Below are 144,179 nucleotides of genomic sequence, written 5' to 3'. Positions count from 1 at the left end.
TATCTTTCCCATTTATTTTTTACTTCAAAAGTCACATTGCTTTTTGTAAAAATTACTACAGATGTGTTAATTACCAGATCCCAAAGCATTGTCCAAGTTCTTGTCTTCCTAAAGGCCTCTACCTTGTTTGGCATCTGAAAACTACTCACCAGTCCTGGTTTCTTAAATGTCTCATTGCCTTCCCTCCTACCATTCTTGCTTGGGTTTTGTTTGTTTAGTTTTATTTTTGTCTAGCTTTTTAACAACAACTACACTCCATGAAATTAAAAGATGCTTACTCCTTGAAAGAAAAGTTATGACCAACCTAGATAGCATATTGAAAAGCAGAGACATTACTTTGCCAATAAAGGTCCATCTAGTCAAGGCTATGATTTTTCCAGTGGTCATGTATGGATGTGAGAGTTGGACTGTGAAGAAAGCTGAGCACCGAAGAGTTGATGCTTTTGAACTGTGGCGTTGGAGAAGACTCTTGAGAATCCCTTGGACTGCAAGGAGATCCAACCAGTCCATCCTGAAGGAGATCAGTCCTGGCTGTTCATTGGAAGGACTGATGCTGAAGCTGAAACTCCAATACTTTGGTCACCTCATGCGAAGAGGTGACCTCTAAAACACACCTCATTGGAAAAGACTCTGATACTGGGAGGGATTGGAGGCAGGAGGAGAAGGGGACAACAGAGAATGAGATGGCTGGATGGCATCACTGACTCAATGGACGTGAATCTGAGTGAACTCTGGGAGTTGGTGATGGACAGGGAGGCCTGGCGTGCTGTGATTTATGGGGTCGCAAAGAGTCGGACACGACTGAGTGAATGAACTGAAGTGAACTGAACTTAACACTCCATTCACCCTTTCCCTAGCTCTTCTTTCTTCTTCTACCCATTTAATTCATATTTTATAATAATCATAATTGATACTATTAAGGGCCTTGTGGGGCCCCTGGGCACAAAGCCTTTGTGTCCCCCATTTCTTTGATTACAGACCTTCATTCAGCCTCCATGACCCTATCTGAGTTCCAGTGGGTAGATTCAAGCAGTTGTCAATTAGAGAAGGAGGAAACAGGAGACTATGAAGAAACAAACAATAAAGAGCAGCCTTGGGGCAAGGTTCTATTTCCCCAACAAAAGATACACACAAAATCTTTGAGCTATTTTGCAGATATTGAAACTCCTTCCACGTGGGAGAAGTTAATGATTCATGATGGCATGCTTGTCTATGTCCACAAGCATACAGACATAAAATTAGTTGGAAGTGAAGGCTGACAATGTGGACCCCTACTTACCTCACCACTAACCCATCAGAATAATGTCCATGAGCTGATCATGCCCTCTTTTGAACAATTACTATAAAACTTATCAAACTTGTCATTATCTTCCCCAAATTGAGACACTTGGTTTTGAAGTCATTAGTCTGCTGGGGCCCACTTTGCCTGGAAAAGCAATAAAGCCATCCTTTTCTACTTCACCCAAACTCTTGTCTCTGAGATTTCATTTGGCATTGGTGTACAGAGAAGTAGAACTCTTTGCTTCCTACTGCCTTGTAAGGGTATGCCACCATAATGAGAAGTACCAGTTCAAAACACTTCCTTCCTTGAAAACACCTGTGTATTTGCACTGCTGGGACAATGCAAGGAAATATGCTGGGTGTGAAAATGCTAATTTCGGTCCACTGGCAAAAAAAAGAAAAAGAAAAAGAAAATTGTTCTCACCATGTGAAAGCTAGCATGTTTCACTCTAAAACACACCTCAGAAAACTCCTTGGGTTCTGATTCTCTCTGCAGTATAGTTAGTGCTCTGTGCAAGCCGGGGAATTCTCTGCAAGGAACACTGTGCTTGGATTCCTGACTAAGAGTGCATCTCCTAGAACTCCTTGGTTCCTACTGCCTTGTATGGGTATGACACCACACCGAGAAGTACTACCTTATAACACTTCCTTCATGGAAAACATCAGTTTGTCCCCATTGTGTAGTTTTACTGCTGGGACAATGCAGGGGAATACGCTAGGTGTGAAAATGCTAGGGAGACATTATTTTGCCAACAAAGGTCCAGCTAGTCAAAGCTGTGGTTTTTCCAGTAGTCATGTATGGATGTGATTGAGAGTTGGACCATTAAAATAGCTGAGCCCCAAAGAATTGATGTTTTTGAACTGTGGTTCAAAAACACCACTCTTGAGAGTCCCTTGGACTGCAGGGAGATCCAACCTGTCTATCCTAAAGGTAATCAGTCCTGAATATTCATTGGAAGGACTGATGCTGAAGCTGAAACTCCAATATTTTGGCCACCTGATGTGAAGAACTGACTCATTGGAAAAGACCCTGATGCTGAGAAAGATTGAAGGTGGAAGGAGAAGGGGACAACAGAGGATGAGATGGTTGGATGGCATCACTGACTTGATGGACATGAGTTAGAGCACACTCCAAGCATTGGTAATGGACAGAGAAGCCTGGTGTACTGCAGCCCATGGGTGGCAAAGAGTCAGACACGACTGAGCGAGTGAACGGAACTGAACTGTGTCAAAGCTAGAATGTTTCACTCACAGAACCACCTTGGAAAACTCCTCGTGTTCTGATTCTCTCCACAATATATTTAATACCAAGTGGAAGCAGTGGCCTTCTCTGAAAGAAATCCTGTGTGTGGATCTCCTGCCTAAGAGCACATCTCTGAGAAAACTTAGGTTCCTTGTATGGGTATGCTGCTCACCAACAGAGAACAACCAGTTCACAGCACTTCCTTCATCAAAAGCATCAGTAGTCCCCAGTGTGTATTTTCAGTGCTGGGACACTGCGGGGAAATATGCTGGGTGTCTAAATGCTTATTTGTTGCTTTCTGGCAGAAACAATGTCCATACAGTCTAAAAAGCTAGAACGTTTCACTCAATCCCACCTAAGAAAGCCTCCTAGGTTCCGATTGTCTCTTCACAAAGTTAATTCTCAGTGCACGAGTTACTTTTCTAAAGGAAACCCAGTGCCTGGATGTCCTTACTAGGCGTGCATCTCTTAGTACACCTACCTTCAGAAGGCATCATATGAGTATGCCAGTGGCCACATAGTGAATTAAAAATTGACACCACTTCCCTCATGGAAAAGACCAGTTCCCCCCAAGTTTGTATTTTTGTGCTGGAACACTGCGGGGATACAGGCTGGGTGTGAACCTTCTCATCAGGGTCTGCTGGACAAAAGAGTGTTCTAACTGTGTCAAAACGGGGTCCACTGGAGAAAGGAATGGCAAACCACGTCAGTATTCTTGCCTTGAGAACCCCATGAACAGTATGAAAAGGCAAAAATATAGGACACTGAAAGATGAACTCCCCAGGTCAGTAGGTGCCCAGTATGCTACTGGAGATCAGTGGAGAAGTAGCTCCAGAAAGAATGAAGGGATGGAGCCAAAGTGAAAACCAGGCCCAGTTGTGGATATGACTGGTGATGGAAGTAAAATCTGATGCTATTAAAAAAAAAAATCTTGCATAGGAACCTAGAATGTTAGGTCCATGAATCAAGGCAAATTTGGAAGTGGTCAAACAGAAGAGGGCAAGAGTAAATGTCGACATTTTAGGAATCTGTGAACTAAAATGGACTGGAATGGGCAAATCTAATTCAGATGGTCATTATGTCTACTATTGTGGGCAAAACCCTTTAGAAGACATGGAGTAGTCCTCAGTCAAAAAAAGAGCCTGAAATGCAGTACTTGGGTGTAATCTCAAAAACGACAGAAAGATCTCTGCTTGTTTCCAAGGCAAGCCCTTCAATATCAGGGTAATCCAAGTCTATGCCCCAATCAGTAGTGCTGAAGAAGCTGAAGCTCAATGGTTCTATGAAGACTTACAGGACCTTCTAGAGCTAACACCAAAAGAAGATGTCCTTTTCATCATAGGGGACTGGAATGCAAAGTAGGAAGTCAAGAGATACCATTAGTAACAGGAAAATTTGGCCTTGGAGTGCAAAATGAAGCAGGGCAAAGGCTAACAGAGATTTGCCAAGAGAATGCACTGGTCATACCAAACACCCTCTTCCAACAACACAAGAGAACACTACAAATGGACATCATCAGATGGTCAATACCAAAATCAGATTGATTATATTCTTTGCAGCCAAAGATGGAGAAGCACTATACAGACAGCCAAAACAAGACCGAGAGCTGACTGTGGATCAGATCATGAACTCCTTGCTGCAAAATTTAGACTTAAATTGAAGAAAGTAGGCAAAACCACTCAGAGAAGGCAATGGCACCCCACTCCAGTACTCTTGCCTGGAAAATCCCATGGACGGAGGAGGCTGCAGTCCACGGGGTCACAAAGAATCTAAAATGACTGAGCAACTTCACTTTCACTTTTCACTTTCATGCATTGGAGAAGGAAATGGCAACCCACTCCAGTGTTCTTGCCTGGAGAATCCCAGGGACAGGGAAGTCTGGTGGGCTGCCGTCTATGGGGTCGCACAGAGTCAGACATGACTGAAGCAACTTAGCAGCAGTAGCAGCAGCAGGCAAAACCACTAGACCATTCAGGTATGATCTAAATCAAACCCCTTACGACTATACAGTGGAAGTGACAAATAGATTCCAGGGATTATATCAGAAATACAGAGTGCCTAAAGAACTACAGATAGAGGTTCATGACATTGTTGAGGAGGAAGGGATCAAGACAATCCCCAATAAAAGAGATGCAAAAAGCCAAAATGGCTATATGAGGAGACCTTACAAATAGAGGCCTTACAAAATGAAGAGAAGGGAAAGGAAAGAAGAAAAGGAAAGATATACCCATTTGGATGCAGAGCTCCAAAGAAGAGCTAGGAGAGATAAGAAAGACTTCCTCAGTGATCAATGCAAAGAAATAGAGGAAAACAATAGAATGGGAAAGACCATAAGTCTCTTTAGAAAAGTTAGAGATACCAAGGGATCACTTCATGCAAAGATGGGCACAATAGAGGACAGAAACAGTATGAACCTAAAAGAAGAAGAAAATATTAAGATGAGGTGGCAAGAACACACCGCAGAACTATACAGAAAAGATCTCCATGATGCAGATAATCACAATTGTATGATCACTCACCTAGACATCCTGGAATGCAAAGTCTAGTGGGCCATAGGAAGCATCACTATGAACAAAGCTAGTGGAGGTGATGGAATTCCAGTTGAGCTATTTCAAATCCTAAAAGATGATGCTGTTAAAGTGCTGCACTCAATATGCCAGCCATGGCATATTGGAAATATGGAAATTTGGAAAATGCAGCCATGGCCACCGACAGGAAATGGTCAGTTTTCATTCCAATCCCAAAGAAAGGCAGTGCCAAATAGTATTCAAACTACCACAGAATTACATTCATCTCACAGGCTAGCAAAGCAATTCTCAAAATTCTCCAAGCCAGGTTTTAAGAGTACATGAACCGTAAACTTCATGATGTTCAAGCTGGATTTAGAAAAGGCATAGGGACCAGACATCAAATTTCCAACATCCATTGGATCATACAAAAAGCAAGAGTTCCAGAAAAACATCTACATCTGCTTTATTGACTATGCAAAAGCCTTTGACTGTGTGGATCACAACAAACTGTGGAAAATTCTTCAAGAGGTGGGAATACCACCTGACCTGCCTCCTGAGAAATCTGTATGCAGGTCAAGAAGCAATAGTTAGAACTGGACATGGAACAACAGACAGATTCCAAATTGGAAAGGAATACGTCAGGGCTGTGTATTGTCACCCTGCTTATTTAACTTATATGCAGGGTACATCATGCAAAATGCCAGGATGAATGAAGCACAAGGTGGAATCAAGATTGCCAGGAGAAATATCAGTAACTTCAGATATGTAGATGACACCACCCTTATGTCAGAAAGCAAAGAAGAACTAAAGATTCTCTTGATGAAAGTGAAAAAGGAGAGTGAAAAAGTGGGCTTAAAACTCAATATCCAAAAAATGAAGTTCATGGCATCTGGTCCCATCACTTCATGGCAAATAGATGGGGAAACAGTGACAGAATTTATCTTTTTGGGCTCCAAAATCACTGCAGGGGTGACTGCAGCCATGAAATTAAAAGACACTTGCTCCTTGGAAGAGAAGTTACAACCAACCTAGACAGCAAATTAAAAAGGGGAGTCATTACTTTGCTGACAAAAATTCGTCTAGTCAAAGCTATGGTTTTTCCAGTAGTCATGTATGCGTGTGAGTGAGAGTTGAACCGTAAAGAAAGCTGAGTGCCAAAGAACTGATGCTTTTTAACTGTGGTGTTGAAGAAGACACTTAAGAGTCCCTTGGACTTCAGGAAGATCAAACCCATCAGTGCTCAAGGAATCAGTCCTGAATATTCATTGGAAGGACTGATGTTGAAGCTGAAACTCCAATATTTTGGCCACCTAAAGCAAAGAACTGGAAAAAACCCTGATGCTGGGAAAAACTGAAGGCAGGAGGAGAAGGGGACAACCGAGGATGAGATGGTTGAATGGCATCACCGACTTGATGGACATGAATTAGAACAAGCTCCAGGGGCTGGTGATGGACAGTGAAGCCTGGCATGCTGCAGTCCTGGGGTTGCAAAGAGTCAGACATGACTGAGTGAGTGAACAGAACTGAACTGTGTCAAAACTAGACTGTTTCACACACAGATCCACCTCGGAAAACTCCTTGGGTTCTGCTTCTGTCAGCAATATAATTAATACTAAGTGGAAGAAGGGGCCTTCTGTGAAAAAAGCACAATGCTTGGATCTCCTGCCTAAGAGTGCATCTCTTACAACACTTAGGTTCTTAATGCCTTGTAAGAGTATGCCACCACCAACAGAGAATTACCAATTCACAGCATTTCCTTCATCGAAAGCATCAGTTAGTCCCCGGCGTGTATTTACAGTGCTGGGACACTGCAAGGAATATGCGGGGTGTGAAAATGCTAATTTGGGTCTGCAATCCAAATGGCTGTTCTCAACGTGTGAAAACTAGTATGTTTCACTCTGAAGCACACCTCTGAAAACTCCTTGGGTTCAGATTCTCTCCTCACTATAGTTAATGCTTGGTGCAAGCAGGGGAATTCTCTGTAATAAACACTGTGCTTGGATCCTTGCCTAAGAGCGCACCTCCTAGAACTCTTTGAGAAGTACCAGTTCACAACACTTCCTTCATGGAAAGCATCAGTTTGTCCCCCATGTGCAGTTGCACTCTTGGGACAATACAGGGAAATATGCTAGGTGTTAAATGCTAACTTGGGGTCTCCTGACAAAAACGAAGTTCACCCCGTTTGAAAGCTAGAACGATTCACTCTCAAACACAGCTAGGAAGACCTCCTAGGTTCTGATTTTCTCTTCACTATAGTTAATTCTGGGCCCATACATGTCTTTTTAAAGGGAACACTGTGTCTGGAATTCCTTACTGGGAGCTCATCTCAAAGAACATTTAGGTTCATAAGGTGTCATATGGGTAGGCCACTGGCCACATAGTGAATTACCAGCTCACACCACTTCACTCACAGAAAAGACCAGTTCTTTCCAGGTGTGCATTTTTGTGCTGGAACACTGCAGTGAAACATGCTGGATTTGAACCTTCTCATTGGGGTCTGCTGGCATTATCAGTGTTCTCACCGTGTCTCAGCTAGAATATTTCCCTGTCAAACCCACCTTGGAAAACTCCTTGGGTTCTGATTGTCCCCACACTATAGGTAATTCTTGGCACAAGCAGGGGACTTCTCTGAAAGAAACACTGCCCTTGGATCTCCTGCCTAAGAGAGCATCTCCTAGAACTTGGGGATGCCACTCACTAACAGAGAACTACCAATTCACAGCACATCCTTCACAGAAAGCATCTGTTTGTCCCACATGGGTCCTTTCAGTCCTGGTACACTGAAGGGAAATATGCTGGGTGAGAACCAGCCAATTTGGGTCTGTTGGAATAAAAAGTGTTCTCACCCTGTGAAAGTGAGCATGATTCACTCTCAAACACACCTCGGAAAGCTTCCTGGGTTCAGATGCTCTTCTCACTATAGTTCAGTTCAGTTCAGTTCAGTCAGACACTCAGTCGTGTCTGACTCTTTGCAACCCCATGAATTGTAGCATGCCAGGCCGCCCTGTCCATCACCAACCCCCAGAGTTCACTCAAACTCACATCCATCGAGTTGGTGATGCCATCCAGCCATCTCACCCTCTGTCATCCCCTTTTCCTCCTGCCCCCAATCCCTCCCAGCATCAGAGTCTTTTCCAATGAGTCAACTCTTCTCTAGATTTAATGCTTAGCAGAAGCAGGGGAATTCTCTGCAAGTAACACTATACTTGGATTCCTGCCCTTAGAGCACATCTCTTAGAATTCTTTGGTTCCTACTGCCTTGTATGGGTATGAAACTGTACAGAAGTACGAGTTCACAACCCTTCCTTCATGGAAAACATCAGTCTGTCCTCAGTGTGTATTTGCACCCCTGGGACAATGTAGGGAAATATGATGGGTGTAAATGCTAATTGGGATCTGCTGGCCAGATGAGTGTTCTCAATGTGTGAGAGCAACCATGCTTAGCTCGCAAACATGCCTCAAAAAAGCCTTTGGGTACTGACTGTCTCCACACTATAGTTAAGGTTTGGCACAGCAAGGGAATTCTCTCAAAGAAACACTGTGCTTGGATTCCTGCCTAAGAGCCCATCTCTTAGAACTCTTTGCTTCCTACTGCCTTCTATGGGTATGACACCACACTCAGAAGTACCAGTTCATAACACTTACTTCATGGAAAACATCAGTGTCTCCCCAGGGTGTATTTGCACTGCTGGGACAATGCAGGGAAATCGGCTGGCTGTGAAAATGCTAATTTGGAGTCTGGACAAAAACATTGTTCTCACCGTCTGAAAGCTAGAACATTTCACTTTTAAAGCCCATTAGGAAAACCTCCTAGGTTCTGATTCTGTCTTCTCTCTAGTTCATTCTGGGTGCAACAGAATGACTTTTCTAAAGGAAATACTGTTCTTCATCTTCTTACTGTGAGCTCATCTCAAAGAACATTTAGGCGCCTAAGGCATCATATAGGTAGGCCACTGGCAGATGGTCAATTACCAGCTCTCAATACTTCCCTCAAGGAAAAGACCAGTTCCTCCCAAGTGTGTATTATTGTGCTGGAACACTGCAGGGACACATGCTGGGTTTGAATGTTTCCATTGGGCTCTCTTGGAAAATAGAGTGTTCTCACCATGTCAAAGCTGGAATGTTTCACTCTCAAATCTCCCCCAGAAAACTCCTTGGGTTCTGACTCTCTCTGCACTATAGTTAATTCTTGGCCCAAGCAGGGGACTTCTCTGATAGAAACACTGTGCTTGGATCTCCTGCCTAAGAGTGCATCTTCTGAACTCTTAAGTATGCTCCTCGGTAACAGAGAACTACCAGTTATCAGCACTTCCTTCATGGAACGCATCAGTTTGTCCCACACATGTAGTTTCAGTTCTGGGACACTGCAGGGAAATACACTAGGCATCAACCTATTGGCATCCCTGTTGGCAAGACCAACATTCCCAGCCTATAAAAGTAAGAATATTTCACTCTCAAACCCACCTAGGAAAACACCTTGGGTGCTGATTCTGTCTTCACTACAATCCATTTTTGGTGAAGCAAGTGACTTTTCTGAAGGAAACACTTTGCTTGCATCTCCTACTAGGAGCATATCTCATAAAACACATAGGTTCTTACTGCCTTGAATGGGCATGCCACTCACCACAAAAGTAACTACCAGTTCACACCATTTCCTCCATGGATAAGATCGGTTTTTTCCATGTGTGTATTTTCAGTGCTATGACACTGCAGGGAAATATGCTGGGTGTGAACCTGTCAATTGGGGTCTGCTTGCCAAAACAGTGTTTTTGCCTTGTGTCAGCTAAAATGTTTCACACTCAGAATACCTAGGAAAACACTCTGGATGAAGACTCTGTTCACTACCATCAATTTTTGCCCAAGCAACTCACTTTTCTGAGAAAAGAATCATTCAGGATCTCTTTCTTAGCAGTCATCTCATAGAACACCTAGGTTCATAATGCCTTGTACTATTCAGAAAATAAGTTTGGGAGACTATTCTGTACAAGTGGACAGCCATGCCTGTTGTTACCCTGATTGGGTGAAACTGTACTGTCAGATGTTTCCCCACAAAAATGTGGCAAGTAGCCTGTTTCTTACAGAAAACTAACAATTACTTCAAAATTTTTGTTGTAGTTAAGAGAAAAAGAACCCATGTGCTTGTCTCACAGGTTTGAGGCTGCCACTATCCACCTTTCACAGTTGGAAATACTTTTTGTCATCCAGCTACCATTCTGAGGTTCACAAAACATGTTTCCCTGACTTTTCAGAGCTTTGTAATGGCAAACCTAAGAAACTCTGTACCATTCCATGAGAAAAGCAGTCGGGGAGAATATTCGTTGAATGTTGCCTGCCATACCAGACATTACCCTGATTAGGTGAAATGGTAGTGTCAGATGTGTTTCCAGAAAGAAGTAGGAAGCAGCATGTTTCTTTCAGAAAACTCAAAAACATGAGTAGAGTAGTTGTAATAAAGAGAAAATTGAAGCAGTGGGTTTTTCTGGCAGGTTTGAGGCTTTACAGGTGGAAAATATTGCTTTTACCATAAGGGCTCTATTCAGTTTCTCAAAGCATGTTTACTGGCTGTTTTAGAGTTGTACAAAGACACACCAAGGGCACAGTGCACCATTCCATGAGAAAAAAATGTCAGGGGAGAGTGTTCTGTGAGCTTTGACTGCCATACTTGTTATTCCCCTGATTGCGTGAAACTGTACTGTCAGATCACTGTCAAGCCAGATGTAGGAAGCAGCCTTTTTATTTCAAAATCGTGACCACAACTGTTGTTGTAATGCAGAGAAAGAAACTCTGTGTTTTTCTGGTAAGTTTAAGGCTGCAACTCTCCAGTTTTCACCTGGGAAAAATAATTCTTTTGCCATCAGGTCCCAATTCCCAGGTTCAAACCTATATGTTTCCCTGCAGTTTCAGAGCTGTGAAAAGACACTCCTTGGACACATTGTACCATTCCATGAGAAAATATGTTAGGGGAGAGTGTTTTGACTTCCACAACATTTTTAACTCTGATTAGGTGAAGCTGTACCATAAGATGACTCTCCAGCAAGAAGTGGCAAGCAACCTGTTGCATTCAGAAAACCAAAAACTTGACCAAAGCTGTTGTTGTAATGAAGAGAAAAATGAACCACCATGATTTTGTCTGGTTTGAAGCTGCAATTATCCAGGATCCAAAAAAGAAAAATATTGGTTTTACCATAAGGGCCTAATTCCCAGGTTCACAAAAACATGTTTCCTGGCTGTTTTAAAGTTGTGTAAAGACACACCTAGGACATGCTGCGCCATTCCATGAGAAAAAAATTCCAGGGAAGAGTGTTCTGTGAATTTTGACACCATAAATGTTGTTACCCTCATCTGGTGAAACGGTACTGTCAGGAGACTTCACAGCAAGAAGTCAGAGACATCATTTTATTTCAGAAAACTCAAAATCATGACCAAAGCTGTTGTTGTCATGGAGAGAAAAATGAACCAGTGTGTTTTTCTGGCAAGTTTAATACTGCAACTATCCAGCTTTCAGTGGGGGAAACACTTATTTTTTTGCCATCCAGCCACAATTCACAGGTTCACAAAAGTATGTTTCCTTTCAGTTTCATAGTTGTGCAAGACGCTTCTAGGACATACTCTACCATTCCATGAGGCTTCCCAGCCAGAAGAAGGAAGCAGCCCGTTACTTTCAGAAAGCTCAAAAACTTGACCAAAGCTGTTGTAATGAAGAGAAAAGTGAACCACTGTGCTTTTCTTGCATATTTGAGGTTGCAATAATCCAGCTTCCACAGGTGGAAAATATTGTTTTTACCATAAGGGCCCAATTCCCAGGTTCACAAAATCATGTTTCCTGGTTGCTTCAGAGTTGTGTAAAGACACATCTAGCATACACTGTACCACTGTATATGAGAAAAAAGGTCACAGAACACTGTGAGTGTTGGCTGACGTACCTCTAGTTAACACGCTGAGGTGAAACTGTAGTGTCACATGACTTCCCAGCATGAAGTGGCAAGCAGCCTGTTTTTTCCAGAAAACTCAAAAAGTTGACTAAAGATGTTGTAATGCATAGAAAAATGAACCGGTGTGTTTTTTCTGGCAGGTTTGAAGCTGCAATTACCTAGCTTCTACAGGTGGAAAATACTGCTTTTACCATAAGGGACCATTTCCCAGATTCACAAAATCATGTTTCCTGGCTGCTTCAGATTTGTATAAAGACACACCTAGGACACACTGTACCATTTTATGAGAAAAGAAGTCTGGGGAGAGTGTACCACAAGTGTTGACTACCATACCTCTAGATTAGATGAAACTGTACTCTCAGATGACCTCCAAGTAATAAGTAGCAGCCAGCCTGCTGCCTTCAGATAACTCGAAACTTGACCAAAGCTGTTATTGGAATGAAGAGAGAAATGAACCAGTGTGTTTTCCCTCCATGTTTAAAGCTGCAAATATCCAGTTTTCACAGAAGGAAAATACCTCTTTTGCCATCAGGCCCCAATTTCAGGTTCACAAAACATGTTTCCCTGCACTTTCAAAACTGTGAAAAGAGACTCCTAGGACACATTGTTCCATTCCATGAGAAAAAAAGTTCAGGGAAGGGTTTTCTTGAGTGTTGACTGCCATACCTCTTGTTTCCTGATTAAGTGAAAGTATACTGTCAGATGTTTTTCCAGCAAGAAGTGTCAAGAAGCCTGTTTCTTTCAGAAAACTCAAATACTTGAACAAAGCTGTGGTTGTAATGAAAAGAAAATGAACCAGAATCTCTTCAAGACAAACACAATCCTGGTCAACTATTTGAGTTTGTTGAATGAAACAGGCTGCTTGAGACTTTTAGTTGGGATGGATGTCATCTGACAGTACACTTTCACCTAACCAGAGTAACAACATGTATGGCAGTCAGTACCCAAAGAACACTTTCCACTGGCCTCTTTTCTCATTGAATGGTACAGTGTGTCCTAGGAGTGTCTTTACAAACCTCTGAAACTGTGAGAAAGATGATTTTTTGAACCTGGGAACTCGGGCCTGATGGCAAAAGCAATAATTTCTCCCTGTGTAAGCAGGATAGTTGCACCCTCAAACCTACTAGAAAGACACACTGCTTCATTTTTCTCTTCATTTCAACAACACATTTGGTCAAATATCTGAGTTTTCTGGAGGAGAAATGCTGCATGCCACATCTTGCTTGGAATTCATCTGACAGGACAGTTTCACCTGATCAGGGTGACAACAGGTATGCCAGTCACACTCACAGAAGACTCTCCCCTGACCTCTTTTCTCATGGAATAGTACAGGGTGTTTATGGGTGTGTTTATAAGGCACAAAAACTCCAGCAAAGCATGTTTTTGCAAACCTGGGAATTGAGGCCTGATGGCAAAAGAAGTATTTTCCCCCTGTGAAAGCTGGATAATTGCCTCCTCAAAACTGCAAGGAAAACACCCTATTTCATTTTTCTCTTTATTACAGCAACAGCTTTGGTCAAGCATTTGAATTTTCTAGTAACAGGCTGCTTGTCACGTCTTGCTGGGAAGTCATCTGACAGTACAGTTTCACCTGATCAAAGTAACAACAATTATGCCAGTGAACACTCACAGAACATGCTCCCCTGACCTCACTGCTCCTGGGATGGTTCTGTGTGTCCCAGGAGTGTCTTTACATACCTCTGAAACTTCTGGGAAACATGATTTTGTGAACCTTGGAATTGGGGCCTGAGTGAAAAGGCAGTACATTCCACCTGTGAAACCTGGATAGTTGCTGCCTCAAACCTGCCACAGAAACACTCTGGTTCATTTTTCTTTTCATAACAATGACAACTTTGGTCAAGTGTTTGAGTTTTCTAAAACAAACAGGTTGCTGGGAAGTCATCTGACAGTATCTTTTCAGCTAATCATGGTAACAATAGATATGGCAGTCAACACTCATTGAACACTATCCCCTGATCTCTTTTCTCAGTGTCCTAGGAATGTCTTTACACAACTCTGATGCTGCAGGGAAATTTGCTTTTGTGAACCTTGGAATTGAGGTCTGATGGCAAAGAAAGCTTTATAGATGTCTCCTCAAACCTGCTGCAAAAACACCCTTGTTAATTTTTCTCTTCAAAACGACTTTCTTCATGTATTTTTTTCCGAAAGAAACAAGGATGCATGCCACTACTTGTGGGATGACATATGACAATTAAGTTTTATTTATTCAGGGTAACAATAAGTATGACAGTCAAAACTCAAAAAACACCGTCCCCTGATCTATTTTCTCATGGAATGGTACTGTATATCCTAAGAGTATGTTTACACAGCTCTGAAATTGCAGGAAAACATGTTTTTATTTTAACCTGGGAATTAGAGCCTCATGGCAAAAGCAGTATTTTCCCCCTGTGAAAGCTAGATAGTTGCAGCCTCAAGCCTGCCAGAAAAGCAATCTGGTTCATTTCTCTCTTAATTACAACAACAAATTTGGACAAGTATTTGAGTTTTCTGAAAGAAAGACCCTGAGTGCGATTCTTGCTGGGATGTCACCTGACCGTAAGGTCTCACTTAATTAGGGTAGCTGCAGGTGTGGTAGTCAACACTTACAAAACACTCTCCCTTGACCATGGAATGGTACTGTGTTTCCCAGGTGTTGTTTTCCCAGCTCTGAAGCTGCAGGGGAATGTTTTTGTGAACCTGGAAATTGGGGCCTGATGGTAAAGCAATATTATCCCCCTGTGAAAGCTGGAGAGTTGCAGCCTCAAAGCTGACAGAAAAACATCCTGATGAATTTTTCACTACAGCAAGAACTTTGGTCAAGTTTTGAGTTTTTGAGTCTTTTGAAAGAAACTGCTTACTTGGCACTTCTTGCTGGGAAGTCATTTGACAGTACAGTTTCATCTTATCTGGGTAACAATTATGGGAGTCAACACATACAGAACACACTTCTGTAACTGATTTTCTCATGGAATTGTACAATTCCATGTGTCCTAGGCATGTCTTTACTCAGCTTGAAACTGCAGGGGAATATGTTTTTCTGAATCTGGGAATTAGGGCCTGATGGTAAAGGCAGTATTTTTCTTCTGTGAAAACCTGCAAGAAAAATACATTGATTCATTTTTCTCTTCATTACAACAACTTTTTTCAAGTATTTGGTTTTACTAAAAAACAGACTGCTTGCCACTTCTTACTGGGAAGTCATTTGACAGTATGGTTTCACCTAATTAGCATAACAATAGGTATGGCAGCCAACACTCACAGAACACTCTCTCCTAACCTCTTTTCTCACGGGATGCTACAGTTTATCGTAGGTGTGTTTTTTCACCACTCTGAGAATGTGAGAATCTATCACATGTTTTTGTGAACCTGGGAATTTGGGCCTCATAGTAAACGCACTATTTTCCTCTGGTGAAATCTGGACAGTTGCAACCTCAACCCTGCCAAAAAATATACTGGTTCATTTTTCTCTTTATTACAACCACAACTTTTATCACATAGTTTAGTGTTTTGAGAGAAACAAGCTGTTTCCCACTTCTTGCGGGGACATCTGACATTGCAGTTTCACCTTACCAGGGTAACAACAGGTATAGTAGTCAACACTCACAGAACACACTCTCCTGACATCTTTTCTCATGGGGACACAATGTACAATTGTGTCCCTGAGTGTCTTCACACAGTTATGAAACTCCAGGGAAATATGTCTTTGTGAGCCTAGGAATTGGGGCCTGATTGTAAAAGCAGTATTTTACTTCTGTGAAATCTGGATAGAGGAGAGTGAAAAAGCTGGCTTGGAGCTCAACATTCAGAAAACTAAGATCATGGCATCTGGTCCCATCACTTCATGGGAAATAGATGGGGAAACAGTAGAAACAGTGTCAGACTTTATTTTTTAGGGCTCCAAAATCACTGCAGATGGTGATTGCAGCCATGAAATTAAAAGACGCTTACTCCTTGGAAGGAAAGTTATGACCAACCTAGATAGCATATTTTAAAGCAGAGACATTACTTTGCCAACAAAGGTCCGTCTAGTCAAGGCTATGGTTTTTCCAATAGTCATTTATGGATATGAGAGTTGGATGGTGAAGAAAGCTGAGCGCCAAAGAATTGATGCTTTTGAACTGTGGTGTTGGAGAAGACTCTTGAGAGTCCCTTGGACTGCAAGAAGATGCAACCAGTCCATCCTAAAAGAGATCAGTCCTGGGTGTTCACTGGAACGACTGATGTTGAAGCTGAAACTTCAATACTTTGGCCACCTCACGCAAAGAGTTGACTCATTGGAAAAGACCCTGATGATGGGAAGGATTGAGGGCAGGAGGAGAAGGGGACAACAGAGAATGAGATGGCTGGATGGCATCACCAACTTGATGGACATGGGTTGGGGTAGACTCCAGGAATTGGTGACGGACAGGGAACCCTGGCATGCTGCGATTCATGGTATCGCAAAGAGTCAGACACGACTGAGTGGCTAAACTGAACTGAACTGAAGCCTCAAACCTGCCAGAAAAAGCACTGTGTTTCATTTTTATCCTCACTAAAAAAACAAATTTGGTCAACTATTAGAGTTTTCTGGAACAAACACTTCTTGCTGGGAAGTCATCTGACATTTCAGTTTCACCTAAATATGGTAACAACAGGTATGGCAGTCAGCACTCACAGAAAAGTCTCCCCTGACCTCTTTCCTCCTGGAATGGTTCAGAGTGACTTAGGAGTGTCTTTACACAGCTCTGAAACTGTAGGGAAACCTGTTTTTGTGAACCTGGGACCTGGCACCTGTTGGTAAAAGCAGTGCTTTTCTCCTATGAAAAATGAATAGTTGCAGCTTCAAAACTGGCAGAAAAAAGCACAGTGGTTCATTTTCCTCTTCATTTCAAAACAACCTTGTATTTGAGTTTTTGAATTTACTGTATTTGAGTTTCCTGAAAGAAATAACTGCTTACTATTCCTTGCTGTGACATCACCTGACATTGTAGTTTCACCTGATCATGGTAACAAGTATGGCAATCAGTGCTCACAAAACACACTCCCATGACATCTTTCCTCCTGGAATGGTAGAGTGTGTCCTAGGAGTGCCTTTACAGAGTCTGAAACTGTAAGCACACATACTTTTGTGAAACTGTTAATTGGGGTCTGATGGCATAATTAGGATATTAACCTGTGAAAGCTGGATAGATGCACTGTCAAACCTGCCTGAAAAACACACTGGTTCATTTTTCTCTTTATTACAACAACAACCGTGGTCAAGTATTTGAGTCTTCTGAAAGAAAGAGGCTGCTTGCCACTTCTTTTTGGGAAGTCATCTGACAGTAAAGTTTTACCTATTCATGGTAACAATAGATATGGCAGTCAACACACACAGAAATCTCTCCCCTATCCTCTCTTCTCATGGAATGTTACAGTGTGCCCTAGTATAGTTTTTACATAACTCTGAAACTTAAGGGAAACATGTACTTGTAAATCTGGGAATTGGGGCCTAATGACAAAAGTCATATTTTCTCACTGTGAAAGCTGAATACATACAGCCTGAAACCAGCAATAAAAACACACTGGTTCATTTTCCTCTATATTACGATGAGAACTTTGTTCAAGTATTTGAGTTTTCTGTAAGAAAACTCTTTGCTGGAAAGTCATCTGACATTACAGTTTCACTTTATCAGGGTAATAACAGGTAATGTAGTTAACACTCACAAAACACAATCCCCTGACATCTTTTCTCAAATAATGGCACAAAGTGCCCTAGGAGTAATTTTAAACAGTCTGATACTGCAGGTAAATATGTTTTTGGAAACCTGAGAACTGGGGGCTGGTGGTAATAACAGTATTTTCCTCCTGCGAAAAGTAGATAGTTGCAGCCTCAAAATTGCCACCAAAAAAAAAAAAAAAAAATACCAATGGTTCAGTTCTCTCCTCATTACAACTACAACTTTGGTCAAACATTTGAATTTTCTGAAAGAGACGGGCTGTTTTCCACTTCTTCTTTTTTTTTTTTTACTTTTAAACTTTACAATATTGTATTAGTTTTGCCAAATATAGAAATGAATCCGCCACAGGTATACCTGTGTTCCCCATCCTGAACCTTCCTCCCTCCTCCCTCCCCATACCATCCCTCTGGGTCGTCCCAGTGCACCAGCCCCAAGCATCCAGTATCGTGCATCGAACCTGGACTGGTGACTCATTTCATACATGTTATTATACATGTTTCAATGCCATTCTCCCAAATCTCCCCACCCTCTCCCTCTCCCACAGAGTCCATAAGGCTGATCATCAGTGTCTCTTTTGCTGTCTCATACACAGGGTTATTGTTACCATCTTTCTAAATCCCATATATATGCGTTAGTATACTGTATTGGTGTTTTTCTTTCTGGCTTACTTCACTCTGTATAATAGGTTCCAGTTTCATCCACCTCATTAGACTTATTCATATGTATTCTTTTTAATGGCTGAGTAATACTCCATTGTGTATATGTACCACAGCTTTCTTATTCATTCATCTGCTGATGGACATCTAGGTTTCTTCCATATCCTGGCTATTATAAACAGTGCTGTGATGAACATTGGGGTACACATGTCTCTTTCCCTTCTGGTTTCCTCAGTGTGTATGCCCAGCAGTGAGATTGCTGGGTCATAAGGCAGTTTTATTTCCAGTTTTTTAAGGAATCTCCACACTGTTCTCCATAGTGGCTATACTAGTTTGCATTCCCACCAACAGTGTAAGAGAGTTCCCTTTTCTCCACACCCTCTCCAGCATTTATTGCTTGTAGACTTTTGGATCGCAGCCATTCTGACTGGTGTGAAATGGTACTTCATAGTGGTTTTGATTTGCATTTCTCTGATAATGAGTGATGTTGAGCATCTTTTCATGTGTTTGTTAGCCATCTGTATGTCTTTTTTGGAGAAATGTCTATTTAGTTCTTTGGCCCATTTTTTGATTGGGTCATTTATTTTTCTGGTTTGAGCTGTAGGAATTCCTTGTATATTTTTGAGAATAGTTGTCAGTTGCTTCATTTGCTATTATTTTCTCCCATTCTGAAGGCTGCCCTTTCACCTTGCTAATAGTTTCCTTTGTTGTGCAGAAGCTTTTAAGTTTAATTAGGTCCCATTTGTTTATTTTTGCTTTTATTTCCAATATTCTGGGAGGTGGGTCATAGAGGATCCTGCTGTGATGTATGTCGGAGAGTGTTTTGCCTATGTTCTCCTCTAGGAGTTTTACAGTTTCTGGTCTTACGTTTAGATCTTTAATCCATTTTGAGTTTATTTTTGTGTATGGTGTTAGAAAGTGTTCTAGTTTCATTCTCCTACAAGTGGTTGACCAGTTTTCCCAGCACCACTTGTTAAAGAGATTGTCTTTAATCCATTGTATATTCTTGCCTCCTTTGTCAAAGACAAGGTGTCCATATGTATGTGGATTTATCTCTGGGCTTTCTATTTTGTTCCATTGATCAATATTTCTGTCTTTGTGCCAGTACCATACTGTCTTGATAACTGTGGCTTTGTAATAGAGCCTGAAGTCAGGTAGGTTGATTCCTCCAGTTCCATTCTTCTTTCTCAAGATTGCTTTGGCTATTCGAGGTTTTTTGTATTTCCATACAAACTGTGAAATTATTTGTTCTAACTCTGTGAAGAATACCATTGGTACCTTGATAGGGATTGCATTTCACTATATTGATTCTTCCAATCCATGAACATGGTATATTTCTCCATCTGTTAGTGTCCTCTTTGATTTCTTTCACCAGTGTGTTATAGTATTCTATATGTAGGTCTTTTGTTTCTTTAGGTAGATATATTCCTAAGTATTTTATTCTTTCCATTGCAATGGTGAATGGAATTGTTTCCTTAATTTCTCTTTCTGTTTTCTCATTGTTAGGGTATAGGAATGCAAGGGATATCTGTGTGTTGATTTTATATCCTGCAACTTTACTATAATCATTGATTAGTTCTAGTAATTTTCTGGTGGAATCTTTAGGGTTTTCTATGTAGAGGATCATGTCATCTGCAAATAGAGAGAGTTTTACTTCTTCTTTTCCAATTTGGATTCCTTGTATTTCTTTTTCTGCTCTGATTGCTGTGGCCAAAACTTCCAAAACTATGTTGAATAGTAATGGTGAAAGTGGGCACCCTTGTCTTGTTCCTGACTTTAGAGGAAATGCTTTCAATTTTTCACCATTGAGGATAATGTTTGCTGTGGGTTTGTCATATATAGCCTTTATTATGTTGAGGTATGTTTCTTCTATTCCTGCTTTCTGGAGAGTTTTTATCATAAATGGACATTGAATTTTGTCAAAGGCTTTCTCTGCATCTATTGAGATAATCATATGGTTTTTATTTTTCAATTTGTTAATGTAATGTATTATATTGATTGATTTGTGGATATTGAAGAATCTTTGCATCCCTGGGATAAAGCCCACTTGGTCATGGTGTATGATCTTTTTAATGTGTTGTTGGATTCTGATTGCTAGAATTTTGTTAAGGATTTTTGCATCTATGTTCATCAGTGCTATTGGCCTGTAGTTTTCTTTTTTTGTGGGATCTTTGTCAGGTTTTGGTATTAGGGTGATGGTGACCTCATAGAATGAGTTTGGAAGTTTACCTTCCTCTGCAATTTTCTGAAAGAGTTTGAGCAGGATAGGTGTTAGCTCTTCTCTAAATTTTTGGTAGAATTCAGCTGTGAAGCCGTCTGGACCTGGGCTTTTGTTTTCTGGAAGATTTCTGACTACAGTTTCAATTTCCGTGCTTGTGATGGGTCTGTTAAGATTTTCTATTTCTTCCTGGTCCAGTTTTGGAAAGTTGTACTTTTCTAAGAATTTGTCCATTTCTTCCACATTGTCCATGTTATTGGCATATAATTGTTGATAGTAGTCTCTTATGATCCTTTTGTTTCTGTGTTGTCTGTTGTGATCTCTCCATTTTCATTTCTAATTTTATTGATTTGATTTTTCTCCCTTTGTTTCTTGATGAGTCTGGCTAATGGTTTGTCAATTTTATTTATCCTTTCAAAGAACCAGCTTTTGGCTTTGTTGATTTTTGCTATGGTCTCTTTTGATTCTTTTGCATTTATTTCTGCCCTAATTTTTAAGATTTCTTTCCTTCTACTAATCCTGGGGTTCTTCATGTCTTCCTTTTCTAGTTGCTTTAGGTGTAGGGTTAGATTATTTATTTGACTTTTTTCTTGTTTCTTGAGGTATGCCTGTATTGCTATGAACTTTCCCCTTAGGACTGCTTTTAAAGTGTCCCACAGGCTTTGGGTTGTTGTGTTTTCATTTTCGTTAGTTTCTATGCAAATTTTGATTTCTTTTTTGATTTCTTCTGTGATTTGTTGGTTATTCAGCAGCGTGTTGTTCAACCTCCATATGTTGGGATTTTTGATAGTTTTTCTCCTGTAATTGAGATCTAATCTTACTGCATTGTGGTCAGAAAAGAGGCTTGGAATGATTTCAATTTTTTTGAATTTACCAAGACTAGATTTATGGCCCAGGATGTGATCTATCCTGGAGAAGGTTCCATGTGCGCTTGAGAAAAAGGTGAAATTCATTGTTTTGGGATGAAATGTCCTATAGATATCAATTAGGTCTAACTGGTCTATTGTATCGTTTAAAGTTTGTGTTTCCTTGTTAATTTTCTGTTTAGTTGATCTATCCATAGGTGTGAGTGGGGTATTAAAGTCTCCCACTATTATTGTGTTATTGTTAATTTCTCCTTTCATACTTGTTAGCATTTGTCTTACATATTGCGGCGCTCCCGTGTTGGGTGCATATATATTTATAATTGTTATATCTTCTTCTTGGGTTGATCCTTTGATCATTATGTAGTGTCCTTCTTTGTCTCTTTTCACAGCCTTTGTTTTAAAGTCTATTTTATCTGATATAATATTGCCACTCCTGCTTTCTTTTGGTCCCTATTTTCATGGAAAATCTTTTTCCAGCCCTTCACTTTCAGTCAGTATGTGTCCCCTGTTTTGAGGTGTGTCTCTTGTAGACAACATATGTAGGGGTCTTGTTTTTGTATCCATTCAGCCAGTCTTTGTCTTTTGGTTGGGGCATTCAACCCATTTACGTTTAAGGTAATTACTGATAAGTATGATCCCATTGCCATTTACTTTATTATTTTGGGTTAGAGTTTATACACCGTTTTTGTGTTTCCTGTCTAGAGAATATCCTTTAGTATTTGTTGGAGAGCTGGTTTGGTGGTGCTGAATTCTCTCAGCTTTTGCTTGTCTGAGAAGCTTTTGATTTCTCCTTCATATTTGAATGAGATCCTTGCTGGGTACAATAATCTGGGCTGTAGGTTATTTTCTTTCATCACTTTAACTATGTCTTGCCATTCCCTCCTGGCTTGGAGAGTTTCTATTGAAAGATCAGCTGTTATCCTTATGGGAATTCCCTTGTGTGTTATTTATTGTTTTTCCCTTGCTGCTTTTAATATTTGTTCTTTGTGTTTGATCTTTGTTAATTTGATTAATATGTGTCTTGGGGTGTTTCACCTTGGGTTTATCCTGTTTGGGACTCTCTGGGTTTCTTGGACTTGGGTGATTATTTCCTTCCCCATTTTAGGGAAGTTTTCAAGTATTTTCTCACAGTCTTTCTTTTTGTCTTCTGGGACCCCTATGATTCGAATGTTGTAGCGTTTAATATTGTCCTGGAGATCTCTGAGATTGTCCTCATTTCTTTTAATTCGTTTTTCTTTTATCCTCTCTGATTCATTTATTTCTACCATCTATCTTCTAACTCACTAATCCTATCTTCTGCCTCTGTTATTCTACTATTTTTTGCCTCCAGAGTGTTTTTAATTTCATTTATTGCATTATTCATTATATATTGACTCTCTTTTATTTCTTCTAGGTCCTTGTTAAACCTTTCTTGCATCTTCTCAATCTTTGTCTCCAGGCTATTTATCTGTGATTCCATTTTGATTTCAAGATTTTTGATCAATTTCACTATCATTATTTGGAATTCTTTATCAGGTAGATTCCCTATCTCTTCCTCTTTTGTTTGGTTTGGTGGGCATTTATCCTGTTCCTTTATCTGCTGGGTATTCCTCTGTCTCTTCATCTTGTTTAAATTGCTGAGTTTGGGGTGTCCTTTCTGTATTCTGGCAGTTTGTGGAGTTCTCTTTATTGTGGCGTTGCCTCACTCTGTGTGGGTTTGTACAGGTGGCTTATCAAGGTTTCTTGGTTAGGGAAGCTTGTGTCGGTGTTCTGGTGGGTGGAGCTGTATTTCTTTTCTCTGGAGTGCAATGAAATGTCCAGTAATGAGTTATGGGATGTCTATGGTTTTGGGGTGACTTTGGGCTGCCTGTATGTTCGAGCTCAGGGCTGTGTTCCTTGCTGCTGGAGAATTTGCTTGGTATGTCTTGCCCTGAAACTTGTTGGCCCTTGTGTGGTGCTTGATTTCAGTGAAGGTATGGAGGCATTTGATGAGCTCCTGTCAATTAATGTTCCTTGGAGTCAGGAGCTCCCTGGAGTCAGGGTTTGGACTTAAGCCTCCTGCTTCCAGTTATCGGTCTCATTTTTACAGTAGTTTCAAAGCTTCTCCTTCTATACAGCACCATTGATAAAACATCTACATTAAAGATGAAAAGTTTCTCTACCGTGAGTGTCACCCAGAGAGGTTTACAGCGTTATATGGAGAAGAGTGAGGAGGGAGTTAGAGGTGACCCGAATGAGATGAGATGGAATCAATAGAGGAGAGTGGGCTATTCAGTAATCTCTTTCTTATGTGCACTCCACAACTGGACTGCTCAGAGTTGTTCACAGAGTTATACAGAGAAGAGAAGAAGGAGGAAGGTGACAGAGGTGGCCAGTAGGATAAATGGGGGGAATGAAAAGGAGGGAGACAGATCCAGCCAGTAATCAGTTCCCTAAGTGTTCTCCACCATCTGGAACACACAGAAATTCACAGAGTTGGGTAGAGTAGAGAGGGGTTAGGGAGGAGACACAGACGACCTGGTGGAGAAAAAGGAGAGTCCAAAGGGAGAGAGAGCAGTTAAGCCAGTAATCTCACTTCCTAGTGAAAAATGGGTACTGAAGATTGGGTTCTTAAGGGTACAAAATTGGTAACAAATACATAAAAGCAAAAATTAAAAATCTAGAGTAGAGTTTGGAGTTTCAAAAATATGATGTTAAAGAAAAGAAGAAGGAAAAGAAAGAGAGAAAAAATGAACAAACAAAAACAAACAAGGTCACGAAAATTATAAAGAAAATATAGGTACAAAATTGATAACTAATACCAAAAAGCAAAAGTTAAAAATCTAGAGTAGAGTTTGGAATTTCAAAAATACAATGTTAAAAAAAGAAGAAAAAGAAAGAGAAAAAAAACAAACAAACAAAGTTGCATAAATTATATATAAAAAAAATACAGGTTCAAAATTGATAACAAATACCAAAAGGCATAAATTAAAAATCTAGAGTAGAGTTTCGAATTTCAGATATACAATGCTATTTAAAAGAAGAAGGGAAAGAAACAGAGAAAAAGAAAAGAAAAAATAAAAAATGGTCACAGAAATTATTAAAAAAAAAACTATAGGTACAAAATTGATAACAAATACCAAAAAGCTAAAATTAAAAATCTAGAATAGAGTTTGGAATTTCAAAAATACAATGTTAAAGAAAAGAAGGAAAAAAAAAGGTCAAAAAATTATAAAAAATATGTATATATGAAGTTTGCTTTTAAAAAAAATAGGGTCTTCTTCCTTTTTTTTTTTTTGTGCAAAGTAATCAGTTATAAAAGTGGAAATTAAAGGAATATTAGAGGACTTTAAATTTTTTTTAATAAAAAAAAGAAACAATGATCGTACAAATAGAAAAAATATATCTAGGACTTTCTCCAGTTTTGTTGTGAGTATTGTGGGTTCAGTTAATTTTTGGTTAGTTCCTTGGTCTGATTTATATTTCTCAAGATCTATAGGCCCCTTCCTATGTAGTTGGTAATAACCACAGGGTTTTAATCTATTGCCTGTAGCTTCCAAGTCGGTTCCCTCTCTTATAGCTTCTTCTGTTTGCTGGTCTCTTCAGTGTCTGGTTTCTGCACTGACACAAAGGGGACGGTGGAGGACACTTTTTTTTTTTTTGGCTCACTTGTTCAGTTGTGCTGAGGGGAGGTAGGGAGGGATGCTGCAAACAAATAACACTGGCGTGTGCTCGCAGTGCCTCAGACACACTGGGTCTGCCCCCCCCCCCCCCCCCCCCCCCCCCCCCCGGTTCACGGCGCGTGTAGCCTCTTTGCCCACGCTGCTCAGGCTCTAGGTTGCTCCACCAGGAACCATCCGTGGCCGGCCCTGGGCTGCCTGTACTTCCCAGGTCCAAGCCGCTCAGGTTCAGGCACTTGGGTAGTCCTCAGACGCGCAGACTCTTGGTTGGGCCTGCATTTTGTGCCGTTCCCCGATCTGAGCAGCTCAGGTGATGAGGTGTTTGGAGCGCGATTGCTGCGACTTATCGCCCCCCCGCCGCTCGGTTATCTAGGTGTGCACCGGCACACCTTCTCAGGCAGATGTTGACCGTCCCGACCCCCAAGAAGTTTTAGTTAGCAAAGAAGCCTGCTTACAGTTTTATAGATAATGTCTCTGGGGCTGCGATTGTCCCCTTCCGGCTCTGGCTGCCTATCACCGGAGGGGGATGGTCTGCTGCCGGCTATCTCTGTTCAGTCCATTGTTCTGTGCGCGGGCCTGGCGATGTCATAGGTTAGGGCTGGCTTTTCGCGTGGTAGATATCCCACAGTCTGGTTGCTAGCCCAAATTATTTCACTCAGATAGCGCTCGGGGTATTCAGGCCAGATTCTTGCGATGCAGCCTGCGCCGCGCCTCCCTGCCCAGCCCCCACTTGCTAATGGCGGATGCAGGCATCTGCGCTGCTTCTTCGCTGGGGGAGTTACTGTAGGGCTCGCAATGTATGGGTTTTAATTGTTTATTTATTTTTCCTCCTGTTATGTTGCCCTCTGTGCTTCCAAGGCTCAGCACAGATTCGTCAGTGAGAAGGTTTCCTGGTGTTTGGAAACTTCTCTCTTTTTAAGACTCCCTTCCCGGGACGGAACTCCGTCCCTCCCTCTTTTGTCACTTTTTTTGTCTTTTATATTTTTTCCTACCTCCTTTCAAAGACTTGGGTTGCTTTTCTGGGTGCCTGATGTCCTCTGCCAGCATTCAGAAGTTGTTTTGTGGAATTTACTCAGCGTTTAAATGTTCTTTTGATGAATTTGTGGGGGAGAAAGTGTTCTCCCCGTCCTACTCCTCCACCATCTTAGCTCCCCCCTCCTGTTTTCCACTTCTTTGGGGATCTCATCTGATAGTATAGTTTCACTAAGCAGGGTAACAACAGGTATGGCAGTCAACAGTGACAGAACACTCTCCCTTCATTATTTTTTCCATGGAGTGGTACAGTGTGTGTAGGTGTGTATTTACACAGCTCTGAAAGTGTGGGGAAACACTTTTTTTGGATACTGGGAACTGTAGCCTAATGATAAAATCAGTATTTTCCTCCTCTGAAAGGTGGATGGCTGTAGTCTCAAACTTGCCAGAAAAACACATGGGTTCATTTTTCTCCTCATTACAACCACAATTTTGGTCAAGTATTTGAGTTTTCTGAAAGAAACAGGTTCCTTGAAAATTACTGCTGGAACTCGTCTGACATTATTAGAGTGTCACTGATCGGGATAACAATAGATATGGTAGTAAACACTCACAGAACACACCCCCTGGCATCTTTTCTCATGGAAATGTACAGTGTGTCCTTGAACTGTTTTTAGACAGCTGTGAAACTGCAGAGACACATGTTTTTTGGAACCTGAGAATTGTGGCCTGATGGCTAATATCCTTGTGAAAGCTGGAAAGTTGAACCCTCAAACCTGCCAGATAAACACACTGATTTATTTTTCTTTTCATTGTAACAACTTTCATCAAGTATTTGATTTTTCTGAAAGAAACAAGCTACTTGCCACATCTCCCTGGGAAGTTGTCTGATAGTAGAGTTTCACCTAATCAGGGCAACAACAATTATGGCAGTCAACACACAGAACACTCACCCATGACCTCTTTTATAACAGGATAAAACGGTGTGTCCTACGTGTGTCTTTACACAGCTCTGAAACTCCAAACATGTTTTTGTGAAACTTGGAACTGAGCCTGATGGTAAAAGCAATATTTTATTCCTGTGAATGCTAGATATTTGAAGAGTTACTTGTGGGAAAAAAACACCGTCGTTTATTTTTCTCTCCATTACAACAACTGTGGTCATGTATTTGAGTTTTCTGAAGTAGCAAGCTGCTTGCCACTTCTTACTGGGAATTCATCTGACACTAGTTTTACCTAATCAGTTGGTGATAAGTATGGCAGTCAACACTCACAGAACCCTCTCCTGCTGTCAGTTCAGTTCAGTTCAGTTCAGTCATTCAGTCGTGTCTGACTCTTTGCGACCCCATGAATCGCAGCACACCAGGCCTCCCTATCCATCACCAAATCCTGGGGTTCACTCAGACTCATGTCCATCGAGTCAGTGATGCCATCCAGCCATCTCATCCTCTGTCATCCCCTTCTCCTCCTGCCCCCAATGCCTCCCAGCATCAGACTCTTTTCCAATGAGTCAACTCTTCACATGAGGTGGCCAAAGTACTGGAGTTTCAGCTTTAGCATCATTCCTTCCAAAGAAATCCCAGGGCTGATCTCCTTAACAATGGACTGGTTGGATCTCCTTGCAGTCCAAGGGACTCTCAAGAGTCTTATCAAAAACCACAGTTCAAAAGCATCAATTCTTCGGTGCTCAGCCTTCTTCACAGTCCAACTCTCACATCCATACATGACCACTGGAAAAACCATAGCCTTCACTAGATGGACCTTCGTTGGCAAAGTAATGTCTCTGCTTTTGAATATGCTATCTAGGTTGGTCATGACTTTCCTTCTAAGGAGTAAGCATCAGGGAATGTTTAATAGGAGGATTCCTACGTGCTGTTTCTCATAAATCCTCTGTTCCTTTTCAGTTTCTGGAAACAGAAACCAGTGGAATGGCATGCCACTCCCAGGACTGAGGTCATAGGATGAGACAGGCTTGAATCTCCTTCAGTAAACATTCTTCTTATGACAAAACTGCTTAGTCTCAATCCTCTTTCTTGAGATATGGATTGTCTCCTGACCTTGTGACCATTATTAATCCCTTGTCCCTTGGTAATGGTTGCTGTACATTTGGTTTTCTGATCTTTATCATTGTCAAAAGAAATTCCTTGTACAAAGTCCTATATATACTCACAGAAAGATCATTAAAGCACCCTTCCTCCACCAGAGGCTTGGGTCCCCATGTCTTTCTTTCTCTCTCTCTCTTTCTGGTTAATTCTCTGGAGTGTAGAAACCCACCAAGTTCATTCTCCTGCCTGGGTTCCAAGACCTCCTCCAGAAGGCACCCTGTGCCTTTGTGAGTGGTGCAAGCCCTGCTCAAGGGTTTTATTGGTTCTCTGCATAAACCAGGGAATATTTGCTTCTTTCTTTCTTTCATTTTCTTATTGTTGACTCTGGACTTCCAGGTTCTGGTCCATTAAAGGACCGCAACATCCCACGACCACCTTTGTTATGAAATGGTAGAGTATATCCTAGGTGTGTCTCTACAATGCTGAGAACGTGCAGGGAAGCATATTTTTTTGAACCTGGGTTTGGGCTCTAATGGCAAAAGAAGTATTTTTCCACTGTGAAAGTTAAATAGTTGCAGCCACAAACCTGCCAGAAAAAATCCAGGTTCATTTTTCTCTTCATTACACTAATAACTTTGGTCAAGTTATTGAGTTTTTTAAAGATAAGGCTGCTATCCACTTCTTGCTGTGTGTCATCCGACAGTACAGTTTCACCTAATTGGTTTAACAACATTACAGCAGTCAGCACATAGAAAACTCTCCCCTGACCCCTTTGCTCATGGAATGGTTCAGTGCATTCCAGGAGTGTTTTTACACAGCTCTGAAACGCAGAGAAACATGCTTTTGTGAACATGGGAATTGAGACCTGTTGACAAAAGCAGTGTTTTCACCTTATGAAAGTTGAATAGTTGCAGCCTAAAATCTGTCAGAAAAAAAACAATGGTTAACTTTACTCTTCATTACAACCACAACTTTGGTCAAGCATTTGAGTTTTCTTAAAGAAATTGGCAAGTGAGAGGTGCTCACCACCTGTTGCTGGGTAGTCATCTGATAATACAGTATCACCTAATTAGGGTAACAACATGTATGGCATTCAACCCTCACAGAACACTCTCTCTGACCTTTTTTTCTCATAAAATGGTACAGTGTGTACCTAGGAGTATCTTTACAGAACTCTGAAACTGCCAGGAGACATGCTTTTTTGAGTCTGGGAATTGGGCCTGATGGGAAAATTAGTACATTTCCTCTGTGAAAGCTGGATAGTTACACCCTTAAATCTGCCAGAAATGCACACTGGCTTATTTTCCTCGTCATTAAAAGTACAATTTTGTTCATGTATTTTAGTTTTCTGAGACAAATAGGCTGCTTGCTACTTCTTGCTGAGAACTCAAACAGTACAGTTTCTCTTATTCAGGGTAACAACAGGTATGCCAGTCAACCCTCACAGAGCACTCTCCCCTGATCTGTTTTCTCCTGGAATGGTACAGTGTGTTCTAGGTGCATCTTTACACAGCTCTGAGCCTGCAGGGAAAACTTTTTTGGGGAATCTGGGAACTGTGTGTATTTTCCTCCTGTGAAAAGTGGATATTTGTAGCCTCAAACCAGCCAGAAAAACACACTGATTTTTCTCTTCATCACGACAAAAATTTGGTCAAGTATTTGAGTTTTCTGACAGGAACAGGATGCTTGCCCCTTCTTGCTAGGAAGTCCTCTCACAGGACAGTTTCACCTAATCAGGGCAACAAGAGTTACCTGTACACAGGTACACTTTCCCCTGACTTCTTTCCCATGGGTTCTTACAGTGTGTACTTGGTGTATCATTAAGATCTCTGAAACTGCAGGTAAGCACGTTTTTATGAACCTGTGACCTGGGCCTAATGGTAAAAGCAGTGTTTTTCCCCCCACGAAAGCAGGATAGTTGTAGTGTCAAACCTGCCAGAAAAATACACTCGTTCATTTTTTTCTCATTACAGCAAATACTTTGGTCAAGCATTTGAATTTTGTGAAAGAAACTATCTGCTTATCACTCCTTGCTGGAAAGTCATCTTATATTACAGTTTCACTTTATCAGGTAACAACAGATATGGTAGTCGAAGCTCACAAAACACACTCCCCTGACATAGTTTTCATGGAATGGTACAGGGTATTTTAAGAGTGTCTTTACACAGTCTAAAACTGCAGGAAAACATGCTTTTACGAAACCATTAATTGGGATCTAATGGCAAAATTAGTATATTCGCCCTGTGTAATCTGGATAGCTGCAGCCTCAAACCTGTCAGAAAACACACTAGTTTATTTTTCTCTTCATTACAACAGCTTTGGTCAAGTATTTGAGTTTTCTGAAAGAAAACAGGCTGCTTGACACTTATCACTAGCAAGTCATCTGACAGTACAGTTTCACCTAATCAGGGTAACAACAATTATGCCAGTCAACACTCACAGAATACTCTAACCTGACCTTTTTTTCTCATGGGATGGTAGAGTGTGTCCTAGGTGTGTCTTTACACAGCTCTGAAACATCAGGGAAACACTTTTTTTGTGAACAGGGAACTGGAGCCTGATGAAGGAAGCACTATTTTCTTCTTGTGAGAGCTGGATAGTTGCAGCCTTAAATCTGCCAGAAAAATACTCAGGTTCATTTTTCTCTTTATTACAACAATTTTGGTCTATTATTTGAGTGGTCCGAAATAAACAGGCTGCTTGCCATTTGTTGCTGGAAAGTCATCTGATAGTACAGTTTCACCTCATCAGGGTAACAACAGGTATGGCAGTCAACACTCTCAGAACACTCTTTCTTGATATATTTTCTCATGGAATGGTACAGTATTTCCTAGGAGTGTCTTTACACAGTTTGGAAACTGCAGGGAAACAAGTTTTTGTGAAACAGGTAATTGGGGCCTGATACCAAAATACTATGTCCCCCTTTGAAACCTGGATAGTTGCAGCTTTAACCCAGCCAGAAAAACACACTGGTTCATCTTTCTCTTCATTAAGCAACAACTTTGGTCATGTATTTGAGTTTTCTGAAAGAAACAGGCTGTTTGACTCCCACTTCATGCTGGGAGTCATCTGACAGTACAGTTTCACCTTATCAGGGTAACAACAGGTATGACAGTCAACACAGAACACTGTCCACTGATCTCTTTTCTCATGCAATGGTACAGTATGTCCTAGGATTATCTTTACACAGCTCTGAAATGGCAGGTAAACATGCTGTTGTGAACCTGTGAATTGGGGCCTGATGGCAAAATTAGTATTTCTGCTTTGGAAGCTAGATAATTGTACACTCTGACCTACCAGAAAAATACATTTGTTCATTTTTATCTTCATTACAACAACTGGAGTCAAGTTTTAGAGGCTACTTTGCCACTTACTACTGGGAAGTAAGCTGACAGTACAATTACACCTAATTAGGGTTACAACAGGTATGGCAGTCAGCACTTACAGAACACTTTTACTGAAAGGTTGTTGCTGAACCATGAAAGATGCTGGGATTCTTGGCATCCAGAGGAGAAGAATTCAATCAGGGCCCAGTGACGAGGCTTGATCATTCAGAGCTTTTGTGTAATAAAGTTTTATTAAAGTATAAAAGAGATAAAGCTTCTGACATAGACGGCAGAAGGGCACCCCTCTAATAGTCTTTAGCTGGATGTTATATAGCTACTAGCAGTCTGCTAATTAGAGAAAGGAAATGTCTCAAAACTCAGAGACTGGCACCAGGCCCCTCACCCACAACATGCATCTTGAGATAACATTGGCACAAAATGAGTTGTCCAGGGCCATAATCTGTTGACATGAATCTTGAAGAAAGGCAAGTTGCCAAGCAAATACAGTCTCATTAACATAGCTTAAGAGAACATTTGCATGAGTAAAACATACTGGTTTGTCAAGTTGGTTCTGAGTCTTAGGCAAACCAACTTGAAGATGGAGTCTAAGGTAAATAACATAGGGTTCATTAACATAGCTTAAGAAAAACATTGCCATAAGAAAAACACATTGGTTAGCTCAAGGTTTGAGAAAAGTTAAGCTCAGGTGGCGCCAGATGTCATCATGGCAACACATAATTTTTAAGAGAAATCTCCTTTTAAATTTGTATAGAGAAGGGGAAAAAATCTTACCACTTGTAGTTTGTTTCCTCCTGCTGCCTAAGAGAGACATAAAAAATGTCTGACGCTTGAGCCTATTTCCTCTGTTTGGAGACCCCTGGCCTTCCTGCCTGTTAACCTCTCATTACTTGATATTTTTTCTCATGAAATGGTACAGTGTCCTAGGGGTATATTTAAATAGCTTTGCAACTGCAGGGAAACATGCTTTTGTGAACTTAGGAACTGGGGCCTGATGGTAAAGCAGTAGTCTCCTCCTGTGAAAACTGGATAGTTGGTGCTTCAAGCCTGCCAGAAAAACACCCTGGTTCATTGTTCTCTTCCTTTTCAACAACAGCTTTTTTCAAGTATTTGAGTTTTCTGGTTGAAACAGCTGCTTGCCACTCCTTTCTGGGAAGTCATCTTGACACTCCATGTTCACCTTATTAGGGTAACAATACATATGGTCGTCAATGATTACAAAACACACTGCCTTCACATCTATTCTCATGGAATGGTACAGTGTGCCCTAGGAGTGTCTTTTCACAGCTCTGAAACTGCAGGAAAAAAAAATGTGCTTTTGTGAACCTGGATAAAGGGGCATGATGTTAAAAGGCATATTTTCCTCCTGTGAAAGCTGGTTAGTTGCAGCCTCATACCTGCCCCCAAAATATACTGGTTTATTTTTCTCTTCATTACAAAAATTTTAGTCACGTATTTATGTTTTCTGAAAGAAACTGCCTGCTTGAAACTTCTTGCTGGGAAGTTATCTGAAAGTACAGTTTCACCTAATCAGGGTAACAACAGGTATGGCAGTCAACACTCACAGGACACTCTTCCTTGATATCTTTTCTCATGAAATAGTACATTGTGCCCAAGTGTGTACTTACTTAGCTCTGAAACTGTAAGGAACCATGTTTTTGTAAACCTTGGATTTGGGGTCTGATGGAACAGGCAGTATTTTCCCCCTGCAAAAGCTGGATGGTTGCAGGCTCAAACCTACCAGGAAAACACACTGTTTCATTTTTCTCTTCATTAAAACATCGACTTTGGTCAATATTTGAGTTTTCTAAACAGTTTTCCAAAGAAACAGGCTGCTTACCACTACCTGTTGGAAATTTATATGACATTACAGTTTCACCTTATCAAGGTAAACAAAGTATGGTAGTCAACAATCACAAAACACACTATCCTGACATAATTTCTCATTGACTGGTACAGTGTGTCCTAGGAGGATCTTTACACAGCTCTTAAACTACAGGGAGACATACTTTTGTGAGCCTGTGTATTGGGGTCTGATGGCAAAATTGGTATATTCCCCCTGTGAAACCTGAAAAATCATATCCTCAAATCTGCCAGAAAAACACAATTTCGATTCTTTAAAACAATAACTATGGTCAAGTATTTTGAGTTTCCTGAAGGAAACAGGCTGTCTGACACTTCTTGCTGGGATGTCATCTGACAGTACAATTTCACCTAATCACAGTAAAAATAGGTATGGCAGTCAACACTCACAGAACACTCTCCTGACTTCTTTTCTCAAGCATGGTACGGTGGGTCCCAGGAGTGTCTTTATACCACTATGGAATTGCAGGGAAACATATCTTTGTGAACTGGGGAATTGAGGCCTGATATAAAAGCAGTTTTACCCCTGTGAAAGCTGGATAATTGCCTCCTCAAACCTGCCAGAAAAACACTCTGGCATTTCATTTTTCTCTGCATTACAACAACTATTATGGTCAAGTATTTGAGTAGTCTGAAAGAAGCAGGCTGCTCGCCACTTCTTGTGGGAAGTCATCTGACAGTGAAGTTTCACCAAATCCAGGTAACAACAGGTATGGCAGTCAACACTCACAGAACACTCTCCCCTAACCTTTTTTTCTCATGGAATGGTACAGTGTGTCCAAGATGTGTCTTTATACAGCTCTGAAACTACAGGCTTGCTTTAGTGCTTGGAAGTCACTCAGTCGTGTCTGCCTCTTTGTGACCCCATGGACTATACAGACCATGGAATTCTCCAGGCTAGAATACTGGAGTAGGTAGTTTTTCCCTTCTCCAGGGGATCTTCCCAAGCCAGGGATTGAACCCAGGTTTCCTGCACTGCAGGTGGATTCTTTACCAGCTGAGCCACAAGGGAAGCCCTTCTCATTCTTATGGAGTGGCACAGTATCCTGTACACACACACAGTGTGTCTTGTGTCCTGTCTTTACACAGCTCTGAAACTGAAGGAAAACATGTTTTTTGTGAACCTGGGAATTGGGCCTGATTGTAAAAGCAGTATTTTTCCTGGTGCTGAATTCTGGGGGATCTGGCTTCTGGCTGTTGCTGTGGGAGTTGACTTCAGAATTTTGAGCCACCAGAACAAAATAATTGCCCCCAGAACATTGTGAAATCTGTGGGAAATACCATGCAAGGAAGGGTCAAATAAAAAACATAGTTTTAATTTGACCATTCTACTAAAATGATACAAATATGTACAGACACAGAAATAGTGAGATGCTATAACATCTAACATCCGACACCATGACTGACTTAGGAAGTCAGAAGCTATACAAGCTGCAATTAATGTAGAATGGTTTTGAGAGGATGTGCCCATATGTGGCAGAAAGTATGCTTAAGGTGGTCTGTCTGCCAAGGGTGATGGAATGAGGCTTGGCAAACCTCCTGGTTGGAACAATTAGATAAGGGAGCAAAATTTGCTGGATTTTAATCTTAAAGCAAGAGCCTCATGAATTCTCTCTACTGATGAAGGATACCTAGGCTGAAGAGGATAAAGAAAGAATATTTACAGCCTTTAGGATCACCTAGTGGGGCTCATGCCAGAGGCCTGGAGTAGAATTAGGGAACTGGAAATCACAGCAGGGATACTCCCTCTCATTGAAGTTTTCTCATGGAAGCATAAACAAAACCCAAGTCCCAATCAGAGACCCTGAAAGACAGGTCTTCTCACAGGGTGGGCACTAATGTGCTTCCAATGCAGTAGTTTTTCAACAGCAAGTGGAAACCAGAAAGAAGTCAGCAGGAATGGTCCACGCAGGGTTCACCCTCCACCTCTGTGGTTGGACCTGGAAGGCCGTGTGTGCCCACTGTCCCCATCTGCCACAGAGGAGAGGGGCATCTAGTGGGGCCTCTGCCTCGAGGAGGTTTGTCAAATGAATCAGACTTCCCTATTTGAAGAATGGGCACTGGATCAGAGGGCCTGAGATTCTCTGGGCAGGCAGGGGGATTTGTTACTCAATCTCATATGTTTCTAGAAATTCTAGTAGTGAGTTTTCCCATTTTCTGCCTCCAGTGATGAATGTTGGCAGAAGCTGCTGAATTTTACAGTGTCTCCTGACAGAGACCCCTGACAGGGATTTTGATCTTCCTGGTATGAGCCAGGGAAGGTGGAGGCAGCAAATGGAAAGTGTAATCAGCACAGTTTCTTTTGACACATGTCCTTGCATAGCCTCTCTTCCACTTCCCCTCACAATCAAGCAAAACTCTGGCAATGTCATTTTGGTATTTACAACTTTCCTGGACTACATGGCTTAATTGTACAGTGAAAGAAACTTAGGAGCTGAGATGGGGTATCTCTATCAGAAAGGATCTATAGAAAAAGTGTCTTTCTCCAGAAAGTGTAAGAAAGGAGAGGTGGTAGCTGACAGGAAAGTGTAGGTGAGGTGAGATTGATTAATGCTCAGTCTTTGGGAATAGCAGAGAGAAGTATTTGGGGATAGACTAGAGATTAAAAGGAGGGAATAGTGTTGGCTTGCAGAAGGGGATTGATCACTTTGGGACTAAATGAGGCAGAGAAAGAAAGGAATATATGGAAATCAGAGTTTACTTTTGATTGCTAGATTATGGTCCTTTGAATGCAATAATCCACAGGGCTTTATGAGATGCAGGATTTATTTAGATCATGAAATCCTACCTCACAGCAAAGTGAAAAGTGCAAGAGAGTCCTCCACTCAACTTAAGAACTCAGTCATAACCAATTTCTTCCTCCCAGGATTTGCCTTTGCCTCCAGGTCACAGCATTCTGTTTTCAGAAACTAGATAGACCAAGGCTGTGCCTGCTCCTAGTTCATCCTCATTTCTACTGTTAGTCCTTTCAGAGATCCAGCCCAAATGAGGGGGTTAACAGGCCATCCTCTCTTTAGCCAGTCTCTGATTCCTCAGAGAGACAGCGCTCTCAGAAAGATTACTCAGCTTCTTAACACACCCACCATCATCTCCACTTCTGGAAACAGCAAATGCCCTCAGTAGAAAGCTGCCCCTAACACCAGATCACAGTCCTGACCTTTCTGTCTCCCTTAGATCCTGACCTGGGAATCCTTCATTAACCTATAAACTCTGATGCTCTTAAGCAAGATGTGTGTGTGTGTATGTAAAATGTTTCTTACTATCTGAACATTTACATACACATAAGAATGGAATGGCTGTCCCTCCATTATTCTTGCCTGGAGAATTCCAAGGACAGAGGAGCCTGGCAGGCTATGAAGGGGTCACTAAGAGCTGGACACAACTGAGTGACTAACACTTTCATATGTATATATGCATGTGTGTATATGTACATGTATATGTATATATAAAGCAGCTTTTCTAGTTGTTCTCATTAGGAGGATTGGTTAGAATTGTCTAGAATGTCATTAACGGATGTGAATGTCCCTTTACATACCCGCTGTAATGATGAGGCACAGAAAAGTTAGATAACTTGCTCAAGTTCAAATCATGGCAAATGGTAGACCTGGGATTCACCCCAGGAAGACCTGCTCCAGTATCTGATGCCTGCAGGGGTAAAATACATTGCCTTTTGGTGACATAAGAACAAATCTTGGAAAATCCTGAGGAATATATTTCTGGTATTCATTCCAATATTTCTATCAAAGATACTTGTTGTTCAGCTGCCCAGTCCTGTATGACTCTTTGTGATCCCGTGGACTGCAACACACCAGGCCTCCCTGTCTCTCACCATCTCCCTGGAGCTTGCTCAAGTTCATGTTCATTGCATCGGTGATGCCATCCACCCATTTCATCCTCTGACGCCTTCTTCTCCTCCCCTTGATCTTTCCCAGCATCAGGGACTTTTCCAGTGAGTTGTTTGTTCACATCAGATGACCAAAATACTGGAGCTTCAGCTTCAATGTCAGTCCTTCCAGTGAATATTCAGGATTGACCCCCCTTAAGATTGACTGGTTTGATCTCCTTGCTGTTCAAGGGACTTTCAGAAGTCTTCTCCAGCACCACAGTTAGAAGGCATCATTTCTTTGGTGTTCTGCCTTCGTTATGGTCCAGCTCTCACAACCGTACATGACCACTGGGAACACCATAGCCTTGACTATACAGACCTTTGTCGGCAGAGTAATGTGTCTGCTTTTCAACACACTATCTAGGTTTGTCATCGCTTTCCTGCCAAGAAGCAACTGTCTTCTGATTTCATGGCTGCAGTCACTGTCCCCAGTGATTCTAGAGCTCAAGAAGAAGAAATTTGTCACTACTTCTACCTTTTCCCCTTCTATTTGCCATGTAGCAATGGGGCCGGATGCCATGACTTAGTTTTCTTTAATATTTAGTCTTAAGCCAGCTCTTTCACTCTCCTCCTTCACCCTCATCAAGAGGTTCTTTAGTTCCTCTTTGCTTTCTGCCATTAAGGTGGTGTCATCTGTATATCTGAGGTTGTTGATGTTTCTCTTGCGTATCTTGATTCTGGCTTGTAACTCATCCTGCCCAGCAGTTCTCATGACGTGGTCAACGTACAGATTAAACAAACAGGGTGACAGCAGACAGACCTGTTATATTCCTTTCTCAACCTTGAACTAATCAGTTGTTCCATACTGGGTTTTAACTGTTGCTTCTTGACCCTCATACAGGTTTCTCAGAAGACAGGTAAGACATAAGAACAAATCTTGGAAAATCCTGAAGAATGTATTTCTGGTATTCATTCCAATATTTCTACCAAAGATTACTATAATGGTAAAGTAATTCAGGAATATGTCATAGTCAGAAGATAGCATGGGCCAGCCAAAAACTAGAAGTACTCTGCATGTCTGTTAACAGAAGAGTAATGTGTTGCATATTCATAAAATGAAATACTACATACAAATAAAAAGGATTGAACTATTGATACCTGCAGCATGGATGAAACTAAAATACATTATTCTAAGGGGGGAAAAGTGCCCTCTTCTTTTATGTTTTAAAAGTTTAAAGTTTTTATCTGATATTATCTCAGGGATTAGGGCAAATCTAATCCTTGTGTCTGGTGAAAAGTCTCCTTATGTAATTTGTAATTTTGAATTGTGAATTAATCTTTAAGTGGGCTTTATCAATGGAATTTTTATGCCAGGTCAACAGTGATTTCAAGAGTACTTAGTTTTGTCCTCCTTTTGCTAGTATACCCTCCTGCCCCAAATTTATGAAAATTTTTTGACTGGGGGACTTTTGAGACTATGAAGCTTATGTAAATCCGAACTTAAATTTGTAAAAGTCAGGCCTGTGGTTATGACTTCCCAAGGAAGAGTACTGTTTTATACACAGAGATGAGGCCAAGACAGATAAGCTTTCCCCGTGTGCTAGTGAGTAGATTTTTTTTGTTTCACTGAGGATGTAATTGGGAATTTTACACAGTTTTGGTTCCAACTTCCCACCTTGTTACAGTCAAGACCTTGTATCCCATAGCTATGTGGTCAAAAAACTACACACCCTCTGGTTACCTAGGGCCACAGCTTCCAACACTAACATCACCCCACACCATCACCCCTACTAGAGCAGTCCTAGTACTAGGTTGTGTTTATTTACTTCATGGTTTTTGACCCCTGTGAATTTTCCCTTCTTTAGTGGCTAACTTTGCCTTTAAAAAGATGTCAGCTACAGTTTAGCCAAGATTTCTAGTTTTTGTGGTGGGAGAGTTTTCAAATTTTCTTTTCCCTCAATGTTGTTCATCAAATAAGTTTTAGAAATGCTAAACTCACCTCTTCCTTGGAGATTTTTTTCCCTTCTTGTTCCTTGGAGATTTGCGTCACTAACTTGCAAAAGACAACAATTTAAATTTAAACCTTTTTTGAAAAATGTATGCTAAAACTTCTCTTGTTGTGGGTTTGCCCCTGAATCACTGTGTTGTTTGCATAATATGAATGAGGCAGTCTATTTCATGAGAAAGCTCAAAGACGGTCATGGGCTTAACTGTTTCTTGAGGTCACTACTTTAACCTGTCAATAGGATTGTGCTGTACTCACAGGATGGAGGTGGGTAGGGAGGTTGCTTTCTGCTATAGCATGAAAACAGGTAGAAGTTTTAAAACAAATGTCAACACTATTCATATGTGTTTGGAAGCATAGAAGAAAAAAATCACCTTATTTTATGCCATATAATAGGACAATTTGACTCTGTTGGGAGGTGACACTTTTCCAGAGTCAGTGGAATAAAGGCTCTGAAGGAGGGTCAAAAAACCTGATGCCACAGTATAACTATAGATTTTCCCACAGCTGCTTCCCATCTAAGAAGGAATCAAGGATGTGAAAAGTCTTAGAATACCCTGTACAATATTTTTATTAGTCAAAACAGTTGAAAGTCAATGCTTAATCCATAACCTGCTGGTTTCTAATGCTATTTATTAGATCAAGACTCATGGTCAGAATTTATTGCACAGAGAACCAGAGATTGAAGGACAATTCCATAGAGTGACAGCTCTGTAATTTTATAAAGTTGGCAGGTTGTTCCTCTGAGTCTGGGCCTTATCCTCTGAACTCTATCAAAGTAACTAATTATAATTTTAGGAATTATATGCCCCAACAGGGACAACAGGATACAAAGAATTTTGATGGTATAAAATTTTCCAAACTATAATTTTTAAGGTTAACATGATTAATCAGACATCTATTAACTAGAAACCCATTTAGGGAGATTTATAAGTTATTGATTAGATATCAAAGATATAGAAATGGGAGAAAAATCTCATGCAAGAGTTAACAAGAAACTTTCTCTCTCATTTCCTAAAAAAAGGAAAATGAAATCCCAGAATCCACTCTGAATACTTAAGAATCTCCCATTGAGATATGCTAATCCTGTTTTTCAATATTTGCAGCTTAAAAGTTGCTTGTGTTCATCAGAGGGGTTCCAAGTCCATATCTGCCTTAGAAACTTCTAATCTTTCCCTCCTGGTCACACATAGCATTCAAACTCTCCACCCGGACCAGGTTCCTTTCTTATAAACTCACATAGCATCTCTTAATTCTTTTATTTGTCCTTCTTATTACACTCATTAATTTCCGTCTCTCAAAACATGAACTCCATGAGAACATACCTCTAACATTCTGAAAACTCTGGTATCTTGAAGACCAATGATAGGAATGTTCAGAAGGAAGCCAGCCCTGAGCCTGCATGTGTTCTTCCCTCTCTGGTGATGTGACATTTATATTACTAACATTTCTCAGGAGCTTACCTTTCGTGAGGCACTTGAGTTACACAGATAGGTAAGATAAGTCACTGTAGCAGAGATGCTGGCTCGCAAACCTCACTTTTCTTGAGCACATGGCAAGACGACACAACCCAACCCCACTGAAGGTTGGCTGTAACCTCTCCCAGGACGTGTGTACAGAAGGGACTCAGCCCGGCTCTAACATACCCTGGAAGCACTCCTTGTGCTCTCACTTCTGCAATGACTGGGGCAGAGGGAACACAGCTGCCTCAGAAGCCACACATTACACAGCCAGAGTCTCCCTTGACCGTGGTCGTGCAGAGGAAAACCTGCATGACAGCCTCTGCTGTCTGGAACGGCTGAACTCGGTGAAACAGTAATAAAATTCTCCTTGTTCTGAAAGCCCCTGAGATTTGGGAGTCTGTTAACACAGGCTGTCTAGGATGGTCATAACTTACCTTCCAAGGAGTAAGCGTCTTTTAATTTCATGGCTGCAATCACCATCTGCAGTGATTTTGCAGTGTTGGGGGCCAGAGTGAGGTACTCCGCCCATGACAAAGGTCATGAGGAAGGAGGCTCGACATACGCAAAGGCGGGATCGAGCCTCAGGAATCCCCCTGGAACTCCTCGAGCATCTACCCCCATAACCAGAGCCTGCCTACTTTACTACTTTGTGCTCACCTACACCTCTGACTTTACGGGGGGCTGTCCCCCACCACCTCTTTCGGAGAAGGAGTTAACTTAGAGCTCTAGTTAATAATAATTCCTGGGCGTGATAAGAGTGTTTTAACCTACAAACTCCTCTGAAGGTTCTCTAGCCTGCCTGACAGGCTTGTCCGGCCACATGTGATTGCTCACAGCCTCCCAACCGTGAGAGGCACGAGATGCTTTAAACCTTCTAAAAACAGGTTCCTTAGAAAAGTTAGAAAACTATTAGTATAAGTATAATGGGCTGATTAGAAATTGTATTGGTGAAGGGTTTTTCATTTGTTGAGCCAATGTTTGTTGCTAAGTCTCCACATCCCCTGCCCTTACACACATTAATGAATATATAGAAGAAATAAGTATTAACCTTTGATATTAATCACGTTAGACCTTAGGCTAAGTAAATTCTTTCCTTAACTAAAACCCACTACACCCTCACCCTATAGGAATGTAACTTTATTTGGGTAGTGTCTGTTTTGAGAATAATCAGCCCTGGAGAAATAAGTGTCCTGGTTGACTGACCGCTGTCACAAGGAGAGGGTCGTAAATTGTCAGCAGGCCCCCCTGGCCAGAAGATGATGTAACACCCCTAAGACCTCTGTATACATTTGTATGAAGCACCTGACTTTGATAAGTCAGGACTGCTGACCCCGTGTGACGTTTGCATAACATCTCAGTGTATAAAAGTAGACCATGGAAAATAAAGAATTGGGATCAGTTTCTCGAAATACTGGTCTCCCCATGTCGCTCTCTCTCCCACTCTGGCTGAGTCTCCATCTGGAGCGTGGAACCCACCATGCTTACTAATTATGCCTGGGCTTCTAAGATCCGACCAGGGAGGCCTCAGTGTCTCCTCTCCTTTGGGAGAACGGAAGGACGCCTGTGGCCTACGTAAGTGGTGCAAACTTCTTGTCTTGAAGTTTTATTGGTCTCCCGCGTAAACCAAGCCACTCAGCCTCTTTTCTCCACTGAATTTTCCTACTGAGCTATCCTTATTCTATTACTCTTTATATCTTTAATTAATATCTAATTGAAGGTATTGTATCCTGATCCTCGCCTATGCCGTCTCTCCTTCGAATACCCTGGATCAGCTGGGGCTGGACCCCGGCATTGCAGCCCCCCAAAATAAAGTCAGCCACTGTTTCCACTGTTTCCCCATCTATTTGTCATGAAGTGATGGGACCAGATGCCATGATCTTCGTTTTCTGAATGCTGAGCTTTAAGCAAATATTTTCACTCTCCTCTTTCACTTTCATTAAGAGGCTCTTTAGTTCTTATTCACTTTCTGCCATAAGGGTAGTGTCATCTGCATATCTGAGGTTATTGATATTTCTCCTGGCAATCTTGATTCCAGCTTGTGCTTCATCCAGCCCAGTGATTCTCATGATGTACTCTGCATATAAGTTAAATAAGCAGGGTGACAATATACAGCCTTGATGTACTCCTTTTCCTATTTGGAACCAGTCTGTGGTTCCATGTGGTTTTTCCAGTAGTCATGTATGGATGTGAGAGTTGGACTATAAGGAAAGCTGAGCACCAAAGAATTGATGCTTTTGAACTGTGGTTTTGGAGAAGACTCTTGAGAGTCCCTTGGACTCTCAAGTTCATCCTAAAGGAAATCAGCCCTGGGTGTTCATTGGAAGGACTGATGTTGAAGCTGAAACTCAGTTCATCCTAAAGGAAATCAGCCCTGGGTGTTCATTGGAAGGACTGATGTTGAAGCTGAAACTCCAATACTTTGGCCACCTGATGGGAAGAGCTGACTCATTTGAAAAGACCCTGATGTAGGAAAGATTGAGGGCAGGAGGAGAAGGGGATGACAGAGGATGAGATGGTTGGATGGCATCACTGACTCAATGGACATGAGTTTGGGTAGACTCCGGGAGTTAGTGATGGACAGGAAGGCCTGGCATGCTTCAGTCCATGGGGTCGCAAGGAGTCAGACATGACTGAGTGACTGAACTGAACTGAACTAACACAGGCTAGACTGCCTAATCCTGTTCTAAGTCTGAAGAGGGTCACATGTCCTAAGAAGACTTAACCTATTATTGTAGAATAAATTTCAAAGAACCTCAAAGACTGGAGCAAAGAAGGGGATTGCATCTCAGTGTTGGTTTAAAAAGCTGCAGGCTTTGCTCCCACTAAGGATGTATGACCAAGTTCAAGTAGGTCAAGATACCACATAGTGGATGTTCTTCCATTAGCATGCTGAGCAAGTTTCTCTAAGGACTTGGTCGTATGGAAGTTTAATCATTTTTTTCTTACTACACATCCCTGTGTGCTTAGTTGTTTAGTCGTGTCCAGCTCTTTGTGACTCCATGGACTGCAGCCCGCCAGGCTCCTCTGTTCATGGAATTCTCCAGGCAAGAATACCGAATGGTTTGCCATGCCCTCCTCCAGGGCGGCATCTTCCCAACCCAGGGATTGAATCCAGGTCTCCCGCATTCCAAGTGGATTCTTTACCATCTGAGCCACCATGGAAACCCAAGAATACTGGAGTGGGTAGCCTATGCCTTCTCCAGGGGATCTTCCTGACCCAGGAATTGAACTGGGGTCTCCTCCATTGCAGGCAGATTCTTTACCAGCTGAGCTACCAGGAAAGCCCACACATGTCCCTACTATCTTTCAAAAATGAAAACTCTAATTCCATTATTTCACCCCAGTCTCTGAGGGAGTCTGTCCTTTGGGCTTTTCCACTGCTATACTGACAGGAAGGGTCAGATGCAGTATTCTGAATGCCCTAGGAGACCAGGTCAGTTCAGTATCCCAAAGGGTTAGTAGCATCCCTTGCCATCTGCTCCACTGCCGGCCACTTCCAGACCTCAGGAAAGAGGGGACCTGAGGGCAGTGAGTTTCCATAGACAACACAACTATGATGAGGAGAAAGCCTTGGATCTTTGCACTCATTCCTGAGTTTTTGTGAACCTCTCAGAGAAGCTAAAGCAAGGGTTCGGGATGCATCAAGTCAAGGAGGAGGAAGAGAGGAACAATGAACAGACAGGATGGAGGATGGACACATGAAAATTACTTTTTAACAAAGTAATATTTTTCACTGCCTAGGCAAATGACTTCTGTGAATTTCGTGTATGAAAAAGAACTTTTGTTTTGTTTTCTTTTTACTTAGTTATCACCATCATTATGTTTTGATGCAAGTGGAAATTTACAATAAAATGAAAACAAATAGCATCAAGGATCACATACAATTCTGTGATAAGGTGATCTGTAATTCAGGCAATGTACGCTTGAGGCTCATATCTTGATCTCCTACTCCAGTTGCTGCTGATGCCATTTGAGGAAAATACAGATGAAGAGAAAAATAAGTATCACTAGGCTAAAAAATTAAGACAATTACAAGAATATAAATAACAAATTTATAATGGATTGCAGTACAAATAAATAGTATTTTTAGTATAAAGCTACATTTGCATGAAGAAGCTACATTTGCACTGTTTAGTAACAATTATGATTAAAATACACCAGAAACATGTTAAAGTTGTTTGAGTCACATATATACAATGTCACAGTTCACAAGAAGCTTCGCTGAGAATAAGCCATCTGAAGGCCATGTGTCCTGATCTGAAACTATCAAAGGCCTTTCAAGCAAACCTCCTGGCTCAGGAAAGATGCTCAAAAAGCTGCCCCATCCAGATCGATCTGACTTGACTCCACTTTTGGTTTTCAAGATAAGCTATAATCTTCTAAAGGGGATCATAATGTAGACTGATATAAACAGATACTGAACAAGAAGGAACTTTTCTATTGGCACAGAAGATTTACATCACCATTTTCCCAAATGTTATTATTTGAAAGGATGGGTGAACCACACATTTATAAGACTGGCAGAAATAACACTTTAACACTGAGATAAAGGACATAATGAAACTACTGATACACATTATAAAAAGCACCAGTCTCCCCTTCCTTTTCTTACTTCATGCCAATTTAAGGTTTTAGGCTAAAAGCTCAGGTACGTCTTATCATTTCAACTCTTCTTTGGACTCTTTAATGTTTCTCATTCTGTAAATCAGGCTCCACTCTTAAAGGACTTGGTAATAAGTCACATGCCAAGTACTTGCCTTAAAAGACACTTCTATCATCTACCCAAATCACACATACACAAATCTTACAGAAATACCACAGCTATCAACAAGGATTTGGGCCATAAGAGTCAAAATTTGGCTTTCTCCACCATCAGAGTCAGCCTGACCAAAGCTTGCTTGCTTTTTATCACAGTAGTAATTTTGGATTTCTTCTTGTAATCAGAGAAGCTTGTGGCTAACTGGGATCTTGTGCCAAGATAAAGCGGCGGGTTTGTACTCATGGGTTCAAGCCATGTGAGTTGAATGAACCAGCTTCTCATCCATTCACACTTACAGTTAAATGGGAAAGAAAGAAGTAGACTGCCTACATGTTGCTTCAGAATGAGAACTCTAAGCAAGCTGGGGTTGTTCGCCAAGAGACAAATAATAAAAGGAAGAAATCAAGGAAACAGTAACTGGAGGTTTCAAACTTTCCCTCTAACCAGTGAACAGGCATTATGCTCTCACTTCTCACACAGAAGGCACTGCACCCATTCCCAAGTGAACAGTTTATTTAATTTACCTAACTTTGATATTCTATAACTAAGTAACTGATATTGCAATACAGGGAGGTATGATTATTTTTTGAATAAAAATCATATTTCTATGCACTTGACTTCTGGATTAAGGACTACTTATTACCTACAGGAAAAATCTATCAACTCCTATTGAAATGTTAATCTAATTTTAAATTATTTTGGGTTGATATTTTCCTTTAGTTTTATATTCAGGAAGAACTTAAAATGAACCTAAAGTTGCAAGTAGAAAGAAATTAAATTCGATTGTGTACATCTCTCATCAGAATATTAAAAAAAAAAAAAAAAAAAAAACTGTAAAAAGTCCCCATAGCAAATACTTCAACTTTTAATGAATCCACATCTCCAAACTGTTTTCTCCTCTTCCTCTATTTTTTTATGTATTGTTGAGAAAGAAAATACATTTTTCTTATTATATAATTAAATACTATCAGAAGTCCAACTGGAAATTGGCCTTACATTTATAAAAAGCCAAAGTAGATTTTATTTCTTCATTCCATCCCCTTTAGTAAAATACTTCACTGACAGAAAAAGAATTATTTCAATATGGGGGCAGGGGATTGGGGAGAAGTATCATACAGAAAAGCCAAACTATGAAGCCTTTCTTATTCCAATACTATTGAACTTGAATTCAATTATCTTTGAAAATTTTGTTTCAGCTGATTAGAAAAGAAACAGAATCCAGTGCCAGGAGGGCAGGTTCAGCTTGTCTCTGCTCCAGAAAGGCTTCCTGGTATCAGGGAGATGGAGCTGCCTCTCTGGAGGTACCACTGGAACTGGGACTTTGGGTGAGGTGTCAGAGCCCCAGATGGTGGTCGGGCGAGAAGTGAGCACAAGTCAAGGTTTTCCCAGCCTGTCAGTTCTGTGATGGCCTCAAACTTGAGATTGTGTTGCTGTCTAAAGAGAAAAATTATCGGCAACTCTTAATGTCATCACACTGGGGGATGAGACTATCAGGTAACTAAGTGGGAAAGATGAAAAATAACCAACTCTAAAAACTGGATTCTGTCAGAATAAAAACTCCCTTTGTGTGAGGCTTGCAATAGGCTCATTCAGCCACATCAGGGCAGAGTTTCAGAACCTCCCCCTCCTCCAGTAAGCCCATGTTCAAAGTTAATACAAGGTAAGGGTTATCTAAACAGCAGATAGGAGTGTACTGCATATTTCTTCTTAAAGATTACAGAGTAACATGGAGACTTACATTACCATATGTAAACTAGATAGCCAACGGGAATTTTCTGTATAGCTCAGGAAACTCAAACAGGGGCTCTGAATCAACCTAGAGGGGTGGGATGGGCAGGGAGATGGGAGGGAGGTTCAAAAGGGAGGGGATATATGTATACCCATGGCTGATTCATGTTGAGGTTTGATAGAAAACAACAAAATTCTGTAAAGCAATTATCCTTCAATAAAAAATAAATTAAAAAGAAAAAAATGACAGAAGCTTTTTGAATTCCATAAACCTGTACTACTTATTATTCCATCTGGACTCAAGGGGTGTACAATAAACTTTAGACACCTTTCATAAGCTTGGAATCTAATATTATGAATTTATTCTAAGGCATAAATCAGATAGATGGATGGATTTTCTAAAGGACATTGGGCCCCCTGGGTACTTTTAGCAGACTAAATATTGAGATGTATGGAAATAAAATTCTTTACAAGATTAAGGAAGAAGGAAACGAAATCAAACCTTTCATTTTCAGATACACAATTTCATTAGTTCTTTCATCAAAAGCGTTATCAGTGAAGGAAAATCAGAAATGTTTTTTCAGTTATTATTAAACTGGTTCAAGAGCCAGGGAACCCCTTGAAATGGAAACAAAACAATACAGTATTCAAGGTTTCATCATAAGATTACCTTGTACTGGCAAAGACGTAGGAGATTTCTGGCTTCAAAGAATATTGCTAAAGGAGCTTTTGGAAAAAAAATTTAAAAATACCACGTTTTGGCTAAAAACAACCAAAATCTCTCCTGTAAAACCGCTACTTCTTTTTGAATCTCTGAAGGTTACAACATTTTGTTTGAGACCCTTGGCAGTCATGGCTTCATGGGCTGTGCTGCTTGATTATCTAAACCCTTAAGGAAAAATAAATACAGCTAATATCAAGCTGACTGCTGCCCGAGTCCTCTCACTGAGGAAGTACTGTTCAGAGGATGGGGAGCCCACAGGCCCATGGTGGGAAAACTGGAAATGTTAAAGGTAAGAAATAAAACACAAGAAGGGAGGTTCAGAGTTAGAAACATTTCCAAGCTTTTTTCTACAATAATCTCCAAGGCCCTCTCAACTTCTATCTCTAAAAAGTACCCCTTTATATGGTGCCTGATGGCCTGATGTTTCTTACAGTTTGACAAAAATCAATATTCAAACAAGAGGAACCAAGATGGCTGCTACACTCAGGGTGCTCAGCTTGCCCTGCTCTCACGGTAAGGGCCTGCAGCCCTGTCTGTGCCCGTGACAGTGCTCCTGACGCTGGGGACTGCGTTCTCTGGTCAGAGCTCTGTAGCCCCGAGTAAACGTGTGCTCACCCCCGGCCCCAAACAGACCCCAGCACCATGTTTGCTTTTCTGTATCCTGATTGTCATGCCTGAAAGATTCTCCCTAACATACACGAGGCTTAATGCCATGAGACTAAATGGCTAAAGATTATTGTTTAAGAGAAGCTTGCTCATTCAAAAAGAAAATAAGAATTTGGTTTAAACTGCAGACAAAAGGGGAAGTTAACATATTCTTTTGGTCTGTATTCCAGTCTCAGGCCGACGGTCCCTTGTCAGCATGCTGACTTCTGCGCTGTCTCAACGAGTCTCCCAGCGCCTCTGTGCCAGCCGGGCGGGGCTGCTCCAGGCTGTCATCTCCAATCTCACTGGACCCCTCGTCCTCCCGGGCCTCCCTCGGGGGCTCCGGGTCCCGGGCATCACTCTTCTCCTCGTCCCCGCCAGCAGCTGGGCCGTCCTCCTCTTCCTCCTCTGCTTCCTCCTCGTAACCAAGGTCCTCTTTCTCATCCTCATCATCTACAAGGCTGTCCTTGTTCTCTTCTTCATTTGAATCATCCTTTTCCTCCTCTACATCCTGCAACTGTTCAGTTAAATGAACCTCCTCTGACCTGAGATTCTGCTCTGTGGAAGAAAGAGAGGGGAACATTCTCTGATTAAACAATGGGCATTCAAAATGCTTTCACTAGTATGTAGAATCTAAAAAAATAAAACAAACGAATGAATATTATAAAACAGAAACAGACTCATACAAACTAATGCTTTGTACTGATTCAACAAACTAGTGGTTACCAACTGGAGGGGCAAGACAGGGGAAGGGGAAAAGAAGTACAAGCTACAAGGTATAAAATCTACAAGATACAAGGGTGTAATACACAGCATAGAGATAGAACCAGTATCATAACTTAAAATGGAGTATAACCTATAAAAATAATGAATCAACTCTATTGTACACCTGAAACAAATACAACGTTGGACACCAACTATACTTCAATTTTAAAAAGGTCATTCAGCAGTCGATTGCATTTTGCTGTAAAATGAAACAATGGGGTACAGGATGGCTTTCTCCATCATGAAACCATGTTACTGCAAAGGACAGATCTCTGGATGGCATCCTAGCCCCATCCAGGGTGTCTCCACCTCTCTCTGGAGACTCGCTGACCGAGCTGACTTGGGCACAGCCCAGGGGCATGGAGGGCAAAGATTCCTCTGTGCTCTGTGTTATGCACTTTGTAGAATGCTCAGCAAAACACTCACTGGTCATGGTAATTGGTTCAAACTCTGACTTAAGCAGAGCCAGTTGGAATCCTGTCCAGGAATTTTTGGCCAGAGTGAGGAGGATAACTTTCTCTCCTTCTACAGGGATTGTTAAACTGATGAAATGTGAGTTGGGGCTGTTTAAAGCCACTGAATCAGCTTCACAGAGACAGAAAGCGATCATCTTTGGGCTGAGCATGAAACCAGAACATCCTTGGATTTTTCAGCTTTGTAAACTAATAGATTTTTCTTTCTTCCCCTAAGTTACTTTAAACCGGGATTTTGTTACTTTTAAGAATTCTAAGGAATATAACATAGTTTATAATTATATATGGAAGTCTGAAAGCCTTAAAAACTTTAAGAATTAAAAAAGAAATATAAGCTTATTTAGTTAAACTCACATAAAATTCAACAATTACAAAGTCTCAGGAGTCTTCAACACTTCCCTAGCAGTCCAATGGTTAGGACTCTGCACTTCCCCTTCAGGAAGTGCAGGTACAATCCTGGTCAGGAAAGAAAGATCCCACAGGACACAAGTATGGCCAAAAAAACAAAGTCTTCCTGCAAACAACAGGAGTAAAAGCATGGAAATCCAGGGGTATTTGGTCCCAGAAACAGTGTGAAGTACTGAAAGGATTTGGGAAGACTGCTTTAATGGCTCAGAGTCATTACTGGTACACAGGAGAAACTCAGTAAGTGCCACTTCCCCTCCTGCCTTGCTCATCCCAGTTTGAATGAAGGAAAACATGTCAACTGATTAATGAAAGGCATACAATTCAAGGGAAAAAGTAATGGCCAAAATGAAATGTTCTTTAATGTAAGAGAGGAAAAAAAAGAATGCTTGCTCAAATCTATCTAGAGAACACATTTCAAGAAATTTGGTGGTGGTGAATGTTTGGTCACCAGCAAACCACAGGAAAATTCACTATGAGCACAGAAGGGCATACCACAGACTTCTAAAGATACTCTATCTCATAAACTTGTCATCCTTACCAGAATGTTCAGATAAATTCCTTGGAAGTGGCAAGTAGAAACATTCAGATATTACTACCAAGACCTGGAGGGAAAACAGTGATTTTACAGTGAGTAAATAGAACATTTACTACCAAACAACCTTAAAGTTAGGCCTTGCTTCTATAACCAGATATTCATAGATAAATACAGAGCAATTGGTCAAAAGTCCTCAAAAATACAAGGCAAGGGTATAATTAAGAATTTTCTATTTTTCAAATGTGGATATAATGCTGGAAAATACTATTAATTTCAAACAGAGGTCACAAAGTCAAATGTATACACACAGTCCACTAAAAATAATAAGCAAGTATAAGAAAACAGACACTCTCAGCCAAGTCTGAAGTGATCCTTTAAAAAACCCTACTATGACAAATGATACCACTCTCATGGCAGAAAGCAAAGAGGAACTAAAGAGCCTCTTGATGAGGGAAGATGGAGGAGGAGAGTGAAAGAGCCAGCTTAAAACTCCACATTCAGAAAACTAAGACCCTGGCATCTGGTCCCTTTGTGAAGTGAAGTGAAGTCGCTCAGTCGTGTCCGACTCTTTGTGACCCCGTGGACTGTAGCCTGGCAGGCTCCTCCATCCATGGGATTCTCCAGGCAAGAATACTGGAGCAGGTTGCCATTTCCTTCTCCAGGGGATCTTCCCGACCCAGGGATCTAACCCAGGTCTCCCGCATTGCAGGCAGACGCTTTAATCTCTGAGCCGTCCCTTTACTACATGGCAAACAGAAGGGGCAAAGGTGGAAGCAGTGACACATTTCCTCTTCTTGGCTCTAAAACCAATGAGGAAGGTGACTGTAGCCATGAAATCCGAAGACGACTACTTCTTGGCGGGGAAGCTATGACAAACCTAGATAATAGTGTTAAAAAGCAAAGACATCATTTTGCCAACAAAGGTGCATATAGTCAAGGCTATGGTTTTCCCAGTAGTCATGTACTGATATGAAAGCTGGACAATAAAGGCAGAGAACTGAAGAATTAATGCTTTTGAATTGTGATGTTGGAGAAGACTCTTGAGAATCCCTTGGACTGCAAGGAGGTCAATCCAGTCAGTCTTAAAGGAAATCAACCTGGAACACTTTTTGGAAGGACTGATGCTGAAGGTGAAGCTCCAATACTGTGGCCACCCCATGCAAACAGCTGACTCACTGGAAAAGACCCTGATGCTGGGAAAGACTGAGGCAGAAGGAGAAACAGGCAACAGAGGATGAGATGGTTGGATAGCATCACTGAGTCAACGGACATGAACTTGGGAAACTGAGGGAGATGGTGAGGGACAGGGAAGCCTGGAGTGCTGCAGTCCATGGGGTCGTGTAGAGTCGGACATGACTTGGTGACTGAACAACAGTATGATAAATAAAATGAGTCTGTATATGGGTTGTCATTCACCAGTGGGAAACTCCTGATTATGTGGAAGAGTATTTCAGGGTGTAGAATTACTAAGAGTGCTGTAAGAAATTACTAGAGGTGCACTGGCAGGACCCTGAGGGATGGGATGGGGAGGGAGGGTCAGGATGGGGAACACATGTACACCCATGGCTGATTCATGTGAATGTATGGCAAAAACCACCACAATACTATAAAGTAATTAGCCTCAAATTAAAAAAAAAAGCAGTGGGAAAATAATAATAATAATTTAAAAAACAAATTACTAGAGGGACAAACTAAGAAAACATATCAATGATGTGAACTAGATCTTATTTTAAAGAGTGACTGGCCTCACCTCCAACCTTGATTGCAGCATTGACTCACTTTCTACTTACTACTACTAAGCTGCTTCCCTTGATAAACTACAAGCTTCCTAGAGGAAGGTTCATTCTGGCTCATGTTCCACACCCGGATCGTGTGCTGCGGTGATGAAACTGATGGGACGATGTGTGAAATGGGACTGAGGCAGTCGGGGTCCCTCACTCCCTACACCCTCCGCACGGCCTCCGCACAGTACTGCGCAGCAGAGAGAGACCAGCGTGGGAGGAAGCCGCCCGTTGAGAAGGGCTGCACTGGTCCTCCTGTACCGAACTAACTCTTGGGCTTCACCTTCACTGTGAACAACTGCCCAATCTTTAAAATAGGAACAGTACTTCATAAATTTAAGGGGTTCAAAACTTTTAAAACTCTAAAGTCATGTCCTTTTGATTCAATGTTATAAACATCAAATGAGTAACTCACTTTGACTATTCCCACCTGCATAGTTATTTATTACTTTACTTAATACTTGGTTCATTACATTTAAGATATCATGTTAAAATCTGGGGGGAAGGGTTCAGAAAAAGATAAAAAAAGAAGTTGTAAAGCAATATGTATCAGGCAACTCATAAAAAAATGAAGAAAGCTCTTTGATAGATACTTCAGAGATACAGAGACAACAACCAGTCCTGGGGGTGGGGAAGGATCCAGAATGACCACTTAAGAGAGGTGGCCTTTGGGGCCCTGGACACGGTTAGGAGAGGACGAGCACCACCAGTGGTCTGACTCATGTAAGCAGCACCACGCTGCACAGAGGCTGTTGGATCCAGCTGTTGTTCAGTCAGTCACTCATGTCCGACTCTGCGACCCCATTGACTGCAGCACGCCAGGCTGCCCTGTCCTTCACTACCTCCCAGAGTTTACTCAAACTCATGTCCATTGAGTCGGTGATGCCATTCAACCATCTCATCCTCTGTTGTCCCCTTCTCCTCCCGCCTTTAATCTTTCCCAGCATCAGGGTCTTTTCCAATTAGTCAGCTCTTTGCATCAGGTGGCCAAAGTATTGGAGCTTGGATCCAGAGAAACGCCTAAATGACAGACAGAGGAAACCCACGTGCAGGGCAGTGGGATGCACGAAGCACCGAGTGTTGGAGAGGAGCAAGCTCCAAGCTCTTAAACTGATGTGAACAACAAAGAGGAAAACACTTCCACCTGAAAAGACAGAGTCTGAAAACCAAATGACAGCCACATGCTTATAGTAGCTATTCACTGAACATAATGCTTTTTTGTGACTTTCTTTTTCCTTTTGCCTTTCTTAATACCAACTGAAGCAGAAATTTTTGGTTTGGTCACATTGCAAAGGAAAGAAGAAACACCTTCCAGTCACAAATAATTGGCATTTACAATAAAGCCTGGGAGGGAGTAAGTCCCACCTGTGAGATACCTGGGCCATCTAGAATGCACATAAGGGGGCCTAGAAGAGACTTACGGGACACCAGCCTCAACCCTGTCAGCTGTATGACCCTGGGCAAGTCACTTAACTGTTTTCTCACTTCAGTCAGTTCAGTTCAGTCGCTCAGTTGTGTCCAACTCTTTGTGACCACATGAATTGCAGCACGCCAGGCCTCCCTGTCCATCACCAACTCCCAGAATTCACCCAAATTCATGTCCATCAAGTCGGTGATGCCATCCAGCCATCTCATCCTCTGTCGTCCCCTTTTCCTCCTGCCCACAATCGTTCCCAGCATCAGAGTCTTTTCCAATGAGTCAACTCTTCGCATGAGGTGGCCAAAGTACTGGAGTTTCAGCTTTAGCATAATTCCTTCCAAAGAACACCCAGGACTGATCTCCTTTAGGATGGACTGGTTGGATCTCCTTGCAGTCCAAGGGACTCTCAAGAGTCTTCTCCAACACCACAGTTCAAAAGCATCAATTTTTCGGCTCTCAGCTTTCTTCACAGTCCAACTCTCACATCCATACATGACCACAGGAAAAACCATAGCCTTGACTAGACGGACCTTTGTTGGCAAGGTAATGTCTCTGTTTTTGAATATGCTATCTAGGTTGGTCATAACATTTCTACCAAGGAGTAAGCATCTTTTAATTTCATGGCTGCAGTCACCATCTGCAGTGAGTTTGGAGCCCCCAAAAATAAAGTCTGACACTGTTTCTACTGTTTCCCCATCTATTTCCCATGACTTGCATTCTCTCAAAAGGACAAGTCTGGGGTCAGTCTACCACTAAGGGCTGCTTCATGTCTCTAACACTACATACATAACTCCATTACACCGTCATCCTTCCCAGAAATTGGGAGGAAAATCCTCTTGTTCCATCAGTTCAGGATCTATTTTCCAATCTAAAGAACCACTCTCTCGTGATGGGACACTTTCTGAACCACTAAACATGGCACTGTTTACAAACAGGGCCTATACAGGAATGGTACCCTCCTCTCCCTCTTCCCTCCAACAGTTAGATGTTCAGGTTTCAGCTTAGCAGACAGCCAGGCATCTAAAAGAGGAGAGCAGACAGATTTGCCATCTTTCATAGAGAGTGAGAGCTACACCTCCTGATACTGGAGACCCTCTCTGTGGAAGCTCTGTGCTAGGAAGCGGTCAGCAGCATATACTGGGTTGACCAAAAAAGTTCATTCCAGTTTTCCCACAAGATCTTGGGGAAAACCCAAATGAACTACTGGCCAACGCAATAGAAAAATGGTTCACCCAAGTTGCAAAATTCAGACAGTATCTACAGCAACTGAAATGGAGATCAGATAAGACAGGCAAAAGTTTGCTGCCCATATATTCCATGGCTTTTCTGCCTGTCCGCAGCTTTGCTATTTTCCATCCTTCAAAGCAGAGTTGCCATCAGAAAGTGATGCAACCAGAGCAATCTGATGTACATTTACAGGCCTTCCCCATGTTGGTTTAAAGTGCAGAATATAGAAACAGAAAAATATACGGAAATATATTCTATAGAATATAGAAACTTCATTTCTAAAACTGAGCCCTTGGGTTACATATGAAAAATAACATGGTACGAGTACAGCCACTATGGAGAACAGTGTGGAGGTTCCTCAAAAAAACTGGAAATAGAACTGCCATATGACCCAGCAATCCCACTGCTGGGAACACGCACCAAGGAAACCAGAAGACACATGTACCCCAGTGTTCATTGCAGCACTGTTTATAATAGCCAGGACATGGAAGCAACCTAGATTTCCATCAGCAGATGAATGGATAAGAAAGCTGTGGTACATATACACAATGGAATATTACTCAGCCATTAAAAAGAATGCATTTGAATCAGTTCTAATGAGGTGGATGAAACTGGAGCCTATTATACAGAGTGAAGTAAGTCAGAAAAAAAAACACCAGTAGAGTACATTAACACATGTATATATGGACTTTAGAAAGATGGTAATGACGATGCTATATGCGAGACAGCAAAACAGACACAGATGTAAAGAACAGACTTTTAGACTCTGGGAGAAGGAGAGGGTGGGGTGATTTGAGAGAATAGCATTGAAACATGTTTATTACCATATGTGAAATAGATCACCAGTCCAGGTTTGATGCATGAGACAGTGCGCTCAGGGCCGGTGCACTGGGATGACCCTGAGGGATGGGATGGAGAGGGAGGTGGGAGGGGGGTTCAGGATGGAGAACACATGTACACCCATGGCTGATTCATGTCAATGTATGTCAAAAACCACTACAATACTGTAAAGTAATCAGCCTCCAATTAAAATAAATTAATTAACAACAAAAAAATAACACTTGAAAAATATTTCAACCATTACTAGTCTCAATAAAGACAGCAAACAAAAACCAAACTAGCAGTCCTACTTTGACTTCCCATCTTTTAAAATTATGGAAAAAAAGAAAGATGTAATGGTGAAGCTTATGGGAAACAAAGACTTGATCAGGAAATCACTTCTCTATGGGAAACGTCGTGCCCTTCCTGGGCAATGCATATATTAACATTTCATGCAAAGACTGGCACAATAAAGGACAGAAATGGTATGGGCCTAACAGAAGCAGAAGACATTAAGAAGACGTGGCAAGAATTTGTATGCAGGTCAGGAAGCAACAGTTAGAACTGGACATGAGTTGGAACAACAGACTGGTGCAAAATAGGAAAAGGAGTACGTCAAGGCTGTATATTGTCACCCTGCCTATTTAACTTATATGCGGAGTACATCATAAGAAACACTGGACTGGAAGAAACACAAGCTGGAATCAAGATTGCCAGGAGAAATATCAATAACCTCAGATATGCAGATGACACCACCCTTATGGCAGAAAGTGAAAAGGAACTCAAAAGCCTCTTGATTAAAGTGAAAGTGGAGAGTGAAAAAGTTGGCTTAAAGCTCAACATTCAGAAAACGAAGATTATGGCATCTGGTCCCATCACTTCATGGAAAATAGATGGGGAAACAGTGGAAACAGTGTCAGACTATTTTTCTGGGCTCCAAAATCACTGCAGATGGTGACTGCAGCCATGAAATTAAAAGACGCTTACTCCTTGGAAGGAAAGTTATGACCAACCTAGATAGCATATTCAAAAGCAGAGATATTACTTTTCCAACAAAGGTCCGTCTAGTCAAGGCTATGGTTTTTCCAGTGGTCATGTATGGATGTGAGAGTTGGACTGTGAAGAAGGCTGAGCGCTGAAGAATTGATGCTTTTGAACTGTGGTGTTGGAGAAGACTCTTAAGAGTCCCTTGGACTGCAAGGAGATCCAACCAGTCCATTCTAAAGGAGATCAACCCTGGGATTTCTTTGGAAGGAATGATGCTAAAGCTGAAACTCCAGTACTTTGGCCACCTCATGCAAAGAGTTGACTCATTGGAAAAGAGTCTGATGCTGGGAGGGATTACGGGCAAGAGCAGAAGGGGACGACAGAGGATGAGATGGCTGGATGGCATCACTGACTCAATGGACGTGAGTCTCAGTGAACTCCGGGAGTTGGTGATGGACAGGGAAGCCTGGCATGCTGCAATTCATGGGGTCGCAAAGAGTCTGACACGACTGAGCGACTGATCTGATCTGATACACAAAAAATATCTTCATGACCCAGATAACCACTCAATATGCCAGCAAACTTGGAAAACTCAGCAGTGGCCACAGGACTAGAAATGGTCAGTTTTCATTCCAATCTCAAAGAAAGGTAATGTCAAAGAATGTTCAAACTACCAGACAATTGCACTCATCTCACACACTAGCAAAGTAATGCTCAAAATTCTCCAAGCCAGCCTTCAACAGTACAGGAACTGTACTGTTCCAGATGTGAAATTCCAGATGTTCAAGCTGGATTTAGAAAAGGCAAAGGAACCAGAGATCAAATTGCCAACATCCACTGGATCACTGAAAAAGCAAAGAAATACCAGAAAAACATCTACTTCTGCTTTATTAATTACGTCAAAGCCTTTGACTGTGTGTATCATAATAAACTGTGGAAAATTCTTAAAGAGATGGGAATACCAGACCACCTGAACTGCATCCTGAGAAATCTCAAGTACACAGGTAAAGAAACAGCTAGAATCGGAAATGGAACAACAGACTGCCTCCAAATTGGGAAAGGAGTACGTCAAGGCTGTGTATTGTCACCCTGCTTATTTAACTTACATGCAGAGTACATCACACAAAATGTTGGGCTGGATGAAGCACAAGCTGAAATCAAGATTGCCAGGAGAAATATCAATAACCTCAGATATGCAGGTGATACCACCCTTATGGCAGAAAGCAAAGAAGAACTAAAGAGCCTCTTGATGAAAGTGAAAGAAGAGAGTGAAAAAGCTGGCTTGAAACTCAACATTCAGAAAACAAAGATCATGGCATCCAGTCCCATCACTTCATGGCAAATAGATGGAGAAACAATGGAAACAGTGACCGAGTTTATTTTCTTGGGCTCCAAAATCACTGCAGACGGTGCCTACAGCCATGAAATTAAAAGATGCTTGCTCCTTGGAAGAAAAGCTATGACCAACCTAGACAGCATATTAAAAAGCAGAGACATTACTTTGCCGATAAAGGTCCTTCTAGTCAAAGCTATGGTTTTTCCAGTGGTCATGTATGGACATAAGAGTTGGACTATAAAGAAAACTGAGCACCAAAGAATTGATGCTTTTGAACTGTGGTGCTAGAGAAGACTCTTGAGAAGTCCCTTGGACAGCAAGGAGATCAAAGCAGTCCATCCTAAAGGAAATCATCCTGAATATTCATTAGAAGGACTGATGTTGAAGCTGAAACTCCAATACTTTCACCACCTGACACGAAGAACTGTCTCATTAGAAAATCCCTTGAAGCTGGGAAAGATTAAGGGCAGGAAGAGAAGGGGATGACAGAAGATGAGATGGTTGGATGGATCACCAACTCGATGGACGTGAGTTTGAGTAAACTCCAGGAGTTGGTGATGGACAGGGAGGCCTGGCGTTCTGCAGTCCATGGGGTTGCAAAGAGTCGGACATGACTGAGCAACTGAACTGAACTGATGACTCACAGAAGGAAGGAGACCCTATGAGGTCATGGAGATCAAGCTTCACATGACGACACCCATGCCTTGCTTTCAGTCCCCAGTTAAAGGCAAAGGTGATAGGGATCAGTGAACCTGAGACCTCACTGAAGGCAAAGCTTCTAGCTGTTGTGTCACTTTCAACACACATTAGAGGTACAGAAAATGCACGTTGAGCAGAGATACATGCTAGCTGTTTTACGGAAATGTATTAATAGAAAACATATGAGTCTATTACTGCTTTGGAATTATTATTTCCTTAAATAACGTTCTCTTCCCAACTTCTTTAAAGGAACAGTATCACTTGGTCACTTGAATAGTCTAGAATCAACTCCCTTCTTCAGATCAAGTCTCTAATAACCTTCCTACACTGATAATTTGACTCAGTTTCCAAATAAACTTAGGGCCCAGATAGGCCTGACTTTTTCAACTTAAAGTCAACCTCAAAAATAAAATTCTAAACTATTTATGTGAGAAGAGTTTTCAATGTTTGGGCTTCCCTGGTGGCTCAGACAGTAAGCATCTGCCTATAACGCAGGAGGACCTGGGTTCAATCCCTGGGTTGGGAAGGTCTCCTGGAGAAGGAAATGGCAACCCACTCCAATATTCTTGCCTGGAAAATCCTATGGACGGAGGAGCTTGGTAGGCTACAGTCTTTGGGGACACAAAGAGTCGGACACCACTGAGCGACTTCACTTTCACTTCCAATAGGCCCATACTCAACTACATCCAGAATAACTCCATCTCAGAATCAGCCAGGATCTCATATTGTTTCTCCTACAGAAGCCACACACTCATGCAGCTCCAGAGCAGACAGCAGATGGGAGAAATACATTGATATCCACAAAGTTATATCCAAAGTCAAATTATTTTAGGCCAGAGGACTAAGGACACGTTAATAAGCAATAAGATCAATATAGCAGAATGGAACATACCCAGGACTACTGAATTACCCAGGACCACTTAAGTTCTATCCCTATCCATGAAGTTAACATCAGCAGTCAAATGACAAATACAAACCATATATGAGGTAAGCATACTCATGGCAAAATAAAAGCAAGCCTTCTTGGCACCCTGGAATATGACTTTGTAGCACCAAGTTATGGCTTGCTATAAAGGTGACTGCTAACATTTTCCTTAAGTTTATTTTTTAAAAGACTGTGAAAAAGAGCTGAAATACATTACAAAATGTAAGGACAGACTCTAACAAACTTACCTAAAGGGTGATCCTTTTTCTATAAATTTTTAGTCATCAATTATTCCTATCTATAATATAGTGTTTAAGAGCTATGTGATTAGTATATAGTATAATAACTTCTGTGAACTTCTCAAGTTTAAAGCTCAAATTGATCAAGAGTAGGTAAAGAAAAAGATTTCAAAAATATATAACCAAGAGAAAAACACACTTAAGCATTTACATTTCCCACATAATTAAGTATAAAGTATAAAATTATTCCAAGCCCTATCTAAAACTCTAGGAAGAAAGTATACAGATACCTAATGGATAGGGATTTTCAAATCCAAAGAAGACATAGTGATATGGTTTACATCTCATTTTTTCATGTAACAATGATTGTGATTTTTTTTTAAATCCACATTATCTTACAAAATCTACCTTGGGAAAACTGGAGTATAATAAGCTGGTTACATTTAGATTTTCAATTTGAGGATACAAATAGGAAAAATCATCTTGCTCATCCAAGGAACAAATTCACAGCTTTGGCCTTATCACAACAGTGTTCTAATCAAGTAGGCAATGTGTGAATTCACAGCTGACTCAGTTGTCTTGGAAACTAACTTATCAACTCAAGTTACGTCTCTATTTCTCTCTTCAACACTGCCTATATTTTGGGTGGCACATATCTTCAGAATATTTAAGAGAGGGGATTGGGGGATAATAATTTAATGAATTTTCCACTATATCTCAAATTTCCATTGAAAGTAGTATCATACAAGCAAATGTTATTTAACTGCTTAGATTATACACAAAATGATGTTTGTTTATGTGCTTTTTCTTTCTTGGCTGCTTTCTAGTTTTGCATGAAACCAACTGGCTTTAAAGACAAGAGATTCACGTTATCTCTTACCAGACCCATGAGAAGGCCAAAAATCAAGGTGGCTATCACAAAGAAGAAGTAAGAACACCAAGCAGGAACTCCAAGGGTCACTGTGAAATAGTTGTGAAGATGCTGTAAACAGAAGTAAAAAAAAAAAAAAAAAACATATTTATAAAGAGAACTAAAAATGTTTGAATCTCTTTACCACTTTACTCATGTCTACAGTTCTATTTATATGAGTTCCCACAAAGATTATGCATCTATATTATTTTTCAAAAGCAAGTCAGATTTTATAACACTGAGAATCTGAGAGTAAAAATCAAGGTCGTATCTAGTAAGAGTTATACTTCTTTGAAGTTCATGACCAAACAGAACTCTGGTAGGATTGTTTATCCTTCTTCCATCATGAGATTTTTTTTTGGTCACTATCCCCTAACAACTTATATACCTTAATGATTACTAATAATATGATATCCATAAAAAATTAAACTTTTTTTTTAATTGGGCCTTAATCAATTTTTAAGTAGAACTAAATTACTACTTAGGGAGCATCAACCATTTAAATGTTTCCATACTTTCTTTTTCTAGTCATATTCTTATTGCTCGACACCCAGCGATCCTTTACAAATTTCCTAATCACCATAAAATTGACATTTTTCATTTAATTCATTATGAGCAAATAAGATATCATCAGCCTTTGAAGAAAGTGCACATTCCTTCTTGTTTACTATCCCCTGGGACTCTATTTTTCACTCGAACAGTAAAAAATGAGTGAGGAGATACGATCTGAGCTAGAAGTATCACATGCTAAATCATACAGTTATTACAGATAGGAACTTGCTAGTGTGGAATCAAAGCCCATTTAGACATGGACTTGAAGGATCCATGTTGCCTCATGATGGCTTTATAATCATCTATTTTAGGCCCTTTTAGCTTCAAAAAAATTCACTAAAAAGCCAATAGTTTTATGATATTTTTATGTCTATAGATAGTTTATCTACAAAATTACTGGGCACAGAATGAAATGGCTCCAAACTAAATGCCACCAGCAAACAGAAATAATGACTGAATGACTTGCTCAGAACTGATGAGGTTAATGAAAACTAGTCCAAGATTTTATTTAAATAGTTCTCAAAACTGAAGTCACTCAAGTATCTCCCATTGGCTTCTCGTTTGTAACTGTCAATACAATTAGATAATATATCTGCTTCTGGCTTAATTTTGAATAAACAAAACAGATTGTTAACTGATCTAGAATAGTCTGAGATTTCTTCTCTCCAATTGTTTATTCAGCAATAGAGACACATCTAAAGACTCCTCAAGTTTTTAAATACTGACACATGTAATTAAAGTGTTCAATAAATACTTATTGAATAAATAAAATACACTAGCAAATCCTTAAACTATTCACAGGAATGCACACAACTCCTGACTTATAAAACTGTCATCCGTCTTCTGTTGATGGCACTGGTCATTGCTCTATCTTCAGCCAGGGCAACTATCTAAGAATAGTACTCTGCAGCCCAAGTAGGCAAAAGAGATATTTAGGATATAAAAGGTTGTTTTGCTCAAACTCTGTTCAGTGGAAGTTTTAAGATGCATTGTACAGTTCTCTAGGAAATTTGGCATATTGAACATAGCTTATTTATGCTTGTCTTGATTATTCAATGTCATCATCAAAATTAAACTCTGAAATGGGCCAAGGAATTAGAAGACATGGAAAGCCAGTGTGCATATGTGCTGACCCATGGACATATGAATTCTGTAACTTGCTTTATAAGTAGTATCTGCCCATATAGTTGGAATGAATAACGTTAAACACATCCAGTTATAAGTCCATCTGGACAGTGTCTTAAGCCCTTTTGCAAAATAAATGATTTAAGAAATGCTTAATAAATTTTTTAAGTTATTTTCTAGAATTCAGTAAATGATGTGCCTTTGAATCACTGCATTAAGTCATATTCTCAGTGCATTCAAAAACATCCTCTTACAGATTCCACTTCAATTTTCTTGTACTGTCATACTCTAAGGAATTTGCTTGAGCTTCTTAGAGAAACTCTGCCATCTTGTGGTCTTTTTAGGTGATTACTAAAAAATTACTAAAGCCTCATTAATCAAGTTGTGTTTTCAAAACTGTAGCCACAAATCTTTATCGTATACTTTGTCTGAGTCCACAACAGTTTCAGAATACCTTTAAGACTATTAGGGTTCCTGTACTAGGCACATGAAGTTTTCTGTATACATGTTTCCAAGCAATAACTGATTAAAACCGACCTATTTCAGTTTTAGATTTCTGTGTTTCTTTGCCAGGCAAAGTAACTCTTCACTTGTGGAAAATATTGACCCGAGGTCAATATTATATGTGCTCATTACAAGGAAGCATCATATTATTTCCTTAAAATGCATGCAAATGTCACCTGCTGGGCCCAATACCTTATAATATTATATTTTTGTAATAAGTGACTGAATTAAAGCTAATTTTTAGCTATGAACAGATCTGAATGAGAGGACTACATGAAGACACTGTTTACAGCAGAAAAAAAGGAGGACATTCCAACCAGTGGTCAGATGGATTTGAGGAATGGAGCCAGGATAATGTGTCCAAGGTTCAGAGGTGGAGCTTTTTATAAGATTCACTCAAAACATAACAGAAAGGTTGAAAGTTGAAAAAAACAATTCCAGGTAGGCACTAACCAGAAAGAAAAAATTACAGTATTAATATTAGGAAAAAATGACCTTATAGAATGTAAATCCAATTGCTATGTGTCAAATTTTGCAATTTCTTATAAAATTAAACTTTTTGTTCTTTTAAAAAAAATCTGGAAAGTCCAAATATACATATATATACCATATATACTGTACTTCTCAATCACTAATAAGAATATATTAACTGGTTATTCAGAGATGGATCATGTTCTGCTCTTCAAACAGCCTTTTTTCTGCAGTCCAATGCATTCACACAGAATCCATCCATGCTGCCCAAGGCTGTGCCCTGTGCCTACAGAGGTAAAACATCAACTCCTGGCCTTCATGTGCTCCAAATGTCACACACAGAAATCATTTGCATGACATAATGAAAAATGGCAACTCCTTGTTATCACTCAAGCTATAAGTTCAGTTCAGTTCAGTTCAGTTCTGTCGCTCAGTCGTGTCCGACTCTTTGCAACCCCATGAATTGCAGCACGCCAGGCCTCCCTGTCCATCACCAACTCCCGGAGTTCACTCAGACTCACGTCTATCGAGTCGGTGATGCCATCCAGCCATCTCATCCTCTGTCGTCCCCTTCTCCTCCTGCCTCCAGTCCCTCCCAGCATCAGAGTCTTTTCCAATGAGTCAACTCTTCGCATGAGGTGGCCAAAATGCTGGAGTTTAAGCTTTAGCATCAGTCCTTCCAAAGAACACCCAGGACTGATCTCCTTTAGAATGGACCGGTTGGATCTCCTTGCAGTCTAAAAAGGGACTCTCAAGAGTCTTCTCAAGCTGTCAGAAGTTTGAACAATTATTTATTTTCCCTGGTACTGTCTTTGAAAAGAAAACTACTTTATAACAATGTGTGAGGGTCACAATTAACTTCCATCTAATCTCTTTTTAAGGCTTCCCTGATAGTTCAGTTGGTAAAGAATTCTCCTGCAATGCAGGAGACCTCAGTTTGATTCCTGGGTCAGGACAATCCACTGGAGAAGGGATTCCAGTATTCTTGGGCTTCTCATGTGGCTCAGCTGTTAAAGAATCCTCCTGCAATGCTGGAGACCTGGGTTCGATCCCTTGGTTGGGAAGATCCCCTGGAGAAGGGAAAGGCTACCCACTCCAGTATTCTACAGTCCATGAGATTGCTAAGAGTCAGACACGACTGAGCAAATTTCCCAATCTCTTCTTAACCCTCAGAACAAATTCTCTCCTGACCTGCAGTTGTAACAGATTCTTTGCTAAGCTTTTGGAGATTCCTGACACCTATTATAATTATCCTGTTGGTTTAGAGAGTATATGTCTTAAGGTTTTCAGATAGCTATCAAAATATATGACTCCTAAATATATTTAGTGTCAAAATATTGCAATAGGCTGAATCCTTACTCTCAGTTCCTGGTTTGCAATGCAAAATTCTCAACCTTTGAATAAACTTCTCACCAATAAAAGAAAATATCAGAAGAAAACCAAATGAAACTGAAACTATATGAAAAGAAGACAAATGCTAGTTATTTTTTAATATGATATGCTGCTGCTGCTCCTAAGTCGCTTCAGCCGTGTCCGACTCTGTGCGACCCCATAGATGGCGGACCACCAGGCTCCCCCGTCCCTGGGATTCTCCAGGCAAGAACACTGGAGTGGGTTGCCATTTCCTTCTCCAACGCATGAAAGTGAAAAGTGAAAGTGAAGTCGCTCAGTCGTGTCCGACTCTTCGCGACCCCATGGTCTGCAGCCTACCAGGCTCCTCCGTCCATGGGATTTTCCAGGCAAGAGTACTGGAGTGGGGTGCCATTGCCTTCTCCAAATATGATTTACAAATGTCAAAAAAAGACAATTAACAGAATTTAAACAAAAAAGATTAAGTTCAAGTCACCAATTTATTTTCTGTTGCTAAAAAAAAAAAACCTAAAGTAGGTATATCTTAAAAAGCAAAAACTATAATACAACTGAAAAACTGAGATATAAAAGTTCTTTTTAAATTTCTCCAAATATATACTAATATGCACAAAAAGCAGAGCTTTCATGAGCTTCATGAACTGTTGTTGTTCAGTCACTCAGTCGTGTCCGACTTTCTGCGAACCCATGGGACTGTAGCACACCAGGCTTCTGTGTCTTTAACCACGTCCTACAGCTTGCTCAAACTCATGTCCATTGAGTTTGTAATGCCATCTCATCCTCTGTCATCCACTTCTCCTCATGCTTTCAAACTTCCCCAGCAGCAGGGTCTTTTATAATGAATCCGCTCTTCGCATCAGGTGGCCAAAGTATTGGATATTCACCTTCAGCATGAGTTCTTCTAATGAACACCCAGGACTGATCTCCTTTAGGATGGACTGGTTGGATCTCCTTGCAGTCCAAGAGACTCTCAAGAGTCTTTTCCAACAGCACTGTTCAAAAGCATAAATTCTTCAGCACTCAGCTTTCTTTATAGTCCAACTCTCACATCTATACATGACTTTGTATGGAAATACCATAGCTTTGACTAAACAGACCTTTGTTGGCAAAGTAATGCCTCTCCTTTTTAATATGCTAAGTTGGTCATAGCTTTTCTTCCAAGGAGCAAGCGTCTTTTAATTTCATGGCTGCAATCACCATCTGTAGTGATTTTGTACTTGTTTCTATTGTTTCCCTGTCTATTTGCCATGAAGTGATGGGACCAGGTGCCATGATCTTCATTTTTTTCAATGTTAAGTTTTAAGCCGGCTTTTTCACTCTCCTCTTTCTCCTTCATCAAGAGGCTCTTTAGTTCCTCTTTGCTTTCTGCCAAAAGGGTGACATCATGTGCATATCTGAGGTTATTGATATTTATCCTGGCAATCTTGATTCTAGCTTGTGCTTCATTCAGCCTGGCATTTTGCATGATGTACTCTGCATATAAATTAAAGAAGCAGGGTGACAATATACAGCCTTGATGTACTCCTTTCCCAATTCGGAACCACTCTGTTGTTCCATATCTGGATTTAACTGTTGCTTCTTGACCTACATACAGATTTCTTAGCAGGCAGGTAAGGTGATTTGGTATTCCCATCTCTTTAAGAATTTTCCCCAGTTTGCTGTGATCATACAGTTCAGGGCTTTAGCACACTCAGTGAAGCAGATGTTTTTATGGAACTCTCTCGCTTTTTCTATGACACAATGGATGTTAGCAATTTGTTCTCTTGTTCTTCTGCCTTTTCTAAATCCAGCTTGAACATCTGGAAATTCTCGGTTCACGTACTGTTGAAGCCTGGCTTGGAGAATTTTGAGCATTACTTTGCTAGCATGTGAAATGAGTGCAATTGTGCAGTAGTTTGAACATTCTTTGGCACTGCCCTTCTTTGGGATTGGAATGAAAACTGACCTTTTCCAGTCTTGTGGCCACTGCTGAGTTTTCCAAATTTGCTGACATATTGAGTGTAGCACTTTCACAGCATCATCTTTTAGGATTTGAAATAGCTCATCTTGAATTCCATCACCTCCACTAGTTTTGTTCGCAGTGATGCTTCTTCCTAAGTTCCACTTGACTTTGCAATCCAGGATGTCTGGCTATAGGTGAGTGATCATACCATCATGGTTATCTGGGTCATTAAGATCTTTTTTGTATAGTTCTTCTGTGTATTCTTGCCATGTCTTGTTAATATTTCCTTGAATATTAAGTTCCAAAATGACAAATGATGTATAATCATAACTTAGAAAAGACAAATAAAGGGAGGTAATCAGATCTAAAGATCTTCTGAAATACTTTAAAAATATATACTTAATTCCCTGACAATTTTGTCAAATCTGGCAGGATTTAGATCATCCTACATGTAGAGAGGAGCAAAGGTTACGTGATACATTCAGTATTATATAAAAATTCAGCATTTTAACCATAATAACAGTTCTAAGTTACTGAGAAGACTCAGTAAAATGATATAATCACACATAGCAGCTTCCCAGGTGGCGCTAGTGGTAAAGAACCCGCCTGCCAATGCAGGGGACGTGAGACATGGGTTCGATCCCTGGGTCAGGAAGATCCCCTGGAGGAGGAAATGGAACCCCACTCCAGTATTCTTGCTGGAAGAATGGGCCATGGAAAGAGAAGCCTGGTGGACTGCTATAGTACATGGGGTCACAAAAAGTCAGACTGTCTGAGCCACATAAAAGGGGCTTGCAAATTTTTCCTTAAAGGGCTACATCATGAATATTTAGGTTTGTGGGCCATATGATCTCTGTCACAACAACTCATCTCTATCACTGTACTGTGAAAGCAGTCACAGAAAATAGGTAATAAGTGAATGTGACTATGTTCCAACAAGACATTATTAAACAAAACAGGCAGCCCAGCCCACTCACAAGCTGAAGTCTGCTGATCCCCAACAGATCTTTGATTCGTAGGGAGATCATGACACGGAGAAGGCAATGGCACCCCACTCCAGTACTCTTGCCTGGAAAATCCCATGGACGGAGGAGCCTGGTAGGCTGCAGTCCATGGGGTCGATAAAGGTCGGACAGGACTGAGCGACTTCACTTTCACTTTTCACTTTCATGCATTGGAGAAGGAAATGGCAACCCACTCCAGTGTTCTTTCCTGGAGAATCCCAGGGACGGGGGAGCCTGGTGAGCTCCCGTCTCTGGAGTCTCACAGAGTCGGACACGACTGAAGTGACTTAGCAGCATGACAATGAGAAATAAGAGCAAGTGAAACCACAGAAGCCCTTTCAGCTTTGACAAAGGGATTCACTACTGATCTATGAAAATATGACTTTGGTCTTTTGGTCCCTGTCCAATTTAAGTCCTTCTACACAAAGACACATTCCCACTATGACTCCAGGTAAGAGTAGTTGTGTGGCTTAAGAAGAAAAGTGAAATTATGAAACCATTTATAAGTATTCATTTTCCTATTATTTAGAAGCTACCTTCTCACTCTTAAAAACCCCTCTGCTGATATAATCATAAAAGGCCTTATTTACTCACCCATATCTTGCCAGAGATGCTAAAAAGCCCAGCCATTCCAGACATCCTAAAAAAAAAAAAATAAAGGTAAGGAGAACCAGTGGTGATGGATAGAATAAAGAATAAAAACAAAACAAAACAAAACCTCAAGTCACAAGGACTCCTCCTCCACTTTGTGCAAGACATCATGCTCTCTCCTGGATTCTCTTCTGTTCTGACAGAGCTTAGACCCCAGGGCCAGGTTCTGGATTACTCAGGAGTAAACCCAATCAGGTCAGCTGGTCCTTTCTTGCTGCATGGTGCGTGCCTGGCAACATTCCTAACACTGAGCAGCTGCAGGTCTCAGGGGAAAAGTCACACACTCTGCCCTCACGGCCACAAGCTCAGTGGGCACCTGAGAGGGCACCGTCTGGCTAGAATCCTCTAGGCTCATACTAGAGATGGGAGCTCATGTCCTTTCTCTCCCTTCAAACTGTACACACCCTCTCCACCCCGTGCCCTCAGCTAACACACACTCATCTGTCACTGTGCAGCCAGCAGCTGGCAGGTGGCCTTTCTCATCGTCTCAGCAGCACGTCTAGCCTGGTGTTCACCTGCATCCAGCTTCTTCTGTTCCAGTGGAGGAAACTATCCCCCCAACCACAGTCCAAACTCTCCACTTGTGCCTTGGATCCCATCCCTTCTGTCTTGCTAATGACTTGGTTTTTCCTTTCATCCCATTTTCTGCATCAGCAATTTCTCCCTCTCTGATGGACCATTTCACTGCATGAAAACACGTTCTACTCTCACTCATCTTCTGAAAGGAGCATCACTGGACCGCAGATGGCCCTCCAACTCAGCTTCTCAATCTCCAAAGAGGTGCCTACACCTGCTGCTCGTTCTTCCTCGCCTTACCTTTAACCCACTCAGATCCGGCTTCTGTCCTCACTGCTGCACTCCCTGACTCCTGTTAAGGCCACAATGACATCACATTCCATCACTCAATGTCCTGTCTCAGACTTCATCTCCCCTAACCCCTTGTAGACATGAGACACGAGGGACTACTCTCTCCTTCGTGCACCTTCTACTTGCCTTTCAGGAAATCGCACACCCCTGCCTGCCCTCCTGCCTCCCTGGCACTCATTTCCAATTTTCTTTTGCTGACTCCTTCTCTACTCAGCTTCTTACCTCTGGACTGTCTTGTGGCTCAGCCCCAAGCACTTTTCTTTCTCTCTCTCTCCAGGTGACCCCCTTCCTTCTAAAACTTAAAATACCATCTATATGCCTTTTGTGTTCCTGAATTCTCCATGGAGACCTATCTTCATGCATCCAAACTGGAAGCTCTACAAAGAAGTCTGCATCTCAAACTTAATATGCCCAATGCTGAACCCCTGATTTTCTTTTGCTCAAACCAGTAACTGGTACCAAGACCATCAAGTTCTCAAACCAAAAACCCAGGAGTTGAGTTGTGTGTGTGTGTGCATATTTGGCGTATGTGTCTGTTTGTGTATGGATCTTCCCTTTCCTTCACCTTAGTGGAGGAAACCTATTTTAAAACCTATTTTAAACCTATTTTATTTTTTAATAGTGAAACAATTATTAAAACATTTAACAACTACATTTATACCATATACAAACCTAAATTTCATTTAAAAGTATCAACTGATAGTGGTGTTGGATTCACATTAGCAATCATTACATGATCAAAGAGACTGCTTTCTTGCGCTTTATTACAAAATTTATTTTTATTAACTACTCAAGTTTCAGAATGCTTTTATTTTTTCCCTAGGTATATTCCTTTCTTTAGGGCTCCTACAGCTTCAAACAATTGTTCCTATCTTTAAATTCAGTCCTGTCTGAGTTTAATTCAACATCTATTAACAGACATTGGTTTCAATCTTTTTCTTCTTAGCTATAATTATGATATACAGGGAAACAAAAGCCATCAAAGAAGCCTAACATTTACCAAGTGTCTTTTATTTGGGGCCATGACTAGCACTGAATCTCAGTCTTCAGGAAAGAGCTGGGAAGGTGAGGACTATGATCTCATCTCCATATAGAGACTAAGAAGCCTGAGTGATGCCAAGTCACTTGGTTAGTGATTGAGACAGACCTCTCCACTGGAAGGTGGTTTTCACTTGATAATGGCTAGGTCATTTGTGGGGTGATATGTTGGCACCATGTGAATGCCCCATTACTCCACAATCTTCTAAGAGTTTTAAATCCATAATGTCAAAAGCCCTGGTCTGCCATGAGGCTACTCTTACACATCCAATCCACACAGTTCCTATAACACTTAACTGGAAAACTGTGCTTATATTCAGTATTCAGAAGGCATCTGAAGTTGTATGGCATTTAACTTTAAAAGCTTTAAAGGCCTGTTCAGCAGTCATTTGTTAACAGCAGAACTGTAATTTTATTAGCAGGAGCTTGTTCAGCTGATAAAGAATCTGCCTGCAATGCAGGAGACCTGGGTTCAATCCCTGGTTTGGGAAGATCCCCTGGAGAAGGGGATTCCATAGATGAAGGAGCCTGGTAGGCTACAGTCCATGGGATTGCAAAAAGTTAGACACGACTGAGCAACTTCACTGGTTCCTAGAAAAGGGAAGGGATACCCACTCCAGTATTCTGGCCTGGAAAATTCCATGGACTGTACAGTACATGGGGCCACAAACAGACACGACAGAGACTTTCATTTCACTTCACTTCCAAATCTGTAGTTCAGTGGTTCCCAACTTTGGCTGCTTCTCAGAAACATCTGGGGCCTCCCTGGTGGCTCAGATGGTAAAGAATCTGCCTGCAATGCAGGAGACCTAGGTTCGATCCCTGGGTTGAGAAGATCCCCTGAAGAAGGGAACGGCTTACCCACTCCAGTATTTTGGCCTAGAGAATTCCAGGGACAGAAGAACCTGGCAGGCTATATAGCCCGTGGGGTTGCAATCAACTGAGTGACTTTCACAGAAACACCTGAAGCTGCTTGACCAGTATCAGCACAGTCTCTAGGACAGTAGCCATGTGTGGGTAGTTTTCAAAAGTCCACAGGTAATTCCCCTGGGCAAGTGAGGATGCAAATCACTGCTTTCAATCATCGCAATTGCAATTCTTACCACTTCAAAAGGCTTCCCAGGTGGCACTAGTAATAAAGAACCAGCCTACCAAGCAGGAGACATAAAAGACACAGGTTTGATCCCTGGGTTGAGAAGATCCCCTGGAGGAAGGCACAGCAACCCACTGCAGTATTTTTGCCTGGAGAATCCCATGGACAGAGGAGGCTGGTGGCTACAGTCCATAGCGTTGTAAAGACCGGGACATGACTGAAGTGACTTAGCACGCGCACACACGCACACCATTTCAAATTCAGAGAGGTAGAGTTTTGGCGAATCAATAAGCTGACTTTACAGTTTTCTGAAAATGTGAAGAAAGTGCAACACTGTCAGTTTTCACTAGAAAACTAGTGCTCTTGATACTCATGCCTCCTTAAGAAGAACCCAACATCACAGATGTAAGCCACACTGTATGATTTCTGGGAAATCAGGTCCACAATAGGGTATATTTTCTGCCCAGTTCTCAAAGAGATCACACTAATATTTTATAAGTGAAAAGGAAGGCCCCAGACCTGGAATCCATGACTAAGAAATAAAGCTGATTAGTTTATGGAGGGAGCAGAGACAGCTCTAATTTGGCCTACAGGGTCTAAAACTGGTCTTAAGTAAATTTCCCTCAGAGAGCAAACTGACATCATCATGAAACACTAATGATACTCAGTTCAAATATATCCCTACACCATTTTTTTTCCAACTGGAAATTTACTCCATTTTCCAAACTATACAAATGTAAAAGTTTCAAATAAAAGCCCAAGCATTAGTAATGCCCATCTTTCTGGCCAATGTCCAACAAATATCTTTACAATAGTTGGGCATTTCAAAACCATACCACAAGGGTATGTTAACTAGAATTATGTAAGACTCACTCCTTTAACTAGTCCTGTGTTCTGCAGGTTCAGCAGGGAGGACTCTCGCCCAGCTGGCAGGTCAGGTGCAAGAGTCAACACTCTGCACCCCAGACCTACTGATGACCGTCCCTGAGGCTGAGACATGAGGCTGAGGTGAGAGGTGGGAGCAGACAAGGGCAGGGGCAGGGAAGTCTAGTTTGTTATAATAATGACAGTGAACTCATGACAGTGGGGCTGCTCATGTGAACCATTTCAGTCTCAGCAAGATTATAAACCCAGGAGTCTACCTGTGGGCCTGAGTGGGCAGCAGCTGGAAAGTGAGAGTGCCCTGGATCCCTCTCCGCTCCTCTGCTCACAGCTCCCCACCCTAGCAGGGCCATCACGAGGCAGGGTGGTGGGGAGACACTGGATCCAAGGGTTCAGAGTGGCAGGGACGCTGGGAGGGCACTGGAGCAGCACAGGGAGGCTCTGGGTAAGGAGTGAAAATGCAGAAGAGCCTCACAGGTGCTCTGACAAGAAGCTGTCAGAGGTTTCTAGGCCAAACCACAAGTACAAAGCCCTGAGCAAGGGAAGCTGAGCCCCGAACACAGTCAGAGTGAAGACTAAAACCACTTAATCCCTCCATCCGAGAAAAGTCACTGTCTCTTCAGCCTCCATGACTAAGAAGGAGGCCCAGGATGTTACTGGATTCTCGGTACTGGAAAAAGAAATGCACGCCTTCCTTGTTAAATGCATGCCTTTCCAGTTGGAGAACGAAGCACACACGGGTGTGGGGCTTGCTCCTGGTATCTCAGTTTTGCAGAAAGGGCAGCAGCTGTTCTGTGGGGAATCTCTCTCACTTCACCACCTGAAGCAAAGTTGCAACAGGGCAACAGGGCCTCCATTAAGAGGCTCCCCTAACGCCTGAGGAAGCTCTCCTAAGGGCCACCAGTGCTGTGCAACAGAGTACTGCCACTGTTAAACTCAGCACCCACTCTGCACTACCACCAGCAATGGCCCTGCTCAGCAGGCAGAACACAAAGCCACTCTCACTGCGATAGGACGAGGCCAATCTGCATTACTGCCTTCAACCATGTCCCTGAGGAGGAAGCTAGAATCCTATTTCAGTCTAGTATTAATATCTATTATAACCCACTCTAAGCAGCTTAGAGCAACATCTAATCTTTGTTGTCATCACCAATAATCACAGGAAGAACTGATGGAGAAAAGCCACTCCCACTCCACGAGAGAGGCCACACCCTTCCACCTGCAACCCACAGGGGCACAGGGCACTTCAGCTAGGTTTCGCAGCCCTCATTCCACTGGCGTGAGTAGGGTCAGACTGCATAATAACAGGGTACTATATTTACGATTTTTAAAAAGAGTTCTTACCTTTTATAGACACATACCAAAATATAATAAAATGACATACTTGGTATTTGTTTCAAAACAATTGATAAAACAAGCTATAATTTGATGGTCATAATAGGTGTGTGATACGTACATGGAGGTTTACTATACTATTTTCTGTATTTTTATGTATATTTGAAAGTTTCTGTAATAAAAAGTGAAAAAAAATTTTGAGTTCTTGTACAAAAATTTGGAACAAAGTGGCTCATACCATTATGATTTTCGTATGATTTACACATTTTACAAGCAAAATAACACACTCCCTTAAAATACTACTGTAATAAGGAGAAAATGCAAATGGATGAATTTCTAAAATTTCCACACATCTACTGCTGCTAAGTCACTTCAGTCGTGTCCGACTCTGTGTGACCCCATAGACGGCAGCCCACCGGGCTCTCCTGTCCCTGGGATTCTCCAGGCAAGAACACTGGAGTGGGTTGCCATTTCCTTCTCCAATGCATGAAAGTGAAAAGTGAAAGTGAAGTCACTCAGTCATGTCCAACTCTTCGCAACCCCATGGACTGCAGCCCACCAGGCTCCTCCATCCATGGGAGTTTCCAGGCTCCCAGTACTGGAGTAGGGTGCCATGTACATCTACTAGTAGCTACAGTTTCCAAATTCAATACATCACTCCCAAGTTAAAAGACAAACATTTTTAAAGGAATGCCTTAAAACCATACCTTTTGCAAGGGATCACCTGCAAGTTTAAGAATTAATTCTAAGTTCTTTGCATCCTCAGAATTCATGAAGTCCCCAAAATCCTGTGGATCAGTCCCTTTTCCAGCTCACTTTCTAACCTTCTGTAGTATGAAACCTGTACATCATCCAGTGACACCTCCAATTAACAGCTGGGTTGCCATGCTACACTTTTCGGCTGAAGGCCCAGATTCCTGTCCAAACACCTTGGGCCACCATGGCTGCTTTTCAGCAAGTTCTGCAAAATACAGTGACTCAAAATTTCCCTCAAAGTTTAGGCGAGCTGGTCTCACGATGACCCCGCGGGGATCCGAGGGGTGGGACACAGAGTGGCAGGGGCCCTGCCATCAGCACAAGCTGGCTTCCAGCATGCGGGACTGAGGTTTAAACCTGTTTTAAATCCACCCATGCTCTGCATTCCCACTGCCTCCAGCCTGGTCCATGCTACCATCCCTGGGCGAGGCCACTCCCCACAGTCCCCTCCAGCCTCTGCTCATGGCCTACACTGCTCACACCCCGGCTTCTCAGCAGCCACAGGCCTGACAGTCTGCCCCTGCCCTCTCTGCCCTCTGTTTATACTGCTCCCCCTTCTCTTTCACTGTGCCTCTAACCCTGGCCACCTGACTCTTCCTCAATACACTGAGCTCTTTCCAATGAGGGGCGTGTGCGAATGCTACCTCCATTCCTGGAACAGTCCTCACCTGCTCCTCACCTGGCCAGGCCCTGCGGCCCTGCAGACCCCATCCGCAGTGACCCCTCAGAGCCAGCTCTCCTAGTACCCATCTAATGGAGGCCCGTGCTCCCACAGTCAAGCCCTGACTTGGTAAGAGTTGTTTTCTGTTTTGTTTTGTGATTCTTTACATCCCTAATTTTTTCATCATCTATCTTACTGTAAGTCACCCTAGGAGACCAGAGGGGTCACATCTGTCATGTTGACTGCTAAACATCTAGCACCAAGAATAGTATCTGCATAAAATCAATGCTCACTGATTTTAAAGAATGAAAATTTGTAGAATGAAACGTCAGAGGTGAGCTGCTTTTAGAATAAGCCATGTATTTCCTATGGATGCTATCAGATCATTTATTCCTAAAATGTAACATGATTTGATCCTATTTAAGCAGGGATACTCCTTATGCTTATATATACCAACATAAAATCAATTACAAATACCACAATTCATTCCAAATGAAAACTGTGATTAAGGTATTATTGCTTGACATTATCTGCCTCACCAAGCATTATATAATTTACCATCATGGCCAAAGGTTACCCCAGCAGTATTCTGCTAAGCAGCCAAAGACACCATAGGTCTTACTCTCCACACAGATAGATACTTTAGCAATTCCTTCATGAACTCTAATTCAAGAAAAAGGTTCTCCTCTACCTTCTCAATAATTTATAAAGAAGGAGGCATGGTAAATAGTGTTCAATACCATATTTAGTAAAGCGAAAAGAGGTGACGGTGCAAAAGTTGGAGGAGAGGTCTCTGTAACCCACCTGAATCTGGATACTAAACCCTAGCATCCTAACAACCAGCTGAAACACACGGGGTCACAAAACCAGAAACACACCATGGGCCAAGCAGAAGCATGTGTCATCTGGGAAATCAGAAGTGAACATGAAAAGAAATGTAGACTTTCAAGGTCTATGGGTTGTTAACTTGAGACTGTCTGTTCTATTAGTAATACTCTGTTATTAAAAAAACAAGTTACGTTAGAGAAGCTGGGGATTTCCAGCCAGTCAGAGGCTCAACAGATTGCCACTTCTTCTCTAAGATATAGTTCTGCAAGTCTTCGTAGACTCCTGGGCCACGGTAACGGCGGAATATCCCATCTTTTGCACTATAAATTATAAAAACAAAAAATAAACCAATTAAAATAACAAGTGTTACAGATAATAAAAACGAAAATAAGTACTGGTTTACATGTGAACTCCACTCTGAATTTTAACTTCACTCAAATGAAAAAAAAAAAAGAAATATTATAGTTAGGCATAAGTAAGAAAGCATGCACAAATACTTATTACAAATGAGAAATTCCAAAGCAGAGAGAATTAAACATTCTATTTTATCACTACACAATTTGCAACTGTAAGCAAAGTCCTTGGCAGTGGCTAATCTGACAAGTTACTTTTTATTAATTTTGCTACAAATTATTTCAATTTTTCTCTTACATCAGCAAAACAGCAGTTCTAAAAAACTCTATCCACATTTCCAAATCAATATCATCCAAGTCCCTCCCCTGAAAACTGGGTCTCCCTGGTGGCTCAGTGGTAAAGAATTCTGTCAAGGCAGGAGACCTGGATTTGATCCCTGGGTTGGGAAGATCCCCTGGAGAAGGAAATGGCAACCCACCCCAGTATTCTTGTCTGGAGAATTCCATGGACAGAGGAGGCTGGTGGGCTACAGTCCATGGGGTTGCAAGAGTCGGACATGCCTTCGTGACTAAATAGCAAATGCCTTCGGTCTTCCCTCCCTCTCACCTTCTCTCTAGCTAAGTTTCCTAAGGGAGGAGTCTACATTTTTTCCTCTTACATTAACTCATTCACTACTCCTGCCATCAGGGGTCCTGTTTCCATGACTGCATGGAAACTCCTTCACTACTCCTGCCATCAGGGGTCCTGTTTCCATGACTGCATGGAAAATGCTCATACTGGGGGTCTCCAATGACTCTTCAGTGCGGTGTCCCTGGAGCACTCTTCTGCCATTTCTCCTGTGTGTGTCCTGGACTCTGTCCCTTCCTCCCTCCTTTCCCTAAGCTTTTCTGACATGAGCTCTCCAATCCTTCTCAGTTCCATGCTCCTTTGCAGATGTCCTAATGGTGGTCACCGATCCTTGCTGCTGCTGCTGCTAAGTTGCTTCAGTCGTGTTCGACTCTGTGCAACCCCATAGACGGCAGCCCACCAGGCTCTGCCGTCCCTGGGATTCTCCAGGCAAGAACACTGGAGTGGGTTGCCATTTCCTTCTCCAATGCATGAAAGAGAAAAGTGAAAGTGAAGTCGCTCAGTCGTGTCTGACTCTTAGCGACCCCATGGACTGCAGCCTACCAGGCTCCTCCATCCATGGGATTTCCCAGGCAAGAGTACTGGAGTGGGGTGTCATTGCCTTCTCTGCACCAATCCTTAGCCTGCTTCTTTTCCCACCGTGTCTATTCTCTCATTGTATATATTTCAACTGTTATCTAATCCCTGGTATGTACCTCCAGTCTAGACCTTTCTTATGATCCTAAAATTAAACTTTCACCTAAACTTCTCATTTGGAATTAGCATAAAACCTTCACACTGTCTTTTCCATTCTGGTCTCTATCTTCCAAACTGCACTTTATTCTAACAACCTCTCAATAGCTTTGCTAGTTAAACAATAGTCAGCACAGGCTTTCCCTTTCTTATGGCTAACCAGTCACCAATGATCCCACCTCCTCAGCATCTCTGGAAACCACCCCTGCCTGTCCCCTTCCCCCTCACGACCTGAGCCTCGCTGGCGCCATCACCTGGGATAATCCACCTGTACCTCTCAGGCAAGCCACAGAGAAATAGCTATAGTTCTCAGAAGGCATCTCCTCTTCTCCTGGGCTTTTCCATGATACATCCTCTATTTGGAAAGATCTTCTCTACTTCACCTGCTTCACATACACCTGTTATCTATTAAGAATCATCCCATCTTTCATATTGTCAAAAAACCCTCTTTGACCTCCTCACCTATTTGCTGCCTAAAATTAGATTCTCTGTAGCACCTGGACACCCCTCTCTTCTAATCACTATCGTTCAGTGCAGACTAGTCTTTCTCCCTTCAAACGCTAAGCTGAACAAATGAAGGTTATGGACAACAACAAAAGAATCCCGGGACAGACTTTTTACACACGCACCTACTAATTTCTAATCATTACAGGACCAGAAAATTATTTGAACTTACTGGAAAAATGCTGGGAGGGTAGTGACAAAGAAGCGGCCACTCAAACCTACAAGAAGCAGAAACAAAAAAGTTATAAGCCAAACTCAGACTAACACAAGCATCTAACTTAGGTTTTAAGAACAAGCAGCCTTGATCTTACTACAACCACATAAGTAAAATCGCTCCCATTACTGAATCACGTTTACTATTTTTTAAAATAAAATTTTAACCATCTTTATTTACCCAATACTCTCCAGTCACTGACATAAAACTTTCTTATTTTCGATGTGTTAAACTGGAGTTTTCTGGCTTATATAATACTAAGAACTGTATGGTGGCTGAAAGAATAGGTTGTAAAGACATGCAACCTGGGTTAAATAACTAAATTCTCCACTTACTAGCTTTGTGTCCTTAGAAAAGTGACTTAATCTTTCTGATTATCAGTTACCTCATATATAAAATGGGGATATAAAAGCCTAGCTGAATTGTTCTGAATATTAAATTATTCAATAAATTATACATATTAAATCAGCCATATATTTAAAAATAACAAATATGACATAATGAAATCATGTATAATCTTTGCACATTCATAAATTTTGCAAGTACACTCAAGAAATTCTATATACAATTCAGCTCAGTTGAGTTCAGTTGCGCAATTGTGTCTGACTCTTTGCGATCACGTGGACTGCAGCACGCCAGGCCTCCCTGTTCATCACTACCTTCCGGAGCCTACTCAAACTCATGTCCGTCGAGTCGGTGATGCCATTCAACCATCTCATCCTCTGTCGTCCTTCTCCTACTGCCTTCAGTCTTTCCCAGCATCAGGGTCTTTGCCAATGAGTCAGTTCTTCGTATCAGGTGGACAAAGTACTGCAATTTCAGCTTCAGCATCAGTCCTTCCAATGAATGCTCAGGATTGATTTCTTTTAGGATTGACTGGTTGGATATCCTTGCAGTCCAAGGGACTATCAAGAGTCTTTTCCAACACCACAGTTCAAAAGCATCAATTCCTGGCACTCAGCTTTCTTCATGGTCCAACTCTCACATCCATTCATGACTATCGTAAAAACCACAGCCTTGACTAGATGGACCTTTATCGGCAAAGTAATGTCTCTGCTTTTTAATATGCTGTCTAGGTTGGTCATAGCTTTTCTTCCAATGAACAGTGTCTTTTAATTTCATGGCTGAAGTCACCATCTGCAGTGATTTTGGAGCCCAAGAAAATAAAGTCTGTCACTGTTTCCCCATCTATTTGCCATGACATGAAGGGATCGGATGCCATGATCTTAATTTTTTTAATATTGAGTTTTAAGCCACCTTTTTTATTCTCCTCTTTCACTTTTATCAAGAGGCTCTATAGTTTCTCTTTGCTTTCTGCCATAAGGGTGGTGTCACTTGCGTATCTGAGGTTATTGACATATCTCCATGCAATCTTGATTCCTGTTTGTGCTTCTTCCAGCCCAGCATTTCTCATGATGTACTCTGCATAGAAGTTAAATAAGCAGGGTGACAATATACAGCCTTGACGTACTCCTTTTCCTATTTGGAACCAGTCTGTTGTTTCATGTCAAGTTCTCACTGTTGCTTCCTGACCTGCATACAGATTCCTCAGAAGGCAGGTAAGGCGGTCTGGTATTCCCATCTCTTTAAGAATTTTCCACAGTTTGTTATGATCCACACAGTCCAAGGCTTTGGCATAGTCAATAAAGAAGAAGTAGATATTTTTCTGGAACTCTCTTGCTTTGTCAATGGTCCAACTGATGTTGGCAATTTCATCTCTGGTTCCTCTGCCTTTTCTAAATCCAGCTTGAACATCTGGAAGTTCGCAGTCCATGTACTATTGAAGCCTGGCTTGGAGAATTTTGAGCATTACTTTACTAGCCTATGAGATGAGTGCAATTGTGTGGTAATTTGAGCATTCTTTGGCATTGCCTTACTTTGGGATTGGAATGAAAACTAACCTTTTCCAGTCCTGTGGCCACTGCTGAGTTTTCCAAGTTTGCTGGCATATTGAGTGCAGCACTTTAACAACATCATCTTTTAGGATTTGAAATAGCTCTGCTGGAATTCCATCACCTGCACTAGCTTTGTTGGTAGGGATGCTTCCTAAGGCTCACTTGACTTCTCATTCCAGGATGAATGACTAGGTGAGTGATCACACCTTCGTGATTATCTGCATCATAAAGATCTTTTTGTATATTTCTTCTGTGTATTCTTGCCATCTCTTCTTAATATCTTCTGCTTCTGTTAGGTCCATACAATTTCTGTCCTTTATTGTGTCCATCTTTGCATGAAAATCTCCCTTGGTATCTCTGATTTTCTTGAAGACATCTGTAGTCTTTCCCTTTCTATTGTTTTCCTCTATTTCTTTGCATTGATCACTGAGGAAGGCTTTCCTATCTCTCCTTGCTCTTCTTTGGAACTCTGCATTCTAATAAGTATATCTTTCCTTTTCTCATTTGCCTTTTGCTTTTCTTCTTTTCACAGCTATTTATAAGGCCTCCTCAAGTAATCATTTTGCCTTTTTGCATTTGTTTTTCTTGCAGTGGTCTTGATCACTGCCTCCTGTACAATGTCACAAACCTCTGTCCATAGCTCTTCAGGCACTCTGTCTATGTGATCTAATCCCTTCAATCTATTTCTCACTTCCACTGTATAATCATAAGGGATTTGATTTAGGTCATACCTGAATGGTCTAGTGGTTTTCCCTACTTTCTTCAATTTAAGTCTGAATTTGGCAATAAAGATTTCATGATCTGAGCCACAGTCAGCTCCCAGTCTTGTTTTTGCTGACTGTATAGAGCTTTTCCATCTTTGGCTGCAAAGAATATAATCAATCTGATTTCATTGTTGACCATGTGGTAATGTCCATGTGTAGAGTCATCTCTTGTGTTGTTGGAAGAGGGTGTTTGCTATGACCAGTGCGTTCTCTTGGCAAAACTCTATTAGCCTTTGCCCTGCTTCATTCTGTATTGCAAGGCTTTATAACAAACTTTCCTGTTACTCCAGGTAGTTCGTAACTTGCTACTTTTGCATTCCAATTCCCTATAATGAAAAGGACATCTTTTCTGGGTGCTAGTTCTAGAAGGTCTTGTAGATCTTCATAGAACCATTCAACTTCAGCTTCTTCAGCATTACTGTTCGGGGCATAGATTGGATTATTGTGATATTGAATGGTTTGTTTTGGAAATGAACAGAGATCATTCTGTCGTTTTTGAGATTGTATCCAAGTACTGAATTTTGGACTGTTTTGTTGATTATGATGGCTACTCGATTTCTTCTAAATTATTATTGCCCACAGTAGTGGATATAACAATCATCTGAATTAAATTCACCCATTCCGGTCCATTTTAGTTCACTGATTCCTAAAATGTCGATGTTCACTCTTGCCATCTCCTGTTTGACCACTTCCAATTTGCCTTGATTCATGGACCTAATATTCCAGGTTCCTACGCAATATTGCTCTTTACAGCATTGGATTTTACTTCCATCACCAGTCACATCCACAAATGGGTAATGTTTTTGCTTTGGCTCTGTCCCTTCATTCTTTCTGGAGTTATGTCTCCACCAATCTCCAGTAGCATATTGGGCACTACCACCTGGGAAGTTCATCTTTCAGTGTCCTATCTTTTTGCCTTTTCATACTGTTCATGGGGTTCTCAAAGCAAGAATATTGAAGTAGTTTGCCATTCCCTTCCCCAGTGGATCACGTTTTGCCAGAACTCTCCACCATGACCATCCTTCTTGAATGTCCCTACATGGCATAGCTCATAGTTTCATTGAGTTAGAGAAGGCTGTTGTCCATGTGATTAGATTGGGAGAGCTATTAGCTTTTGTTAATTAACCTCACTGAGCCTGTTTCTGAGTAATATATAAATAGTTTGTTCTTCCTAGGATTGTAATGATGCTAAAATGTATGTAAGTGCTCAACACAATTACAAACTGAAATAAATGCTTACTAAATGTTAGTTATTATCACCAAAGAGAAAAGTAGAAGGAAAAAAAATTTTTTAAGTAAAACTAATCTTACTTTCAAAACTGAAATGAAGTTGTCAATATAATAGAATATAAATAACTTTTATTATTATAAAGTTAAAATGTCAACACTAACTAAAGTACAGTAAACTAGTTTCTATAATAAATTAGTGATTCTGAGAACAATGCTTACTCTTGGCCATGGTTTTACCTCTAATCTAGTGCAACAGCCATGGATGTTTTCTGAGCAGCTGCTGTTTTCTGTCTTGGGCAACTAAGCTCATCCATATAAAACAGAAGGTTCAAGTAGACACTCATTAAATTTAATTTTCCAAAGTCAACTGAAACATCACCTGGTCTACACAGTATTAAAAAGGCAGCATATGTAATCTAAGGCCTGTGCTCTCTTTGACTTCTACATCTCAGATGTAAAAATGCAATGTGTTTATAATCTCCAGTCTTTATAATCCTGAAATCTTACTTTCTACTTAAACTACCTAAAAAAATCTCTTATTAAAAACACCAACAGTTGAGTTACAGGCATAGCTAAAGAGTATGCATGAACACTTCAAAAATTCTTGCTTTCCCTTCTTTTTAAAAAGGAATGAAATTATCCCTTACTAGCATTCCTGCACATGGCAATCCTGGTGAAAGTTACAGTAATGCAGATTTGCATCCAGTTCTTCAACTGTACACAGAAATATCCAATAAATATCTCAATTGTGGGAAAAATAATATCATTGCAATGGTTTCCCACTGCTTATTCCAGAGGTAAGATTTTGTAAAAATGAAGCAAATACTTGCTTCCAAGAATACAGACAAGATGTCCTGGAAGTTTGCCAATGAGTCAGTACCACATAAGACACTCTCTCTTCATTCTGCTTCCAGGACTGCCTACTTCTCCATCTCCTTCCTACCTCACTAACCTCTCCTTTTCAGCTTTTCTCCTTTCAGCTTCTAAATGTCAGAGTGCCCCAATTCTCAATTCTGAAAACACTGCTCTGCATATATTCCCTGGTGTTGGTGTTTAGTCACTCAGCTGTGTCCGACTCTTTGGGATCCCATGGACTGTAGCCCACCAGGCTGCTATGTTCATGGGACTTCCCAAGCAACAGTACTGGAGTGGGTTGCCATTTCCTTCTCCAGGGGCTCTTCCTGACCCAGGGATCAAACTCAAGTTTCCTTCTTTACCACTGAGCCACCAGAGAAGCACACATTCCTTAGGTAATCTCAATTCAACCCTTTGCTTAAAATACCATCTACCTGATAATTCTTAAATGTCTTTCTCTAGCTCATCTCTATTTGGATTTCTACTAAACATCTCAAAGCTAAACCCCGTTCCAAACCTGATCCTCTTTTAGTCTCTTCCATTGTCACTCTTTTCACAAGTGTTGCAACCAATCTATCAGGAAATCCTTCTGGGTATTCCAGCCAAATGCGTATGTTCAGTCCACCCACTTAACACTGTTGCTTCCATCCAAGCCCTCATCCCTCCACTCTAGGCTACTGAACTGACCTCTGAAATTTTCTTCTGGCTTATACTTCCAACCTCTTACAAATTTTCACATAGCAGCCAAATGAATACTTTTAAAACATGAATCAAATCATGTAACTCCCCCACTAAAAACCTTCCAGTTAGCTTCCTTTCTATCATACTTGATATAAAACCTAAACACTTTGCCATGGCCAACAGAGCCTACATGATCTGGTTTCTAGCTACATCTCCAGTCCCATTTGTCTCAAGGACCCCACTGGCTATATTGTTTCTCAAATAAGCCAAGTACCCCTACCTGCACATACTGTTTGCTCCACCTGGAATGCTCCTCTCCTAAACCTCATTGAAATTCATTTCATTACTCTGTCAAGACCTACAGTTAAAAAGTCCTTCCCTGGACATCCGATTAAAACAGTGGCTCCCACCATTTTTACATTTTTACCTTGCTTTCTTTTTCATTACAGCCCTTACCACCCCCAGACATTATTTCCCATTTTACTTTTGTGACTGTTTATCCCCTTCACTAGAATGTAAACTCAATGCGGAACTATGTTTTTCCTTCTTATTCATTTGCATCTTTATTCACCTGCATCATTGATCTTATTGCTGGTATACAGAACAGGGCTTGGTGCATGATACCAACTCAAAAGTTTGTTGAAGAAACACATTATTTCTAAACTCTATTAAAATATTATTTGAAAGCATTACATTTGTATTTTAAAGTACAATTACAAGCATAAAATAATATAATCTAAAGTGAAATATTCTCTAGGCCACACAGTCATGTGTGTGAATTTTGTATCCTAATTTTTTTTTTAAATCAGTTACAGGTTCAGTAGCTACCATTTAAAAAAATTCTAGAGTTTCTACTTTAAAAAAACTAAGACATAAAACAACCACATTTTGATTTTTTTGGTCTTTATTTCTTCCCTATTTTCATGGAACACTAGACCAGTGACTTTTTTCCTTCTCTGAAGATGTATCATATTTATATTAATACTATGAGTCAATGATGAATTTGCTCTTAAAATATTTTGTCATAGTCAATTTCTCTTATTTCATTATACATTTAATCCATTCATAAGGGAAAAATAGCTATAAGTCTACATTTTAGAAGGAAAGACTATATTTATTAATAGTTAGGTTTTAGATCTATGAATTCATCACAAAGCTGTTTAATTTGTTTAATTCAAACTATGCTGTGAATTTCCAGCAGGTAACCCAAAAGGCTGAAATAAGAATAGGCCAGATGCTGCATTGCTAAGAAACTCATCATAAAATGGGTCTGGTACTCACAAATTAACAAGACTTACACCTGACTTCACTGGACTCAAACTTTTAAAAACACAAAAACACGTTTACAGCAGATATGTAATTGTAATGATTTGATCTCCAAATATAAAAACTCATTAAAATAGCAGAAAGTCAAAGTGAAAGTCATGTCCAACTCTTTGCGACCCCATGGACTGTTATACAGTCCATGGAATTCTCCAGGCCAGAATACTGAAGTGGGTAGCCTTTCCTTTCTCCAGAGGATCTTCCCAACTGAGGGATGGAACCCAGGTCTCCCTCATTGCAGGCTGATTCTTTACCACCTGAGCCACAAGGGAAGCCCAAGAATACTGGAGTGGGTAGCCTTTCCCTTCTTCAGTGGATCTTCCTGACCCAGGAATGGAACCAGGGGATTCTCTACCAACTGGGCTATCAGGGAAGCCCATATAATAGCCCAAATCATCAACTAATAATGATAACTGTTAGTCCCCTCAGTCGTGGCCGACTGTTTGCAAACCCATGAACTATAGCCTGCCAAGCTAATTTATCTAAGGAATTCTCCAGACAAGAATACTGGAGTGAGTAGCCATTCCCTCCTCCAGGGGATCTTCCTGGTCCAGGGATCAAACCCGGGTCTCCTGCCTTGCAGGCAGATTATTTACTGTCTGAGCCACCAGGGAAGCCCAATAATGGTAATTGTCCATCTCTAAATAGCAGATAGGCATTAGTGGTTTTGGATTAAATGCTTAAAAAAGGCGGAGGCTTAAGGACTCAGAGCTTGTAGCAGAAATCTCTCTCCATGGGTTTGTCAACACATAGATATTAACTGACACCATTCATTTTGTTGTCCATGTAACTGGTAATTCATTATTTTTTGATTGTTAGACTCACAGCTACTACAGAGAAGGAAGAGCTATATTTCCATATCTACTATCTTTTTATTTCCTGTGAAAGGATGCAACAGGTAGAAATTAAATGTAGATAGGAAAAAATTACTTATACAGTTTGAAAATTGTCAAATTTGAGATTTAAATCATAAAAACCCAACTCTTCTAAATTTACATATATTACAGTTATTTTTAAACTATAAATACAAATTTATTGTATTTTTCCAGAATTCAAGTCTGTATCTCCCTCTTTTGAAAAATTGCATCACTATAATTTTTTCATTATTATTCATTTCCATTATTCATTCATTATTTCATTATTATTTAATTTTCATCATTAACAACTAATGAATGTAGGTGGTGAAAGAATTAGAAACTTACCATTCTGGAACTCTTAATAAAATATCTTGTTCAGGTAAGATCATCACAGATCTTAAAACCCTAAAGTATCACCCCATAGATTACCTGCCAGCTATAAAGTGTGGTCTTTCTTTATAATTGAGATGTGTAGTGTCATCACCTTAACCAAGTGCTCAAACTCAACATGACAGTACATGTCTTCTGATGGGATACAATATAAAGTCACAGCATCACTCCTCCGGAAGTGTTTAACTCAAATCATCCCTTTAGACAGAAGTTCAAGTTTACAGAATATGCAGAAAATATAAGAGCAAGTTAAATGTCACCAATAAAGAAACATCTAGGAAAATCCCTAGCTTGTTCTCTTCAGAATAATAATGGCATGGAAAAAAAACGGAGTATTCTAGATTGATAGAGACTAAAAACACTTAACAATGAAATGTAACTGGTGAATCTTGACTGGATCCTGGTTTAAAAAACTATAAAAAGACATGGAAAATAATTAAGGACACATTAATATGCTGAAGTATTGAAGGGTGAAGTCTCACGATGTTTGCAACTTACATTCAAATGACTTAGCAAAAAAACCATAAAAATATATACACACATCTGTATGTGTAAATATGAATACACAAACAGATACATATATGCTAAAATATTGTTTGTTGATTTTAGGTAGTCAGTTTATGGTAATCAATATTCTAGTCTTTCAACTTTCTGCATGTGTGAGAAATTTCAAATTAAAAGCAACACACTTTTGTATTTAATGTTCAACATTTACAGTACCTGGTTCTTGAATGACATCTACTTTCCCCACACTGATCTGAAGTATTTCACCATTCTTTGCAAATGTCTCCCATTCTGAATCAGTCTGCTGACAGGATGGACACCAAGGGGCATAACTATAAAAGAATAATAGCTATTCAATACACATAAAAACATCAATAAAACAAAATAGAGAAACAGAGTATTTAAACTGACAAATTCTTAACTAAAAGGAGGCACAAAAGCAAGTTTTTCCAAAGTTGCTTGATACAGAAGTATATTTCCCCCCTAGAATTTAATGTCATGAATATCAATTTCCTAGGGGAAAATTCACCAAGTTTAAGATTTTTCACAATTATTATACACTTAAAATACTTTATTTCAATGTTATTGCTATAATCAACACAAATTTTATCACTTTACAGATACTTTTTGATATTTGAGGATGAACATTATTTTGAAAGTGCTACTAAAGAAGGATAATTTTCAAAAGGATACCCATAAACTAGCTAAACCAGTTTCAAATCCATAAAAGCTATAAATGTGATGAGCAAAGACCAGAAGACTTGTAGCTAGTGGGTCCCCAGAACGTGAGTCACTTCCAAAGCTCTGTGGCAGTTCTGAAAAGCATTTTGAGAAAGAAAGTATAAGCTATAGCTAAACCAACTCTTGACACTAAAGAGTTAGAAAAACATGTGTCTTTAATTAGAACTCTGCTATTTACATTTATTTTTTTCCAAGGACCACCTTAGAAGCTAAGGCTACAACTCTGGAGAAGACTAATGCATCTCCTCTCCTTATGGATTTTACAGCTCAAAGAGGTAATTAGAATCCAAGAGGCAAATATGAGTACAGAAAAGATGCTATAGAGACCCTCAGAAGCTGGGTGATCTCAGAAGGGCCCAAAGAAAAAGAACATCTGTGCTAAAGTAGGAGTTAGCAGCCAGAGAGGAATCAGGAATGTCCTCATCAAAGCAGAGTAAACAATATATGTGAAAATGCAGAGAAATGAGCATTTAAGAGTTGTATAAGGGGTGAGCACTATATTTGAAGCTCTCTGGTTAGCCCTATGGAGGTAAGAGAATTATGGTCAGATTTACATTTTGTAAAACTCACCCAGCACTTCTGTGGATAATGGATCAGGGAAGAATAAGATGGAAGCAAAGAGAAGAGGTAGAAGGCCAGCCCTGTCTAGTTCCATCTTTAAAAAAAGACTAGAATAGCCAAGTCCAAGATCATTCTAAAAAGTCACTAATCATGCTATTACAGCTCACTGTCGAAGCCCTCATGTTTAGGCGACAGGGACCAGAGAACATAGTCCAAGGAACAATCTGCTGACATGACATCTTTGAACGTGGATTTTTCTATAGGCACTTTTATCCCTACATTTCCAAGGCAAAATACATCCTGGTATATAGTAAGTGCTCAATAAATGTTTACAGAATAAGAAAATGAGCCAACTTTAAAGAAAGTTATATTCTTCACCTGAGAAACTTTGTTATTTTCTAAATATCCAAATGGCAGACTAGATTGGGGTAAACAATTGGTAAACTCTAGGGTAAAAAGGAGCATTTTATTATTAAGTCCATTTCAAGAGGGATTTCAATATATTGGATAAGAATTCTGCTGAAGGAATCAGAAAGACCAACTACAAATTAAGCATGTGACTTTGAGCAAGTTAATAATCCCTCCATGCCTCAGCTTTCTCAAATGTTAAATGAGATAGTAACAGCAGCTACCTTAGAAGGTTATTGAGAGATTAGATGATGCATATAAAGCAGACACATATGAAGAAAATCATTAGAGTAAATGACATCTGTAATAAGTGGTTTGGTTTCAGAGACATTTTTATGGTGCATTAGCAAGCTCATCTGAACCTTACAATAGAAGAAGAAAGAGAAAAACAATAGAATGGGAAAGACTACAGATCTCTTCAAGAAAATTAGAGACACCAACAGAACATTTCATGCAAAACTGGGCACAATAAAGGACAGAATGGTATGGACCTAACAGAAAGAGAAGATATTAAGAAGAGGTGGCAAGAATACACAGAAGAACTGTACAAAAAAGATCTTCATGACACAGATAACCATGATGTTGTGATCACTCACCTAGAGCCAAACATCCTAGAATGTGAAGTCCACTGGGACTTAGGAAGCATCACTATGAACAAAGTTAGTGGAGGTGATGGAATTCCAGTTGAGCTATTTCAAATCCTGAAAGATGATGCTGTGAAAGTGCTGCACTCAATATGCCAGCAAACTTGGAAAACTAAGCAGTGGCCACTGGACTGGAAAAGGTCAGTTTTCATTCCAATCCCAAAGAAAGGCAATGCCAAAGAATGCTTAAACTACCACACAATTGCACTCATCTCACATGCTAGTAAAGTAATGCTCAAAATTCTCCAAGCCAGGCTTCACAGTACGTGAACTGTGAACTTCCAGATGTTCACGCTGGATTTAGAAAATGCGAGGGACCAGAGATTAAATTGCCAACATCCGCTGGATCATCGAAAAAGCAAGAGAATTCCAGAAAAACATCTACTTCTCTTTTATTGATTACACTAAAGCCTTTGACTGTGTAGATCACAACAAACTATAGAAAATTCTGAAAGAGATGGGAATACCAGACCACCTTACCTGCCTCCTTAGAAATCTGTATGGAGGTCAAGAAGTAACAGTTAGAACCAGACATGGAACAACAGACTGATTCCAAATTGGGAAAGGAGTACGTTAAGGCTGTATATTGTCACCCTGCTTGTTTAACTGATATGCACAGTGCATCATGCGAACTGGTCTATTGTTGTTGCAACTTTTAAAGTTACTAATATTGTTTTGTATCTAAATGATCTCATTTAGAGTCTGTTGTTCATTGTTCAGTTGCTAAGTCTTATCCATCTCTTTGCCACCCCAAGGACCACAGTGCGGTCTACAGTACACCAAGCTTCCTTCAAACCATTTCATCCTCTGTCGTCCCCTTCCCCTCATGCCCTCAGTCTTCCCCAGTATTAGGGTCTTTTCCAGTGAATCAGGTCTTCACATCAGGTGGCCAAAGTATTGGAGCTTCAGCTTCAGCGTCAGTCCTTTCAATGAATACTCAGGACTGATTTCCTTTAGAATTGACTGTTTTCATGTCCTTGCAGTCGAAGGGACTCTCAAGAGTCTCCTCTAGTGCAGTTTGAAAGCACCAATTCTTCGGTGCTCGGCCTTCTTGATGGTCCAACTCTCAAATTCATACATGACTACTGGAAAAACCACAGCTTTGATTATACAGACCTTTGTTGGAAAGTGATGTCTCTGCTTTTTAAGATGCTGTCTAGGTTTGTCATAGCCAAGAGTCTTTTAATTTCATGGCTGCAGTCACCATCTGTAGTGATTTTAGAGCCCAAGAAAATAAAATCTGTCATTGTTTCCTCTTTTCCCTCTTCAATTTGCCATGGAGTGATGGGGTCCAATGCTATCATCTTAGCTTTCTGAATGCTGAGTTTAGAATCTACTACAAGATTCTATAAGATTTTATTTTCTTGGGCTCTAAAATCACTGCAGATGGTGACTGCAGCCATGAAATTAAGAGGCTTGCTCCTTGGAAGAAAAGCTACGACCAACCTAAACAGCATATTAAAAAGCAGAGACTTTACTTTGACAACAAAGATGCATCTAGTCAAAGCTATGGTTTTTCCAGTGGTCATGTATGAATGTGAGAGTTGGACCATAAAGAAAGCTGACCACCGAAGAATTGATGCTTTTGAACTGTGGTGTTGAAGAAGACTCTTGAGAGTCCCTTGGACTGGAAGGAGATCCAACCAGTCAATCCTAAAGGAAATCAGTCCTGAATATTCATTGGAAGGACTGATGCTGAAGGTAAAACTCCATTACTTTGGCCACCTGATGTGAAGAGCTGACTCATTTGAAAAGACCCTGATGCTGGGAAAGATTGAAAGCGGGAGGAGAAGGGGATGACAGAGGATGAGATGGTTTGATGGCATCACCAACTCCATGGACTTGAGTTTGAGCAAGCTCTGGGAGTTGGTGATGGACAGGGAAGTCTGGCATGCTGCAGTCCATGAAGTCGCAAAGAGTCGGACACGACTAAGTGACTAAACTGAAGTATAAGTAAAATACCTCCAGGGCCCAAAAGAATAAAAAGAAGGAAAAGCACCATGATCCTAATGATGTTTCTCTTTTCTCTCCCTCTCCCTCTTCTCCCCTACCCTCTTCTGTGTCTCTTCCTCGTTCCCACCCTCCCTTCCTCTCCCTCATTATGCATAGATAAATGTAATTTGTTTTAAGTACATATACATGAATAAGACTAATTACAATGGACTGAACACATTTATATTAAAAAACAGGTCATAGTGGCAGTCTTCTAAGAACTATAATAGAGTTGACCTGCTCTAATTTTGTCTTTTACATATAAATTAATCCTTTAAAATTCTCCAAGAGGAATTAGTACCTTTATAGTCATGGAAACTGGAAAAGAGCATTTTTAAACTTTTTGAAGGTGACAGTGGCATGTAAAATTAGTATGCTTCATAAAGACATTTGAAGTATTATATATTCCAGAAAGCAAAATATTGCTAAATCCATGAACTTAGGTGTCAGTCTAGTGTTTTTAACCATTACTGGGAAACAGAATTCAACAGCGAGCTTTTGTTCTCTATATTGGTATTCACGTACAAATCACACGTGTACATCTGCTACATGTAAGGTGGTTGAAGGCCCCTGAGTCTGTGACTGCATAAACTCACTGAATTTTGTATGAGATTTCACTAAGCATACTAAACATTTCAAGAGAAAGAATTAAATATATTTTCTAGAAATAAAATTTCATGAAAAATAATTTTTATTCCCCAATAATGGTCAATTTTTCTTTTGTCTTGACTTAAACTTTACCAGTGTTTCCCAGTACATTCTCGTTTCTTATCCTTGTAGACATGAAATGAACCATGACTACTACTACTACTAAGTCGCTTCAGTCGTGTCCGACTCTGTGCGACCCCATAGACAGCAGCCCACCAGGCTCCCCTGTCCCTGGGATTCTCCAGGCAAGAACACTGGAGTGGGTTGCCATTTCCTTCTCCAATGCAGGAAAGTGAAAAGTGAAAGTGAAGTCGCTTAGTCGTGTCCGACCCTCAGTGACCCCGTGGACTGCAGCCTTCCATGCTCTTCCATCCATGGGATTTTCCAGGCAAGAGTACTGGAGTGGGGTGCCATTGCCTTCTCCGTGAACCATGACAGATACAGTTAATTTTCACTTTGAACTTACTTTGACCAACATACTCAGAAGAATCTGTAACATTGAAGACAACATCCATATACTAGGTTCATGTTTCTATATAAAACCAAATCACAATGTCAACAAATAATGCCTTAACTATAAGTGCTATTCTTCTTTCTGGAAAATCTGGATAAACTCTTATTAGCCAAGAGTTGAAAGTATTATGCTCAATTCTCTTTCTTAGAAGATCATTTCTAAGACATGCTATCATAAAATGTAGAGAAAAAATAAAAATTGACAGCTCTGTGAAAACCATGACACCTGCTAGAGAAATTTAATAATTTCACTAGAATTAATACTCCACAAAGGCAGCAACTGGTGCCTTGCTTGTAACCTAAAACAGAGCCTGGCGCATTCCAGGTCACAACAAATATGTATTATATCAATGAACAAAGGGGAGATGATAGTGAATATCCTCGAGTACCAAGGATACCAGGAAACCACTGTTCCTTCAGTGATACACTAGATCTTGATTAAAGATTAAAATATATTATTTGTTCATTCACTGAGTCAAAAGTATTTATTGAACACCTAGAATTTGACAGTTATTATGATTTTGTAGATAAACAGAAAAAAGAAAAACTCTGTTCCTCTACTTAAAAGCTTATCGTCTACAGGAAGAATAAGAAAATAATCAAGTACAAAAACATATAAATTAATTTATGAATTGTGAAATACGGCCACGATAGATACAAACAAAAACTGTGGAAAATTCTGAAAGAGATGGGAATACCAGACCACCTGATCTGCCTCTTGAGAAATTTGTATGCAGGTCAGAAAGCAACAGTTAGAACTGGACATGGAACAACAGACTGGTTCCAAAGAGGAAAAGGAGTACGTCAAGGCTGTATATTGTCACCTTGCTTATTTAACTTTTATGCAGAGTACATCACAAGAAACGCTGGACTGGAAGAAACACAAGCTGGAATCAAGATTGCCGGGAGAAATACCAATAACCTCAGATATGCAGATGACACCACCCTTACGGCAGAAAGTGAAGAGGAACTCAAAAGCCTCTTGATGAAGGTGAAAGTGGAGAGTGAAAGAGTTGGCTTAAAGCTCAACATTCAGAAAACAAAGATCATGGCATCCGGTCCCATCACTTCATGGGAAATAAATGGGGTAAGAGTGGAAACAGTGTCAGACTTTATTTTTCTGGGCTCCAAAATCACTGCAGATGGTGACTGCAGCCATGAAATTAAAAGACGCTTACTCCTTGGAAGGAAAGTTATGACCAACCTAGACAGCATATTCAAAAGCAGAGACATTACTTTGCCAACAAAGGTTCGTCTAGTCAAGGCTATGGTTTTTCCTGTGGTCATGTATGGATATGAGAGTTGGACTGTGAAGAAAGCTGAGTGCCGAAGAACTGATGCTTTTGAACTGTGGTGTTGGAGAAGACTCTTGAGAGTCCCTTGGACTGCAAGGAGATCCAACCAGTCCATTCTAAAGGAGATCAGCCCTGGGATTTCTTTGGAAGGAATGATGCTAAAGCTGAAACTCCAGTACTTTGGCCACATCATTCGAAGAGTTGATTCATTGGAAAAGACTCTGATGCTGGGAGGGATTGGGGGCAAGAGGAGAAGGGGACGACAGAGGATGAGATGGCTGGATGGCATCACTGACTCAATGGACATGAGTCTGAGTGAACTCCGGGAGTTGGTGATGGACAGGGAGGCCTGGCGTGCTGCAATTCATGGGGTCGCAAAGAGTCGGACACGACTGAGCGACCGATCTGATCTGATCTGATCTGAGATACAAAAAAGGCACAGTGAGAAAGAAGTTTCCTATTGGTTGGGGTACAGGGAAGGCAGGCACCTGTCTGAATGGTGAGGTGTCAGAAATGAGCTCAAAGCAATGCTCTTCATTTGCAGAATTTAGAGAGATGGTAAATCCATAGGTGGGCCTCTGAATCCTTTAGGGAAAAGGCTTCCCCTTACATGGATCAGGTACTGAGAGCCTAAGCACAAGTCAGCCAGGCTATGTGCCTTCCTCCAGGTTTCCCCATGGCATAGCTACTCTCCTCAGCTTGTACTGGGGACTGTAAAGTTCAGGCGAGCATTCTAGTCCTAGCCATACCCACCACTTATCAAAGATACGGCTTACAGCTTTAACCTTCCCAGTTTTAACTCCTCTGTTAATGAGAATGAGAATAATGATACTGCACCAGATTGCTGTAATGCTCAAATTCTGAGACAGGGCATTCAGAACATGTGATGTGAGCAATGTAACTGTTTAATGTGATTGAAATGACAATGATGACAATGGAGATGATGTGGAAACAATCTGAAATCAAATACTGATACTTCTACGTTAGCCTATAAGCTCCTCTTTTGCATGTTTATCCATAACAGTACCCAGGGCAGTGGTTTCTAATCAGAAGCACTTAGAAGTGTGTATAGGGGATGGACTAAAACTTTGTTGATGTCACATGACTGCTAGGATGTCATGGGATACCAGGGGTACCAAAGGTTTTGCAGTGTGTGAGCCATCCTCACATATCAAACAGCTGTGTAAGCCAAAATGTCAATAGTATCTGGTGAGAATTGCTGAGGAACACTCAACAGAAAGGAAGCACCCATTAAATATTTGCTAAACAAGTGCTTCCTATGCTACTTATCTCCTTCACACACAGTAGACTGCCAGTCTCCTGAAACTGAGAAGTGTAATTCATTCATCTTCATGTTCTCAAGTCCCTAACTTTGAATCTGACACATCACAGGCATCTAATGACTATCTTTTATACTTTCAATCAACAAATCATGACAATCAATGAAACTGCAAGAAATTATAACTATCTAACGACTATGGTTTTTCCGGTGGTCATGTATGGATGTGAGAGTTGGACTGTGAAGAAAGCCCAGTGCCAAAGAATTGATGCTTTTGAACTGTGGTGTTGGAGAAGACTCTTGAGAGTCCCTTGGACTGCAAGGAGATCCAAACAGTCCATTCTGAAGGAGACCAGCCCTGGGTGTTCTTTGGAAGGAATGATGCTAAAGCTGAAACTCCAGTACTTTGGCCACCTCATGTGAAGAGTTGACTTATTGGAAAAGACTCTGATGCTGGGAGGAGTTGGGGCAGGAGGAGAAGGATACGAAAGAAGATGAGATGGCTGGATGGCATCACTGACTCAATGGATGTGAGTTTGAGTGAACTCCAGAGATGGTGATGGATAGGGAGGCCTGGCGTGCTGCGATTCATGGGGTCACAAAGAGTCGGACATGACTGAGCAACTGAACTGAACTGAACAAGGCAATTGAATGAATAATATTATGAAACAATGAGAATAGAGAAAATAAAATATCAGAAGAGCATTTAAAGATTAGATAATCTTCCCTAACCCAAGAAAGAACAAACTTTTCAGAAGAGGTTAAGAGAAAGAAACAGCAAGCCAATCATAGAAACACGGCAGAAACAGGAGTAAAATGTATAAAAGAATATATGAAATTAAATACAAACAGAAAAACTGAATGTACAAAAAGTCCACAGCATTAAAGAAAATGTTAGTATATTGTATTGGTGTTTTTCTTTCTGGCTTACTTTACTTTGTATAATAGGCTCTAGTCATCCACCTCATTAGAACTGATTCAAATGTATTCTTTATAATGGCTGAGTGCAGATAGTGACTGCAGCCATGAAATTAAAAGATGCTTACTCCTTGGAAGGAAAGTTATGACCAACCTAGATAGCATATTCAAAAGCAGAGACATTACCTTGCCAACAAAGGTTCTTCTAGTCAAGGCTATGGTTTTTCCTGTGGTCATGTATGGATGTGAGAGTTGGACTGTGAAGAAGGCTGAGTGCCGAAGAACTGATGCTTTTGAACTGTGGTGTTGGAGAAGACTCTTGAGTCCCTTGGACTGCAAGGAGATCCAACCAGTCCATTCTAAAGGAGATCAGCCCTGGGATTTCTTTGGAAGGAATGATGCTAAAGCTGAAACTCCAGTACTTTGGCCACATCATGCGAAGAGTTGACTCATTGGAAAAGACTCTGATGCTGGGAGGGATTGGGGGCAGGAGGAGAAGGGGACGACAGAGGATGAGATGGCTGGATGGCATCACTGACTCGATGGACGTGAGTCTGAGTGAACTCTGGGAGTTGGTGATGGACAGGGAGGCCTGGCGTGCTGCGATTCATGGGGTCTCAAAGAGTCAGACACGACTGAGCGACTGATCTGATCTGATCTGAATACTCCATTGTGTATATGTACCAGAGCTTTCTTATCCATTCGTCTGCTGATGGACATCTATTGCTTCCATGTCCTGGCTATTATAAACAGTGCTGCGATGAACATTGGGTTTCTTTTAATTCTGGTTTCCTCAGTGTGTATGTCCAACAGTGGGATTGCTGGGTCGTATGGCAGTTCTATTTCCAGGTTTTTAAGGAATCTCCACACTGTTCTCCATAGTGGCTGTACTAGTTTGCATTCTCACCAACAGTGTAAGAGGGTTCTCTTTTCTCCACACCCTCTCCAGCATTTATTGCTTGTAGACTTTTGGATTGCAGCCATTCTGACTGGCGTGAAATGGTACCTCATTGTGGTTCTGATTTGCATTTCTCTGATAATGAGTGATGTTGAGCATTTTTTTATGTGTTTGTTAGCCATCTGTAACACCAATACAGTATACTAACGCGTATATATGGAATTTAGAAAGATGGTAATGATAACCCTGTATGCGAGACAGCAAAAGAGACACAGATGTATAGAACAGTCTTTTGGACTCTGTGGGAGAGGGCAAGGGTGGGATGATTTGGGAGAATGGCTTTGAAACATGTATAATATCATATGTGAAACGAATCGCCAGACCAGGTTCCATGCATGATACAGGATGCTCTGGGCTGGTGCACTGGGATGACCCAGAGGGATGGTATGGGGAGGGTGGTGGGAGGGGGGTTCAGGATGGGGAACACGTGTACACCCATGGTGGATTCATGTTGATGTATGGCAAAACCAATACAATATTGTAAAGTAAAAATATACATATATATGTATATATATATATATATATGTGTGTGTGTGTATATATATGTATATATATTTTGGGGAGAATTTTTCAGGTTTTAAAAAAGGTTTCAGAACAGAAATGGTAAATACAACAAATATAGTTTTAGTTGATATTTTTCTTTAACAGAGAAGTGCTTTTTTAAAAATTGAAAATTCAACTGCAAGGATACAAAAAATTGAGTGTTTGAAAGACAAAGAAAACACAACAAATTAAATTTTACAATAGGGTTTTTTTGGATCTTGGAGAAAACAGACACTGCTAAGTCCTTAAAAATAAATTATTGACACTGATCTAACCAAGAATTGTGTTATAGGAGCTTGGTACGAATTGGGACAGAAAAGAAAAAATTCCCAGAGGAGAGGTAGCATATAAACAAATGAACAAATGAAGAACTGTCATTCAAAATAATGTTAAAATTTTAATACTGGGTTGGGCCATTGTGAACAAAATTTTTGCCAACCTAACATTATCAGAAAGCCTCCTAATTTTCTTCTTTAGAGATATTAAATATATCACCAGTGGATACTTAACAATCTCCATTTATTCTGACCAGTTCATCTAAACAAAGTGCTAACTTATTGGATGCTTGAAAAAATTCCTAGAAATTTATAGTAGGTCTATAATAGTACTGAAGTTAAATTTTATTTTTTAAATGTTGAATTTTGTCAAAGGAGTATCACAAAGAGCCAAATTTTCTTCAGGATAAGCACACAGATTCTTGAATTTGGATATACATAATGGTTTAAATCCCCTTTCCTTTATAGCCTCACTTTGTATTGACCTATTCTGAAGTGAACTTGATGGAAAGAGAACTTCTAAAAGATCTCAAGTGTCTATATAGCTTACAAGTGTCATCCTGAATCAGAGCCCAAACATTCTCCATGTCCAGCCCTATCTGCTGCATCTTGACCTGCATACAGATTTCTCAGGAGGCAGGTAAGGTGGTCTGGTATTCCCATCTCTTTAAGAATTTTCCAAAGTTTGTTGTAATCCATATAGTCAAAGGCTTTGGCACAATCAATAAAGAAGAAATAGATATATTTCTGGAACTCTCTTGCTTTGATGAACCAACAGATGGCAATTTGATCTCTGGTTCCTCTGTCTTTTCTAAATCCAGCTTGAACATCTGGAAGTTCATGGTTCACATACTGTTGAAGCCTGGCTTGGAGAATTTTGAGCATTACTTTGCTAGCATGTGAGATGAGTGCAACTGTGTGGTAGTTTGAGCATTCTTTGGCATTGTCTTTCTTTGGGATTAGAATGAAAACTGACCTTTTCCAGTCCAGTGGCCACTGCTTAGTTTTCCAAGTTTGCTGGCATATTGAGTGCAGCACTTTAACAACATCATCTTTTAGGATTTGAAATAGCTCTGCTGGAATTCCATCACCTCAACAAGCTTTGTTCGTAGTGATACTTGAGACCCTCTTGACTTCGCATTGCAGGATGTCTGGTTCTAAGTGAGTGATCACACCATCGTGGTTATCTGGGCCATGAACATCTCTTTTACATAGTTCTTCTGTGTATTTTTGCCACCTCTTTTTAATATTTTCTGCTTCTGTTAAGTCCATACTGTTTCTGTCCTTTATTGTGCCCATTTGTGCCTGAAATGTTCCCTTGGTATCTCTAATTTTCTTGAAGAGATCTCTAGTCATTCCCTTCCTATTGTTTTCCTCTTTCTTTGCACTGATCACTGAGGAAGGCTTTCTTATCTCTCCTTGATATTCTTTGGAACTCTGCATTCAAAGGGGTGTATCTTTTCTTTTCTCCTTTGCCTTTCACTTCTCTTCTTTTCACAGCTATTTGTAAGGCCTCCTCAGACACCTATTTTGCATCTCTTTTTCTTGGGGATGGTCTTGATCAGTGCCTCCTGTATAATGTCACAAACCTCCATCCATAGTTCTTCAGGTGCTGTGGGCAAAAATCCCTAGAAGAACTGGAGTAGCCCTCATAGTCAACAAAAGAGTCCAAAATGCAGTACTTGGATGCAATTTCAAAAATGACAGAATGATCTCTGTTCATTTCCAAGGCAAACCATTCAATATCACAGTAACCCAAGTCTATGCCCTGACAAGTAATGCTGAAGAAGCTGAAGTTGAACAGTTCTATGACGACTTACAAGACCTTCTAGAACTAACACCCAAATAAGATGTCCTTTTCATTACAGGGGACTGGAATACAAAAGTAGGAAGTCAAGAAATACATGGAGTAACAGGCAAATTTAGCCTTGGGAGTACAGAATGAAGCAGGGCAAAGTCTAACAGAGTTCTGCCAAGAAAACGCACTGGTCACAGCAAAAACCTTCTTCCAACAGCACAAGAGAAGATGCTACACATGGACATCACCAGATGGCCAATACAGAAATCAGATTGTTTATATTCTTTGCATCCAAAGATAGAGAAGCTCTATACAATCAGCAAAAACAAGACTGGGAGCTGACTGTGGCTCAGATCATGAACTCCTCATTGCCAAATTCATACTTAAATTGAAGAAAGTAGGGAAAACCACTAGACAATTCAGGTAGGACCTAAATCCAATCCCTTAGGATTTCTGTTCCCCTTCATCCCCTGGGTAAACCGCTTACCCACCCCAGCCATAAAACACTTCCTCCCAAAGCAGCGGAGAAGCCAGGCAGGGTGACGCCCTACACCCAGGGCCCTCATGGGGCAGGCCAGACACGCCTGCGCAGCGGGGAGGTTGGGCTCAGCCAGGCCAGGCAAGTCCCTGTCTGCGTGGGTCTGGGCCCAGGTCGAGACCTTGGGCAGTGCTGGCTTGGAACCGTGCGGCGGGGGCGGGCAGGCACACTCACAATTTCAGCATCCACTCGCCCTCCATCACCAGCGTCCAGTTGGAAGCTGTCATGGGCCGCACCAGGCTCCGCTCCGGCGGCAGCGCGGCCTGCTCCAGGTCGGCCTCCGCCTCCGCCACCGCCACGACCCAGGCGGCCAGGAGCGCCGCGAACAGCGGGCCGCGGCGCCCGCCCGCCATGCCGGGACGCAGAGCCGGGCTCTTCCCGGAGCTACGGAGAAGGGCGCGGCGGGCTCGCAGACCCGGCCTTCCCAGATGGTGCGCCGAGAGGCCCGCCCGGCCCGCAGACCTACCCGGCCCGCTGCGCCGGCGGCGGCCCGCCTCTTACAGGCCCGGGCCACCGAGGCCACGCCCCCTTCCGCCTAGACTCGCCGTTGCCCGGGGCGTCGGTTGCCTTGGCAACGGCCGTCCTTTCTTCCGGACGGCAGTGTTGAAGATAAGCAGTGACCCAATGTTGCATAATCAGAGCCTCACTGGCTACTGCCAAGTAACGGGTTGGCGCATTTGGTTTCTTTCTAAAGAGAAAAGTGGCCAATAATTAAAATATGCATCCTCTATTCAATGATAGCAAAAATAGCAACAGTGGACTGCAAATAAACTGTTTTACTGTAATGAAAAAGAAGGGATGCGTTGGGCATCCCTTACTGAAAAGGAGAGGAAATTTTAAGTACTCTTTGCATGTGTATAACGAAGTAGCACTGCCTAATAGTAAATAATGAAACCAGACCGTGCAGTTTTAATTTTTACAAAAATGAATTTAATTTCACACAAAAAAATATTGTTTAAAGCATGGATGCTAACAGATAAAATGAATCAGTTTATAGGAATAGTGCCAGTTGCAATAAAATGGACCTCGAGCTCCTCTTGGCTACACATTTGTCAGATCCAAAATGAGAGTAACCTTAAATTATTTGCAAATCTCTTTCCAGATACCCGTTTGATGCATCTGTACCTTGAGATTACCACACCCAAGAATGTATGACAATTACCATTAGAGGCCAGGTGTGCTTTTACAAAGTGTGGTTTAAAAGAATTTATTACATATGTAAAGCATAGTGTGGTCCACTTATCATGAAAAACAGTCATTTCTGTCCTGGGCTTAAAGACAACTATACAACTAAGAGTATTGCAAGGAACATGAGATCAGTATCCAATCTGTACTTACAGGTGAGAAAGAGAAAGGTGAATTTTGCCGGCAGAGACAATCATACCTTAGCTGACATAACAACAACAGCTGAGTTGTTCTGAGTTGTGTCTGACTCTTTGCAACCCAGTGGACTGCAGCACGCCAGGCTTCCTGTCCATCACCAATTCCTGAAACTTGCTCAAACTCATGTCCATCGAGTCAGTGATGCCATCCAACCATCTCATTCCCTGTCATCCCCTTCTCCTGCCTTCAATCTTTCCCAGCATCAGAATCTTTTCCAATGAGTGAATTCTTCACATTAGGTGGCCAAAGTACTGGAGCTTCAGCTTCAGCATTAGTCCTTCCAATGAATATTCAGGACTGATATCCTTTAGGATGGACTGGTTTGATCTCCTTACAGGGACTCTCAAGAGTCTTCTTCAAAAGCATCCATTCTTCAGTGCTTAGCTTTATTTATAGTCCAACTCTCACATCCATACATGACTAGTGGAAAAACCAAAGCTTTTACTAGATGGACCTTTGTTGGTAAAGTAATGTCTCTTTTTTTAATATGCTGTCTATGTTGGTCATAGCTTTTCTTCCAAGGAGCAAGCATCTTTTAATTTCATGGCTGCAGTCACCATCTGCAGTGATTTTGGAGCCCAAAAAATAAAATCTGTCACTGTTTCTGTTGTTTCCCCATCTGTTTGCCATGAACTGATGGGAGCAGATTGCACAATCTTCATTTTTTGAATGTTGAGTTTGAAGCCAGCTTTTTCACTCTCCTCTTTCACTTTTCAACAAGATGCTCTTCAGTTCCTCTTCACTTTCTGCCATAAGGATGGTGTCATGTGCATATCTGAGGTTATTGATATTTCTCCTGGCAATCTTGATTCCAGCTTGTGCTTCTTCCAGCCCAGCGTTTCTCATGATGTACTCTGCACATAAGTGAAATAAGCAGGATGACTGATAGGACCCACATGGGGTCTCATTGATAAAATGGCTCATTATGTCAACCTCGCAAACAAAGAATAAATCACAGTGTTGTGTGAGACTGACCAAATTGTCCAAATGGCATCATGTTATTTCACTGGTGCCTAACTTCTCAAATCTGCGAGAGGACCAGATTCCAGACCTCTGGCTATGTGACCATCCCTTCAAATAATTTTTCATTGGTGGGGTATAAGAAGGACTCCGTCATAAAGGGAGAACGCTGGTTCTCCTTAAGAGCCAGTCGCCCTCTCTTTTCTCTCTAATAAATTTCCTTTTCTTGCCTGACTGCCCGGCTTGCTCTTTTTTTCTCTGCACTCTCCTTACAGCAACAATACAGCCTTGATGTACTTCTTTCTCAATTTGGAACCAGTCCACTCTTCCATGTCTGGTTCTAACTGTTGCTTCTTGACCTGCATACAGATTTTTCAGAAGGCAGGTAAGGCTGTCTGGTATGCCCATCTTTTGAAGAATTTTCTGCAGTTTATTGTAATCCACACAGTCAAAGGCTTTGGCGTAGTCAATAAAGGAGAAGTAGATGTCTTTCTGGAACTCTATTGCATTTTCAATGATCCAATGGATGTTGGTAATTTAATCTCTGGTTCCTCTGCTTTCTCTAAATCCATCTTGAACATCTGGAAGTTTTTGGTTCACAGACTTTTGAAGCCTCACTTGGAGAATTTTGAGCATTACTTTGCTATCATGTGAGATTGTTGCAGAAACCAGTACTATGAGAAACCAAGCACCACACTTGAAGAGTTGGAGATCTCAGGTTTATTATGCCGGCTGGCCCAGAGGAGTTAACAATCCAAGCTCTGAGCCCCAAACAAAGGAGTTATAAAGTTTTTACACACGAACAGGCATAATTAAGCAGGCTTGTGGGTCTGCAGGGGCTGGGTGATTGCAAAGAGCAGGACAAGGGTGAGTGAAATAAGCTCTAGTTCCTTGTATTGTGAGTCCCCATTTTCTGAGACCTATGTGATCCAGACTTTGCAAGGAGCAGGCTGAGTTATAGAGGCAGAAGCAGTGGGAGGTTACGTAAAATTTTAACTTTTCTTCTTTAAGATGAGTGCAATTGTGTGGTACTTTTAACATTCTTTGGCATTGCCCTTCTTTGGGATTGGAATGAAAACTGATCTTTTCCAGTCCTGTGGCCACTGCTGAGTTTTCCAAATTTGCTGACATATTGAGTGCAACACTTTCACAGCATTATCTTTTAGGATTTCAAAGAACTCAACTGGAATTCCGTCACCTCCACTAGCTTTGTTCCTAGTTATCTTTCCTAAGGCCCACTTGACTTCAGACTCCAGGATGTCTGGCTTTAGGTAAGTGATCACACCATTGTGGTTATCTGGGTTATTTGGCCTCAGGCCAACAAACAGGGAGGAAACACAGCACCACCCATCAAAGAAATTTGGATTAAAAAGCATGGCCCCGCCCATCAGAACAACACCCAGTTTTCCCCCACAGTCAGTCTCTCTCATTAGGAAGCTTCCATAAGCCTCTTATCCTTATTCATTACAGGGAAGACAGACTGAAAACCACAATCACAGAGATCTAACTAAAGTAATCAAATGTACCACAGCCTTGTCTAACTCAGTGAAACTCTGAGTCATGTTGTGTAGGGCCACCCAACACAGACAGGTCATGATGGAGATTTCTGACAAAATGTGGTCCACTGGAGAAGGGAATGGCAAACCACTTCAGTATTCTTGCCTTAAGAACCCCAGGAACAGTGTGAAAAGGCAAAAAGATAGGACACTGAAAGGTGAATTCCCCAAGTCGGCAAGTGCCAAAATGCTACTGGAGAAGGGTGGAGAAATAACTCCAGAAAGAATGAAGAGACGGGGCCAAAGTGAAAACAACACCCAGTTGTGGATGTGACTGGTAATGGAAGTAAAGTCCGATGCTGTAAAGAGCAGTATTGCATAGGAACCTGGAATGTTAGGTTCATGGATCAAGGCAAATTAAAAGTGGTCAAGCAGGAGTGGCAAGAGTGAACATCAGCATTTTAGGAATCAGTGAACTAAAATGGACTGAAATGGGTGAGTTTAATTCAGATGACCATTATATCTACTACTATGGGCAAGAATCCCTTAGAAGAAATGGAATAGCCATCATAGTCAACAAAAAGTCCTAAATGCAATACCTGGGTGCAATCTCAAAAATGACAGAATGATCTCTGTTCGTTTCCAAGGCAAACCATTCAGTATCACAGTAATCCAAGTCTATGCCCCAACCACAAATGCCAAAGAAGCTGAAGTTGAATGGTTCTGTGAAGACCTATAAGACCTCCTAGAACTAACACCAGAGAAATGATGTCCTTTTCATCATAGGGGACTGGAATGAAAAAGTAGGAAGTCAAGATATCATACCTGAATTAGTTGTTAATTGTAGTTGCTCAATTCTATTTGGAATCAGTCCTTATCCTCAAAATATAGGACCCAAATTTACAAACCATTGCAAATTTGGATGAAGTCCTTGAAATAAATGTTACCAAAAATCAGCTATCTTTTACAGATCAATCCTATAAACTCAGTGGAAAATATTTTGTTTTTAAAAAGAAATAGCATACACAGAAATTCTATTATTCTTTTCAGTGTCCCTTATATATGTAAAGGGCTTCACTGGTGTCTCAGACGGTAAAGAGTCTGCCTGCAGTGCGGGAGACCTGGTTCAGTCCCTGGGCTGGGAAGATCCCCTGGATAAGGAAATGGAACCCACTCCAGCATTCTTGCTGGAAAATCCACAAGACAGTGGAGCTTGGCAGTGGGGTCATAAAGAGTCAGACACGAGTGAGTGACTTCACTGTCTTTCTTTTGTATATGTATATGATTGGCAAAATATTTTTTTTCTTAAAAATAGAATCTGATATTAGGAAATTACTATTAATTTTGTTGGGTGTGATAATAGTGTTATGACTATATTTTATAAAGTCTTTATTAGTTACAGATAGTAAATTATTTATGAGTAAAATGATATGATGTCTAGAATTCACTTTAAAGTACAGCAGAAATAAAATTTGGGGGGTTAGAAGGAAGATGCATGAAACAAAAGTGGCACCACATCAATCAAAGCTGAATCTAAGTTCATTTTTGCTATTCTCTCTACCTTTGTGTAGGCTGGAAAATTTGCAAAGTGAAAGAGAGTATCATGGCTGAAGCTCTTTCTTATTTCTAACACAAATGGCCTTCAGACTAGAGTTAGTAGGAAGGTGTCTAGCAAGAATGTGTGGGCAAGTGAATGTGGTGGGGTGGCATACATGAGGGATGGCACTGGCCTGACCCTTCTTACCTTTGTGACTTGGGGCTAAAATCATTTAACACCCGTTTTCTGTTTAAATGCAGGTAATAATAGAGCCTACTGCAGATGGTGGCTTTAAGATTAAATGAGATAAATAAAATGCCAGTGTTCAATCCTTCTTTGCGTTTAAAGCATGGGATCACAGTTTATAGAAGATTGGTACATGGTAATGGGAAAAAGAGTTTTTGTCCCTAGGGTAGTTTCCAATGATGGCACTATGAGGCAGCTATGGTTATACAAAAGTGCATGGTTCCTAATAGGAAAAGAAAGTGAGGTAACAAATAGTCCAATGGTAGAAAGTTCAAATACATGGTAATGAACAAAGACCTTGGTAAAAGGTAAAATTGGTAATATAGGGCTTAATATTATGAAGATAATCAACGAGGGTTGAGGAGATTGTATTTAGGTTGTAAACTCTGTAATAATAGGGCATAGAAGTAACGCACAATGGTTTTCACAAGAGGATGGGGAAACTGGTATGGAAATATTAAATAAGCTACACAGTGCTGTAAAAATTAGTCCATAAAGTAATAATAGCACAGGAATTGAATTACACAAACAGATTTGCTAAATGTCTTATAGGAACAAGAGGGAGAATTATTAAATAGGACACTTCCTGGAACAGATGGTAGAAGAAGCCATAGATGATTCAAATAAGCTGAGTTGTCCCAAGCTAGTGACTAGAAATGAACCCATAAGGAGCCTTGCTAGGCCTCTAAGAAACAGCAACTCCTGGATGACCTCTTGGGAAAATCAATTAATTTTTTTCAGAACTAATAAGTGAGTTCAGTGAAAGCTGCATACAACAGAAATAGACACAGATCAATTCTCTTCTTCTATACCAGTAAGAATTAGTTTTAAAATATAATATGGACAAACATCTCAACAAAATCTATAAAACTACCTAAAGAAAGAAGGAGAGAAACATGCAAGACATATGAAGAAAGCTAGAGGATTTTGTATGGTTATGTCAATTTTCCCAAATTAATCTATAAATCCAATGCAATAGGATTCAAAATGCAACCAAGTTCTTTTACCTAGCATTCTAAAAATTTATTTTAAAAAGCTGATGCTTAAGTCAAGCTAACAGAATTAAAAAAAAAAAAATAATAACAGTGATGTAGGTCTTGCCTGAGTATTAAATCTGCTATAAAGTTACAGTAAAGCAGGGAGGTATTTGTATAAGAACAAGCAAATAGATGGATGGATCAAAGTAAAGACTCAAGAAATGAAACTATATGTATGTGGATATTTATATATGTTAAAGGTGGTATAGTTAACAAGATAAGGTAGATTTAGGTTGCATTAACAAATAACAAACCTCCCAAATTTTGGAGGTTTGACTCAGAAAGCTCCTTTCTATGTCGTGTAAAATCCACTTCTGTCTAAGATACTCTGGGGAAACTGAACATTACGCAGGCTCTACACAATCCAGGCTGCTTCATTCTCACAACTCTGCCATCTCAATGCAAGGCCTTCTCCGTGATTACAGCAGGGAAAGGGGAAAGAAAAGGGCTGCAAGGGGCTTCAGGCTTCCTTAGTCCAGAAGTAGCACATCCTGGTTCAGCTCATGATTCGCTGGCCAGAATTAATTATGACTGCCTCACTTGTAGGATGGGCTTCCCAGGTGGTGCTAGTGGTAAAGAACCTGCCTGCCAATGCAAGATATGTAAGAGACTGCAAGTTCGATCCCTGGGTCAGGAAGATGCCCTTGAGGAGAGCATGGTAACCCACTCCAGTATTCTTGCCTGGGGAACCCCATGGACAGAGGAGCCTTGTGGGCTACAGTCCCTAGGGTCACATAGGGTCAGACATGACTGAAGCATCTCAGCATGCACTTATACTAAGGGTGGTCATGCATGAGAGCTTGAATATTGATGCACACTAATAATGTCCAGAAACGGCATCTCAAATCTGTGGGAGCAATTTGATGAATCCACAATAATGTTAGGACAATTTCCTCTCCTTCGAGAAAAAAATAAATACCTCTGACTCAATCTATATACCAAAATAATTTTCAGATCGACTAGCAAAAAAAGCATACCATAGTAAATGCTCTTGGAAAAGTTTTGGGATGATACTTTTATGATCATCTGATGGGGAAAACCTTCCTGAGTAACAAAAGAAACACTAAATCCATAAAGGGATTCTGGTAAATTTGCTACCCAGTTAGACAATTTTAAGTAAAGCCAAACTGTAAAATGACCTGAAATATTTACACCACATAAAGGTTTAGTATTCCTGAAATTCAAGAAATTTTACAAATAATTAATAAAAAGATATATAGCCCAATAAGGAAAACAGAAAAGAATATAAATACAGAGAAGAAATCCAAATGCCAGATGAATATGAAAAACCGTAGATACATACTGCAGGTCACAAAAAGGACATTTCATAGTGGCAAATGCAGTTTATTTGATGATTCCCTGTGATTTCCCTTGGAGTACAAACTGCTGTGATGACGACCAGCCACCCCAAAATTATAAAAATTCTTCAGTGAACTCTAAATACAATAGCTCCCTTTCTATAACTACTTATCCCCTCACTGTTTGACTATATTCTCTGATTATATGATATTTGGGAACCTGGCAAGCATGTCAGTTTTAAAGTAGGGTTAAGTGGAAACTGGAAATGAGAGGGGCATAAATTTTATTCAAAGCAATTGTGTGCTACAAATCTGGCAAATTGTACATGAAAAGAAAAAACAAAACTCTCATGAATCAAGTTTAGATATCATGTGTGATGTTAGGTAGTCTCTAATAATAATCAGGCCCTAGATATTCGAGTAAACCAGCTGATATCTTCATTTCAGTCAACAAATTTTGTGGAGCATGTATTGTGTGTAGGCTTTGTGCTAGGTTCCATGAGATCAGTAAAAGTGTGTCTCCACTCTTAAGGAGCGAGGTATTAATAACATTAAATAGTAATGATTGAAATAATGCTCAGAAAACATTAAATATTCAATGGTCTAGAGCATTTTGGGTATATCGTTCCTTTTCTCCTTTGCCTTTAGTGTCTCCTCTTTTCTCAGCTATTTGTAAGGCCTCTTCAGACAACCATTTTGCCTTTTTGCATTTCTTTTTCTTGAAGACGGTCTTGATCACTGCCTCCTGTACAATGTCACAAACCTTCATCCATAGTTTTTCAGGTTCTCTGTCTATCAGATCTAATGCCTTGAATCTATTTGTCACTTCCACTGTATAGTCATAAGGGATTTGATTTAGGTCATACCTAGTTGCCTAGTGGTTTCCCTACTTTCTTCAATTTAAGTCTGAATTTGGCAATAAGGAGTTCATGATCTGGAGGCGGTCCTAAGATGGCAGAGAAATAGGACGGGGAGACCACTTTCTCCCCCACAAAGTCATCGAAAGAACATTTGAACACTGAGCAAATTCCACAAAACAACCTCTGAATGCTGGCAGAGGACAGCAGGCACCCAGAAAGGCAGCCCATTGTCTTCAAAAGGAGGTAGGACAAAATATAAAAGATAAAAAGAGAGACAAAGGAGGTAGGTGCCGGTGCCAGCCGGCAAAGTCGATCAGGTCCCGAGAACGTGCACGGCGCAGCTGAGAAAGAAAACTACAGCAAAAGAATTCTACAGCAAAGATGGGGTCGAGAGGTTCAGACACATCTCCACGAAGGGAAGCGGTCTGACACCAGCTTTATTCAGCATCTTATATTTATACAGGAGAGCGTGAGACAGACAAGACAGTTAACTTTTTTCTTGGTTGACCTATACATCTTACAAACAGTTACAAGAAATCTTGAGAGCATGGGAATGGCACCCTGTTATTATTTCTTACACCAGATAACATTTCTGTGTGAGTGAGAAGTTTGTCCAGAACTCCAGGTGTCTGCAGTAAATAATCACCTAATCTCTGGGGTGGCGGGACAGAGAGCTATGTTTGCAAGCAAAACCTCAAGGACTGAGGCAGCTCCTAGAGCTGTGTCCTTCAGACAAAGGACCCCGTTCTCATGGGCAGCTCCCCGCAGGGAGGGACGGAGATCTGTCTCAGGAAGGGAGTCTTAAAAGAGAAGTTTCCAAACACCAGGGAACACTCACCAGCGGGTCTGTGGGGAGTTTTGGAATCTCAGAGGGCAACATAACTGGGAGGAAAAATAAATAAATAAAACCCACAGATTATGTGCCTAACAGCAACTCCCAGTGCTCGGAGCCACCACCAGCAAGTGGGGACTGAACAGGAAGGCGTGGGCTGTATTGCTTAGGATAAGGACTAGGCCCAAATGCCCGGAGGGCAATCTGAGGGAACTAATGTGAAATAGCAACCCAAATTGTGGGATAGCCAGAGAGAGAAAGGAGTTCATGATCTGAGCCACAGTCAGCTCCCAGTCTTGTTTTTGCTGACTCAATATAAACTTTTCCGTCTTCAGATGCAAATATAAACAATCTGATTTTGATATTGACCATCTGATGACATCCATATGTAGAGTCACCTCTTGTGTTGCTGGAAGAGGGTGTTTGCTATGGCCAGTGCCTTCTCTTGACAAAACTCTGTTAGCCTTTGCGTTGCTTCATTTTGTTCTCCAAAACCAAACTTGCCTGGTACTCCAGGTATCACTTGACTTCCTACTTTTGCATTCCAGTCCCCTATGATGAAAAGGACATCTTTTTGGGGTATTAGTTCTAGAAGGGATTGTAGGTCATCATAGAACCTTTCAACTTCAGCTTCTTCAGCATTAGTGGTTGGAGCATAGACTTGGATTACTATGATAGTGAATTACCTTGTGATTTACCTTGGAAATGAAGAGAGATCATTCTGTAGTTTTTGAGATTGCACCCAAGCACTGCATTTCGGACTCTTTTGTTGACTATGAGGACTACTCCATTTCTTCTAAGGGATTCTTGCCCATAGTAATAGATATAATGATCATCTGAAATAAATTTGCCCATTCCAGTCCATTTTAGTTCACTGATTCCTAAAATGTTGATGTTCACTCTTGCCATCTTCTGACTGACCACGTCCAATTTACCTTGATCCATGGACCTAACATTCCAGGTTCCTATGCAATACTGCTCTTTACAGCATCGGACTTTACTTCCATCACCAGTCAGATCCACAACTGGGTGTTCTTTTCACTTTGATTCCATCTCTTCATTCTTTCTGGAGTTATTTCTCCACCCTTCTCCAGTAGCATATTGGCACTTGCTGACTTGGGGAGCTCATCTTTCAGTGTCATATCTTCTTGCCTTTTCATACTGTTCCTGGGGTTCTTAAGGCAAGAATACTGAAGTGGTTTGCCATTCCCTTCTCCAGTGGACCACATTTTGTCAGAACTCTCCACCATGACCCGTCTGTACTGGGTGGCCCTACATGGCATGACTCATAGTTTCATTGAGTTAGAGAAGGCTGTGATCCATGTGATGAGTTTGGTTAGTTTTCTGTGATTGTGGTTTTCATTCTGTCTGCCCTCTGATGTATAAGGGCAAGAGGCTTATGGAAGCTTTCTGATGAGAGACTGATTGTAGGGGTCTTGTCCTGATGGGCGATGTCATGCTCAGTAAATCTTTAATCCAATATTCACTTAACTATGGTAGGGTTAATGTCAGTAATGGTGACCTCCTTCAAACAGACTTATCCATGCACTGTTGTATTCAGTGCCCCTGACCCCACAGGAGGCCACAGTTGACCCACACCTCCACTGGAGACTCCTGGAGTCTGACTCACAGGCAAGTCTGGCTCAATCTCTTGTGGGGACACTGCTCCTTTCTCCCAGGTCCTGGTGCACACAAGATTTTCTTTGTGCCCTTCAAGAGTCTGTTTCCCCAGTCCTGTCTAAACTACGTAATCAAATCCTACTGGCTTCCAAAGTCAAATCCCTGGGGGTTCTCAGTACCTTTGCTGGATCCCCGGGTTTGGAAATCTGTTGTGGGGCCTAGAAATTTCTGAACAGTGTGAGAATTTCTTTGGTATAATTGTTCAGCAGTTAATGGGTCATCTGCTTAGCAGCTCTGTTGAGGGGCTAATGGATACCTCCTGCAAGATGGTTTATGCCGCACTCTGCGTGTACCAGGTCTGCTACAGCCAGAGGCTCTGTTCCTGTGGCAGACCACTGCTGATCCATGCCTCTGCAGGAGACATTTAAACACTCAAAGGCAGGTCTGGCTCAGTCTCTGTGGGGTCTCTGGGTCCTGGTGCACACAAGGTTTTGTTTAAGCCCTCTGAGCATCTCTGGAGGGAATGGGGTTTGATCCTAAAGGTGATTTTGCCCCTCCTAACATCTTGTTGGGGCTTCTTTTTGCCTTTGGACATGAGGTATCTTTATTTGGTGGGACCCAACTTTCTCCTGTCAATAGTTTTTCAGCAGAGAGCTGCAATTTTGGAGTTCTCCCAAGAGGAGATGAGTGCAAGTCCTTCTACTCAGAAATGGCATGGACCTAAAAGAAGCAGAAGATATTAAGAAAAGGGGCAAGAATAAACAGACAAACTATACAAGAAAAGATCTTATCAGTTCAGTCACTCAGTTGTGTCTGACTCTTTGCAACCATATGGGCTGTGGCAAACCAGGCTTCCCTGTTTATTACCAATCTGCAGAGCTTACTCAAACTCATGTCCATTGAGTCAGTGATGCCATCCAATGATCTCATCCTCTACTAACCAACCTTCTCCTCCTGCCTTCAATCTTTTCCAGCATCAGTGTCTTTTTCAATGAGTCAGTTCTTCATATCAGGTGGCCAAATTATTGGAGCTTCAGCTTCATCATCAGTCCCTCCAATGAATATTCCAGACTGATTTCCTTAGGATTGGCTGGTTGGATCTCCTTGCAGTCCAAGGGGCTGTCAAGAGTCTTCTCCAATACCATAGGTCAAAAGTATCAATTCTTCAGAGCTCAGCTTTCTTTATAGTCCAACTCTCACATCCATACATGACTACTGGAAAAACCATGGCTTTGACTAGATGGACATTTGTTGGCAAAGCAATGTCTCTGTTTTTTAATATGCTGTCTAAGTTGATCATACCTTTTCATCCAAGGAGCAAGCATATTTTCATTTCATGGCTGTAGTCACCATCTGCAATGATTATGGATCCCAAGAAATAAAAGCTGTCACAGTTTCCATTGTTTCCCCATCTATTTGCCATGAAGTAATGGGGCCAGATGCCATGATCTTTGTTTTTTACCTTTTGAGTTTTAAACCAGCTTTTTCACTCTCCTCTCTAATGACCCAGGTAACCATGATGATGTGATCCCTCACCTAGAGCCAAGGGGGCATTTCATGCATAAATGAATACAATAAAGGACAGAAATGGTATGAACTTAACAGAAGCAGAAAATATTAAGAAGAGGTGGCAAGTATATGCAGAAGAACTATACAAAAAAGATCTTCATGACCCAGATAATCATGATGGTGTGATCACTCACCTAGAGCTGGACATCCTGGAATGCAAAGTCAAGTAGGCCTTAGGAAGCATCACTATGAACAAAGCTAGTAGAGGTGATGGAATTTCAGTTGAGCTATTTCAAATCCTAAAAGATGATGCTGTGAAAGTGCTGCACTCAATATGCCAGCAAATTTGGAAAACTCAGCAGTGGCCACATGACTGGAAAAGGTCAGTTTCATTCCAATCCCAAAGAAAGGCAATGCCAAAGAATGTTCAAACTACCACACAAATGCACTCATCTCACAGGCTAGCAAAGTAATGTTCAAAATCCTCCAAGCCAGGCTTCAACAGTATGTGAGCCAAGAACTTCCAGACGTTCAAGCTGGACTTAGAAAAGGCAGAGGAACCAGTGATCAAACTGCCAACACCCATTGGATCATCGATAATGCAAGGGAGTTCCAGAAAAACACCTACTTCTGCTTAATGAACAAGCCAAATCTTTTGACTGTCTAGATCACAACAAACTGGAAAATTCTTAAAGAGATGGGAATACCAGACCCCCTTACCTGCCTCCTGAGAAATCTGTATGGAGGTCAAGAAGCAGCAGTTAGAACCAGACATGGAACAATGAACTGGTTCCAAATTGGGAAAGGAGTACATCAAGTCTGTATATTGCCACCTTGCTTTTTAAATTCTATGCAGAACACATCATGCGAACTGCCAGGCTGGATGAAGCACAAACTGGAATCAAGATTGCCAGGAGAAATATCAATAACCTAAAATGTACAGATGATACCACCTTATGGCAGAAAGCAAAGAGGAACTGAAAAGCATCTTGATGAAATTGAAAGAGGAGAGTGAGAAAGCTGGCTTAAAACTCAACATTCAAGAAACGAACATCATATCATCTTCTCCCATCACTTCATGGCAAATAGATGCGGAAACAATGGCAACAGTGAGAGACTTTATTTTGGGGGGCTCCAAAATCACTGTAGATGGTGATTGCAGCCAGGAAATGAAAAAAACGCTTGCTCCTTGGAGGAAAAGCTATGACCAACCTAGACAACATATTAAAAAGCAAAGCTGTTACTTTGCTGACAAACGTCTGTCTAGTCAAAGCTATGGTTTTTCCAGTAGTCATGAATGCATGTGAGAGTTGGACCATAAAGAAGGCTGAGTGCCAAAGAATTGGTGCTTTTAAACTATGTTGTTGGAGAAGACTCTTAAAAGTCCCTTTCACTGCAAGGACATTCAACCAATCAATCCTAAAGGAAATCAGTCCTGAATATTCATTGGAAGGACTGATGCTGAAGCTGAACCTCCAATATTTTGGCCACCTCATGCGAATAACTGACTCATTGGAAAAGACCCTGATGCTGGGAAAGATTGAAAGTAGGAAGAGAAGGGGACAATAGAGGATGAGATGGTTTGATGTCATCACCAACCTGATTAACATGAGTTTGAGCAAGCTCTGGGAATTGGTGATGGACAGGGAAACCAGGGGTACTGCAGTCCATGGGGTCACAAAGAGTCAGATACGACTGAGTGGCTGAATTGAACTGAATTGGGAGCATTTTGTAGTAGGAAGACTTAAGAATATGCCATATTGCACTTTAGAGCTACTCGAATATGGAGAAAGGAATAGAACAGATAAAGAAGAGAAACAGAAAATTACAGATGGAGATAATGCCCTGATAATAAGAAACTATTAAAACCTCCAAATTCTCAACCTTAAAGAGAAAAGCTAAAAATCTAAGCCATGTTTATTATGAACAAATATCTGTTGTCTTTTGTATTTGAAACCTGGGAAATCAGGAACTAATTGAATGCATGCACTTAACACATTTAGTCAAGATATGTTTTTACTCTAAAGAAGAAATTGGAAAGCATCAAAGATGTCCTTTGAGTTTATTGTTCAGCTTCAAGGCAAGAAAACCTGTTAACTAAATCATCAGTTCTTGGTATCGATACAAGAATTCACTTTACAGATCTCATTTTGGTAATGTTTTTGATATTTGAACCAGATATTTCCCAAAGACTTAATTAATGTATTTAGATAGTGTTTCCTTTTGTTTTGTTTACATTTCAGTGAGGGTAAAGAGACAACTGTTCACCATTTAATAAACTTTATATTCCTAAGTATAATTTTTACCCTTATTTCAAACTCCTCTCCCTCTGTCATTATGCACAATTTCAAAATCCAAAATTAGAAACAGACAGGGACTTTCCTGGTCATCTAGAGTCCAGGTTCAGTCCCTGGTCAGAGAAAGAGATCCCATGTGCCACAACTAAGATCAGGTGCAGCTAAATAAATTACTAAATATTTTTTAAACTTAAATACAGATAGGCATTAAAATATTAGATAATGCAGGCCAGGTATTGAATGTTTTGCTTTTTACCTAACAAAATAATCTAGGATATTTGAAAGATGATAGTGAAAGTCACTCAGTCGTGTCTGACTCTTTGCAACCCCATGGAATATACAAACCATGGAATTCTCCAGGCCAGAATACTACAATGGATTGCCTTTCCCTTCTCCAGGGGAACTTTCTGACCCAGGAATTGAACTTGGGTCTCCTGTACTCCAGGCAGATTCTCTACTAACTGAGCTATCAGGGAAGCCCCTAGGATATTTACTAGGCAGTAATTTATATGTTACTTATAAGAGCTGAGAAAACAGGGTACATTCTATAGGAGAAAATACAACTAAAATTTGACTGAAGCAAAAGTTCACATTTCACAAAAATTACTAGTAGTACCACTAAAGCATTAGCATAAAGAAAGAAAATGAAGTTGTTCAGTCGTGTCTCTTTCTGACCCCATGGACTGTAGCCTTCCAGGCTTCACCATCCATGGATTTTCCAGGCAAGGATACTGGAAAGGGTTGCCATTTCCTTCTCCAGGGGATCTTCCCAACCCAGGGACCGCATTGCAGGCAGACTCTTTGACGTCTGAGCCACCAGGGAAGCACAAAAAAGATCCTAATGACCCAGATAACCACTGTGGTGTGATCACTCACCTAGCGCCAGACATCCTGGAATGCGAAGTCAAGCAGGCCTTGGGAAGCATCACTATGAACAAAGCTAGTGGAGGTGATGGAATTTCAGCTGAGCTAGTTCAAATCCTAAAAGACTATGCTATACTAGTGCTGCACTCAATATGCCAGCAAATTTGGAAAACTCAGCAGTGGCCACAGGACTGGAAAAAATCAGTTTTCATTCCAATCCCAAATAAGAGCAATGCCAAAGAATGTTCTGAGTACCATAGAATTGCACTCATCTCACACGCTAGCAAAGTAATGCTCAAAATTCTGCAAGCCAGCCTTCAACACTATGTGAACCTTGAACTTCCAGATGTTCAAGCTGGATTTAGAAAAGGCAGAGGAACCAGAGATCAAATTGCCAACATCCAATGGATCATCAAAAAACCAAGAGTGTTCCAGAAAAGCATCTACTTCTGCTTTTTTGACTATGTCAAATCCTTTGACTGTGTAGATCACAACAAACTGTGGAAAATTCTTAAAGAGATGGGAAAACCAGACCTCCTTACCTGCCTTCTGAGAAATCTGTATGCAGGTCAAGAAGCAACAGTTAAAACCAGACACGGAACAACAGACTGGTTCCCAATCAGGAAAGGAGTGTGTCAAGGCTGTATATTATCACCCTGCTTATTTAACTTATATGCAGAGTACATCGTGTGAAATGCCAGGCTGGATGAAACACAAGCTGGAATCAAGATTGACAGGAGAAATATCAATAACCTCAGATATGCAGATGACACCAGCCTTATGGCAGAAAGTGAAGAGGAACTAAAAAGCCCCTTGATGAAAGTGAAAGAGGAGAGGCAAAAAGCTGGCTTAAAACTCAACATTCAAAAACTGAAGATCATGGCATCTGTTCCCATCACTCTGTGGCAAGTAGATGGAGAAACAATGGAAATAGTGACAGACTTTATATTCTTGGGCTCCAAAATCACTGCAGACGGTGACTACAGCCACGAAATTGAAAGATGCTTGCTCCTTGGAAGAAAAGTTATGACCACCCTAGACAGCATGTTAAAAAACAGAGACATTGCTTTGCTGACAGAGGTCTGCTCTAATCAAAGCTATGGTTTTTCCAGTAGTCATGTATGGATGGGAGAGCTAGACTATAAAGAAAGCTGACCCCTGAAGAATTGATGCTTTTCAACTATGGTGTTGGGAGAAGACTCTTGAGAGTCCCTTAGACTGCAATGAGATCAAACCAGTCAATCCTAAAGGAAATGAGTACTGAATATTCATCAGAAAGACTGATGCTGAAGCTGAAAGTCCAATACTTTGGCCACCTGATGCAAAGAACTGACTCACTGGAAAATACCCTGATGCTGGGAAAGATTGAAGCCAGGAGGAGAAGGGGATGACAGAGGATGAGATGGTTGGATGGCATCACTGACTCTATGGACATGAGATTAAGCAAGGTCCGGGAATTGGTGATGGACAGGGAAGCCTGGAGTGCTGCAGTCCATAGAATTACAAAGAGTCGGACCGAATGAGTGACTGAACTGATACAGTGGACTATTAGCTATATAAAAAGAACAAAAGAATACCATTTGTAGCAACAAGGATGGACCTAGAGATTGTCATGCAGAGTGAAGTAAGTCAAACAGAGAAAGACAAATATCATGTGATATCACTTATATGTCAAGTCTGAATCAGACACACCTATGCAGTGCTGGGAGCCACAGCAGTTTGTTGGCGAGAACAGGGCCAAGCACAAAGGCACCTCCCACCCGAGATGGAGTCACGCCGGATGGTGCCCACACCAATCCTCAAATCAAACTCTGTGCAGCGGGCACAGCGCTTCCCAACTCCCCAACCTCGGCCTGCCAGCATTCAGATGTTCCTCACCAGCGAGCAGGAGGGAGATGCTTCAGAATTACAGACGTGGTAGGATAGATTCTGTGTAACACCGTTTAGCCCAATTGTCAGTGATTTGCTGGATCACTGATGCTACTAATCACTTGTGGGATTAACAACCCACGACCCTGAGGCTGAGAAGCTCAGATTAGTTGAGTTTGCCAATTTCTGTGTGGTAACTACTCCCACATGATTGATTTCAAACTGCCAACTTGATGTCCAAGAACTAGTAGCATTTCTGAAAATTGATCAGTTGGCTTTTACAATCTCGGGCAAGACACCTCCAGAAGCCCACTACAAGCACTGATCATACTATGCTACCACTTAATACAATGCTTATCCTTTGTTGTTCTGAATACTATAGAGGTGGATGTAAAAACTTTAAAATACTTTATATGAATATAGGTGTGTGAATGTAAGAACACATGAATATATGTTTTGCAGATTTGTGAACTTAAAATATTACACAGGATTCAAGTCTGTGCTTTGGAGCACTTATTAAATTTCTTTTTTTTTTTTTTTTCAGTTATTTTAAAACATAACTAAAGAACACATATTTTTAGATAAACTGTTAAAGCTCTTTAAAAAAATGTTTTTAAGTGAACTTTTCAGTTAAGTTCAGTTGCTCAGCAGATTTAACTGAGGCAGAGGAACAGAAACGTGAGCTGGAAGATAGAATAGTAGAAGTAACTGCTGAAGAACAGAATAAAGGGAAAAGGATGAAAAGAGTTGAGGATAGCCTCAGAAACCTTCGGGACCATATTGAACACACCAACATTAGAGTTATAGGGGTCCCAGAGGATGAATTTTAAAAAGGCACTGAGAAAATTTTTGAAGAAATTATAGTTGAAAACTTACGCAAAGTGGGAGATGAAATAGTCAGTCCAGAAGTATAGAAAGTCCCTTACAGGATAAACTCAAGGAGAAACACGCCAAGATACATATTAATCAAATTAACAAGGACTAAACACAATGAAAGAATATTAAAAGCAGCAAGGGAAAATCAACAAGTAACATACAAGAGAAAACCCATATGATTAACAGTGAATCTTTCAGCAGAAACTCTGCAGGCCAGAAGGGAATGGCAGGATATATTTAAACAACTGAAAGAAAAAAAATCTAAAACCAACATTACTCTACCCAGCAAAGATCTCATTCAAAATTGATGGAGAAATCAAAAGTTTTATAGATAAGCAGAAATTAAGAGAATTTAGCACTCCAAACCAGCCTTGCAACATATACTAAAGGGACTTATATAGCCAGTAAACACAAGACAAAGGAAAGACCTACAAAAACAAACCCAAAGCAATCAAGAAAATGCCAATAAGAACATATGTATCAATGTTTACCTTAAATGTAAATGAATTAAATCATCAACCAAAAAATACAGACTGACTGAATGGATACAGAAACAAGACCCATATATAGGCTGCTTACAAGAGACCCATTTCAGACCTAGAGACAAATACAGACTGAAAGTAAAAGGATGGAAAAAGTTGTTCCATAAGAGTGGAAACTAAAAGAAAGCTGGTATGGCAATCCAATTTCAAATAAAATAGACTTAAAACAATGAATATTAAAAGAGGCAAAGAAGGATACTACATAATGATCAAAGGATCAATTTAAGGAGAAAACATAGCAATTGGAAATATTTGTGGACCCAACATAGGAGCACCTCAGTACACAAGGCAAACATTAACAGTCATAAGAGGGAAAATTGACAGTGACACAATAATAGTAGGGCACTCTAACACCCCACTTACACTAATGGACAAATCATCAAAACAGAGAATCAATAAGGAAACACAAACATTAAATGAAACATTATACTAAATGGACCTAACTGATATCTTCAGGACTTTCCATCCAAATGCAGAAGAATACACTTTATTCTCAAGTGCACATGAAACATTCTCCAGGATAGACCACATCTTGAGCCATAAATCAAGCCTCAGTTAGTTTAAGAAAATTGAAATTGTATCAAGTATCTTCTCTGACCACAATGGTATGAGACTAGATATTAACTACAGGAAAAAAAAAATTCAAACTCATGAAAATTAAACAATATGTTACTAAATAACAAAGATGTTACTGAAGAAATAAAAAGGGAAATCAAAAAATTCCTAGAAACAAATGACAATGAAAACACGATGACCCCAAACCTATGGCATTCAGAAAAAGCAGTCCTAAGAGATCCTTCATACCTCAAGAAACAAGAAAAACATTGAATAGACAACCTAAGTCTACATTGCTGGGAAAGGGGCAAAAAACCCCAAAGTCAACAGAAGGAAAGAAATCATAATGATGAGAGCAGAAATAATTGAAAAAGAAATGAAGTAAACAGTAGTAAATATTAATAAAACTAAAAGCAGTTTCTTTGAGAAGATAAACAAAATTGAAAACGCACTAGAAGACTCATCAAAAATAAGGGAGAGGGGATAAGATCAACAAAATTAGAAATGAAAATTAAGTTATAACAGACAACACCGAAATACAAAGGTTCATAAGAGAATATTATGAGCAGCTATATGCTAATAAAATGGACAACCTAGAGGAAATGGACAGATTCTTAGAAAAGTTCAAACTCCCAAGACTTAAATAGGAAGAAATAGAAATTATAAACAATGCAATTAGAAACAGTGAAATCAAAACTGTGATCAAATATCTCCCCAAAAACAAAAGCCCAGGGCCAGATTGCTTCACAGGGGAATTAGATCAAACATTTAGAGAAGAGCTAATGCCTATTTTTCTTTAATTCTTCCAAAAAGTTGCAGAGGAAGGAACATTTCCAATCTCATTCTATGAGGCCACAATCACCCTGATACCAAAACTAGGCAGAAACAACACACATAAAAAAAATTACAGACCAATATCATATCATTGATGAATATAGATGCAAAAATCCTCAACAAAATTCTAGAAAACAGAATTCAACAACACATTTAAAAGCTCATACACCATGATCAAGTTCAGTTTATTCTAGGGATGCAAGGATTCTTCAATACATGCAAATAAATCAAAGTGATACACCATATTAACAAATTGAAAGATAAAAACTATGTGATCATCTCAATAGATGAAAAAATGCCTTTGACAAAACTCAGCACTCGTTTATGATTTTAAAAAAAACAAAACACTTCAAAAAATAGGCATAGAAGGAACCTACCTCAACATAGTAAGGGCCATATATGATAAGCCCACAGCAAACATTATTCTCAATGGTGAAAAACTAAAAGCATTCCCTCTAAGATCAGGAACAAGACAAGGGTGTGCAGTTTCATCACTATTATTCAACATAGTTTTGGAAGTCCTACCTATGGCAATTAGAGAAGAAAAATAAATAAAAGGAATCCAGGTTGGAAAAAAAGAAGTAAAACTCTCACTGTTTACACATGGCATGATGTTATACATAGAAAACCCAAAAGAAATTATCAGAAAATTACTAGAGCTAGTCAGTGAATTCAACAAAAGTTCAAAGAACACAAGGTCAATACACAGAAATCAGTTGCATTCCTATATATTAACAATGAAAATACAGAAAGAGAAAGTAAAGAATCAATCTTATTTACCATTGCAACAAAAAGAGTAAAATATCTAAGAACAAACCTACCTAAGGAGAAAAAAGACCTGTAAACAGAAAATTGTAAGACACTGATGAAAGAAATCAAAGATGACATAAACAGGGAGATATTCCATGTTCCTGGATAGGAAGAGTCAATATTATGAAAATAACTATTACCAAAAGCAATCTACAAATTTAATGCAATCCCTATCAGACTATCAATAGCATTTTTCACAGAACTAGTAAAAAATTTCACTATTCATATGGAAACACAAAAGTCCCCCAAATAGCCAAAGCAGTCTAGTCTTGAGAAAAAAGAATGGAGCTGGAGGAATCAACCTTCCTGACTTCAGACTATACTACAAAGCTAAAGTCATCAAGATAGTATGGTACTGGCACAAAAACAGAAATATAGACAAATGGAACAAGATAGAGAACCCAGAGATAAACCCATAAGGCCATGGGTAACTTATTTTTCACAAAGGAGGCAAGAATATACAATGGGGCAAAGATAGCCTCGGCAATAAGCTGTACTGGGAAAACTGGACAGCTACATGAAAAATAATAAAATTAAAACACTTCCTAATGCCATACACAAAGATAAACTCAAAATGGGTTAACGATCTACGTTTAAGACCAAAAACTATAAAACTCTTAGAGAAAAACATAAGCAGAACACTCGATGTCATAAATCATAGCAAGATCTTCTATGACCCACCTCCTAGAGAAATGGAAATTAAAAAAAAAAATAGGGAACTAATTAAATTTAAAAGCTTTTGCACAGCAAAGGAAACTACAAACAAGGTGAATAGACAACCCTTAGAATGGGAGAAAATAATAGCAAATGAAACAACTGACAAAGAATTAATTTCCAAAATATACAAGCAGGTCATACAACTAAATACCAGAGAAACAAACAGCCCAATCAAAAAGTGGAATGAAGAGCTAAAAAGACATTTCTCCAAAGAAGACATACAGATAGCTAAGAAACACATGGAAAGATGCTCAACATCACTCATTATTAGAGAAATACAAATCAAAACTTCAATGATATACCACCTCACACCAGTCAGAATGGCCATCATCACAAAGTCTACACACAATATATGCTGCAGAGGGTGTGGAGAAAAGGGAATCTTCTTGCATCGCTGGTGGGAATGTAAACTGATACAGCCACTATAGACGATGGTATGGAGATTCCTTAAAAATCTAGGAATAAAACCACCATCTGACCCAGCAGCTTTCCTGATAGCTCAGTTGGTAAAGAATCTGCCTGCAATGCAGGAGACCCTAGTTTGATTCCTGAGTCAGGAAGATCTGATGGTTAAGGGATAGACTTTGACTGTGTGGATCACAATAAATTGTGGAAAATTCTGAAAGAGATGGGAATACCAGACCACCTGACCTGCCTCCTGAGAAACCTATATGCAGGTCAGGAAGCAACAGTTAGAACTGGACATGGAACAACAGACTGGTTCCAAAGAGGAAAAGGACTATGTCAAGGCTGTATATTGTCACCCTGCTTAGTTAACTTCTATGCAGATTACATCATGAAAAACGCTGGCTGGAAGAAGCACAAGCTGGAATCAAGATTGCCGGGAGAAATATCAATAACCTCAGATATGTAGATGACACTACCCTTATTGCAGAAAGTAAAGAGGAACTAAAAAGCCTCTTGATGAAAGTGAAAGTGGAGAGTGAAAAAGTTGGCTTAAGACTCAACATTCAGAAAACGAAGATCATGGCATCTGGTCCCATCACTTCATGGGAAATACATGGGGAAACAGTGGAAACAGTGTCAGACTTTAGTTTTGGGGGCTCCAAAATCACTGCAGATGGTGACTGCAGCCATGAAATTAAAAGACTCTTACTCCTTGGAAGAAAAGTTATGACCAACCTAGAGAGCATATTCAAAAGCAGAGACATTACTTTGCCAACAAAGGTCCATCTAGTCAAGGCTATGGTTTTTTCTGTGGTCATGTATGGATGTGAGAGTTGGACTGTGAAGAAAGCTGAGCACCAAAGAATTGATGCTTTTGAACTGTGGTGTTGGAGAAGATTCTTGAGCATCCCTTGGACTGCAAGGAGATCCAACCAGTGCATTTTGAAGGAGATCAGCCCTGGGATTTCTTTGGAGGGAATGATGCTGAAGCTGAAACTCCAATACTTTGGCCACTTCATGTGAAGAGTTGCTCATTGGAAAAGACCCTGATGCTGTGAGGGATTGGGGGCAGGAGGAGAAGGGGACGACAGAGGATGAGATGCCTGGATGGAATCACTGACTCGATGGACCTGAGTTTGAGTGAACTCTGGGAGTTGGTGATGGACAGGGAGGCCTGACATGTTGTGATTCATGGGGTCGCAAAGAGTCGGACATGACTGAGTGACTGAACTGAACTGAAATGACCCACTCCAGTATTCTTGGGCTTCCCCTGTTGCTCAGATGGTAAAGAATCCACCTGCAATATGAGAGACTTGGATTTGACCCCTGGGTTGTGAAGATCCCCTGGAGAAGGGAAGGCAACCCACTCCAGTAATCTGGGCTGGAGAATTCCATGGACTGTATAATCCATGCCATTGCAAATAGTCGGACACGACTGAGCAACTTTCACTTTCACTTCACTGACCCAGCAGTCCCATTCCTAGGCATATACCCTCAGGAAATCAAAATTGAAAAAAGACACATGTACTGCAATGTTCGTTGCAGCAATATTCACAATATCTAGAACATGGAAGCAACCTAAATGTCCATCAAAAGATGAATGGATAATGAAGCTATGGTACATATATAAATGGAATACTAGTCAGCCATAGAAAGGAACACATTTGAGTCAGTTCTAATGAGATGGATGAATCTAGAGCCTATTATACAGAGTGAAGTAAGTCAGAAAGAGAAATATAAATATCGTATACTTATGATATATATGAAATCTAAAAAGATGGTACTGATGAATTTATTTCAGGGCAGCAATGGAGAAACAGACATAGAGAACAGACTTATTGGCACAGGGGGAAGGGAAGAAGGAGAGGGTGAGATGTATTGAGAGAGTAACATGGAAATTTACAATACCATATGTAAAATAGATAGCCAATGGGAATTTGCTGTATTACTTAGGAGTCTCAAACAGGGTTTCTGTGACAATATAGAAGGGTGGAATGGGGAGGGAGATTGGAGGGAGGTTCGGGAGGGAGGGGAGGTAGGTGTACCTATGGCTGATTTTTGTTTATGCATGACAGAAAACCACAAAGTTCTGTAAAGCAATTATCTTTCAATTAAAAAATAAATTAAAAATTAAAAAAAAAAACTAAAAGAAATAGAGGCTGAATTTTATCAAATATGTGTTCTTCACCTTTTAAAAATATCACAGAATTTTTTTCCTCAAAAATTATCATGTTGCACTGTATTAACTGACATGTGAATATGAAAGCAACCTTTCATTCTTAGGGAGAGCTATCTTATATTTCAGTTCAGTTCAGTTGCTCAGTCATGTCCAATTCTTTGCGACCCCATCAATCGCAGCACGCCAGGCCTCCCTGTCCATCACCATCTCCCGAAGTTCACTCAAACTCATGTCCATCGAGTCAGTGATGCCATCCAGCCATCTTATCCTCTGTCGTCCCCTTCTCCTCCTGCCCCCAATCCCTCACAGCATCAGGGTCTTTTCCAATGAGCAACTCTTCACATGAGGTGGCCAAAGTATTGGAGCTTCAGCTTCAGCATCAGTCTTTTCAATGAATATTCAGGGTTGATTTCTTTAGGATTGACTAATCTGATCTCCTTGTAGTCCAAGGAACTGTTGAGAGTTTTCTCCAGCACTATAATTTGAAGGCATCAATTCTTTGGCACTCACCCTCCTTTATGGTCCAACTCTCACATCTGTACATGACTACTGGAAAAACCATAGCTTTGACTATATGTAACTTTGTCAGGAAAGTGATATCTCTGCTTTTTAATTTTCTGTCTAGGTTTGTCATAGTTTTTCTTCCAAAGAGCAAGCTTCTTTTAATTTCATAGTTGCAGTCACTGTCCACAGTGATTTTGGAGGCCAAGAAAATAATCTGTCACTGCTTCCACTTTTTCCTCATCTATTTGCCATGAAATGATGGGACTGGATGCCATGATCTTAGCTCTTTGAATGTTGTTTTAAGCCAGCTTTTTCACTCTCCTCTTTCACCCTCATCAAGAGGTTCTTTAGTTCCTCTTCACTTTCTGCTATTAGAGTGGCATCATCTGCATATCTGAGGTTATTGATATTTCTCCTGGCAGTGTTGATTCCAATTGATGATTCAGCCAGCCCATCATTTGTCATGATGGACTCTGCATATAACCTTAATAAACAGGGTGACAATATACAGCCATGTCATATTTCTTTCCCAATTTTGAATCAGTCCATTGTTCCATGTAAGGTTCTCTCTGTTGTTTCTTGGCCCACATACAGGTTTCTCAGGAGACAGGTACATTGGTCGGTTATTCCCATGTCTTTAATAATTTTCCATAGTTTGTTGTGATCCACACAATCAAAGGCTTTAGTGTAGTCAGTGAAGCAGAAGTAGATGTGTTCCTGGAATTCCCTTGCTTTCTCTATTATCCAACAAATGTTGGCAATTTGATTTCTGGTTCCTCTGCATTTTCTAAGTCCAATTTGAACATCTGGAAGTTTCAGTTCGTGTAGTGCTGAAGCCTAGCTTGAAGGACTTTGAGCATAACCTTACTAACATGCAAAATGAGAGCAACTATACAGGTAGTTTGAACATTCTTTTGCATTGCTCGTCTTTGGCACTGGAATGAAAACTGAACTTTTCCAGGCCTGTGGCCACTTCTGAGTTTTCTAAATTTACTGGAATATTGAGTGCAAAACCTTAACTGCATCATCTTTTAGGATTTGAAAGAGCTCAGCTGGAATTATATCACCTCCATTAGGCTTGGAGCTACTACTGCTTCCTAAGGCCCTCTTGACTCAGACTCCAGGATGCCAGGCTTTAAGTGAGTCATCACACCATTATGATTATCTGGGTCATTAAGATCATTTTTGTATTGTGCTTTTGTGTATTCTTGGCACCTCTTTTTAATCTCTTTGCTTCTGTTAGGTCCTTACAGTTTCTGTCCTCTATCATGCTCATCTTTGCATCAAATGTTCCCTTGGTATCTCCAATTTTCTTGAAGAGATCTCTAGGTTTTCCCATTCTATTATTTTCCTCTATTTCTTTGCACCATTTGTTTAAGAAGGCCTTCTTATCTCTCCTTGCTGTCTCTGGAACTCTGCATTCATTTGGGTATACCTTTCCCTTTCTCCCTTGCTTTTTGCTTCTCTTCTTTGCTCAGCTATGTGTAAAGCCCCCTCAGACAACCACTTGCATTTCTTTTTCATTGGCATGGTTTTCATCACTGACTTCTGTAATAATGTTATGAACCTCTGTTCATATTTCTTCAGATACTCTATCAGGTCTAATATCTTGAGTCTATTTGTCACTTCTACTCTATAATCATAAGGGATTTTATTTAGGTCATACTTGAATGGCCTAGTGATTTTGCCTTCTTTCTTCAACTTAAGCTTGAATTTTGCAATAAGGAGTTCATGCTCTGAGCCACAGTCAGCTCCATGTCTTGATTTTGCTGTATGAGCTTCTTCATCTTCAGCTACAAAGAATATAATCAATCTGATTTTAATATTGACCATTTGGTGATGTTTATGTGTACAGTAGTCTCTTGTGTTGTTGGAAAAGGGTGTTTTCTATGATCGGTATGTTCTCATGACAAAACTCTTTGCCTGAGTCATTTTGTACTCCGAGGCCAAACCTGCCTGTTACTCCAGGTATCCCTTGACTTCCTGCTTTTCCATTCCAGTTCCTTATGACGAAAAGGACATCTGTTTTTGGTGTTAGTTCCAGAAGATCTTGTAGCTCTTCATAGAACCATTCAACTTCAGCTTCTTCAGTATCAGTGGTTGGGTTATAGACCTGGATTATTGTGATATTAAACGGCTTGCCTTGGAAACAAACTACAATCATTCTCTCATGTTTGAAATTGCACTTAAGTAGTGCATTTCAGACTCTTTGTTGACTATAAGAGCTTCTCCATTTCTTCCTAAGGATTCTTGCCCACAGTAGTAGATATAATGGTCATCTGAATTAAATTCTCCCATTCCTGTCCATTTTAGTTCACTGATTCCTATGATGTTGATGTCCATTCTTGCCATCTCCTGCTTGACCATGTCCAATTTACCTTGATTCATGGAGCTAAAATTCCAGGTTCCTGTGAAATACTGTTCTTTACAGCATCAGACTTTACTTTCACCACCAGAGACATCCACAATTGAGCATTGTTTCCACTTTGGCCCAGCTGCTTCATTTTTATGGAGCTGTTAGTAGCTGCCCTCAGCTCTTCCCCAGTAGCATATTAGACACTTTTGGACCTGGAAGGCAGATCTTCTGGTGCCATATATTTTTGCCTTATCATACTTTCATGGGGTTCTCAAGGCAAGAATACTGGAGTGATTTTCCATTCCCTCCCCCAGTTGACCACATTTTGTCAGAACTCTTAACTAAGACCCATCCGTCTTGGGTGGCTCTGCAAGGCATGGCCCATAGTTTCATTGAGTTATGCAAGCCCCTTTGCCATGACAAGACTGTGTTCCATGAAGGGCATGTTCTTGTTTAAACTGTACTAAATACTAAAATCAGTAGGTGTGGCATATAGCCTGTTGTCAACCATCTGAAAGACACTTAGAAACAGTTTGTGGCTTTAATTTATTAGAGGCCATTGTCACATTGAGCCATGTGCATTTATAGAATAGTTTCAACCTCACACGTATTACATTATAAACCCTTCACAAGCTCAGATTTATAAGTGAGCAGCTGGTGTTAAGAAGTACACAGTGAAGAAATTTTCAGTTAATTTGTTATCATAAAGTTACCCCTGACCCTATATTGCAGATGGGAAATATTTTGCAATATTTAAAATACAAAATTTGTAACATATACAAACACTTCTATTTGTTAAAATGGGATTTTATTCCAGAATGACCAACTTTGAATTCATAAGCAAGTCAGGAGAGAGGATGTAGAGACACCCACAGGTTTTGTAAAGTGAGTTTGTTCATTTTGTGATAATTCATTGGGTTATACACTTCTGTTTCATGTGCTCTCTCTCTCTCTCTCTCTCTCTCTCTCTCTATATATATATATATATATATATATATATATGTAATGTTTAATGTTTATTTAAGTATCTACTTGCATTTTCTGCCCCCTTTATTTTTTCATGGCATTTTTGTTGTTGTTGTTGTTGTTTTGTTTATTTTTAGGCCATGCCATGTGGCGTGCAGGATCTTAATTTCCTGAACAGGAATCAAACTAATGCTCCTTCATTGGAAATGCAGAAACTTAACCACTGGACATCCAGAGAAGTCCCCGTATACTTTTATATATGCATGTATTACGGTATCTGAAGTATTGGAAATTTTCATATTCTTGAGTTTGTTTAACATATGACCATGTTGATCATGTTGGAAAATCAATACATTAGGTAGGTTATAAAATACCACAGTAGTATAATATCACGTTGGAAAAATACACAAGCATGTTCATGCACTCATAAAAAACTGAATATATATTCACCAGTGATTTTCTAGGCTGTTAAAGAATAGTGTGTAGCTACAACTAGTCTAGTTATAGATAGTACTATATTAGTATATAGGAACAATCAAGAGTTCCTTGATTTTTTACCACTTCAGTATTTATGTATAGTTTCAGTTTTCTGTTGATGACATCTAGTTTATTTCTAAACTTTACCCTCCTAACATTGTTGCAATGAATAATCTTTTACACATAATGTATTGCCTGAGTGCAAGTCTATCTATAGAAGAGTTTCCTAGAAATAGAATTGCTGACTTAAGGGTATATGCATTTGTATCTTTAACAGCCATGGCCCAATGGTCTTTCAAAGAGATAGTTTCAATTTTATGCTCCCATAAGCAATACACAAAAGTACCTGTTTCCACATCACACTATGTATGAAAGTACTTTCCTGTCAATGAAATTTGTTTGTATTCTGTTCCCCACTCCCCAAAATTTGCTTAATGCAGAAAATATTAAAGCTACATGACAAATAAATACTTTGGATGGTATTATAAATGGTCACCTACCCCCCATTTTTTGCTTGGCTTTTTTCTTAGATTTTCAAATTAACAAGAAAAAAAATCAAGCTACCGAAGAGTATGCATAATATGCTACCATGTGTATAAAAATATTAGAAAAATTATATTAGTGTATATTTATGTATGTTCAGAGAAGTTCTCTAGAAGTCAAAATAGTTCATAAATTCCCATGAATCAAAGAGTTATTTCCTAGTCCTGAGCTTTGTTAAGTATGTCAAGGGCATACAGAACCAAAATGCTGAGATGAAGCAGATAGAGGTCTGTGAAGTTACGGAGCCTCCCCTTCTATCCCACATCAGCTGGAGCTTCATTCTCACTGTGGGATCCCCTCCCACAGTGGGAGCATTCAATTAGAAAGCATCTCCATTTTATACCTAGATATATACCTGACATTCTTCTTAAATGCCCATCTCTATGAAGCTGGGTTACATTTACTATAGGCTTTCCTTAGCCAGGAACATCCACCAAGGGCCTTTAAGAAATAGTGCCTCTGCCTTCCAATAGGAATCAGTAATTCTGCTTACCTGGAGGTCCAGGAACGGAGGTCCCTTACCTGCCTTTTCCATGGGGGTAAATCCTCTGTAAAGACATGAGCAGATCTCAGGCAACTGATTTAAATCTTTCTTCCTGAAGGATAAAGTACCATGCCTTAAAAAAGTTTAATAGCTGGGAATAGGGTGAGATGGAGGTTTTAAACTGAATATATTTTTTGTCCATATAAATGTATTACCTATTAAATGATCATATAAATACAAATAGCAAAAATAGTAAGTTAGAAACATCCAGTTTATAACCATGAGAATATGATATTTCTGGATCTTTATTTTGTCTGTACTCATGGAAAATATTTCTATGTTATGTTTAAACACCACTAACTTAATTCTGGTAATGGAATATTTGGCACAGGAAAATTTGAGAATGAGAAAGAAAGTGTAACAAGATTAAACTCTTTTGGCTAAGAACAATACAGATCCTTGAGTTTGGATTTGAAGCTTTGCCTAATAATAGCTTATTTTTTCATCCTAAACTATATTAGTGGATTTTATGGGCACTCTGGTGGATTAATGACATTTCAATTTTTAGGGGTGACCATTGTATTTTATTGTGTTTTCTTAAGTAATGGTGAGGCTTCAGGACATTGTACTAGCCCTGTCCTTGTCACTTTATTGCCTTAGCAAGGCATAACTTTTTTGTCTTAGATGCAGATGTAATATGTTACAGACCTAGAATTTGGGCCACTTCTTACTTGTATGACTTCAAAGTTATTCAGCTTCTACAGGTTTCACTAATATTCTTCCCATCTGTAAAATGGGGAAATCAGTGACAACTGTTTCAGCCCAGATCCTTAGAAAACAAAGCCTGAGGCCAGATCAAAAGCAATGATGCTTAATGTGTTGGGTTCATGAAAGTCTGAAACAGTACAAAGTCAGGAGGTACGGAGTCATGGAGGTATGGAGTCAGGAGGTATGGAGTCATCAGCAGAAGTATCCACCTGGCACAGACATCCTGGATAACAGGAAAGAGTATCCTTGCAACAGATGAGTTCTTCAGAAGAAGGAAAAAGAGGGAATGTTTTGGCTAGGTGTCACATATCTCCTCTTTCCCACTGGAAAAAGTTCCCATCAAATGGACTTCAATCCCCTTCACTGCCAAGTGGCATCATTTGGCCCTTTCAGCTGCCTCTTGGGATGCTGTAACCCAAGTCCTGTGGTGTAATATTTTATCAAAATCCTCAAGTGTCTGGAGGAATCAGAACTTTAGATGGCCTGCCTAGCTACAAATTATATATTTCATCACAGGTTATATTTTTTGGAGATATCTATTCTCAATTCTCCTACATCAAGTCAGATAACATGAAATTCAATGTTTTGTGAGAGAAATATTATTTGATTATATCAAAAAACCTATAGCTTTACCATCATAATTATGCCCAATATCTATACATTTTCACAGCCCAGCTGTGTTCTATAAAAATAAACTATTAATTAAAATCTTTCAAGTTTTTCTGTAGGCCTTTGATGTAATTCTTTCAACTATTTGTCTGTCCATTAACTTAGTTATCTCTGAAGAATAAGAAATGTCTGCTATGATTTATTTTAAAATAGTAAAATCATTTTAAAATAACAATTCTCAACAGTTTATAAATACTTTGCTACATTTTCAAGCTATTTCGAAATAGTTGACTGAATACACATTTTTTTCTTGTTTCTCTAAAATAGATTTCATCCCATTAGAATGCTGAAAAGTTCAATCTCTCTGTCTATATATATATATATATATGTGTGTGTGTGTGTGTGTGTGCATACCATTTATATATACACATAACATTTCTTTCTAAACATTTGAGGTAGCCCAAGTCATATAGCTATGTTTCAAGACTAACTCCGGAGAAGGCAATGGCACCCCACTCCAGTACTCTTGCCTGGGAAATCCCATGGATGGAGGAGCCTGGTAGGCTGCAGTCCATGGGGTCGCAAAGAGTCGGACACGACTGAGCGACTTCACTTTCACTTTTCACTTTCATGCATGGGAGAAGGAAATGGCAACCCACTCCAGTGTTCTTGCCTGGAGAATCCCACAGACGGGGGAGCCTGGTGGGCTGCCATCTATGGGACTGCACAGAGTCGGACACGACTGAAGTGACTTAGCAGCAGAACCAGCAGCAAAACTAACTCAGCACAAGAACAGTGAGAAAAGATGAAGAGGAAATAATATTTTTAAAAGGTTTAAATGCAATAGTAAGGCCAATCCCATTCAATAGGAAAAAGAAAATCTTTTCAACAAATGACATTGGTAAAACTGGATACATAATATGCAAGGGAATGAAGCTGGACTCTTACCTTACACTGTTTTTTAATTCAAAGCAAATTAAAAAGAACTAAACATAAGGATGAAACTATTAAAGCCTTAAAAGAATACAGGGACAGCTTCAAGATAGTGGATGTGGCAATGATATCTTGAATATGATACCAAAAGCATAGTCAACAAAATAAAAAACAGATAAATTGGACTACATCAAAATTTTAAATTTATGCACAAAGGACACAATCAATAGAGTGAAAAGATAACCAATAGAATGGGAGAAAAATATTTTCAAGTCATATATTTGGTAAGGGGTTAATGTCAAAAATATATAAACAATCCCTACAACTTAATGACAACAAAAACAATGCAACTGAAAAAATGAACTTTAATAGATATTTGTGCAATGAAGATTTACAAGTGAACAATAAACACAGGAAAGATGCTTGACATCATTAATCATTCAGTTCACTTCAGTTCAGTCGCTCAGGCTGTCTTACTCTTTGTGACCCCATGGCCTGCAGCACGCCAGGCCTCCCTGTCCATCACCAACTCCTAGAGCTTGCTCAAACTCATGTCCATCGAGTCAGTGATGCCATCCAACCATCTTGTCCTTTGTCATGCCCTTCTCTTCTTGCCTTCAATTTTTCCCAGCATCAGGGTCTTTTCCAGTCAGTTCTTCACATCAAGTGGCCAAAGTATTGGAGTTTAAGCTTCAGCATCAGTCCTTCCCATGAATATTCAGGAATGATTTCATTTACGATTGACTGGTTGGAACTCCTTGCAGTTCAAGGGACTCCCAAGATATTCTCGGACACCACAGTTTAAAAGAATCAATTTTTTGGTGCTCAGCTTTCTTTATAGTCCAAACCTCACATCCATACATGACTACTGGAAAAACCATAGCCTTGACTAGATGAACCTTAGTCAGCAAAGTAATGTCTCTGCTTTTTAATATGCTGTCTAGGTTGGTAATAGCTTTTCTTTCAAGGAGCAAGCATCTTTTAATTTCATGGCTGCAGTCACCATCTGCAGTGATTTTGGAGCCCCCCCCAAAATAAAGTCTGTCACTGTTTACATTGTTTCCCTATCTATTTGCCATGAAGTGATCATTAATCATTAGGGGAATGCAAATCAAAACTATAAGGAGATGGCATCTCATTCCATTAGGATGGGCTACTGTCAAAGAAAACAAAATAACGAGTGTTGAAAAGATGTGGAAAAATGGGAACTTTTATGCACTATTTGTGGGAATGTGAAAGATGAAGACACTGTGGATAAAAAGTATGGTAGCCCCTCAAAAAACTAAAGAGGAACTAAAGAGCATCTTGATGAGGGGGAAAGAGGGGAATGAAAAAGCTAGCTTGAAACTCTACATTCAAAAACGAATATCATGGCATCTGGTCCCATTATTTCATGGCAAATAGATGGGGGAAAAGTGGAAACAGTGACAGATTTTATTTTCTTGGGCTTCAAAATCATTGCAGACAGTGACTGAAGTCATGAAATTAAAAATCACTTGCTCCTTGAAGGAAAAGCTATGACAAACTTATACAGCATATTAAAAAGCAGAGACATCACTTGGCTGACAGAGGTCCATATAGTCAAAGCTATGGTTTTTCAAGTAGTCATGTACAAATGTGAGAGTTCCACCATAAAGGAGGCTGAGTGCCAAGGATTTGATGCTTTTGAATTGTGCTGTTGGAGGAGACTCTTGGGAGTCCCTTGAACCTCAATGAGATCAAACCAGTCAATCCTAAAGGAAATCAATATTCATTGAATATTCATTGAAATCAATATTCACTGAATATTCATTGAAAAGACTGATGCTGAAGCTCCAATATTTTGGACATCTGATGTGAAGAGCCAACTCTTTGGGAAAGACTCTGATGCTGGGAAAGATTGAAGGCAGGAAAAGGGGTCGACAGAAGATGAGATGATTAGATAGCAACACCAACTCAGTGGACATGAATATGAGCAAATTCTGGGAGATAAAGGAGGATAGAGGAACCTTGCATGCTGCAGTCCATGGGTTCACAAACAGTCAGATAAGACGTAGCAACTGAACAACAACCAAGTACTAAAAATAGAATTACCATATGATCCAGTAATTTCACTTCCAGCTCTATATCCAAATAATTGAGAGAAAGGTCTTATAAAAATATTTGTACAGTCATGTTCATAGCATCATTATTCACAATAGCCAAGAGGTGGCAACAACCCAAGTGTCCATCAACCGGATAAATGGATAAACATAACGTGTAGTGTAAGTATAATGAAATATTATTCAGCTTTAAAAGACAAGTAAATTCTGACACAAGATGCAGCGTGGGTGAAGCTTGAGGATATTATGCTAAGTGAAAACTTCAATTCAGTTGCTCAGTCATCTCTGACTCTTTGCAACGCCATGAACCACAGCATGCCAGACCTCCCTGTCCATCAGCAATTGCTGGAGTACACCCAAACCCATGTCCATTGAGTTGGTAATGCCATCTAACCATCTCATCCTCTGTCTTCCCCTTCTCCTCCTGCCCTCAATCTTTCCCAGCATCAGGATCTTTTCAAATGAGTCAGCTCTTTGCATCAGGTGGCCAAAGTATTGGAGTTTCAGCTTCAACATCAGTCCTTCAATGAACACCCAGAACTGATCTCCTTTAGGATGGACTGGTTGGATCTCCTTGCAGTCCAAGGGACTCTCAAGAGTCTTCTCCAACACCACAGTTCAAAAGCACCAGTTCTTTGGCACTCAGCTTTCTTTATAGTCCAACTCTCACATCCATACATGACTACTGGAAAAACCATAGCCTTGACTATATGGACCTTTGTTAACAAAGTAATGTCTCTGCTTTTTAATATGCTGTCTAAGTTGGTCATAACTTTCCTTCCAAGGAGTAAGCATCTTTTAATTTCATAGCTGTAATCACCATCACATGAAGTGATTAGAGCCCAAAAAATAAAGTCTGACACTTTTCCCACTGTTTCCAAATTTGCTGGCATATTGAGTGCAGCATTTTCACAGCATCATCTTTTAGGATTTGAAATAGCTCATCTGGAATTCCATCACCTCCACTAGCTTTGTTCATAGTGATGCTTCCTAAGACCCACTTGACTTCACACTCTGAGATGTCTGGCTCTAGGTGAGTGGGGGTGATAATAAGCTAGTCACAAAAAGGCAAATTAGTATGATTCTAGTTATATGAGATACCTAGAGCAGTAAAATTCATAGAGTGGAAAAGTAGAATGGTGATTGTCCATGCTCGGGGGAGAATGAAAACGGAGGTTATTGTTTAAGGCTGCCTAGTTTCAGTTTTACTAGATGAAAATTCTCTACTTAATGCACAGGACTGCACACTTAAAATTTTTAAATGATGACTTTTATGTTCTATGTATTTTATCACAATTTAAATAATTATATGAAATAAATACAAATGCAATTTCCAAGAAATTGGAACACATGTACATTATGGTTGAGAATGTAAAATAATGCAGTTGCTGTGAGAAACAGTTGGGTGGTTTCTCAGTAAGTTAAATATAAAATTATCAGATAACTCAATTACACTCGTAGGCATATACTCAAAAGATTTTAAAACAGGAACTAAAATAGATCTTTATGCAAATTATCACAAAAGCATTATTCAAATAATCAACAGGTGGAAACAACCCAACTGTCCATCAACAGATTAATATATAACCAAAAAATGGCATTTACCTACCATAGAATATTCTCCAGCCATAAAAGGAATGCATTTCTGTGAACTTTAAAAGCAATAAACATCCCAAGTGGCTCAGTGGTTTAAAAAAAAAAAAAAAATCTGTCTGCCAATGCAGGAGATGCAAGAGACGGCTGTTGGATCCCAATGTTGGGAAGATCTCCGGGAGAAGGAAATGGCAACCCACTCCAGTATTCTTGCCTGGAAAATCTCAAGGACAGAAGAGCCTGGCAGGGTACAGTAAATGGTGTTACAAAGAGCCAGACGTGATTGACCAACTGAGCATGGATACACAAGTGAAATAACCCAGACACAAAAGGACAAATATTGAAAGATTTCACTTTTATGAAATATCTACATCGGAAAATTCATAAGGACAGAAATGATTAGAAGTTACTAGAAGCAGAGGAGGAAGGAAGGGAGTTATCGTTTAATGGGTTGTTGTTGTTTTTCAGTCACTCAGCCATGTCTGACTCTTTGCAACCCCATGGATTGCAGAATGCCAGGCTTCCCTGTCCTTCACCATCTCCCAAAGATAGCTCAAATTCATGTCCATTGAGTCAATGATACCATCCAACCATCCAACCATCCAACCATCTTGTAATCTGTCATCCCTTTCTCCGGCCTTCTATCTTTCCCAGCATCACAGTCTTTTCCAATGAGTTGACTCTTCGCATAAGGTAGCCAAAGTATTGGAGCTTTAGCAACAGTCCTTACTATACTATTCAGTGTTGATTTCCTTTAGGATTGACTGTATTTGATCTTGCAGTTCAAGGGACTCTCGAGTTTTCTCCAATACCATAGTTCAAAAGCATAAATTCTATGGCATTTATCCTTCTGAGGTTCAGTTCTCACATCCATACGTGACTACTGGAAAAGCCATAGCTTTGAGTAGACGGACCTTTGTTGGCAAAGTAATGTCTCTGCTTTTAAATAAACTGTTTAAGTTTGTCATCGGGCCTCCCTGGTGGCTCAGCTGGTAATGAATCCACCTGCAATGTGGGAGACCTGGGTTGAATCCCTGGATTGGGAAGATCCCCTGGAGAATGGAAAGGCTACCCACTCCAGTATTTTAGCCTGAGGATTCCATGGACTGTATAGTCCATGAGGTTGCAAATAGTCAGACATGATTGAGTGACTTTCACTCCTAGGTTTGTCATAACTTTTCTTCCAAGGAGCAAGTATCTTTTAATATCATGGCTGCAGTCACAGTCCTCGGTGATTTTGGAGCCCAAGAAAATAATGTCTTTCACTGTTTCCATTGTTTCCCCATTAATATGTCATGAAGTAATCAGACTGGATGCCATGATCTTAGGTTTTGAATGTTAAGTATTTTAAATTTTTTAATTAATTAATTTTTTATGTAAGTATAATTGCTTTACAGAATTTTGTTGTTTTCTATCAAACCTCAACATGAATCAGCCATATTTATACATATATCCCCTTCCCATCCCACCTCCTAGGTTGATACAGAGCCCCTCTTTGAGTTTCCTGAGCCATACGGCAAAATCCTATTGGCTATATATTTTACATATGATAATGTGACATAGATTTCCATGTTTCCAAAAATTTCGATGTTGCTCTTTCCATACGTCTCACCCTCTCCTCCCCTCTCCTCATGTCCATAAGCCTATCCTCTACGTCTGTTTCTCCATTCAGTTCAGTTCAGTCGCTCAGTCATGTCCAACTCTTCGCGACCCCATGAATCACAGCACACCAGGCCTCCCTGTCCATCACCAACTCCTCGAGTCTCCTCAAACTCACGTCCATCGAGTTGGTGATTCCATCCAGCCATCTCATCCTCTGTCGTCCCCTTCTCCTCCTGCCCCCAATCCCTCCCAGCATCAGGGTCTTTTCCAATGAGTCAGCTCTTTGCATCAGGTGGCCAAAGTATTGGAGTTTCAGCATTACCATCAGTCCTTCCAATGAACACCCAGGCTGATCTCCTTTAGGATGGATTGGTTGGATCTCCTTGCAGTCCAAGGGACTCTCAAGAGTCTTCTCCAAAACCATAGTTCAAAAGCATCAATTCTTCGGCACTCAGCCTTCTTCACAGTCCAACTCTCGCATCCATACTCATTAGAACTGACTCAAATGCATTCCTTTTTATGACTAGTATTCCGTTGTGTATATGTACCACAACTTCTTTATCCACTCATCCGTCGATGGACATCTAGGTTGCTTCCATGTTCTAGCTATTGCAAATAGTGCTGCAATGAACAATGGAATACATGTGTGTTTTTCAATTTTGGTTTCCTCAGGGTGTATGCCTAGGAGTGGGATTGCTGGGTCATAGGGTGGTTTTATTTCTAGTTTTTTAAGGAATCTCCATACAGTCTTCCATAGTGACTGTATCAATTTACATTCCCACCAGCAGTGCAAGAGCATTCCTTTCTCTCCACACCCTCCCCAGCATTTATTGTTTGTAGACTTTTTGATGATGGCCATTCTGACTGGTGTGAGGTGATATCTCATTGTAGTTTTGATTTGCACTTCTCTAATAATGAGTGATGTTGAGCATCTTCTCCTGGGTTTGTTAGCCATCTGTATGTCTTTGAAAAAATGTCTGTTAGGTGTTTTTCCCAGTTTTTGATTGGGTTGTTTATTTTTCTGGTTGTATGAGTTGCTTGTATATTTTGAAATTAATTCTTTGTCAGTTGTTTTATTTGGCATTATTTTCTCCCCTTCTGAGGGTTGTCTTTTCACCTTTCTTGCAGTTTCCTTTGCTGTGCAAAAGCTTTCTGTTTAACCAGGTCCCACTTGTTTACTTTTGTTTTTATTTCTGTTACTCTAGGAGGTGGGTCATAGAGTATCTTGCTTTGATTTATGTCATCAAATGTTCTGCCTATGTTTTCCTTTAACAGTTTTATAGTTTCTGGTATTACATTTAGGTCTTTAATGCATTTTGAGTTTGCTTTGTGTATCATGTTAGGACACATTCTAATTTCATTCTTTTACATGTAGTTGTCCAGTTTTCCCATCATCATTTATTGAAGAGGCTGTTTTTGCCCCATTCATATTCTTGCCTCCTTTGTCAAAAATAAGGTACCCATAGGTGCATGGGGTTATTTATGGGCCTTCTATCTTGTCCAATTGGTCTATATTTCTGCTTTTGTGCCAGTAGCATACTGTCTTGATGACTCTATCTTTGTAGTATAATCTGAAGTCAGGATGGTTCATTCCTCCAGCTTCATTCTTCTTTCTCAAGACTGCTTTGGCTATTCAGGGTCTTTGTGTTTCCAAAAGAATTGTGAATTTTTTTGTTCTAGCTCTGTGAAAAATGCCATTGGCAATTTGATAGGGATCAAACTGAAACTGTAGTTTGCATTTGGTAGTATAGTCATTTTCACAACAGTGATTCTTCCCACCCAGGAATATGGAATATCTCTCCCTCTGTTTATGTTATTTTTTATTTCTTTCATTAGTGCCTTATAATTTTCTGTGTACAGTTCTTTTGTCTCTTTATGTAAGTTTATTCCTAGATATTTAATTCTGTTTGTTGCAATGGTAAATGGGATTGATTCCTTAATTTCTCTCCCTTTCTGATTTTTTTGTTTGTTTGTTTTGTTTTGTTTATAATTTCTATTTGATCTTGGTTCAGTCTTGGATGATTGAACTTTTCTAAGAATCTGTCCATTCCTTCAAGGTTATCTATTTAATTGCCATATAGTTATTCATAATAGTCTCTTCTAACCCTTTGTATTTCTCCATTGCCTGTTGTAACTGCTCTCTTTTCATTTCTAATTTTGTTGATTTGATTCTTCTTTTATTTTTTTTTCTTGATGAGTCTGGCTATAGGTTCATCAGTTTGTTTATCTTCTCAAAGAACCAGCTTTTAGTTTTATTAATCTTTAATATTGTTTCTTTCATTTCTTTTTCATTATTTTTGCTCAGATCTTTATGATTTCTTTCCTTCTACTAATTTTGGGGATTTTTGTTCTTTTTCCAATTGTTTTAGGTGTAAAGTTAGTTTGTCTATCTGATGTTTTTCTTGTTTCTTGAGGTAGGATTGTATTGCTATAAACTTCCCTCTTAGAACTGCTTTTGCTGCATCCCATAGGTTTTGAGTTGTCATGGTTTTGTTGTCATTTGTTTCTGTAAATTTTTTAATTTCCCTTTTTATTTCTTCAGCAACCTATCAGTTATTTAGAAACATGTTGTTTAATCTCCATATGTTTGTGTTTCTTACAGTTTTTCCTTGTAATTGATATCTAGTCTCATAGCATTGTGGTCAGAGGAGATGCTTGATACAATTTCAATTTTCTTAAATTTACTGAGGTTTGATTTGTGACCCAAGATGTGGTCTATCTTGGAGAATGTTCCATGTGCACTTGAAAGAAGGTGTATTCCTCTGCATTTGGATGGAATGTTCTGAAGACATCAATGAGATCCATCTCATCTAATGTGTCATTTAAGACTTGTGTTTCCTTTTTAATTTTCTGTTTTGATGATCTGTCCATTGATGTGAGTTGGGTGCTAAATTCTCCTACTATTATTGTGTTACTGTCAGTTTCTCCTTTTATGTCTGTTAGTGTTTGTCTTATGTGTTAAGGTGATCCTATGTTGGGTGCATAGACATTGACAATTGTTATGTCTTCCTCTTAGATTGATCCCTTGATCATTATTTAGTGTCCTTCCTTATCTCTTGTAATATTCTTTATTTTAAGGTCTATTTTGTCTGATATGAGGATTGTTACACCAGCTTTATTTTGCTTCCCATTTGCATGGAATATATCTTTCCATCCTCTCAGTTTCAGTCTATGTGTCTTTAGGTCTGAAGTAGGTTTCTTGTAGACAGCATATATATGGGTCTTGTTTTTGCATCAATTCAGCCAGTGTGTGTCTTTTGGTTGGAGCATTTAATCCATTTACATTTAAAGTAATTATTGATATATATGTTCTTATTGCCATTTTCTTGTTTGGGGTTGATTTTGTAGATCGTTTTTCTTCTCTTGTATTTCTTGACTATATAAGTCCCTTTAACATTTGTTGTAAGGCTGGTTTGGTGGTACTGAATTCTCTTAACTTTTGCTTGTCTGAAAAGCTTTTTATTTCTCCATCAATTTTGAATGGGGTCCTTGCTGGGTACAGTAATATTGGTTGCAGATTTTTCCCTTTCACTATTTTAATTATATACTGTCATTCCCTTCTGCCCTGCAGAGTTTATGCTGAAAGACCAGCTGTTAAGCATATGGGGTTTCCCTTGTACGTTACTTGTTGCTTTTCCCTTGTTGCTTTTAATATTCTTTCTTTGTGTTTAGTCTTTGTTAGTTTGATTACTATCTGTGTTTCTCCTTGGGTTTATCCTATATGGGACTCTATGTTCTTCTTGGACTTGATTGACTATTTCCTGTTCCATGCTGGGGAAATTTTCAACTATAATCTCTTCAAAATTTTTCGTATACCCTTTATTTTTCTTTTCCTCTTCTGAAAGTGAAAGGAAAGCGAAAGTCACTCAGTTGTGTCTGACTCTTTGTGACCCCATGGACTATACAGTCCATATAATTCTCTAGGCCAGAATACCAGAGTGGGTAGCCTTTCCCTTCTCCAGGGGAACTTCCCAACCCAGGGATCAAACCCAGGTCTCCTGCATTGCAGGCAGATTCTTTACCATCTGAGCCACAAGGGAAGCCCTATAATTCCAATGTTGGTGCACTTGATATTTTCCCAGAGCTCTCTGAGACTATCCTGTTTTTTTCTTTTTTTCATTCTTTTTACTTTATTCTGCTCTTAGAAGTCATTTCCACCATTTTATCTTACAGCTCACTGATTCATTCTTCCGCTTCAGATATTCTGCTATTGATTACTTCTAGAGTATTTTTAACTTTAGTAATTGTGTTGCCTGTATGTTTATTCTTTAATTCTTCTTCTTCTGCTGCTGCTAAGTCACTTTAGTCATGTCTGACTCTGTGCGACCCCATAGACAGCAGCCCACCAGGCTCCCCCGTCCCTGGGATTCTCCAGGCAAGAACACCGGAGTGGTTGCCATTTCCTTCTCCAATGCATGAAAATGAAAAGTGAAAGTGAAGTCGCTCAGTCGTGTCCGACCCTCAGCAACCCCATGGACTGCAGCCTTCCAGGCTCCTCCATCCATGGGATTTTCCAGGCACAAGTACTGGAGTGGGGTGCCATTACCTTCTCCGTTAATTCTTTTAGGTCTTTGTTATTTGATTCTTGCATTTTCTCCATTTTGTTTTCAAGGTTTTTTTTTTTTTATCATCTTTATTATCATTATTCTGAGTCCTTTTCCAGGTAGTTTGCCTATTTCCTCTTCATTTATTTGGACTTCTATGTTTTTAGTTTGTTTCTTCATTTGTGTAGTATTTCTCTGCCATTTTTTTTTAACTTATTGTGTTTGAGGTCTCCTTTTCCCAGGCTTCAAGAAAAGTTTAATTCTTTCCTTGAAGAAGGTTGAATTCTTTCTTCCTTTTGGTTTCTGCCTTCTTAAGGTTGGTCCAGTGGTTTGTGTAAGCTTTGTATAGGGTGAGATTTGTGCTGGGTTTTTGTTTGTTTTTCCTCTGATGGGCAAGGCTGAGTGAGGTGGTAATCATGTCTGCTGATGACTGGACTTGTATTTTTATTTTGTTTATTGTTTAGGTGAGGCATCGTGCACAGGGTACTACTGGTGGTTGTGTGATGCTGGGTTTTGTATTCAAGTGGTTTCCCTTGTGTGAGTTCTCACTATTTGATACAACCCAGGGTTAGTTCTCTGGTAGTCTAGGGTCTTGGAGTCAGTGCTCCCACTCCAAAGGTTCAGGGCCTGATTTCTGGTCAAGAAGGAAGATTCTACAAGTGGTTTGTTTTGGCATTAAGTGAGATTAAGGCAACTAATCAAAGATGAACCCCAGACAAATAGCAGTTACAAAATCAGGCAAATAATAATTAAAATAATGGAATATACACAAATACATATACAGCAATGAACAAAGCAAAAACAGTCTAACAAAAATAAAGTACAGTAGATTGACTCAGGGAATGAAGGAAATCAAAAATTGTATTTACCAGTTAAGAACAAAACTAACTAAAGCACAAATGGGAAAGCAAACCTGAAGCAAAGTACCAAACGGGGTATAAAGCACTGAAAACAAAACTAACAAATATGTTGAGAGCAAAGGAAAGAAAGAAAAGAGAGAAACAGTAGATATGCAAAGTTAAATAGAGTTAGATAAAGAAGATTTATATACATTAAAAATTAACTGTAAAAGGAACAGTAAGAAAAGCAAATAAAGGAATAAATGTAGAAAAAATAATAATAGGTTTAAAAAATTAAAGCTAAAAAAAAAGAAAAAGAAAACTCCACAGAACTGCAAAAGCTCAATGTAGAGGCAGAGGTTTATAACAAAAATAAAAAATGTGACTGAGAGGCAGTCCTAAGATGGCAGAGGAATAGGACGGGGAGACCACTTTCTCCCCCACAGATTCATCAAAAGAACATTTGAGTGCCGAGTAAATTCCACAAAACAACTTCTGAATGCCGGCAGAGGACATCAGGCACCCAGAAAAGCAGTCCATTGTCTTCAAAAGGAGGTAGGAAAAAATATAAAAGACAAAAAGAGAGACAAAAGAGGTAGGGATGGAGCTCCATCCCAGGAAGGGAGCCTTAAAAAAGAGAGAAGTTTCCAAACACCAGGAAACACTCTCACTACCAAGTCTGTGGTGAGCCTTGGAACCACAGAGGGCAACATAACTGGGAGGAAAAATAAATAAATAATTAAAACCCACAGATTACATGCCCAGTGGTAACGCCCCCAGCGGAGAAGCAGAGCAGATGCCTGCATCCACCACTAGCAAACGGGGGCTGGGCAGAGAGGCACTGGCTGCATTGCTTAGAGTAAGGACTGGGCCTGAATGCCCAGAGGGCAATCTGAGGGCACTAACTTGGGCTAGCAAGCCAGACTGTGGGATAGAGACCACGTGAAAAGCCCTAACCTAAGACACCACCAGGCCCGCTCACAGAACAAAGGACCGAGCAGAGCTAGCTGGCTGCAGACCATCCCCCTCCAGTGACAGGCAGCCAGAGCCAGAAGGGGGGAATCGCGGCCCCAGAGCGGCATTATCTACCAA

At 40.3% G+C, this 144,179-nt stretch overlaps 1 protein-coding gene across 1 annotated transcript; it reads right to left on the bottom strand.

The window, feature by feature from the left end:
* Positions 1 to 44,445: 44,445 nt before the first annotated feature.
* Positions 44,446 to 100,561, bottom strand: TMX4 (thioredoxin related transmembrane protein 4). Its single transcript, XM_027560331.1, has 8 exons — positions 100,234 to 100,561; positions 87,165 to 87,280; positions 78,408 to 78,453; positions 76,210 to 76,338; positions 68,502 to 68,547; positions 60,912 to 61,013; positions 50,602 to 50,665; positions 44,446 to 48,975 (listed from the first exon to the last, which is right to left on the bottom strand). The coding sequence occupies exons 1-8, from the start codon at positions 100,410 to 100,412 to the stop codon at positions 48,611 to 48,613; spliced, it is 1,047 nt and encodes a 348-aa protein (XP_027416132.1). The 5' UTR covers positions 100,413 to 100,561; the 3' UTR covers positions 44,446 to 48,610.
* Positions 100,562 to 144,179: the final 43,618 nt, after the last annotated feature.

The sequence above is a fragment of the Bos indicus x Bos taurus genome, chromosome 13 (assembly GCF_003369695.1).
Source record: "Bos indicus x Bos taurus breed Angus x Brahman F1 hybrid chromosome 13, Bos_hybrid_MaternalHap_v2.0, whole genome shotgun sequence".
NCBI classification, from domain to species: Eukaryota; Metazoa; Chordata; class Mammalia; order Artiodactyla; family Bovidae; genus Bos; species Bos indicus x Bos taurus.
The sequence above is the reverse complement of the archived record's forward strand: the minus strand, read 5'-3'. Positions and strand labels throughout refer to the sequence as shown.

Excerpts from the sequence above, each read along its gene's own strand:
- TMX4 (XM_027560331.1), bottom strand. The coding sequence starts at position 100,412 with ATGGCGGGCGGGCGCCGCGGCCCGCTGTTCGCGGCGCTCCTGGCCGCC. Across the intron at positions 87,281-100,233 it reads GGCGAGTGGATGCTGAAATT|TTATGCCCCTTGGTGTCCAT; the intron begins GTGAGTGTGCCT and ends ATTCTTTTATAG. Across the intron at positions 78,454-87,164 it reads AGATGTCATTCAAGAACCAG|GTTTGAGTGGCCGCTTCTTT; the intron begins GTACTGTAAATG and ends TGCTTCTTGTAG.